Source organism: Eulemur rufifrons, chromosome 29, assembly GCF_041146395.1.
Source record: "Eulemur rufifrons isolate Redbay chromosome 29, OSU_ERuf_1, whole genome shotgun sequence".
NCBI classification, from domain to species: domain Eukaryota; kingdom Metazoa; phylum Chordata; class Mammalia; order Primates; family Lemuridae; genus Eulemur; species Eulemur rufifrons.
Genome location: NC_091011.1, coordinates 70,582,066 through 70,726,244, shown reverse-complemented (window position 1 = coordinate 70,726,244; position 144,179 = coordinate 70,582,066). Strand labels below are relative to the sequence as shown.

The following is a 144,179-nucleotide window of genomic DNA, read 5'->3' as shown; positions in this document are numbered from 1 at the left end:
CAGACTTACAATCTCAAAAACTGTGAGAGAACAAATTTCCATTGTGGAAGCCACCTGGTTTGTGGAACTTTGTTACAGCAGCCCTAGAACACTAACACACTCTCTCAGCCTCTCTGTCCTCTTCTTTTGTATATTCTATTGGCCCAGCCATGAAAGAAAAGCTGTCAGAGCAGGGTGTACATGTTTTGAGAAGTCTGAGGTTGTGTCAAAGAAGGTAGTTTAAAAATGCTGGACAACTTTGCAGACTAAATCCTCATTAAAGTTGGGATAATCAAGCACTTATTCAGCTTTTCAGATTCTGAGAGAAAACAAGAAAAGTGGCAGAAACTAAAAACAGAATAGTTCTAACACCAGAGCTGGGCTGGAATGTTTGAGTGGATAGGTGGCCCCCGAAGTTGTCAATTCCCAGTGGTGGGAACAGGAAGTGTGAGTGCTAGGCAGATGCTGGGCAACAGGAGTTGACAGTGGGAAGGGCTGGTTCACACTTGGATAGAGGGGGACTAAGATGGGAGAGAAGCTGGAGGTCAGAGCCAGGAGGCCCGACGCAAGATGCTACAGGAGGAGCACGGGGGTGAAAGGCAAAGGCTTTGGACCGAGACAGTAGATGAGACTTGTCTACCAAGCGTTCCTCCTCTGATGCATGGGAGTGTGTTTCATTAATCCCAGCAGCATCCACTTACCTTGAAAAACAGTAGTATATGTTTATATTTTGTGTCATGTAGTCACTCTATAAACAATACTTTGGTTGGACATGACAGTGCTTCTCAAACTTTTATGCTAAGGTATTCTCAGTGGCAAAATAAATGTACCCAGGAGCCTGAAAGTGTGTATTACCTTGAAATTTGTATTCTGCAATGTACTTTCCAACCAGTCTTCCAGTAAAATTGCCACATGGCTTCATTCATGTACCATGTATTGCTATTGACCCTAAGGGTTACCTACACCTGGATGAGAAACAGAGGCACGTGGATTAGGGGAGCCCTCACCATTACTTAGGGCCCCCAGAGGAATCTACAGACCACATAGTGGGGCCTGGGATAACCAGATAAGGGAAATAATATATAAAATGAAACTACACTAACATGTTGATTTTCCCAGTTTACATTTATTTTCCCATAGATGTTTCACAAAGGACCCTGAGTGATATAATGGCCAGGACAGGTCAGCAAGGGAAAACTAAGTAGGTAGATAAATTTTTTTAAATAATCCTTTTATTTGATAATAGTTTTAGATTAACAGAAAAAATTGCAAAGATAGTACAGAGCGTTCCCACACACTCCACATATTATTAACACTTTACTTTAGTATGCTACACTTGTCACAACTGATAAACCAAAACCGATATGTTATCATTGACTGAAGTCTATACTCTATTCAGATTTCCTCAGTTTTTATCTAATATTCCTTTTCTGTTTCAAGACCTCATTATATTTAGTTCCCTTGCCTGTAACAGTTGTTCTGACTTTCCTTGTTCTTGATGACCCTGGTAGTTTTGAGGAGTGCTGGTTAGGTATTTTGCAGGCAGTCCCTCCATTGGGATTTGTTGGATATTTCCCGCATGGTTAGGCTGGGGTTATGGGTTTTCAGGATGAAAACCACAGAAGTAAAGTGCTATTTTCATCACATCACATCGAGGATGCATACTATTGACATGAATTGCCATTTTGGTGTTGACCTTGACTGCCTGGCTGAGGTACTGTTTGCCAGGTTTCTCTACTGGAACGTTCTCGTTCTTTCCTTCTTGCCATAACTGTATTCTTTGGAAGGAAGTCACTGTGCTCAGACCCCACTCAGGGAGTGGGGAATTATGCTCCACTTCTTTGAGGGATGAGCAGTTATAGAAATTATTAGGAATTCTTCTGCATGGGACATTTGTCTGTGCTCCGCCATTTACTTATTTAGTCATTTATTTATGTTGATATTGATTTATGAATATTTATTTTATATTTTGGGTTATAATCTGATACTTCTTTATTTTGTTGCTCAAGTTGTACCAGCTTTGGCCACTGGGAAACTTTCAGTTGCGTTTTGTATCCCCCATTGTTGTGTGCATGCATGTGGCATGTGTCTTTGAGCGTTTTCTTACTTTCTGGCACTACAAGGTGCTCCGGGCTCATCTTATTTGGTGCATATTTTCAGGACCCACCAAAAGAACATCAAACATCCCCCTTTCTCTTGGCATCTGTTCAATTTTGTTCTGTGTTTCCAAAGACCATCTTGTTTAGTTCCAGCCCTAGTCCTAAGGACCTGAGTTAATGACCTACAAAACCCCACTGTAATGAAATATTTTTCTTGTGAAAAAGCAAGAAACAAGACAAACACAGAACTGCCTGTGCTTACTACACCACAGCAGAACAGACCCCACAGCCAATAGATTCCAGAAAGAACAGCATGTAATCAATGGGAAATATTACAAGTTCAAAACATACATTAGAATGGGTCATTGGTGACTGATCAGCCCTAAGGTAGAAACAAGTGGCAGGAAATGGAGAAATTAAAGGCCGACCAGCAAAAGCTGTTATGGTAAATAAAGTTCCCTTTGCCAGAGGTGGTATAGATTCTAATGCTGTTATCAAGTGCCAATCATTTGCTAAAACATTCATTTTTATCAAATGCACTGTGGATTTTCCGCCTCCTAGTTCTGACATTTTAGGGGGAGTTCTTGATTTTCTCAGGCTCTCTCACACTTTCATTAAAAATGCAGATGTAGTGTGGTCTCATTCAGTCATTTCTCCAGTAAAGCACTGTAAACGAAGCTGGCCCAGGCTAGGACCCCATCTACTGCTTTTAGTCTTCAATGCTTTTGAGCTTTTGCAGGTCATTAACTCAGGAGTCCTCACTTTGTCACCATAAGGTGAGTAAGCACAGAACAAAGACTGCTTTTCTCTGGGGGACAAAGAATTATCATGAGTCCCAGAGACTCTGGAGGTTGGATCCCAACTCTCATCAGGATAGGATGTTCTTTAGGAAGTGACAGCTCTGGTTTCTTCATATGCAATGCAATTTTTCATCACCACATCTTTATGTAAAAATCAAGGCCTGCCTCAGTCAAAAGCAGACTGAGTTTTGACTCAACTCCTATCCTTCCCTTTTCAGACTTCCTTTTCTGCCTCCAACTTCCTGTTTCTTATCCTTCTTGCCTTCTGGGTGCTGCTCTAGCTTTGAAAAGCTGACAAATGAACCAGTCAACATAGTCATGAGAATTAAGTTTTGCATGGGAGGAACCTTTTTAGGTGCTTTTTAACAGGGATTTTATAAAGATAACGTGCTCACTTTAATGGGAGGAAGAACAGATCTGAAGAGGTAGGGAAGACAGTTTTGTCTGTTTGTTTTGGGCAGAAGAGGCCTTATGCTACAGTTGAGATGTAGATCTTGCTTTAGTCTTTCAGATATTTTTATGGACTAACCCGCTCCAAAAAAGAGGCTTATATTTATAGTGCACTTCCACCATTAGCACCGACTCTTCTGTCCAAGTGTACTCTGTGTATACTTATCAGTGTTCACGGTATTTTCAGGACTCACCAGAAGAACACTAGGCATTTCCCTTCCTTTTGGCATCTGCTCGGGTGCTGTGTATTTGCAAGGACTATTAAAAGAATTGACTTGTGCATTTGCTCAGGAATTCCAAAATAACCTGGAACTCTCAGAATAAACAGGCTGCTGGTTATTTATTTTTTCTAAGCAAAGCAATTATAAGATGCATGCCAAGTAAGGGATTTTGTTAACTGGACCTTTTCAAAGTTACCAACAGAGGAGACAGGCAGGTGATGACAAATGGTCCTAAAAAAACTGCACTTGTACTCCTTAGATTTATACAAATAATTAAAAGAAACTGTGGGAAGTCTCTGAGCTTTGCCCTATATTGTTAAGCAGGAGTTGTAGAATATGTAATTTCTATTCGTCATCACTCTTTTATGGTAAATACTGAAGAGTAATTATGTATGACATCTTTCATGGATACTTCTTAAATGATGATGTGGAAACAGCTTACTCTTTATAAGGCATGTTTGTTGAGTGGCTGTACGTACTTACCTTTAGCATCTTTATTTTCTCCATCAACAAATGTTCATGAGTAACATATTATTATATTCCAGCCAAAGTGCTAGAGATGCAAGGATAAAACATATTTTCTGTCACTGAGGAGCTCACAATATGGTATCAACCTAACAAATAATTGTTATATAGCTCAAAAAATAAAATAACAAATGTATGTTTTAAAGTGGCAGCACAGAAAAAACAGGGCCCACGTGGAGTTTGGTTGCTTGGAGATGATTTTGCAGAAAAGGAGATCCTTGAGTTGGGCATTGAAGGAAAAGGATGAGTTTAACAAACAGATGATGTCGGGGCTGATGGAAAGGCATTTCCAGCTGAAGGAACAGTCCATGCCAGGGCAAAGAAGTAAAAACAGAAGGACATCTGAAAGTCATTTTGGAATGGCTGGAGCAGAGTGCATATGGGAAGCTATGAACTGTGATGCTCTCAGAGGCAGAGGTCTGGTCACAGAGGGCCTTTTCCCATCTTATTTGGGACTGTGCATAAAGAGTGGGAACTCTAAAGGCTAACTGAAAATGCATGTGTTAGAAAAATTGGATACTGGAGTTAGAAATGGTGAAACGGGAGGGAGAAAGACCAATTAGGAGACTTTAAGATGTTAAGGTAAAGATAGTGAAGGCAGTTGACATGGGCAAAAGAAGACGAGAGAGAAACAGATGTTTAAGAGATAGAATTGTAATAACTAGTTGAGCCTTGGGAGACACTAACATTTAAAATTTGGGTGGAAGCAGAGAGAGAGAGAAGAAAGGCAGATGGATAAGGCAGAAGGAGCTGGGCAAGTAACAAACACTGAACCAGAGAGAGGGTGGTATTCGACACCATCTGTGTCTCAGCTTTGTACATGGGCAGGGCAATCACAACCACTGTTCATTCACTCATTCTGTCACTGAAATATATTTTAAAGTGTCTATTGTGTGTCAGGCTCTGTCTGGGGGCTAAGGATACCAAGATGAGTAAGAGGAATCAGTCCCTGCTCTTTTTGAGAATATGTTCTGATGGAGGAGAGACAGATAATACAGAAGTAAACATATGGATAAACAAGGTAATTTCAAGTAATTCTAAATGAAAAAAGAAAATTGAACAGGGGTACGTGATAGAGATTCATTAAGAGGGTGGATGTTATTTTAGACTGGGCAGCCAGGGAAGGTCTATCTGAGAATGATAAGTGGCCAGACCATGGAAAGACCTGGAGCAGAGAGTTCCAGGCAGAGGAGACAACTAGGGCAAGGGCCTGAAGGGGAATGAAGCTTAGAAGAGAGAAGGAGGGCTGGTGAGGAGGGAGGGTAGTGTGCTACAGGGGCCAGCGGAATGAGATGAGCAGGAGAGGAGGCTGAGGCTCAGTCATGTAAGCCTTAATGAACTATGGTAAACAACTTAGATTTCACTCTAAGTGCAAGGGAAAGCCATGGAAAGATTTTAGGTGTGTAAGTGACACGACCTGACTATGTCTTCCAAAGTTCACTCTGGCTGGTATGGAAGAATGCACTGTAGTGGAAGCCTGGAAACCATTTCAGCAGTAGTCCAGGTGAGAAACCACACTGACTCAGTATTGGGGTTTGGAAGCAGAGACGAAACAGACCGGATACATCTCAGGAATGGAGTTCACAGTGTGTGCTCATGGGTAGGATTTTGACAGAGCATCACTGGATGGTGGAAAACTTGAGGAGTGTGTGTGTGGGTGGGGTGTGCCAAGAGTTCTATCTTTATTGGTTAAACTTGAGGTGGTTGTCACACAATGATGATGCCAAATAGGCAGTTGACTATATGGATTTGGAGTTCAGGGTAAGATGTAATTTTGCGATTGAACAGATGCTATTTGAAACTATAGGACTGGATAATGTCGCCTACGGAGGCAGCGAGGACTGAGCTTGAGATACTCCAACATTTAGTGTTTGAGCTGGAAAAAAGTTCAGCAAGGAGAGTGAGAAGGATCTTCCTGGGACATAGGTGGAAAATCAGGACAGGATGGTGTCACTGAAGCCAAAAGAAGAAAGCTAATCAAGGAGAGAGGAGTGATCAATTGAGTTAAATGCTGCTGAGAAGTGATGTAAACCTAAAGATAAATTCAACACCACTGGTGACTTTAACAAGAGCAGATCTTGTGGAATGAATGATGGGAAACATGATTGGAATGAATCAAGGAAAAAATGAAGCATGAAAGTAGGAATTGTGTCTCTCAAGACATTTTATTATGCGAAGAAGGAGAGACATTTAATGTTGCTACTATTTACTGACACTATTCTATGCTAGACATTTTTACAGATGTTATTTACATTTTTCACAACAACTCTCAGGTATGTTTATTTCCATTGTTTAGGTAATTACACAGAGGATCTAAGGGGTGAAGAAACTTTCTTAAGGACACATAATTCGTAATGGCAGAGCTGAAATTCAAGCTAACATCCATCTCAGTCTAAGACCTCTCTCATTCCATTATACCATATTCCCACCAGAGTAGCAGATCACCCCTTTGGCATGATTTGCAGGGACCTAAGAATTCCATCTCAATTTTGGGCTGGAAATATTTTTTTTTGAAACTTGTAGTCTTCCTGAAATTTCACTAATAGGAGTTTTAAAAAATGTCTTTTCTTGAAGGTTTTTCAGATTTCTGTTATTAATTAAAATGTCAACATGAAGCCAGGTGCAGTGATATGTGCCTATAGTCCTAGCTACTCAGGAGGCCGAGGTGGGAGGATGGCTTGAGCTCAAGAGTTCAAGATCAGCCTGGGCAGCATACAGAGGCCCCTTTCTAAAAAGAAAAAGTCAATGTGATTTTAAGTAGTGTCTATAAGCTCATAACATCCCATTTTTTCCCTGCAATCCAGAACTTTCCTGGGGGTTCTGAGCTCATACATTCAACTTGACATTTGAATGTCTGACAGGCATTTCAAAATTAACAACCTAAATGCTACTCTTGACTTCCACAAAGCCCTCTTCCAGCTTTCCACATATGAGTAAATGGTGACATAGTCCCTTAATTTGCTTATTTCAGAAACCTAGTAATCATCTTCTAGTCCTCTCTTTCCTTTTCCCCTACATCAGATCCATCAAGAAGTTATGTCAGTTCTGCTTTTAAAAGATGCCTCAAATCTCTCGGTCCTTCTCCACCTTCAGTATCCTCACTCTTACTACTGGCCACCCAGAGTGGGTCTCTCCCACGCCATCATCTCACCTGTCTCTGTTACTGTCCTTCTAGCACTTACCCCATGCTATTATTATTTAGCTTAATGCTTTGTTCGTTGCATGCCTCCCTCTCTGGAATGTAAGTTCCACAGGGACAGGGACTCTATTTTCATTACTGTTGTATCCCCAGGGTTTAAAGCCATTAACACAATGCTAGGCAGTGATGCTTAACTAATATTTTGGCACCTGGATGAAAGGATTAAAGAACATAGTTTCCATGTGGAAGGTGGGGACTCAAGTCAAGGAAGTGGCTCCAGCCAACAGACTATAACAACAACAACAAAACTCCCTCCCTGCCTCCCATAAAACCCCACCCAAAGTCAGCCAAAACCCCACCCAAAGTCAGCCAAGTCAGTCTGTCCATAGTCCTTGAGGCACTTCGGCCACTGGGGCTGGCTCCCTTGGGGTTAAGTTGCACATTCTTCTTCTTTGACTGTAATACAAACGACAGCTCATTGCTTGGTAGTTTACAGAGCACGTGCATGTGTGTTACTTTAATAACCTGTGAGATGGGAAATCAAGTTTTACAGATGGAGATGTGAAGAGTAAGTGAATATGAGTTGGTAAGGGCAAAATCTAGCATTGGGCCCTCATCTCTCACTCTGGGTCTTTCCACATAGTACATGTATATTTTCTATCAAAAGGATATTATAGCCGGTTTCAAAGTATAACAATGTTGTAAGGTCAATGCTAGGTGATTTGCCTAAGTGTAAACCTTTTTGTTGAAAAGGACATCTACTTCAGGATTTTACTTAGGGTTGATCTTGCTCATTTCTGAAAACTAGGAAAGAAACTGAAGACTGAAATGACTCATAATTTACTGAGACTTTTACATGTAATGATCTCAGTTATTCCCCAAAAGGAAGTAGGGAAATAGGTAGAATAGGTTTTATTATCTTCATGTCGGAGATAAGTTATCTGAGCCGTAGGAAGGGAAGGGCTCAAGGTTATCCATTTATAGAACATTGATTAAAAGCATGGGTTCTTGGAGGAACACTACCTGTGTTTGATTCCAGGTAGTTATATAATCTTTGGCAAATTCTATAACCCTCTGTGGCCCAGTTTCCTCATTTGCAAGATGGAAATAATAATAGCATGTACCTCATCAGGTGAGGTGAAGATTACATTTGTTAATCAATGTAAAGCATTTTATGTACTGTTTGGCACATAGTGAGCTCTCAATAATAGCTGACTATTAAAAAGTGACTGAGCCAGGGTTTGGACCTAGTTCTTGGCTCCAAATCCAGTGGTCTTCCTATCATTCAAGTTTGTCATATACTGTACTTAGAAAAGCCAGTTGAAATAAATTTCTTTTGAAATGCTGTTTTCAGGAGCATCTGAGGCCAAGGATGTATTGTTTAGATTTTTACTTAACTCATACCTGAATTACAGAGAAAGGATAAGAATTTAATGTTCACATCTTATGAAATCACGGCATAGAATGTAATTTTATCAGAGAGTATGCTGAGGATCTTAATATCAACATAGAAGTTGTTCTTTTTCATTTTAACTTTTTCTCTAGAATTTCAGACCTTGTGGAAATGTGGCAAAGACTTTTTGTTATGACACACGCTCAGACTTATTGTGTGTCAAAGGACAAAAACTTTTCTTTCAGTATTAGACATTTAACACCACATCAGAGGCTGAATCAATTATTTTTTTACTTTTTCTGTCTCCTTTGGTTTCTGCACAGAATGTGTTATTCCAAGACCTGGATTAATTTAGTCAATATTTAAAAAAAAAAAAACAACCCAATGGGAGTGAAACCAAGAACAGAAGCCATGGTTCTTGGAGCCCAGGAATCTATAAATTATTATGACTGTGGTTACCTCCCCAGACATACTCAGATATAACAAATCAATATTATCTGGCCACATTAACAGGCCACGTCATTTAAATAAAAGGCCTAATTGAGCAGATACCTCTTTCTTCAAATTCCATATTTGGCAGAATCCTAATCTTTGCCACAGTTTTTCAGTTTCTTGGAAGGAGAGAAGTGAGATTGCTTTCTCAAAAGAACTTTCATCAATACTCTGCTTTCAATTTTTGTTTGTTTGTTTACAATCTCTGTAGTGTATCTGGACACACATCTTCCCAATGATCTCCTAGGGACCATGAAGTTAGAGAATCTTAGAGAACACTATGCCATTTCCATATTCCTCCACATTGGGAAAGTCTTCCCAGATGTCCACTGACAATTTTTATTCTGAGGTTAATACTGAATTGGGTAGCAATCTTCATCTCCAACATGTGGGAAAATCTGATCTACTTGGCAAGCTTCTGTATTTCAAGCAATTCTGAAAATGTTCCCTAAGTCTTTTATGGCCCACTTTCTAAAAAGCAGGAAAATAAAGATGACCTACTACTTTAGAATTTGGTAGGGGGTATAGCATGAGAAGGTTGAGAGAGCTACTCTTTAGAACTCAAAAAACTGAGCTAAAATCTTGACTCTGTTACTAGCTGATTAATAGGGATGACTTTTTAATCCATCTCTAGTTTCAGTTTTCTCATCGATAAAATGGGCATACAAGCACCTATATGGTAAGATATTTTGAGTATTGAAAAATGATGTAGATAAGGTTTGATGCCTGATTGATTTGACTGCAAATGTTCAGTAAGTCCTTGGGCCTTTTGTTCCTTCGTAGTGGAAGAGCCATGAAGGAACGAAGCTTTCTATCAGAGGCACACAGACACATTCAGTCTGGAAAAGCAGTTTGTTTTTTAAAACATGGGTTAGCATACTATAAAGTTGGGAGATTTTATATATAAAAATCTGGTTGGTTGGCTTTTCTTGGAGGGAAAAAAAAAAAAAGGAGAAGGTGTGGCAGCACTGAGCCTGCATTACTCAAGGGCCCATTTCAACTAGAGTTTAGTACTGACGGCCTCCCTTACGTGGGGTGTGAAAGCTCCGTTGCAGCACAGCTCCGAGTGTATCCTCTGTTTCATAGCGGTTAGGCATCGTCACTTTGCATTATCTGCCAGACTTCTGCGGGGATTTGTTTGAGATCCCTGGAGTTAAAAACCCACCATCATTAGGATATATATTTGAAATTGTTGTTCTGTGTAATTGGGGTCAGGGAGACTCTCTAAGACCCTTTAAGGGTAGAGGAGAAAGAAATTATAATGCCAAAAAAAAACCCCAGACATATTGGACGACATGAAAATTTTAAAATTTTGTATGGCAAAAGACATAATCATAGTTAAAAGACAAATGACAGACTGGAAAAATAATTTGTAATAAAGATAAAGGATTAATATCTTGAGTATACAAGAAGGTTTTACCAACTGTTAAGAAAAGACAAGCAACCCAGGAAAAAATTGAGGAAAGGATATGATGGGGCAAAGGCTGTGAAAAGGCAATTTAAAGAAGAAATGCAGATGGCTCATAAATACAAATGAACACATGAAGTCAACTTCACTGTTAACCAGGGAAGGACAAATTATGACAATAGTGAGAAACCATTTTTTTACTTACTAAATGCGCAATAATGAAAAAGAGGGATAACATCTCACACTGGCAGGAAATAGGGGACTCTCATATATTGTTTGGGGGTATGAAAAGGTGCACTCTTTGGGGAAAAAAATTTGCCTGTATCTAATAAAATACACACAATGTTTGATTTAGGAATCTCAGTTTTGAGATTATCCTAGATGAATAAAAATCCGGTGTAGAAGAGTTTATGTAAAAGATAATTTTTGCAGCATTATTTGTAATGGTAAACACAACAAAAGAAACCAAAAAAGTGGAAACAACTTAAATGCTCACGAAGAGGGGAATGATTAAATAAAATTTGAAGCATCCATTCTATAGACCATCAGACAGCAGTGAGAAAGACTGAGTTATAAACTGGAGGAATACCCTTGATATGCTGCAATGTGAAAATACACCGTTGCAGATTATGTATAGAGCATGATCTTATTTTCATTTAAAAACTCTAAAATCAATAAATATATGTCCGTCTTTCTATAAGTATGAGAGGCAGGTAAATATGGAGGTAAGAGACTATTGGAACAGGGGTGGTATTGGAGGGCATTGCTAAAATCTGCAAGCATGCTAGTTTTTAAAGAAATTACATTGTGATATTATTTTACACATAGCATACATTACTTATATATGTATTATTACTTAGATATGCTATGTGTATTTTTATGTAATAAAAAAATAAAATAAGAAAACATTTTTAAAAATGTTTTTCTTTAGCAGTGGCCAATGTACACATTTACTCTCGCAAAGCCCTGTGATCTTGAGGAAACATAAAGATAAGATGCTTTGAGGCACACAACAATAAAGCTATCTGTCCTGTTTAGCGATCAAACCTTTGACCTTGGTCTCAACAGCACAAAACTCCAACTAAACAAATATCCCCTGTTTTACACATTATCATAGCAAACTCAGAGACTGCTTGCAAATTATACAAATGTACGCTGATACAGGATCACCTTTGTCCTTCATAAATTTAATTATTATGTTAGTTTTTAATTTATTAAAAAATTATGATATTGCTGGTCATGGTGGCACGTACCTATAGTCCCACCTACTTGGGAGGCTGAGGCAGGAGGATTGTTTGAGCTCAGCAGTTCGAGTCTAGCCTGGGCAAAATTGTGAGACCCTGTCTCTAAAAAGAAACAAAATTATGATACTTGAATTTCAGTATAGTGTGAAGCTAAAACTATAAAGTCTCAGCTTCAAATATAATAAATGTAATTGCCCTTTTTAAAAATTGATTTACCCAGTGTTCTTTAAAATGTGGGTTTAATGTCATTTAAGCCATATCTACTATTGTCACAATTGCCAAGGGTTTCAGATTAGTAAAGACTTTGAAATATGACTCTCCTCACAGAAAGGAATCTGCAGCACTTGGCATAAAGATTCTAATCTTTGGCTTCCTGTAGTAAGATTTACAACTGTGACCTTAGGCTCTATTTCTTTTGGAGTGTAGTCACTCTAAGTTACCAGTGATGATTGCTTTGAGTTACTAGGTCAGCGTGAATTGCCTAATATAATGTCAGATTCGTGCTTCCCAAGGGCTGGGCGGTATTAGAGACATGAAACAAAGTGAATTTTAATGTCCGCAGAAGGCAGTGCTCTGATATATGAGCCACCTCAGCAACACTGAATTTCCATGGCGGGAGACTTCAACACCATTTCCTAACCTCTTCCGTGTTCTCCATATTCTAATTCGTGAAATATTATGAGTTCACTATTAATTAGGTGAGATAATCTGAAATTAGCTGGTAAAAGAAACGAAAAGAAAGAGATACAAGATAGAGAACTACCTTAGGGTCAACCTTTTCCTAGGATGATGAAATGAAAGAGTTGTATGAGGGACTCAGCCAAGCTGAAAGCAAAGCCCTCCAATTCTGTGTACTCACCATGACCTAGATGTTGAACAGAAGACTTCGTTCTACTGCAGTTCAAAAATGAATATTTTGTTTGTTTAAGATTTATAGTTATATCCAGGGGATAAGCAAAAAAGGCAGTTTAAGAGTTTGTTTTTTGCTATTTACACATTGTCTAGTTTTCACAAGAGGAAGTCATATACAGTGTATGAAACCAGACCGTTCTTTGATGTGCTGCATTTAAATATGTTGTCAACACTAGATGGCACTCAAGGGTTGCTTTCCTGGTATGTTCCAAGGTCCTTCACTGTTAATTACCTCCTTTAAAAAGAGCAAACATGCTATTTAAACAAAGGGTCCCTGTAGTTGCTCTGTAGTTCTGTTTTTATATTTATAGCCATGTAATCAATATGTTGGAAGACTAATTAATTTTTAACCTCAATCTGTGGGGAGATTGAATGTTAGTGGAGTTAATGGATGGAACAGTCTTCATTATTCTAAAGTAACACTCATGATAAGGCAGGGAAGAAAGTCGAGGGCTGTAAACAATTGTGCCGTCAAACACAATCACAAAGCAACGGTGCGACGTGATCATGCCATGCTGACCTCTTGCCACTCTCCTCCAATACAGCTGTAGTGTCTGTTTCAGTCATCTAGACCCCCTGCGGGATTGGAATAGTCTCCTAACTGATCTTTCCTTCTCCAATCAATGCTGTCGGAGTTACTATCCCAACAATAGTTCTGATTTTGTTGCCCTTCTGGTTTGAAAGCCTTTCATGATTCCCTACTTCCAAACACCGTAGGGTGATATTAAAGGCTCCTCATGATTTGAGCTCTCTCTGCACTCTTGGAGCACACACCTTAGTGCCAGGAGTGTTGTGTGATTCTTTATCAGCTACATGTTTGCAGGGCTTATTGTGTGCCTGACTGTGTGCTGTGTTCTTCCAAGAGAGATAATGCTCCGGTGCAGCTTTGGTATTGCATCGTATCCATGGGCACAGAGAACCCTGGATGGGCTCACTCCCAGGATAGGGGTGAGTTGGCGTGGCCAGAGTTGAGGGGCTGGAAAGCAAAAAGAACAAATGGCTCATCTTCTTTTATCCTGATTGTATTTTCCCATCACCCACCCCCATCTTGAATTTCCAAACCTACTTCCCCAGATCATGAGAATATAGGAAAGATCATTATGTTATAGGTTTGGGAGGCTCACAGTCAGTGGTACCCCAAGGCTCATTATTGCTATTTTTTCCTAAATGTTACTTTCTCTTTTTCCTTAACCATTCTTGTACTTTTCTCACTTCTTCGCTGACACAATTCTCTCCAGGGTGAAGGTCCTTTTCCTGCCTATCTATCTAGGCCAAACTTAGACATATTTTGTTTCACACAATCTTCTCCAACCCCTTCTGTTATAATGAATCTCTTTCTATGATGAACTCCCAAATTTATTAATTTATATGCCTATTACAGTAACCTATTACAGTTGGGATTTCTATCCTTATTTTTCTTTTCTAGTAAAAGTGTAAATAATGTGAGGATTTGTAAATCATTGTATCTCTTATATTGCCTAATCTGATGCCCCATGCAACAGATAGTCTGTAAATGTTGAATTTACTGAAATTGGGTAAGATTAGATTAGCCCAGGTTAGATGATTGTGTCAGGGATAGCTCATTTTTTTGGACCAACCATTTAAAAGCGGAAGATCATTTTTTTTTTAATTTCAAAATATTAAAGGGGTACAGTTTTTCTTTTTTTTTTTTTTTTTACATGGATACACTGTATAATGCTGAAGTCAGGGCTCTCAGTGTACCTGTCACCATTGTACTCAACAAGTAAGTTTTTATCCCTCACCTTTCTCCCTCCCTCCCCCTTTCTTAGTTTCCAGTGTCCTTTACATCTGTAAAAGAGGAAGATTCTTTTTTTTTTTTTTTGTTTTTTTTTTTTTGTTGAGACAGAGTCTCACTTTGTTGCCCAGGCTAGAGTGAGTGCCGTGGCGTCAGCTTAGCTCACAGCAACCTCAGACTCCTCGGCTTAAGCGATCCTACTGCCTCAGCCTCCCGAGTAGCTGGGACTACAGGCATGCGCCACTATGCCCGGCTAATTTTTTCTATATAGATTTTTAGTTGTCCATATAATTTCTTTCTATTTTTAGTAGAGACGGGGTCTCGCTCAGACTGGTCTCGAACTCCTGACCTTGAGCAATCCACCCGCCTCGGCCTCCCAGAGTGCTGGGATTACAGGCGTGAGCCACCGCGCCCGGCCAGAAGAGGAAGATTCTTAAATGGCTTATTTCACAGAAAACCTTTGGCTACTAATGGTCTTGCTTATACACTATGAAAGACTGTTAGTTGGCTTTGAACTTTCTCTCCTTCTGCCTTAACAGAACACTGGTTTTTAGCTGGGCATCTTGGGCATTCTTCATAAAGAATAAAGAACTACATTTCCCAGTCACCCCTTGCATCTAGGTGTACTTCTAAAACTACACCCTGCTCCAATACATTAGTGGGAGAATTTTGATATCTTTTGGGAATGTTCTTAAAGTTTGTTGACTCAGGTTTTCCTCCTTCTTCCTGAAAATTAGGAAACCATCTGGACCACAGGGAGACCTTGAGGATAGAAGCCATGCACTGGGATGGCAGAGCAGAAGGATGGGAGCTGGGTCCCTGACACCACCTCGCAGCTTCCACACTAGCCCCTGACTGCCCATCCCCCAACCTGTTTCCTGTGAGAGAAAGAAATTCATCTCCTCTAAGCCAAAGTTGTTTTGGGGTTTTTCTGAACCTAATCTTGATTAATTACACCTCTAGATTGATCGTGGGTCATTACATTTTTTTTGGTTTTAGGGACTTTCTCTAATTATGGTAATGATCATGAAATCTTTCATCTAAGCATAAGCAGGAGTTAAGGTGTTTCAAGGGAACACGTAAATGCAGGATGCACAATTTTCCCCTTTAAGGTAGAAGACAATCTTGGATATAATTTGTGTTAATTTAGTGATGCAAACTCTGGAGCAATTTGAATGAAATGAAATTCTTCAGAAGAACAGAAGAGACTTGTTACTTGGAATTACTACTTGTGATGTGTAAGGGTTTGCTATTGTTATGGTCTTTGCTCACCCATTACGTTCAGTTGGGGCCTAGATAAATTGAGCTAAAAAACTGAGCTGAAAATAGCTTAAAAATCTATTTCACTCCTTAGGGTATGTAGTGGCTCACTTCTCTTTTTATAGAACCAGAGATTAATTATATTTGCATGGTAGGAGTGAATGAGGAGGGAGAAGATTGAACAAACACAGGAAGAAATTAACATTTGTTGAGTATCTTTAACAGGCTAGTAGCAAAACACACATAATTTAAAAAAATATTTTCATAGATGATAACCTTGCATTTTATGATGAAGTAAGTAACCCCTTCTCAATCTCACCTCCCTAACTCTAAACTTTGCAGTTCCGCGAGGGTTCATCCTTGGCTCTCTTTGGCTACTGTCCCCAGATGGTCTCATTCTGGTTCCATGGCTTCACACCACCTCATGTTGAAAGTTCTGATGTTTATCAATCTTCTTTTTCTCTTTCTTTCTCTCTTTTTCTCCTTCCTTCCTTTCTCCTTCCCTCCCTCTTTCTTACTTTCTTTTTCTTTCTCTTTCTCTCTCTTTCTTTTTCTTTCTCCCTGCTTTTGAGTAAGTACCCGTTGGGGGCAACAGTTTTGGCTAGGCTATTGCCTGCTGTATTGTATGTTCCTTCCTTAGAATAGAGCCTATTATGTAGAAGCCTCTCAATAATACTTTCAAACTGAGTAAATGAAAGTCCAGATTTGTCCATGGGCAAATGGTGAGTAGGAGGCAGAGCTGGGGTGGGAACCTGGCCCTATCTTGTTTCAAACCTTTGTTCTTTCATTACAATTTCTCCTTGCCAGTCAACAGGACTCAGAGTTCTTCTCTGGTATTAAACCAAGAACAATTTTAGCCAAATAAAGTAAGGAATTTCAGTAAAGATTTGGTTAATTTGTGTTCCCTCTAAATAATTTTACCTGAACTCCACAGATGCTTTAACCACACATTTTTTATCTGAATTATTTAAATAATTGCCTCAATTCTCATTGTTTTTTTGCTCTCATTTATTATTCTTTCTATGTATGAAGAACCACTTCCTTTTAAAAATAATGTTGTCCATACCCTTATGAACTAGTTAATTTTGTTTCCAACATTTTCTTTTGGGCCATGTAGATATGACCTAATAGTCACCGCAATAATGCTGTTGTTTCAAAGGGTAGAGACCTTTTTCTTACAAAAAATTGAATGTGAAGAAAAAAAAAAAAACCCACCTCATACAGTGTGAGAATGCCTGTTTTTCTTGGTAATATTTCATTTCCTTAGCAAGACTATTTTCTTCTGCTTTCCATTGTCAGCAGACAAAAAAGATACAATTAAATCAAGGAAACCTGGCAGGGCCGATTTTGGAAAATAAAGTGAATTCAGTTTCTGATTTGAACAAAGAGCAATTTGTTATGTTGGAAAAACACTGCTCTAATGAGATTCAAACTCAGTATGTCCCATGTTAGCACAGGACACTACCTCGGGTCTACATTTGTGTTTATCTTTGAGAAGGGGCAGTGATTTCGCCCCCAAACTTTGAACTCCAGAGAGGACGTGGAGTTGTTTAAGGGTCAGCTAGCAATGAGCACCCAGAATGCCCGAGCGGAGGGAGTGGAGGCCTGGGGCCAGGTTTGCTGCCTCCTCCAGCCCTGAGCCCTTTGATTCTGGGTGCAGATTTGGGTAAACAGCTCCAGCAATTCTGCTGGAGTAAATGAAATGCTGGGGTTGGTTAGAGGAAATTTTATGAATCAGATAAATTCTAAGGAGACTTTTGAAGGAAAAAATATATTTTGATAAATCTCATACCCACAGTAACACTTTATACTTGTATAAAAACTTATCATAACATTTCATATTTACAATCAATACTGTGAGGTATAATTATCTTAGTTTTTCATAGAGAGGAAAGTACAATTTAAATTAAGCGCCATGGAAGGTCATGCAGGTAGTAAAATCAGACTGGACTAGGCCCCTGTTCCTCATAACAGGTTGATACTACTAAAAAGGATGAAGAAAACCGGTATCTGCTTTCCTGAATGTTACCTTCACACTTCTCCGAGCTGTGCCAAACTTTGGACCAGTTTGGAGGTGCAAGCAGTCCCGGGGTTACCACGACCCGAATTATGACATTCCATGCTAGTGAACGGACTCCCAAGGCTCCCCATAAGGATAATTTATAATTAAATGATTAACTTAATAATTCAGGAACTAGTTTCTTCTGTGTATGTAAACAAACCCACACGGCGTAAGTGACCTGTTGGTGCAGCATCTTGACGCTAGCGGCTGGTCTCGCTGTTTATACTGTTGCTTACGCACAGCATCACTTTCATCTGAACTTTTTAATTCCATTTTGTGGGTCTGTGTTTACTCTTATGACCGGGCCTCCAAAGCGAAAGTCACTGCAAGTCCAGGTGAGCCTGCAGCAAAGAGGAAGGTGATTACAACAGAAGCAAAAGTTGAAATAATTAAGCGTTCTGAGAAAGGCCAGATGCCGTCATTCACTGGGAAAGCACTAGGCTTCAGTCGCTCAACCACCAGAACAACTATAAAGTATCCATAAAGCGAGAATAATGAAACATGTGAAAGGCAGTGCTCCAATGAAAGCATCAATTACTACTAAGCAGCGCAGTGGATTAATTATTGAAATGGAAAGGTTATTATTGATTTGGTTAGGAGATCAAAATAAGCATAACATTCCTATTAGCTTAGGAATTAAGAGAAAGAGCACAATAGTTTCTGTAACTTATTATTATAGTCCAGGGTTATTATTAGTATTACAATACTATACTGAATTATTATCACCACATATGAGCCGTTATGCTATTGTTATTATTAGTATTACTGTATATGTGCTGTTCATCAGGGATCCGACCGAGTTACATACAAATCCGACCTAAAGATGTTCTCAGGAACATATTTTGTCCATAACCCGGGGGCCACCTATACTTTTATTCTAGAGTCTTCTACATTGAATCTTTTTGTGGAGTAAGACAGGCTATGAAGAATAAAAAGGAAAAAAGTAAAAATCAAGGTCTCCAGAAATAATGACTGCCACTTATTGAGGCCTTTGCATGCATCGTTTCATTCAATCTTTGCACAATCTTAAAAGGAAACCAATGTTATAATAGTATTTCCATTTTACAGATTCGGCAATTGAGGCTTAGGAAGGTTAAACAATTTGTACAAAATCACACCACAGTTAAGTGGTGGCAATGATTCAGACCTAGCATGTCTGATTTCCAAGTGTGCCCACCTAACTTGTGTGCTACATATAGTGCCTCCGTCCAGAAGGAGAACGAGGGGTGGGTGGGCCTGCCAGGCAGGTCACCGGGCGCCGAATTATGACTAGATTACGTCAGTAATGCGATGTCAGGAGATTCAGGTTTCCACATGTGGCTCTGTATGTAACGGTCAAAATTAGACTAGGTGTGCTTCTGCCAAAAGGACAGTCGGAGCGAGGGCAAGTAACTTGCTTTCAGTAAACAGCTCGTCTCTGCGACGTGTGTTCGCCACAGGCAGTTCAGTTCCGGTCAGCCAAAAGTCGTCAGTCGGCCGAGATTCTGAAATGAATCCCTCCCAGAATGCCGCTTATCAGGAATGGGTGATTTGTTTTTGTTACCTAAGTTTAAAACCTTTTATAACTTCCAGGCAGTCTGGAAACTTCCCTCGTAAACTTCCATTGAAAAAGAGAATCAGAATTTTAGAAAAGTGTAATATTTTGCTGATTTTTAAAAAATACATATTTATTCTGCTTTAGCAAATGGAAACAGGTAAATCTGCTTCTGTAATTTCTTATTAAGAGAAAATCATTTCAATCTCCCCTCCATTTCAAATGAAAGTTAAGCAAAACATTTAAGAATATTGATTTGAAGGGATACCAAATTACAGGCCAGGGCAGAGGGTGTGGTGGTTCAAATATTAATAGCTTGGTCCAGCCCTGTTTGTACAGCTCGTGTGGCAAAGTGGGTATTTCTTATGGGAGTTCAAAGTCACAGAGGCAGAGAGACAGTTTCCTTGCCTGGGGAGAGCATGCTAAGTAATGGTTCCCTCAGTAAGACAGAGGCTACTGACGGATGTACTAAAGTGTCTGGTTTAGTTTACGCAGGGTGGAACATTTCTGGAAGAACATACGAGAGTGTTAACGTCGGTTACCCGTGTTGAATGAGGATGGAGAATGAGAGAAAGTGATCAGAGGTCTCCTGTCCACTTTACATCTTTTTTTCCAGTTTAGTATTTTTTCCATCAGGATATATTTTATAAAAAAAAAAAAATAAAACAACATAAAGGTTTGATGCAGGAAACATCTAGGCATGGGCACAGGTTTTCAAGCAGGAAAGCGATATAATCACATATATTAGATAATTTGGGCAGCTGTTTTTAGGTTATGAGGAAGAGGCAATATGAAGAGGGTAGAATCAAGAAGTCAGCTATTAGAATAATCTTGAAATAAGATGTTGAGTAATGACTTCTAAGCCAACTATAAATTGGAGACAATATTTGAAAGCCCACATGGAGGATCTATGTTTTCTTCAGATCAGGGCATTTAAAATAAAATGATTCAAGGTAAACATAATTTTAGGAACTTCAATATGCCTGCACTAGAGGGAGTTGCATTACTATTAGCAGGTTAATTCTCTGCCAATAAAACAATCTGTAAGTAAACATATCCTCAGAGTAAAAATACGAGACAGATGTATGAAAGAAAAAAAAGTGATAAAGGGTATGTATGTTCTGAATCACAAATGAATAAAATAAATGAGTAAGAGCAGCACGTGACACATTTTTGCATTAGCTTTTTTTTTGCCTGTCAATCAACCAGTCTGGATGGTGGCAGACCTGATTTTTTACTTTCTGTCACTTTAAGCATTCGTTTACTAAACTAACAGCATTTCATTAAGCAAGACTAATTCTTGAGAGCATTACCTTAGCCCATTAGCTTTCAGGCAGTCATTAATTCCTGTGACATGTCCTGGGATGAGATCATTATTGTTATCATTATTATTTTTAACAGTTAAATTCATTTTTGGAAAACAGATCTCTGTAGTTTTAACACTGGATATTTTATTTCTGAAACATGTTGTTTAGTGTCTTTTCGACAGTGATTTGCTGATTCTTCATCAGGTGTTTCCACAGGCACTTTGGTGACCACAGAAACTAATTTAAATTCTCTATGTTTAATTCTCACAGTTTAACAAAAAATTAGAAACAGCTTTGCCACCATATCACAATACGATATTTGGGTTTCTATGTAATTTTTCTTTACTGGGACTTTGGAAATCATCTCTAAGGACCATGCAACTGACTTCAGAAATGTGGTCTTTTGGAGCAGGATTTCACAAAGGCTCTGAATTCAGCATTTCTTGTTTACAAGAATTGTGCCACTGATGAATATGGTGGTTGTTTCGTCCCAGTTCTACAGAAGGAAAGCCCCAGCTTGAGTATAATGGAAAGAGCAGATGTCACAGGGACACAGTGGCAACGTCAAAGTGAGAGCTTTGGCTGGCGGAGAGCGGTCTGTCCATGTCCACCACCTAACACGCTTAGAATTAGGGACAGAGAGAAGAAAACTCATAAAGCAACTGTGAAAATTATAAACAACCAAGAGAGGTAAATGAAATATGGTGCTTGAAAATTTCAGGCTGCTCAGTAAAAATAGGAACTGATGTGACAAGATCCTGTGGACCATAAATGAGGAACACAAATGGTTTGGGGAGCCAGTGAAAAACAGTTCTGACATGTTTGGATGCCAAAGATTTTTAAAGTTGATCTCTTTTGGCCTGGTAAGATTTTATGCATTTTTGTCGTTCCAGCCGAGAGGTCTAAGGATTAGGGGATGTTTCTGCCAGCCTGGAACTCATGTGGTGAAAAGAATGTACTCACGTGACAGTGGAAAAGCGAATGCGTAAAGACAAAGGGCTTCTTTTCAAGAAAGGGATAAAAATTAATTCTCACTGTAATCTGGGTCCAGGGCTTCAAAATAATGTTCAATTACTAGTTAATTTAAACTAGAAATTTCTGTTTATGCATTCAAAATAGGGCTGTTTCATCTCAGAGTTGTTTCTGTAATGGTACCTAGTTTTCAGAATGCTTGACCAGGTAGGATTTAACTGGCCAGGAGAATAGGACCTATTCTAAATTGGGCTATATGAGAAAATAGCCCTTTATTAAGATAATAATGATGATAATAATAATAATAAAGAACTAGGAACTATTTGAATGTTTGGATGCTAATTTTATATGGACAAATAACTAATTCATATCAGCTTTTTTTTTTTAACCCTATACTATTTATTGATAAGAAGGAAAACACATTCATCAGAATAGCTCAGAAACATCCAATGGAGAAAGGGAGAAGACAGAAGTTTTTTTCTATTTCCAATATTTGTTAAATACATGCTGTGAAGCCAACACAGTACTAGTTGAATGACAAGATAGTTAAGTCCTATTAATGATGGACTTTTCATTTCTGTAGATATGCTTTTGCAATTTTCCTAGATTTCTGCTCCAGGGTCACATGGTAAGTCAATAGTAGTTATAAACCTCTCAGCGTTGTGATCAATATCTTTGGCTGACGTAATCTAGACCTCTGGTATAATTTACAACAAAGGACAGTTTGGGCAAGCCTCTGTTTTATTACCTTCAATTCACCAACGGAAATATTTCACCAGTTTATGACTGAAATTCTTTCCCATTTTTTGATAGATAGGGGATTGAAATAGTCCTGAAGAAAAACCTCAGGTATGAAAAGGAAAAACAGCAATAAGTATTTCTTTCTTCGGGGCAGAATGCCTGCATACCTCTCTATGTCCTGAAATTATCTAAAATGCCACAAGAGTGAATCATGTGTGTTTGTGTAGCTTCCTATGTGTGTCTAGTTATCCAGGTGGACGAAAAGATTCATGAAGTATTCCTTATCTTCTAAACACGCAGCATACAACTAAAACCATACTGTCTGTAGTCTACTTTTTCCTGAACCTGAAAAATCATCAACCATCTGTTTGAGCAAAATAAGGAACAATGATAATCTCTAGACACCAGTACTGAGGACTGTGATTCCTGTCATTGCACCTTCATGGAACATTCCCTTAATTTAGATGGATTGTTCTTTTCCATGTCTGTGGTGTATTCTAGGCCCAAAAGCTAAAAAAGAAAACAGGAAACCAGTCATTGCAGAAGTGATTAAAGGACCAGTAGGGAGTTCATAGAAAGGAAGGTCGAGGTATCCTGCCCTTCGGGGAAAGGTGTCCCTGTCTTGCCACTGTCTTGTCACCCTTCTCATCTCACCCTCACTATCTTATGCTCAGGGTGAGATAAAAACAAAGTGTGTGTGAGGTGAAGAATGGGTAAGGATTAGGATTTAAATACCTGTAACGTCCCTTTCAGGCCTTGTTTCCCTTTTAGCCAACCACAGGCTTTTATTGTCCAAGCCTAAAGATAATGATAATATCTTGATGATTGAGCAACTACGGTGTGCCAGGTACCTTTACACATTCTTTTTTTAGTCCTCAAACAACTTTGTGAAGTAAGCAGGGTTAACCTATTTGTTAACCTATTGGACAGATGAGAACACAGGTTTAGAGAGGTTCGATATGTTGCCCAACGTGAGTCAGGACTTGGTCTAGTTGCCCAAGAGCCTACACTTTTTGTATGTTTAAACTGTGATGCCTCTTCATGACAATTGACAGAGTTCAGAAATGTAAAGTTCTAATATTCACTAATTGTGTAATTGTGTCTACCTATTTCACGACATTCCTACGGATGAGAGGGACAGTTTATTTTTATATTCCCTTTACTTAGCACAGTGCCTGCCATACATGGGTGCTCAATAAATATTTGTTCAGTTAAGTAAAATACTAATCAGTTTCTTTTATAGGATGCTAACTTGTTTCCTGAACCAAGTTGGGTAGATTAACAAGGTGAGATGTCAGCATTAAAATATTTGAGGTACTTGCACAGGTTTCCTATCCCTTCCCCATATTTCAAGCATGGAATCCTCTATTTAGGTCAGAGACGGCAAAAATATAATTGACGGCTACATTGTGAAGTGAAAATCCCATGGTAATTAAAAAATCAGAGTATCAAGCAAAACTTTGCAAAGGGATATCTTTTTATTTCCCTTTCCCCAGAAAGGTCTGCCCCCTCCATACCATTGTTCTCCATCGTGGGACCTGCAGAAAGCAGTAACTTTGTCCACGGTGATTTAAAGTGATTCAGGATAAGAAAATGCTGTTTCAGTTCAGCAATTATTTGAGAATAAACTAAGTGCCAAAGATTAGGGATATAAACATGACAGGCGCTTGTCCTTGAACTTCCTATGGGAATGCATCTTTTGGCTGGGAGAGAGTTTGGCTGTGTACAGGAGTTGAATTATCTCCCAATAAAGAATCAGCCCCCATGGTATTTTGTAAGCACTGTTTCAAACTTGGGTCTTTTAAAAATTATATTTCCCCAAAGTACCACACAATTCTTGGATAACTAGAATATCACCTTTGAATTCCTTTCCCATTACAAGCATATACAGGGATATAACCTGAAAATAGTTTTCTCTGGTAACTGGGGCTTCCTGAAGGGTGAGCACCTGTGTAGATGGAAAGAGTAGTTTTGAGGGGGCAGGAAGGTCTCTCTCTCTTTCCAATGCCCACCTAGGAATCTCTGTTCCAACCATGGGGCTGTGTCTCCTTTGTCCTATTTTAGTCTAAGGACACACCTTGATGGAGAGGAATACCATGCCAAAGTAGGAACCAGGTGCTCTAGCCATTGGAAGATTGTCAGAAAAATACAGGTACTTCAGCAACTCAGAGCAAACCATCCTTAGAAAGACAGAGACTCCCTGAGATTCAGGGATGCAAGTTCTTTTAGCTACCACCTGTGCATTAACTTGACTAAGCTCTCCTCTATGGATGAATTCAATGCAGCCAAGTGAAATCAATCTTGAGCTTCCTCTGTCATTATGTAAATGGAGTAGATAATCAGGCATGACTAGTAATAACCAACTCTCAGTATACAAGATGTAACATCACTTTAATTGTATGATTTATCAGAACAACAACTATTAACATACAAAGTACCATTCAGCTTAACTGCAGGTATAGGCAGTGACGAGTATCTAATTCTTAGAAGAATCACTTACTCCCGCAATCTGTCCAGACACATTAACCTAAGGACAAGTTTATAAATAGCAAACCTGACTTTCACATTGCAGTGTTTTCAAACATGTATATACAGGTGTGCAGTCCTGTCGATGGGTTGTTTCCACAAGCTCTTTCTGATCTTGGTGCATTCATCCTCTGGATCTCAGCAGAGATAGTTATTTCTTTCCACAAAGCAGATTTTTTTGTCATCACCATTTACAATACTCTGTAAATTAGTATTATTTTTTACATTTATGAAATAGTAATAGTTGAACTGAAATATTTCTGCAGTTCAATTCCTTGTGTCTTTTGGCAAGTCCCACCATTGTCAAAAAAGCTTTTGGTTGTAATCATTTTCCTGCAATAACAGCCAAACTCAACTATTGGGTTTCAGCGTGACATACTCTCTTTGTAGCTTGCTGCGTTAACCCTTGGCTTCAAGTCCTGGTGATGTAATGAGGGTGGGGTGTACTGGCAACCAGTGCATTTCCTTATCACTATTTACACCCGTTTAAAGTCATGCTGTTATTAATCTGCGTCTGACATACCTTTTCTGAAATGTTCACAGTGCAGTATTTTTTGTGGCCTAACAAAATTTCTCTTACATCATTAAAAATAAACATTTTTATAAAAATATAATACTTTAAATGTTTACATCGACAAAACCAGTTAGAGTAACCTATGCCACATGCACTATACAGTAGTAAGCACAAAATTCCACACAAAAAAAACATCACAAAAGGCCTACCCAGAGTAGCTATTCATCCAGGTGAAGTAGCCAGAATTTTCAAATTTGCTCTTTTTTCTTTGTTTCTAAAATATGTTTTGCCTAAAACAAACACATCCTAATGCTGCAGTCCCCAACCCCCCGTGGGCACTGTGGCCTGGCACCAGTCCGTGGCCTGTTAGGAACCGGGTGTTATGTCACTGCCTGAGCCCCGCCCTCGCGCCCCAGACCATGGAAAAATTGTCTTCCATGAAACTTAGGGACTGGGAGGGGGGACACAGAGCAGGAGGTGAGCTGTGGGCGAGTGGAGCGAAGGAAGCTTCATCTGTATTTACATATTTACAGCCACTTGCATCACCGCCTGAGCTCCGCCTCCCCCCCTCCCCCCCAAACCTCGGAAAAATGTCTTCCATGAATCCCGTCCCTGGTGCCAAAAAGGTTGGGGACTGCTGTTCTAATGCAAAGTGGGATTCCCCAAGATTTGTCTCCAGTTGTTTGTGAGGTGGGAAGCTGTCACCTGAGAAAAAGGCTAATATTGCCAATCCATTGACCCTTTCTTTGCTCTACTTATGAGCTGTGATTGGAATCAATGAACTTTTAGTAAAATGTATTCTGCTTTAAAAACATGCTAAGTTACCTTTAAAAATATTTATCATCACAAATGACTGGTTTTATTTTCAGAGTCGTCATTAAAAAAAAAATACAGACAAAACTCCTACATCTCCACATTCATTAGATCAGAGCAGTATCATTCTCAAACAGTTGATTTTTAAGTGACAGCTAAATATTTCATTGTGGCTAAGCTATTTCATGAAAATCTTCTTAATGTTGTTTATGTACAATACGTAAATATCCCTGTTCATTTACAAACACATTTTGTGTCATGCTATTTTGAAACTTTGACTGCAATGCCTATGGGTATTCCTCCAACAAAAGGAATGTTCATACAAAAATTTTAAAGGGAATGTTTACCTAATGGGTGAATGCCAACATCAGTAAAAAAAAATGTTAGTGACCATACAATGCATAAGAGTTTTCTGAAACACTGGAATTCTAAACGAGTGGCCTGGTCCTGGGGCTGCCATGTCTGTCCTGGACATCACCATTTCTTCTGAATTTTCTGTGATCTAGAAGCTCTTAAAATCCATTGCCTCAGTTCCTCATATGACTTCAAGTAGGACCCTGCTTTTTAAAAATTTCAACCCAGAATTCAGGTTTTGGACTCCGATGTGACAGGAGTGTCATCATAGCTGCAGAGTTGCTGTTGAGTCCCTGGCCCATGGGACCAAGCCTCTGGTTCTGCTGCTTTGTCAGATGAGAAACTCCTCAGATTCCAACAATTTAAATAACAATGCAAAGTCCTATAATAGTGCAATTTTGGCAAAAGCAACAAATATTGATGACCTTTCAAAGGCCAGGCAGTGAAAAAGCTATTGGACAAAGTGTGGACTGCTGTTTGGACTAGTGCTATGGTGTCCCCCAGGAAGGGGCCTGTGGGGTGTCCATCCATCAGGTGTCCACCTCGCCATTGACGTTATCTTGTGATGACAGCAGAGAGGGATACGGAGCGACGCATTTCACATTCACATAAGTAGCATTCACGTGGACGTAGTGTTCCCCGATGAAAGTAGAGAAGATCGCTGAGATCCTGGAGACCAGTTCAGAAAAGGATGGGCGCATTTCGGCTTTGGGGTGCCAGCATTTTAGCATCACTTCATACCTGTTCAGAAAGAAAGAAATGCTGTGACAGACCCCTTGGAGACAAGCATTTCTGTAAAAGTAAAGAATATAAGAGGTACAGAAAGGAGATCCTGTTGCAATTCCTACTCACAAGGGGTCTGGGCAGTACTCGGGTTGTAGGAGCCTTCTGCCTTGCAACAAGTAAACGGTTATATCAAAGGTGTTCACGTCAGGATAAGGTGGGGCTCCTCTTGTCATCAGCTCCCAGAGGAGCACGCCAAAGGACCACTAGTTAAGAAGGAAAAAGAGAGTCCAGGTGAGAGAAGTGTGACCACACAAATATGAAAGAAAATCAGTAGCTATTCATAACTAAGCCTGGCTTAACATATTCAATACTATTGCTATTTTGGGCAAAGATTTCCTTAAAGGCAATTATTAAGCTGTATACTTCATGACCTGTTTGAACCAGAATCAGATAAGGTTTAGATTACAAGTAAATGTAAAGCTTTCAAGAAGAATATCTGAAGCTACATGATTAAGATTTCAATTGTAGTGTGTAGAGAACATTTTCCAAGTTCTCTTTTGTAGGGTCAAGGCACTAACATGTTTCTATCCTTCTCTCTTCCAATAGTTTCATTATAATTTTACATTATTAGTAAATGAGGCAAGAGAAAGGAAGCCATTCAGAATTTAAATTGTGGGATTTCAAAATGAATATAAATATTCTTCAAGAAATGTGATCATAGCTAAATGTTAATGTTAAAAGGGAAGGTCCAAATCAGTACAGGTAAAAATCCACATTAAAAATCAGAAATAATGAAACTCCTAGGCAGCAAATCTATTAAAAATTAATTTCAATAAAACTATAATTTGAAAATGTTATAGTATGAGATTCACATAAAAGAGCTGTATCAGTACTTTATAGGAAGATCACAGGGACACAGAAAGGTTATATGATTTGCTAAAAATTCCCCAATATATCTGAATCCACACTGGGATAAACATTTGGGAGTTCTTGACCTTTGCGTCTTGCTTGTTCGACTGAACTTCAGCAACTATGCAATTTCTTGATTTAAACCAATCTACCCAGAATAGTTCAGGTCATACGTATAATCTCCCCCTGGATGTGTGCCCAGGCAAGAACAACACAAGGAGAGTAAGTCTCGATGAGTAAGTCACCCCTGTGCAGAGGACCCAGGAAGGCAGTTCTTGCTTGGTAACACTTCCAGGCTACTCCCAGACTAGAAAGCGCAGTGGGAAGAAATGAGGCCCTATAGAAAAAAAGCTTAGAGGGGAAGGAGGATCCAGACCAGACAGGGGGACTAGGAAAAGATAAAACTGAGAGGCAAGTGTAGCTTGTCATAGTCAGCAAGAAGGAGAATGAAGCAACCTTTGAACACTATGACTGAAAGCAAGAAACTGGGTAGATACTGTAGTTGCTGATACAAATTTCCAATAATGACTCTTTGTCTTTGCCCAAGTGCAAGAGCCTTTGAAGGCCACAGACTGCCTTGATCCAAATAGAAAACACAAACCACTTTCCAGGTGGCAGCTACATAACTCTGCTGTCTAACTCAGCCTTTTGGAATGGAAGTTTTAAAAGCCTGGAAATCTTAAGAGTCACTTCTGACAATATCACTGGGTTAACCTTTAGGTTTCAGAATTTGCGTTAAAATTTAAATCAATTTAACAAGCATCTGCTGACCCTTGATCACGTACAAGTAGGTTACTGTCCAAGTTACTGAATAGGTCCCAGGGCTGAAGGAACAGGGTTAAAAGTATCGTGTAGATAAGTGTCACACAGGCCAGTAAGATAATAACTAATATAGAACAATAATATCAAAGAGGTACAAGGGTTGCAAAGAGTCAGATAACAGTGGGGTACTGAGAAAGGCTTCCCGAAGAGAGTGACAGTAAAGCGGGTCTTAAGAAGCAAGGAAAATAGGTTTTATAGCTACATGCAATCTGAGGGCAGGGGGAGAGTTCCAGGTGGAGGGAGTGGGCCCAGGCATAAGAGTACACAATTGAGTGGTAAGAATAACAGGTCACGCTGCTTGACATACTGAGTAGGTGAAGGGATTAGGGATAGACAAGGTGGAAATGGCTCTGTGCTTGGGAGGTTTTTAACTCTCATCCAAGTACTAACCAGGCCTGACGCCTAGCTTCTGAGATCAGATGAGATCGGGCACGTTCAGAGCGGTATGCCGTAGACTTGAGAGGTTTTTAAATGTTGAAAGTGGGTTAAACTAAAATCGATGGGACATGACTGAGTTGTGCTCTGGGAGACGGCATCTGTAAATACTGTGCTTAAGACGAAAAGGAGAAGCTGGCCCACAATAGGGACACCAGTGAGGAGGTTTCTGAATAGCAATAGGTGAGGGGTGCTACTGCAGACTGACAATATGGAAGCCTACAGGGCTTTTCTTTGGAATTAGGGTGGTGGAAGAGAGTTGTCTATCATATAATGATTCATGCACAGGTGTTATGTCCGTTAAAAAAACATTATCTATTTAAACCTTATAATGGATTGCAGTTGGCTACAACTCTGTGATGTAATTGGTTTTGTTTTAAGGATGAGGAATCAAAGTTTTGAGAGGTTGATTAGTTTTGTGGTCAAATTTCCCTGATAGCCTAGGCTATATATATAGATTTGTCTGGAGACATAGTCACAAAAAAGGCAGCAGAGATGGATAAATTCTGAAGAATTATAGAGCTTGGGCAATAATTATCAGAGAAGCACTGGAGGAAAGTAAGACATGAACAAAAGAAGGACAAAACGGACAATGTGAACAAAGGAGATGCTGAGTAAGAGAACATTCTATAACAACAACAAGATAAAGGTGACTGCAAGTGTCACAGAATGTTAGGGTGGATAAGAAAGTGAGACATAAATAGAGAAGATACAAAAACAGTGTAAACAAACAGGATGCGGAGTAAGAGAACATACTATAACAATAACAAGATAAGGATAATTGCAGTGTCACAAGAAATGTAATACGAACAACACAGGACACATTATAGGACATTGCAGTTTGTCCCCCCATCCCCCATGGGCTTTGGGTGCCACCACACATCCGGGCCTAACCACATAAGGTAAAAATTCTCCCACCCAATGGCAGGGAGGAGACAACATCCCCAATGGTCAGGGAAAAAGGAGAGGAGACAACGTCACAAAGAAGGAGAGGCCAGATGGGAGAAAAAGGGATGACACAGAAACCCTGGGATCACTGTTCGTTTAAATGTGTGCCCACTCCTACCCTCTTAGGCGTGTGCTATTGCTTGCTAATAAACTTCTTTGCTGGCTGATGTAAACTTTTGTGTCCCTCGCTGCTTTCATTCTTTGACAGTGAGGAGGCAAGAACTGAGGTGTTCACATCAACCACCGGTAACAATGGGATGAGGAGGTGAGAGGGAGGCAGTTTCCAGGAAAAGCACTATACTGTCGGCATCCCAACTCCCCCTACAGCAGCACAGAGTGGCAGGAGGGTGGCGGAGGGGACCATGAAGGAGGAGAATGAAGCTAGGGAGCTGAGCAAGAAGAGAGAGGCTGGTGTGTGTGTGCGCACACGCGTGTGTGAGGTGAGAGGGGAGCGAGGTGTGCAATGTGCGTGCATTAGGAGAGGTGGAACCAGGTCAGTTTCAGTTTCAAGGCAGGAGAGCTCTGTCATTCACGCTTATTGTGTGGCATCGGTGCAGCTAGTTTGAACATCTGAGCACCAGCATCTGAGGAAGCTCTGAACAGACTTTACCAAAGGTGAAGATCAAAGCAGTTATTACATGTGAGAGACGGTTATAAGCTATAAACAGTGATCAAAAAAAAAACAGGCAAAAGATCTGAGTAGACACTTCACTAAAAGCAACGTAAGGATGGCAAACAAGCACATATAAAGATGCTCAGCGTCATTAGTCATTAGGGAAATACAGATTAAAGAGAAGATGAGGCACCACCATAACCAATTAGAATGGCTAAAAACTAAAAAACTGACAATGCCAAGTGCTGGTGAGGATGCTAAACAACTTGAACTCTAATAGACTGTTGTAGGAATATAAAATGATACAGACACTTTGGAAAATAGCTGGCAGTTCTCATGAAGTTGAACATACACTTATAACCCAGTAGTATTACTCCTAGGTATTTACCCAAAAGAAATAAAAATTATCTTGATACAAAAACCTTTAAGCAAATGTCACAGAAGTTATAATTAAATAATTGCCTGAAACTTTAAAGAAACCAAATGTCCTTCAACTGGAGAATGGGTAAATAAAATGTGGTACATCTGTACAATGAAATGCTACTCAGTAATTAAAGGAATAAACCGCCATGGCAAACTCAGCTATGCAGTTTTTTGGAAGTTCCTCAAAAAATTGAATTTAGAATTACTGCATGATCCAGCAATCCCACTTCTGGGTATATATTGAAAAGAACTGAGAACAGGATCTCAAAGAGAAATTTTCACACCCATGTCCACAGCAGCACTATTCACAATAGCCAAGAGGTGGAAGACACCTAAACATCCATCAACAGATGAAGAAAGAAAATATGGTATACAAAAAATGGAATATTATTCAGCCTTAAAAAAGGGAGGAAATCTTATCATATGCTACAACATGGATAAAACTTGAAAACATTAAGCTAAGTGAAATAAGCCCAGCCACAAAAAGACCACCACTGCATGATTCCACTTATATGAGGCATCTAAAGTAGTCAAATTCTTACAAAGCAGAATGGTGGTTACCAGGGGGTGGGGGAGGGGGAAAGGAGAGTTGTTATTCAATGGATACAGAGTTTGAGTTTTGCCACAAGGAAAAAGTTCTAAAGATTTATTGCACAACAATGTTTATCTGGTTAACAGTACTGTACTGTACACTTACAAAATGGTTAAGATGGTAAATTTTATGTGTTTTCTTTACCACAATAAAAAGAGGAAATGACACAATGACACTATTGATACAATAACACGGATGGTTCTCAAATGCATTATGGTAAGTGAAAGGAAACAGACTCAAGAGGCTACTGACTGTATGATTCCATTTATATGATATTCTAGAAAAAGTAAAACTATAGAGAAAGAAAACACATCTGTGATTTCCAGGTCTTGGGGGTAGGGTGGAGGCTGACTACAGAGGGGCATAAGGAAATTTTCTGGGATGATGCAACTGTTTTACGTCCTGGTTGTGGTGGTGGTGGTTACACAACTGCATGCACTTGTCAAAACTTGAAGAACTGTACACTAGAAAAGGTGAGGAGCAGGTAAATCACACAATGGTGATGCCATTAATAGAAATCAGGAAGTGAGGAATTGCCAGTTTGGCAGGAAAGAATTTGATTTTGAACATGGTAAATTTGTGATGCTGATAATGACATACAGGTAGACAGGATCAAAGGAAACTGTTGATGGGAGTGGTTGCAATTGTTGAGGGACAATGACCCCTGAAGACAAAAGTTCTGGGGACACCTACATCTAGGTGGTGAGAGAAGGAAGAGAAGCCACCACAGATAAAGAAAACACAACCGAAAAGCAGGAGGAAAACCAAAAGGTGCGATGTCCCAGAAACCAAGGAAAGAGGAGATTTGAAGAAGAAAGGGGTGGTCTACCATCTTAAATGCCTCGGAAAAACAAGGCAGGATGAGGGCTGAGAAAAGCCAGTTGGACTGAACAATAGAGAAGTCAATACAGACTTTAATGAAAGAACTTGTACAAAGTGTGCAACCCTGTACAATACGAGCTATGAGTAATTCAAGTGTAGTAACATGCCAGTTTTGTTTGAATGGACTTAAAGAGTATGCAGACTTTAGTCAAACTTCATTTGGGCATTTGCTAGAAAGAGAACCTGATCTACAAGCAGGCAAGTCATTGCTTGTAGGTTTCAACACACACACACACACACACACACACACACAGAGCACATTACATGCTTTTGGAAATATTCCCTGTCAACCTCCAAAAGATTGTGCTGTCCTGGAAGTGAAACTGTGCAAATTTATCCATGCAATCAGTAACCATATTCCAAAGCTGCATTATGCATGGATTATTCAGGTTCAGCCTTTATGTAGTACAATATAGTGTCTTTCAATGAGGAGAGAGAAATAGCACTGTCCTAGCTGAAGAAGCCTATGTCAATTTCCAGTCAAGTTCTTGAGTGACGGATACCATGTGAGAAACACTGGTCCCTGTGCTGTCCATGTTTGTCAGGGAGGAGGTGGAGTGGGGTGTGTTTGCGTGTGGGTTTGTCGAAAAAGCTCAGAATCCCAACTCTTGCCTTGAACATCTAAAATTTCATCTCTTTTTAAAAAACAGCTTTGCTGAGTATAATTTATAGATCATAAAATTCACCAATTGTAAGTATATATAGTCAATGATGTTTAGTAAATTTATACGGTTGCACAGTTAATCACAATCCAGTTTTAGATCACTTCAACACTCTAGAAAGTTCCCTCATGCCCATTTGCAGTCAATCCTCATTCCCACCCTCAGTCAGCCCCAGACAACCACTGATTTGTTTTCTGTCTCTATAGTTCTGCCTCTTTCTAGAAAAGTCATACAAATGGAATCATTTCTGCCTTCCATGTTGGTCTCTTCTCCTGGGTCTCCTACCTCTCTGATCTTCTCCCTCACTTTATATATGTAGTTCTACTGAATTTTGGACTCTTAAATGCACACTCCCAGCCTTGATCCCTGCTATGGACTGAACTGTGCCCCCCCCCCAAAATTCAAATGTTGAAGCCCTAATCCCCAATGTGATAGTATTTGAAGACAGGGCCTTTGAGAGGTAATTAGGTTTAGATGAGGTCATGAGGGTGGGGCCTCGTGACGGGATTAGTGCCCTTATAAGAAGAGACACTAGAGAACTTTCTCTTGTTCTCTCTTGGCCATGTGAGGACATCGAGAGAAGGTGGCTACCTAGAGGCCAGGAGGAGAGCCCTCACCTGAACCTGACCATGCTGGCACCCTGATCTTGGACTTCTAGCCTTCAGAATGGCTGGAAATAAATTTCTATTGTTTAAGCCAACCAGTCCATGGTATATTTTTACAGCAGCCCAAGCTGAGTGATACAACCTGTTTAACAATCTGCAGATCCACATTTCTAATTGCATGATGGACTTCTGGGTCTGCATGGCCTACTCCCAAGTTAAACCCAGTGAGTTCAAGGCTCAACTTGTTATTTTTCTTTTTACTCCGCTTCTGTTCCTGTGCTTCACATATTTGTTATTGCACCAGGATTAACTCTGCTTATCTTTGGCTCTTATCAATTCCTTGATAAATACTGTTGATTCTACCTCTGAGAGGCTTCTCCTTCCATCTTTTCCTTTCCATTCTCGTTTCTATGTAAGTTCTACCCCTCACTTTATCTTCCTGCTTCCATTCCTTTCAAGTCATCTTACAGAATGAAGAAGGATTGCAATCTAATCTGATTACATTTTTATGTTTCCACATGGCCAGAGAGTAAATTCCAGACTCTTTAGTTTGGTTTTCAAGGACCTCTATGATTTAATAGTATAAATATATTTTTCTCAAATTCTTCTTATAACGTCCCTCTGTGCCTTCCATTCTTGCCAAATCACCAGTTATGTACTGTGTCATTAGAACTTTAAAGATGCTCATACTTTCCTGCTCCTTTGCCTCATCTGGATGGGTATTTCCATTCACCGGCCTGCCCAATTACAAACTTGCTATACTTTAAGGCCCATTTCAAATGTCACCTCCTCCTTAATGTGTAAGGAGGTCTGGTGGATCCGGCTGTCCAGGTGAGTGTCTTGCCCATCCTCAGTGCTCAGGTGCATGCCCTTTGAAGCTTGTGCTGGGAGAGGAGGATGGCCTTTGCAGATAAAAGAGGGACTTTCCTAGCTAGGTGCAGGGACCCTGCCCTCACTGCTAGGCCTGTCTCAGTTACAGCTTCCAGATTTCTCAAGGTGGAATTCCTGCAGCCCTTGGGCTATGAGAGTCAGAGCGAATTCCAGTCCACTTGTGTCACAGTCACTGTTGGTCATTTCTTCTCTTTTCTTCTAAGCCAAAACTCCTGAAAGACTGGGTTCATGCCTGGTTCAGCTCTGGGCTTCCTAAGGAGCCAGTAGGGTGCCCTTCTTGATAAATATTTTTGAATAAATGAGTGAATTTATGAAAATAAACTATGGGTACCTATCAGACAATCAAGTCCATTTTTACATGTGAAGAAAACTGAAATTAGTGCTGTGAATTTTTTATTTTTAATGAAGTAGAACTAAAACTACAAAGAAAGTTGAGTGTGAAAGTAAGAGAAGAAAGTCAGGCACGATCAGTACATTACCACATCTGACTTGGTGGTAAACTTCTGAGTTTGCAGACTTTCCAAAGCCATCCACTTCACTGGCAGTTTTGCACCTGTCTTGTTGTGTACACTATAGTATTCTTTATCGTACATATCTCTGGCAAGGCCAAAGTCAGCAACTTTGACAGTGAATTTTTCATCCAGCCTACAGAAAGGACAAAAATTATTACTGGTGGCTGAAACAGAATAATTTACAATGATGCTGAATATCTATAGATTAGAACAAGCGGCTTCAGTATTTGAAGTCTATAACTTCTGAAGGGAGTGTTTCATCTGGCTTCTATTGACTAATGCTAAATTATAACAGAATTCTTGAATAAAAATGTTTGACATTTACATTACAAATTCAACAGGCCAAGAAAAGAGATCATGCATGGTATGGCATAAGAAAATCCTTTTTTGCTTTAATGGAGATCTGGAGAAGTAGCATAGCTGTCTCTCCTCCCAGCTTTCCTTGGCTGCTAAACAGAGTATGCCAACTGACTACCCATCACCATTCTTCACTTGTCAATTTATTAGCAATACTCAGTTTATGCGAGAGCCTGACAGGGGGCTGTTATTTTAGTTTTCCATTCTCAAATGGGTTACGTTAACACATAAAACTCACATACCCCACCACTGAGATATAGAACTAGGATACACAATAGAGCATCGAAGAAAAACAGCGAGGTTCAACAAAAATCAATTTCTGCTGACTGGGGCTATGCACCCTTTGTTCAAGCTGGCTTTTATGTTGTTACATTGACCAAAACCAAGGTGGGAAATTAATAGCACAGCTCTTTCATTCACACATACCATAAGTCATGAATCAGTGCTGTGCAAGGGAAAGCACTGAATCAATTACAAACTGTTGACTGTTGTGTCATACAGTCAGGCAGCCAGACACAAATAAAGTTCTTTGTATATTCATTCCCAAATACCATTTTTGGTAGGGCTTCTGCAGGCCAATTTCAAATCCACTCTTGGGAAGTTACAATATATTGGTATTTGTGTTACCAGCCCTCTCCTTTTCACTGTATAATGCCAGAGATCAAATTCTCCCTCCCAAACACTAATGCAGTGTGAAACCACAACGCTGGGGGCTACTGGTGGGAAGGCCCAAGAAAAGCAAACGTACACAGCAGCTGTTTAAGACCCCCTATGGAGAATCCCTTTTTACATGCTCTGTTTGATAAAGCCCGAAAGCCCCGCCCACATCCCCAGGGTTTATACATGGATTTAAAACTGTAACGGAAATAAAGGACTTTTGCATAAGAAGAGAAAACAGCTCACTAGCATAGAACAGTGGGAAACAGATTGCTGCTTGTCACTTAATTTGGACGCAGGCACAGACATTCTAATACTTACATACAGTTTCTTGCAGCCAAGTCTCTGTGGACAAACTTTTTGCTTGCAAGATATTTCATGCCTTTGGCTACTTGAAGACCAAAGCCAATAAGATCTTTTACAGTTGGGTTCTGCAATCAAAGAGAGTTGGAAAAGCATAAACTAAGTATCTACTGTTCTAAATTCTGATTTTAGAATTCTGAAATGTTTATTTATAAAAACGATCTAGTCTCAAAAAAAATAACTTATACCCTATTGATTGCATCAATCATTTATCTATTGTATGCAAAGCACCGGGTTAAATGTTTATTAAAAAAGTATGGCTAATTCTCATACACTTCTGTAAGGCAGATGTTACAGGCTCCATTTTCCAGATGGGGAAATGGGAGTGTTTTAAAATGTAGGTTTTATTATTCTTCAGGTATGATGAGGCCAACAGATCAGGAGACAATGGAAAAGATAGCTTGCTATTCGCACATTCCAAGAGGAGGAGACATATCGTGTCAGGCCAGGCCACACGGGGAAGCACTGGGTATGGGCGGGAGGTGGAGGGAGTGAGCAGAAACATGGGCATGAGCCTTTATTGCAGTTTCCATGGGAAGAAACGAGTTAGATAGGAGAAGTAGGTTCAGGATTGGCTAATTTGAATAATTTCCACTGGCTCTGGGGCATAAGGGCTGTCCTTAGGAGTCTGATACTTGACCTGGGGTAATTAGGGTAGGTGGATAGTGGCCTGGAGTGTGAAAGCCGATAAAGGAGGTGGCTAGAGTCTGGGCTCTTGATTGGTTTATTTGCATATGAAAGAAAGGCAAATTGTTAACCATCTCCAGCAATTAGCTAGCCCTGGGAGGGGCATTCCCTTCGGGTCAGCAAGGCCCCAGAGGTCAAAGCATCAGAAAACCATTGTTAACACGGGAGGCTCAGAGAGAAACCAAACCACTCGGTAAGTGGTGGAGTTAGGATTTTAACCTAAGTCTGTGAGGCAGCAAAGGCTACACTGCAGTGAAATCAGTTACATCCGCAGCCCTCCTGCTGGTCCCGAAGCACCAGCCCACAACTCCAGAGGCGCTGGACCCACACGGAGAATAGGATACGCCATTCTCGCAAGCTCCAGCCACAAAATTGTCTGGACAGAGGAACGGCTTTAGTAACTATAAGAACTGAAATGATATAGATCCCACTCAGGCTGGCAGCCCTGACCAGGGCCCGGCTACTAGAAAGGGTATCCCTTCAGCTGCCCCTGTGGAGTTCGTAAGCGGAAGAGGTAGTCCGTGGGGACCCTGCAAGAAGGGCTGCAGCCCGAAGCCAGTTCCTTGTGGTTTCGGCCTCTCTTTAAGGCACATCTGTGTTCGTGGTTGTCATGAGTATTGACTCCTTGGGTTAAAAAAGGCCATGACACTATTCCACACTGGATAATAGTAAATCTCTATCATGCTTTAACCCCGGGGGAATAACACCCTAGAGAAGGTAGCACATCCAACCGGATTAATTCACCAGAGTAATGACAAGAGTTAAAGTGGGAAAGTGGGATCTGCCAGGACAGCTTTGTACCTTGTAAGGTAAATTCACCTTATTAGCAAAATATTCACCGCCAGGGAGTGTTGTATTCTTTTGCCCGAATGCAAAATATTTCTTTACTGTTCTAAAGCTTATTTTCTCTGCGAACTTGACCCCATATTTATGAAGTTGTTTTTGATTAACAGTAAAGCTGCTCCATTAGCTCCCATGGAGAAGGAGCCCGTGAATTCAGTTTTGGGGACTCCGCTCTCCACCCTGCCTGGCCCTGGCCCAGTCAAAATCTGCTTACCCATTAGGTCCTGGCATAAATTTCTTAGAGAAAATTCCCACTTGCAAGAGCCTAAGCAGCTTTTTTTGCAACCCTGGGCTCATTCACTCAACAAATATTTACTGAGAGCCATGTGCCCAACGCTATTTCAGGTGTTAGAGCCACAGCAGTGAACAAAATACACAAACCCTCCTGCGCTCATGGGCTTGCATTCCAATGGGATTGAGTGTGTACACATGTATATGCATATACACATATACAGCTATTATTTATTTGCTTATTATCTGGTAAAGCACTATTCAACAGAAATATAATGTAAGCCACATATGTAATTTAAAATTTTCCAGTAACCGTATTAAAAAAGTAAAAAGAAACAGGTGAAATTAATTTTCACAATATATTTTTGAACCCAACACAGCCAAGATAGTATTATTTCAACATGTCATCAATATAAATAATCATTAATGAGATAGTTTACCTTATTTTTAAAAAATGATATATTCAGAATCTGGGATGTATTCTACATTCATGGCACATTTCAATTTGAAATAGCCACCTTTCACACGTGACTTGCAGCCACAGTATTGGACAGCACAGGCCTAGTGTATCAGATGATGATAAGTGTGATGTAGGAAAACAGAGCAGGGGAAAGAAGGCTTGAGGGTGGGTGGGTCTGTTGCAATTTTAAATAGGTCAGGGAAGCCTCATTTTGAAGATGACATTAGAGCAAAGAGCTGAAGATTAGGAAGTGAGATATGTGGATATTTGTGGGAAGAGTGTTCCAGGCAGAGGGAACAGCAAGTGCGAATGTCCTGAGGTAGGAGAGTGGGTGACAAGTATAAGAAACAGCAAGGGACTCATTTGTAATTAATTCTTCAATGTCTTCCAAAGTTAAAATTCCATATGGGCTGCTCGGCCTCTATTTCTCCTGCACTGTGCTCAGTTTCTGGCAGGCAGTAGGAACTCAAAGATAACCAAACGTGCTTATCAGGGGTAAGGTAGAGCCAGGCTGCTTGCAGGGCAAGTAAGAATCATTGCTCCCGGAAACCCTTCCAGGTATCACTACGTATAGCTTGGCAGTATACGTACATGTGTCTCATTTCGAATGAAATTTCGAAGATCTCCGTGTTTCATGTATGGTAGGACCACCAGTGGAGACCCTTCGCTTCGCAGGCAGATGCCCAAGAGTGACAGGACATTGGGATGGCTGAAATCTTTCATGATGATTCCTTCAGTAAGAAACTGGGAAACTTCTCCTATGTCAGTGATTCCTGAGAAATCCAGTGGTGGAGACATTAACTTCGTTATGGAGGAATGAATACTTTGTCAAGTTTAGATAGGAAGAGCAATGAAATGTAAAACCATAGAGCTGACATCTTGTCCTGAGGCCTCAACCTCAGCATGTTCTTTTCACAATACATCTGAGTGAATGATGTCACCTTGCACCGTGCCTTCAAGTCACCACCTACACCCACTTTTGTAAGAGTCCAGCAACCAGTTTGCCTCACAGAAATTTAGTCCAATGTTTGTACTTAGTTTTCATACAGACTGTCCCTTTATTTACCTCTTGGTCAGACTTTCAACAAAATTAATCATGCAGAAGGCTGTTCAGCATGGAGATTTATATTCAAAAAAAGACTGAAATAGTTGTAGTAATAATATTTCCTGCAGGCAAACTTCCCATTTGTTCATTTAAAGCTTACTAATCCCAATATGTTTGTAATATAGCTGGTTCACATTTTTCAGGCTGCTGCAAATTGTAAGCAGAAAATTAGAGACGGAAACAGAAAAAGCAAGCATGTGAGACCTCTCAACAAAGGTGGAGCCGGGAACACTCTAGAATGTGGAGTATGTTGGGTTGTATAAGGTAGTAATTTATGGCCATAATTATAGCTCTTGGGTCATCAATAAAGATTTAGTTTATGTTTGAAAGCATTCCTTTTTTCTTAAACAGAGTGTGCGTTTCATCTTAAAAAGATTTTCTCAATAACCACTAAAATTTTAAGAAATATTCCAGCATTTAAAAGGGGGTAAGTTTCAGTTATTTAGGAAGTTCATTTATGTGGAATACATCATTCCCCAAAAATGCGGATAAATGAGGTATTACCATACTTCTGATTTTTCAATTTTCTGCCAGCATATTTTTCTCCTGTTTGTCTTATTTCATTTTTTATCTTTTTAATGGAAGCTGTGGTTAAAATATAATTATAGTAATGCCTCTGGGTAATATGAGTCATTACTACTGTATGTGCCAACATGCTTCCAATAGTTTCCATAAATGTCACTTGCAAAACAAATATTAAAGCCAAACAGTTAAATGATAGTTCATCCAAGAACCTAATTTCTCTCACATTCTTACTTCTAAGTGCTCTGAGGGATAATTTCAGAGGATATATTACAACAGGAGTTTAGAACAAACAAAGTTTTCAGGATTAGACCCATAATTTTAGCAGTGGCTGAGTTTTCTACAAGGGAAAGTGTAAATCAACATTTTATTATAAGCCATTTGTTTGTCTGTGAACCACCAAAAGTATCATCCACTGTTAAGTAAAATTTAACTTACTATTCAAGGATTTCACAGCACAGTGGATTTTCTTGCCATCATTGTCCAGCAAAGTCCCATGATATACACAACCAAAATGCCCTACGTGAAAGAGAGAACTTGGTCAGTGCTGCATAATGTTCACGCAATAATTATTTGTCAAGCCCTTCATGGCCTTCGTGGCCTTTTTTCTATATGGCAAAAAGTGCATTTTAAAAATACTTTTGATTAACAACACCACTCTGTGTGTGTGTTTGCGGATACATGTAGATGCAACACATTTCACCCAAGGCTATAAGCAATACGATTAGTATATGATAAAAGCTATAGGTGATATGACTGTTATTAAAGGCTAATATAACAAAATATTCAACCATAGTGGAACCAGTGAAAGCAGGAATAACATCTGCCTCATAAAAATAGTTGTTATTTTTAAGGATTAAATCATATTTTTCAAATATGAAAATCAAGTTTTACTGACATGAAGAAATGTAATAAAATAAGTTCCCTATGTTCCAATAAACTGAAATGAAACAAAAATGTTACCACGAGAAATAAGATTGGTATTATAGAATAAGGATTTCCCCCATTAGTCACCGGTTAATACGTAACCCAGGTTGGCAGAAACTGAGAGGCAGTTGCCCAAATGAAGCAAATTCACTCTGACTCATTTCATTCAGTTCTCTCTGGCTTTAACCACATCATCTTCCCAATGGTAGCCTTTCATCCAGTGGCAGTAATTTTCCCCAGAGGTGCCAAATGTCTGATAGCTGTGTAAGTCATTAATTAATTCATCCTTCCGGCTAAGACACCCTGAGTGCCTGGTATGTCAGGCATTAGGCTACCCTCTGGTAATGCAAAGGTGAACAAAAATAAAACCTGTGCTCCTGAGTGCTCACATTCTCCTGGAGCAAAACATATAAATAAATAGTAGCTAATATTTATAAAATTGTTAATAATTACTTCTTCAAAAGAAATAATTGCCATTTGAGCCCCATTTATGATAAAAAATTTCTCATTTTACAATGTGTAGAATCAGAACACAATTAGTGAGGCCACACACTCTAAAATTGGTGCAATTACTGGGATTTATAGGCTCATAACGGAACTACATATTACTCTGACATGAGACATGGAAACATGTTTGGTAACAGTGAAATCATTCTTTGGGAAGGAGAAGCGTGGTAAGGAACATACTCCGGAGTGTGTGATAGAGGAACGTGTGGACGCTGCCACCTGAAAACGAGAAGGCCTCAAGTTCACATAAGGCAAATCATCCCATCAGCTCCTCCTGCATCGCGCTGGCAGATGCCTGTGCAACCTCTTGCAGCATATACAGAAAATAAAAGGGATCAGAGGCCATTCAGTATTAAGGGAAAAAGCTTTTTGGAAATACAAGGGAAGAGTGGAGTTCAGTTCCTGGCTTATGGTTGGCTTCTTTTCCTGCTAAACATTTCCTCAAATACTGTTTATGCTAGCTGTGATTACTGCCTTGGCTAGCTTATTACAAATATTCATTCCTCTTTGTATAAAGAAATTGGAGTGCATTGTGGAGATGATATATGTTGCTTCAGATCAGGGAATGCTATAAATTCCCTGTCTTCTGATGCTGTCCAGCAGTGTACACACTGCTATAAACCAGGCTTCATAGGGTTTGTCGTAAAAGAGAGACAGGAGAGAGATATGAGTGAAAATATTAGAACTTAAAAGAATGATTTTTTAGAAGAAAGTAGATGGCACCTTCCAAGAAACCATAGTTGCCAGTATAACCAAGATGAAGAAGAAATGTGATTTAGTTCTTGTATGTTTGGGAGGTTATCCCATTGCTTCCATGCACAGGGCAAATCCCTGTGGATACGATTTGCAGGGCTGCAGAACCCAAATCAGGCACACTGGTTATCAGTGCTCACCATTGTCTAAGTTCCTAATCTGCAAAGGCAGAAGATAAAGTGCTTACTGGAAAATCGTATTTAACAAAAAGCTGAGTGGAAATACTTACCTCTTCCTATGACTTCATTGAAATGCACAATCAGGCTACTGGGCCCAATCACAACGTGCTGCACTGCCTGGACCAGCTCTGGATTTAGAGCACTGAGGTCAATGTGGACAGTATTTTGCAGTAATGGACTGGATATATCAGAGTCCCCACTAGTTAGGATGGGGGACAGGTCTGTCAGAGGATACTGCACTTGTCTGCATGATCCATTCTGAGATGAGTTAGGAAACTGGTCTGCAAGATAAAGCAAAATTATCAGAGAACAATAGTGACACCTCACTTAACGGGGACTGTAAGAAGGCCAGCCAACTGAATGAACAATAAAGCTTGAGTTTTTACAACTAAATAAATGGTGGTTATATCATTGAATGTGACTAGGAAGAGCCTTTACAAAGAAATTGGCTTGATAAAAATGTTAATGCATTGGGAAAAGATGCTGGCTTACAGACACAAACATTTTGTAAAATGTTTACAGATTTTCTTTTAAGTGGACTAAGTGTTAACTTTGAAAGCTTGTTTACCTTCTTCATTTCCTTAGGCATTTCTCTTTTAATCATTAGCAAAAAGCCATGCTTGAAGTTTATTTTTGAATATGCTACGTCCTTAAGAATGGGAAGCAGCAAAGGTAGTTAAGCAACTGCCTAGTCTCACAAAAATCCAGCTCAAATGTAAGAAAATGAAAAAGATGCGTTTTGAGGGATTACTATTTATTAAAGGAGTTAATTACTATTGTGTAAAACCTATGTGGATTCCTGGCTGAGGGAGAAAAAAATACGTATGATTAGAGATAAATAACGGGCTAAACTTCCAGAACTGAAAGCCTTTCACATTAGTGGTAAATTCTCCACCGTGTGGTAATGGGGCAGTGGATTTAGTGTTACTGTTGTCTAGAGAGGGCAGGTTACAACTGGGTTGATATGCCATCCCCACTGTGCAGTGGGCAGCACTTGGAAAGGTGTGCGCAGTCCTTAAAAGTTGATCTTTAAAACCAAAGCTCTGTAAGTGCCTCAGGCAAGGTTCCCTTTCGCAAGGAGAAACTTTTTTCATTTCAGGAAGAAGGAATTGTGCTGAAAGTAAATTTTTAAGTGCCAAAGAGGGCAAGGAAGCCACCAGTTGCTTTCCCTTCCCACTGAGATCCATACAGATCAAGAAGGGGGCATCACAACCACAGCAGCTGACTTGAAGATGAAGTAGGCATGGTATTGACATGTATTAGTAGACAACGCAGGGAGAGGGTTATGTGGGGGAGTCCCTGTTGGCACCAAAAGATGATATTGTTTGCAAAAGGGCAGGGGAATCAGAATTTGAGAGAAAGGCATAAAAAGAAAGCTGATGGCACACTGACTATTCCTAGCCCCACTTAAGCATTTTTAGTATTTTCCACAGTGAACAGTTTGATTGATAATAAATGAACTTGCCCAGAGCAGAATCTCAAAAGTGGTTCCAGAAAAGGTTTGGGTGGCACCTACACTCACAGTAGTCACTAGCCAGAAATATGGTGGATGCAACCTTAAAGGAAAGATGTGGAACATCAGGGAAATACTGAAATGCTGAGTGGATGAGGGAAGCAGGGACTCGAGCTGGGTGCCTGCTCCTTTAATCCCAAGGAATCAGGTTCTCCAAACTCCTCCCAGGGGGCTGGAAATGCAAGTGGGCCTCTCCAAACTCAATTTTCATTTTCACTTCCCAAACCTTTGCATCTGGAGATCATGGTTCTGAACTGTCAGGGGTGGAGAGACTGAGGCAAGTCCTTGGTGAGACAGGAAAAAAGTCCTTTGGCATGAAAATTCTACTGACCCTTAGCTAAGTTCAAACATGTGCAGAAACCAAGTGAGCCATCAATGTGTGGCACTGGTGTCAAACCACAGAGAGTTCTAGATCTCCATTGAAAAGACAGGTGAGAAGCCTGCCGCATCAGATACAGAGAGAAAAGCTCTGCAGTTGCCTCTTCCTTAGGTTCTGGGTGTGCATCTACTTCCTCATTCCTCTCCCTGGATGACTGCCTTTTGCCTATGTTATCTCTCCACGTCTCAGGAGCAGGCTCAATGCAGAAAAGAAGACTGGAACGCAACTTTCTCAGCAACAAAGACAGAGGTTTGGTGAGTAAAGAGGTTGAAGAAAGATTAGATAAGCTTTAAAAAAAATATTGTGACTTTTAATGATCTCAGATTAGAGCTATTAAGTGTAAATATAAAATACTAAATAGATCTAAGTTTCAAAACAATAGACTAGGTTTGATTTGTCCATATTATTAAAGGAATGGATTTTTAAAGGTGAATGGAATCACGTGGACAAAGGCAACGTTTACTACATGTATCTCTATAGAAATAACATAAACTTCAAAAAATAAGAGGCAGTGAGTATTGAAAAAGTTAAAATGGCAAGTGCTTCATTACTCTTGTACTTGTTTGGATGAGCACCTTCTAACTTTTCCAGTATCTTTAACAGTCTGTGACTCATTTTATTTGTCCAGTGGTAAATATTCAACCAGGAAAATGCTTGTACTTGACTCACGTCCTGTAACTTCTAGAGATAATGCAGCTGATACAATACAGACATTCTGCGTTTACCAGGAGATTTTAAATAAAACATTGTGAAAAGCTCTGGTTAACTTGACCATTACTGGGCCTAGTGTTTTACAAAGCAGATAATGTTGGATCCTCCTTTTTTAATAGAATAATGGAGGGTTTTTCTTGGATAAGTCTCAAAATATGTTTCGGTCCTGGAATGCTGTAGGTAACAGGCTATGTACTAACACTTCAAGAAAATGCTTCAAAGGATTACTAACAGTATAATTTAAATGTTTGGGCTTCAACAGGTAACAAAGGTAGCATTCTAATTTATATTTAAACACATATATGTTTTATAACTTAACTCTTCCTGAGTTAAGAGAGCTGAGAGAGCTTCATAATTTCTTAGCATCGTACTCAGATGATAAATAAGTTACCTTTGTTCAAATGATTTAAAAATTAACCTTTTTGTGAGAAGAGAGTTTAAAGACTCTAAAATTATAATGTAATATATACATGGGTTCATTTAAAAATAAGAGCCATGTAATTCTTTGTCAAATTAAATACTTCCTTGGCAGAGGTAGATACTTCTTTAATATTTTTATAAAAATGTAAAGGCAAAACCAAAAAGAAACAACAATGCCACAACCCACTGAGGTATACGTATAGGTATTTCTCAGAACAATAAACTGAAATATACCTTCTGGAAAAGTAGCTCGGTAGTCTACAGATTCATTTGAAACCATTTCTGTAGTTGGGCTTACACTTCGGGCACTTACAAGCCTATCCAAATGAGGAGTGTGTACTCTTGCATCATAGCGAACTAATTCACTGCCCAGATCTTAAAACAGAGAGAAAGAAAGAGCTTGTTAAAGACTTGGCTATCATGGGTCCCAGTAGACTTTGACCCAGTGCCCAGAATTCACGGTTTTATGGATTGCACATAAGACAGCACACATGAATCTACGATGATTTTTAAACTGTAATGACTGCATTCTTAAGGTAACTTCAAGAGAGAAACAATAACAACAAAAAAACGCACCTTTAATTTGCTTTCTCTTTTTCATCCACAGGAAAAGCCCGAGTAGTAACAAGAGTATTATTGATATTGAGACAACACCAACAATCAATCCTGTGAAATTCTGATCTGGTTGAACTATTACTTTTCCAAGGACAGTTGAAGAAACTGCTTGCTTCCACTAAAAATGATAAATAAAGAAAAGTCAGAATTTAGCCAGGATAGATATTTGTATTACACAGGTTGAAGCACAATCTCTTTGGACTCCAAACACCACGTGGTTATTACCACTCTAGAAATAGCACAATTGCCTTCAGGATAATAAGAGATTCCTCAATCCTGCTTTGACATTCAAATAATTAGAGTATGCTGATCCCCAAAGTCTTATATGATACTTAGCTGTTTGTATTTGTAACTAGGTATTAGGGGTAAAAAGACAAATAAAAAACAGGAACTGAAGTACAGAAGGGGAGACAGACAAATTAATGATTATAATACAATGTGGCAGGTACCATAGAAGTATGACTAAATAGTAAAGGGCAGAGACAATGACACACTAATTCTGTCCTGGAGGGTGGGATGGAGGGCAGAGAAGACTTCCTGTAAGAGGTAAACAATCATTATGATTATAGGACAATAAAGTCTCAGAATATTTTAATTTCAGTTTTGATATACAGAAGAAATATTTGAGGTCTTCTCTGGCTCTAATATTTTATGATTTTTAGGATTTATGGTCCTTCTGAAATTCCAAGTCTAATCTCATGACTCAATCTTAGATTTTCTAATTTTGTTTTACATTTTCCATTTCATAACTTTTTGGAAGACTTTGGGAACCCTTTAAAAAATCACTTACTCTTAAACAAAATGTGGTATATACATAGTGGAATATTATTCATCCATAGAAAGGAATGAAGTACCAACATACGCTACGACATGAATGAACCTTGAAAACATTATGCTAAGTAAAATAAGCCAGACACAAAAGGATATATATTGTATGATTCCATTTACATGAAATATCTAGGCAAATTTATAGAGACAGAAAGTAGATTAGAAGTTACCAGCTCAGAAAGGAGGGAATGTGGAGTTACTGCTTAATAGTTGCAGAGCTTCTGTTTGGGGTGATGAAAAACTTTTGGAATTAGATAGTGTTGATGGCTATACAACACTATGAATTAATGCCACTGAACTGTATATTTAAAAGTGGCTAAAATGGCAAATTTTATGTTATATAACCATAATTTAAAGAAGTTAACAGTATAATACACCAGAACCCATTGAACTGTACACTTTAAATGGGTAAATTATATGGTATGTGAATTACATCACAATAAGCTGTTAAAGAGAAAAAAAGAATGAAAAACATTCACTCTCGTTCTAGATTATCTGATTAAGCTGTCTACATGAAAGAAGTTATTGTAAAATGGCTTAATCCTTATTTTACTTTGCCCAGTGTATATATTTTTTTCTTCTGGGAATCCATGAATTTGTGATCACTGTAGCAGGCAGGGGTACAACGGGCTCTGGCCTCGGGGGTGGTGGGAGGTGGGGAAAGGGACACGCTTGGGTGCGTCCTTATCCCCCCTGAGAATTACAGCAAATTTTGGGAAGAGTGTAAGATGGAGAAGCCCCCATGTGTGGGTAGAAAGGACTTTCGAGACCCACCCTCCTAAGGTTGGAGAAGTAGACAGCGTTACAAAAAAATCCTCACTGTTTCTAAAATAACAACTGGGGATGAAGGCTGAGCTGATGAGCCAAAGCCAACACATAGATGAGCTTTAATGATTTATTTTAAGCCTACGAGTGACATAATTACACTGGCTTCCTTATTTACATCAGGAGAGGAATGCAGGAATCCCACCTCTATATTTAGCTCGCTGTTCAATTTCAGCAGGTCATTGGGGACCGTGCATAAAACGGCTTCAGAATGTGAGTGGATATTCTCACAGCTCTTATTTCCAACTTTTAACACTTCACCTTTAACTGCTTCAGGGTCAATATCATTTCCCTGGAAGGAAAAAAAAAAAAAGAGGTTGTTAACACTTCACAGTTTTGCAGGAATGCTAACAATGGTGAAGGAATATAAATATACTGCAAACGTGGGCCAAGTTGTTTGCCAAGGCATATGATTTTATGATGCTAATTTTCATGGGAATTGGCATAGTTGAAGGGGAGCATGACCATTCCAGGGCACTGATTAGTCAGGAATTACAGCATATAGCTTTTCCATCAAATCGGATGTTAGAGAAAAGGAAAGAGATTCATGTTTCACATCCTTATGATGAATGACGTCTTAGCCATAATCATCTTATTGTTATCTTCAGGGGGTATCGATGTTTGGCAAAAAGAAGCAACTTAGAGACTTAGTTGTTGCACTGCCTAACACTACCTAATGCAGAGATTCTCAGCCTTGACTTCGCTTTTAGAATCACACTGAGAGCTTTAAAAAATACTGATACTCTGGATCCCGTCTCCAGAGATCTGATGTTAAATCATTGCTAATGTATTCACAGTGTGTTATTTTATGTTAATACATTCCTTTTCTGTTTGAGTTGGGCAGTTTCTTTTCATCCCTCTTGCACACTTGAATCCTATACATAAATGAATTCATTTTTGAAGAAATTCCTGGGAGATGCTGTATGACCATCGTTATGATTTGAGAGCACAATGACATTATTTTGAACAATTACATAGTTACATGAGGATTTTTTTAAAAAAATTACTCAATTTGACATATTTAGTTAACTGGAGTTACCAGCAGGCATTTTAAAAACATCAATGCTTTGTTGACGAAACCAATAATTAGCCTTGGGAAAGAAGTGCAAATATAGGTACAATTTCTCATAACAAGACTTAATGAGTACAGTTATTTACTGAACAGGCTATTACTTTGAGAAGAGATATATAAAACATATTACTATTTTTCTTATGACAAAGAACACCCAGTAATAACTATGATATTGCTACTTTGTTTTATATAATCTTTAATACTTGGCAAACTCCATTCACATACATTGTCTCATATGGATCTCAATAGATTGGTAGATCAGATATTATTCTAGGACAAGAAGTTGGAAGAAAATACTTCTTTATAACTTGAAGTTGGAGTTTAAGAAAAAATGGATATAGACAAACCCTATCCTTGTATTTCTAGCGGCAGTATGTGTAGTCCATTGAACCAGGTCAGCCTCACAGGGCAACTCAACATAGAAGCACATAAATCTAATAGGTCACTTTGGGCCTTCAAATGACAACTTGTTGGTTAGGTCTGAGGACGGCTAACGCCCTTACATATTGGAGGGAATTCAGGGAATGACAAAGAAAAGAGATTAAAGAGCTGGAGGGCTTGATTTATGAGGGAAGGACTAAAATGTGTCTTGCTTGCTTAGGTAATAACTAAAGTTGGGGGAAGGGATGAACATACTGCATTTCCATTTCCAGTACTCATTTTTGAGGCTTAAGATCTTGGATGCTGCATAAAGGCTTCTCTAAAACAAAAACAAATCACACAACCACACAACTGAATCCCTTTTCATATGTAGCTACCAAAGAACTCAGGGTAAGTAGTAATTTATAAAAGAGATTACTATCAGGTTTGTATATGTAATTGTTTTAAAGGCCTAAAACCCAACATATGATACAAGTGACACTGGTAGCCCACTACTATATAACAGAGGGATCCAAATCGGGAAAAATTAAAGTAGATATAGGCTAACTTTTGCCATTTACAATAAACATAGCTTTATTGAGATGTGAAAAAATATATGTTTAGAACTTCTAGTATTAATTTTATTATTACGTATTATTGAATATTAACTATTATTAAATAGAAGAACACATTTACAAAATCAGCTCAGTTTTTTGTCATTTGGGTTTTTAAGTAAGCAATGAAAGAGGGAGCTTTCTGATTTTTAATCCTCTAAGCACATAGAGCAATTTAGAGTTATGATTATTTCATTTTATCCTGAAAATACTCCCCCTGAGATAGGTATTATTGTCATTCCTGCTCTACATGTGTAGAATTAAGGTTCAGAAAGGGGCTAGGTCGCAAAGCAAATCCAATTCCATTTGATACAAAATCTACTAACCATCTGCTGTGGGTTAGACACAGCTCTAGTCACGAGAATATAAAGATGAGTAAGAGTTTCTTCCTCTCACTGTAACATTAAAATGGATACATTTCTAAAATGACAACTAATTACTCCCCATGTGTCACATCATTGTCCCTTCCCTCTCCAGCTCTGGCCAGGTGTGACGTAATGTTTCTATCGGGGGAACTCATATCTGCGATGGCTACAGAACAGAGCAGATGGGAGGCAAAGTGGGTAGGATTTGAGAAACAGCACTAAAATAGGAGGAGTGCTGCAAGTTCTCAGACATCCAGGTGGCTACAAGGCCTAGTTTAGGAAAGTCAGCGAAAGCAGTGAGGTAGTTTGGTAGAGGACTCAGACAGCCAATGGTCCAAAGTCTAAGGAGGTCAGCAGTAGAAAATCAGTGAGTTGACAGTGGGGGGCAAGATTTACACTCCATCTAGAGCTGCTATCCCCAACCCCCCAGGTCATGGACCAGTACCATGGCCTGTTAGGAACCAGGCCTCACAGCGGGAGGTGAACAGCGGGAGGTGAGCAGCGGATTGAGTGAGGAAGTGAGCAAGCAGAGCTTCATCTGTACTTATAGCCGCTCCCCATCACTCGCATCACTTCCTGAGCTCCGCCTCCTGTCAGATCAGCAGTGGCATTAGATTTTGCATTTTGGTGAGCTGTATAATTAGTTCATTATATATTACAATGTAATAACAATAGAAATAAAGTGCACAATAAATGTAATGCTCTCGAATCATCCTGAAACCATCCCTCCCCTTTCCCTGGTCCATGAAAAATTTATCTTCCATGAAGCTGGTCCCTGGTGTCAAAAAGCTTGGGGACTGCTGATCTAGGGGGCCTGAGTCTCTCAGCTTAGGAACCAAGCAAAGAACCTTCACAGAAGGCTGAGAAGCAAAACTGAATTCCACAAGATGTTAATAAGGCATTTGGGGAAAAAGTTTCCTGGTCATTTGAGAAAATCTGGGCAAACCAAAATTAAACTAGTTTCTTCATTGGCTACTTGGGGGCCTTTACTTTTAGGCACTATGAGATCACAGGTGCTACGAGCCCTGGAATTTTTTTTTTTTTTTTTTAACAGAATGTCTGTTAACCTGTGTAGCACAGGGCAATACTGGCTTGAGAGTAAGATATGAGCACCATTACTAAGAATAGGTCTTGACACTAAGCCAAACGACCTCTGAGAAAGCAACCATTCACTTCCATCCTTTCTGGAGTCAGAACTGGAATCACGGTGGTTTTGGCTGGGATTGGGCCCAGAGTTGCAGAAAAATTAGTCAAAGGGAGGAAGACAACCTCTGGCTGGCTCTGTGTGGCAGGTAGATTGGATTGGGTCAGAACCAGGCTCCCTTCTAGATTGTTCTGGGAGTCTGGCCTGTACCTGAGCTCTCAGCATTTGTTCTTCTGTTGACAGGGTCATTGCCTGAGTCTTGCTCCCTTCCTCAGCTTATCCCCCTGCCCCTTTTTTCCTGTTTGAGCTCACTTCTCTAGATTGGATTTTTGAAGCATCTTTATTAGCATATATTCTTACATGCTCCAGAATAAGACAAACTCCCAGGGCACTGTCAGGGACTCCTTGTTCCAGCATTAAATAGTGTACTTCTCTACTTTCCATAATATATGCTCAATTCACAAGTCAGATAATAAGATAATTAGGGGGAAAATACAGGGTTTCTTTAAACAGAATCAATTTTTAGATATATGTAAAAATATTTAGAGCTATTTCACTTAAAGAATTGTATAAATATCTACAGACCATATGATAAAAACTTCTCTATTGTGAAAGGCATTTTGGTGTACATTAAATGAAAGTTAATATGAGATGCATTATTACTTAGTGAATGCAGTGGAAAGAAGACCAAATTTGGAATCAATAAGCTTGAACATGAGTTGCAGTTCTGCCATTTGCTCCCTGGGTGATCCACAACAAATCAGCTCATCCTCCTAAACCTCTGTTCACTTATCCACGAAAGGGGATAATCATCAGTGACCTCCCAACCTCATAGGTCCACGTGAGCCTCAAATGAAATAATATGTGTCAAAGTACTATGTTAACTTAAACTTCCATTCAAATATGAGCTGTTGTTGACAGGGTCATTTTTGGAGTAACGTGTACTCCCAAAGAAATGTCTACTTCTTATGACTACTGTCCACAGCTGCTCCTGGTGGACCTGAAACATTGGCCATAAACTACCTTCTACATCCATGCGGTTCCTGATTCACTCTGAGGAGTGTCTAATCCTTGGCCCCTACTGTGTTCTCCTGACCCAAACTTGACTGGCCCTTTCACCACATTTTGGCCAAGGTGTAGTTACTGGGGCAGCTGCTAACTGAGGCAACTCCCACAACTGGGGCTGGAAACAATCATGATCTCTTTTTAGCCAAGGAATTCTTGCAGGCATAGCTGCTTGAGGAGCATGAACTCTTCCTGGCAATAAAGAGCAAATATCACTCTAAACACATGATTCTCTCCAGAGCACTTTCATTGATGGAATACAAACACATTTCACACTCATGTTTTGAATGGTAATTGAGCAAGCAGAACATGAAATAGAATGGTCGCCTTTCTTTTGATAAAAAGTCCACTGCTTGTGCAGCAGAGGCATTCTCTTTTATTTTTTCATGCACTGTTTCACCCTAAAAGATGCGGAGGTTTTACTTTTTTATTTTCTTAAATTCAGGATGGTATGGGGGTACAAACATTTTAATGTTATCAACTTCAGACATTGATAAAGGGTTAAATTGCTGACATAACAAATATTCTCCTTTATCTTATATTTCCTTTTACACGTAAGGAAAATGGAGTAGAGAAAAAGATTGAATCATGGTACCAAATATTCCCCTTGCCCCTGCTTCCACTAGATTAGTACTCTGTCACGTGGCAGGTGCTATACACTTGTGAGAGAAAAAAGAGTCATTCTGCATATAAGCAAGAAAAGAAAGTGTTTTGTGCCTGACTCCAGAGACTCTTCCGGCTATGTTGAGAACACCACTGACGGGCTGAGGATGATGTCAAATCATGTTTTTCTTGATCCAGCAATTTTGCAGGACGTTGAATAATGGGTATTTAATTTACAGAATAGGAAGTTTTCTCTTCCCTATAAGACTGTGCTTGGAAGGGTAAAGAACTGCTTATCTCTAATCCCTCTATCATAGATACAGGAGCAGCAAAATAGAGTTTCTCTGGGCGTAAAACTATTTGCACATACACCTTTGTTTTCATCAAGAAAAACCAAATGGAACCTTTCAAATGGCAAACACAGTTATTGTTGAAAGCAAAGGGTCATGCTAGATTAGTTTTATTGAAACAAAGTGATAAAAACTCTTTCTCCCTTTCTAAAACTAATTAAAGAAGCAGATGAAAGAACTTTGCTGTGGTAAACACACTGTTCATTGAAGCAAGCTTCCATTTAATTTCATGCTGGGCTTGCTTAATTATTGTACAAAACACGACTGCAAGGTTAGTAAACTTGTATGAGTGTGAATGTGTGCATAGGTTGGGCCATACATAAAATCTTTTTGAAAGAAGCAGAAAAATTTCAGTAGAAACATATTATTAATATTACTTAGATGGAGATGACCCACAGGAACCTATATTTCATCTAAATAAGTACTATCCTATTGCTTTGTGTTTGTTCATATTTGTGTTCAGATGATCTTACAGAAAAAAATTCTGAATGTCTAAAATAACATGTTGAAGGATAAGTATTTTGCTCTTTCTAGTGACTACGGCTATGGGTAATTCAAGTCTTGATCATTTTGCCAGTTTTATTATTATTTGAATCCAAAACAACTGAAGGGACATGAGAGAGCTGTATTCTAGTGTTTGTTCTGCCACTATTTCATCTTGTCAAACCACTTAACCTCTCTGGGCTTTAGTGTTCTTCATTTGCAGCAGGCTGGCTCAGAAAAGATGATCTGTTTTTCTCTATTAAATTATATGTAGAAGCTAATGTGTTCCTAAGGTGGCAGAAATCTAGTTCCATTTATAAATCAGCTTAGAGATGACCACACCCAGATATAAAATTCCAGATATTACAAGCAAATACAGAACTACAATGGATGCATTTATTTTCATGGCTCTTACCTTTTATCTTATAATGAGCACATTTAAGGTGAAACGTTCAGGGGAATGTATAACATCGGCAGGCTAATGCATCACAGGGAGCCTATTTAATGGATTTGTGTCCCACATTTGCTACTTTTTCACATACACACAAGAAAGGGTTTTTAAATGCTTCATTAAAATGCAGTCCGCGATTATACTTATCTTTTAGTCTTATGCCAAAAAGATTTGTTTTTCAGAGCTTAGATACTTGCTGATGTAGTATAAGATATAATGACCAAGTACAACAATTCTATTCACATAGCTATGAAGTCAATCAAGTTTGAGTTGATGATTTAAGAGAGTGTCTTAAGCCTTTCTTACCTTAATTTCCAGTACATTTTCATTGCCCATTGAGATCATCACTGGCTTTTCAAAAGGCTTAAACACAGGATTATGTACATAAATGAGATCAAAGTATTTGGAAAGGATCCCATCTAACATGAAAAAGGCTTTGGTTTTCAGGGGGAGTCGCAGATTCAGCTGTTGTAGCGAAGGAGTGGTACAGCAGATTATCTCTGAATTAGAACGATGTTGACATGCCTACAGTAAGACACAATTATCCACTGTAAATAGAATATAGCTTGACAATATCCATAAGCAACTTTCACCATTCACTACTTCAACCAGTTGAAAATATATAATTTTTGAAAAAAATCTGCATTTAACTTCCTAATGTTCAAGTACACATTTCTGGAAACATGATAGATGCAAAATTATCCAAACAACCCATCTTCAAAGAAACACATGGTATCACCTGCCCAGAATAAACCATGTTGATCTATTTGAATCTGGCCCTTACTCCATCATTTTAGTTTCCTTAAGACAGGACAGTCCCCTGCAGGGGCTGTCCGCTCGTCATGTGAAGCAATACCACGGCAGGGTGGGAGCTGGACTTTCTGAGGTTGGAAGCCTTTGGCTCACCTTCCAGCTTTAACCCCAGCTGTGAGAACTCAGGCAAAGGCCACACTTAGCAACTCAGTTTCCTCATTTAGGAACTACAGTTAAAATGTTATTCACAATGTGATATACTACATGGTAAAGTGCTTTGTAAATTGCCAGAAGCACCATATGGTGAACATTATAATTAAATATGCAGTTAGGTAATCTTATTAGTGTGTTTAAAACTATAAATTATTGAATGCCAGGTTCTGTGCAAAATATTTTACAAGGTTGGTCTCATTTAACTCTTACGATGAATCCCATAGGTAGGTGCTATGATTATCCACAGTTTACAGATGAAGAAACTGAGCTTTGGGAGCTTATGTCATCAGACCAGGTCGCACAGCTCTGAGAGGCAGAGCAGGGAACATAAATCCTAGGCCATTAACTCCAAAATTCACTGTCTTCACTCCCATGGTATACTTCTCATTCATTATATAGTCTATACTGGTAAATCTTTTCTTATGCTCTCTATTTTACAAAGGCTCTGCTATTATTATTTCATGCCCTTTCATCTCTCATTTCAAATCTTCTCCTTTGGAATTCTGATTTATGGAATTTTGGAAAATGTGGTTTCCTCTTGATTGTACTTAGACTAAACCAGCAACACAAAGTGGTACATTTAAGGTTAAATGGTTGCAGTTTTTCCCCCAAGGAAAAGACAAACAAGCAACAACATCCCTTAGATTTCCTTCTCTTTGACAAGTATAGTTGGAGATAAAACAATTACTTATGCCCACAATAGAAAAAGGACTCAGGATATACATAAAAAGCACAAACAGAATTTGGTATTTTCTTTTAAAATAATTTAAAAAACTTGTTGTACATTTAAAAATGCATACTGCAAGCAGATACAACTGACAGATACAATATGAATAAAATTATATTTAGTTTTTATCAAATTTATATTATAATGCTAAGAGCTATTTATTCTTATCTTAAAAAAATGGACACGAACAATTGTACTGCCATCACAATGATTCTCTACATAACAACAAGAAATTTGAGAACCACACAATAAACTGCAGGCTTTTAGGACATAAGGCACATTAACAAATTAATATACACTTTGTTAAGAAGGTGATTATTTTTATTTTAAAAGGATCTGAGTTTATTAGACTTGAAGTTACTGTGATCTAAATCAGACCTGACCAAGAGTTTTTATTTGTTAAATAATAAATGGGTTCAATTCATCATGGTCAGCTTCAAATTCTATAAGTAACAGAGGACATGGAAGGAACACACATCTCTTTATGCGGTAGTTTTCACAAATAATAGTAAAATGATAAATAGTAAAATAGATCCACTGAATTTTTCACTTGTCCAATTCTAATGCATAGTTCTACTGTACTAACATGTTTGTGGCTAAAACAACAGAAGTTTACATTTCCAGATACATAAATAGAGAAGATTTTTTATCTCCGATCATTGTTTGACCCTTCCTTGGTATACGCAACTCTGTCTGACACCTAGAAGGTTTTTAATAAATATTTCATTACAGAGGAATGAATAAAGCTAGGAGGTGTTCTACAAGTCATTTTAATGCTGGTGAGGAAGAAGAAAGGAAATATGGTCATTATTTTAATAATATAGACTCAGTGGTATTGAGATAAATTAATAATTTTTCACATTTCTACTTTTTAAAAGTTGCATGCCAACACCAAAGAGGGTTACTGTTATTCTTATTTGGTTAATGAAAATTGTTATGCTTAGTTGTAGAGAAGTGATGTCCTTTAAATTAATAGCAGTGGTATTTTAACTTTGTTTGTGGCCATGTGTGGGGATTGGTTGCAAAGCCCTTTACTTCATACGGTGACTCCCTGGAGTACAATCTCTCAGGAATATGATAAAAATCTAATAATACTCTTTAGAGGTGATGCAATGTGGCTGATTGAGAAGGCCAAGAAAAATCTCATTTGAGATGACCTTATTGTTTGGTGATTTGGCTTGACATTTTTAGCCCCAAATTGGTTTTTGTAATTAAAGAACACAGTGGCTTTAGTCTTGAAGACATATTGGATGGGGAATCTGAAAGAAAGTGCTGTAATTCAATCTATCACCTGCCCAATTAAGACCCTGCTCTAGCGGGAGCACTTAGAACTTTCATTCTGAGTTGAGTGCACAAGTCCAACTAGATTATGGGATTTTTACATTAGAGAAAAACATCGACAAAAAGCATGGAATCTTTGGAAATAACTCCAACCTTCCTAGGGTCTAAACTAAAACTACCACTTTAATATGACCTATATAAATTGTTAGAGCACAAAATGGGTCAATTCCTTTTAAGGAGGCATTCAGTTAAATTCTGATTGACCTTACAAATAAAATAAAGAAAGATGGAGAAACACAGAACAACGTTCACACAGTAGGCACTAACATAAATATTCTAATGCTCTTTCTGGTTGCCTGATAATATGCTAACAAAGGGACAAGAGGAACGGGGGTGTAAGAAAACATTGTATGTCCACTGCTTAGAGAGGCAAGGCTGCTGCTGTAAGATCAGAGGCTTTTTCCACGGGTTTTATTAGAGCAAAAGGGTCCATATTCCATGATGCATAGGGAAAATGGGGCACAGGGAAATCTTGTGATTTCCATTTGCACCGACTATCTTTAAAAACACTGCCTCAAGTTGGTAATCTTCATTTGTGTCCAAATATCATATATGTATGTGTGTGTGTGTATTTTTTTTGCATTGTCAGCCCAAGACACTATATACTTTCAGTTGTTGAATAAAAAATACTACTTGACCTATGGTGCAAGGAAGGCAACTAGCAGACATTAAAGGCAAAATTGGCATGCCCCAGGTACCCTGAAAGCCAGGTGGTAAGGGCAGACATGCAGAGCTTTGAGTAGAACCACCACGCAGAGAACTTACCACTGTAAAGTTCCTTCCTGCTTCCTGCACATTTATCACCATCCTTGGGACACTAACTGAATTCAGGTTTTTTCCAACACCTGTTATTGTGCTCCCACCACTGGTAAAACAAAATAGAAAAATGACATATTGAGAGTTCTTTCCAAGATAAAGCATTTCAAGAGAGAGGTTCAATTTAATCACATGCAGTGATTACAAGTGAAAGGCACAGCCACAAATGGAAGTTCAAGGGTAACTCTTCTTTGGAAAGAACAACTTATTTAACTTGAAAATATTTTTTAAGATTCATATTTCATAAGCTTAAGAAATGCACTTGTATTTTTATTCACCAAAGGCACAAAAGAAATATTTTCTCCCTGAAAAAAAATACAAAGAAAAATGAATGTAACTATTGTTGCTAGACTGATAGAATTAACAGAAACAGGGCAGATTAAACTGGGTCTAATGAGATACTGATTCAAAGGAGTCTGGTATAGGGAAAGCTGTGTGTAAAACAGGCAGGACAAAAAATACACTAAAGGATGGAAGAAAAAAGGTGATTCCAGTTTTCAGCACTAAGGTTCACATAGAATTGATGTGAATAATGTAAGTGCATACATACTATGGTGCCACAATGAACTGTTTTACTGTAATCTGTTTAAAATGTAGTAGAATAGGATAAAATGCTTCTTGGCATGAACTAGCATTGATAAAGTCAAATTGTACCTGGAACCTGAATATAGTTTTCTCTCTCGAATTGGAAAGGCAGCCTTCAAAAGAAATGTAACAGCATCAAAGCCAGAGATAAAATTGCAATTCTTCTTGATTATTCTATAGTCAAATCATCCTTGTGTTTGTTATTTTCTTAAACCCATCAGAAGCTCTTACTTACCTAACAAAAGATTTGGTTGGATGAATTTCATGGACAATGGGGTCTTCCCGATAACTGAAGCTGCTTGTCTCTCGGTTGGCTAAGTCAATTTTCAATTTAACAGGAAACTCAGTTGAAATGATTTGGGCTGGGGTATAACATTCAAGAATACTGTTTGAGACACTGAACAAAAAAAAAAAAAAAAAAAAAAAATAAGAAAATGGACCTTAGCTATTAGAGATACAAATGTTTTAGAATTACATCCATAAATCAAAAGGATATAACTCAATGGTTCCTAAATGGGAATTTCTTGAGGTGGTCTAGAAAAAAGCCCTTTCTACTGTTCACTGTTCACATTTGACTGGATCCCAAAGTTAGTCTGGGTGTAGACAAGCCACCCTTGACTTGAAAACATTTGAGATTTTAAGACACCTTTAAAGTACTTTTGGTACTTGATTAAACTGAGCTCTTCCAACTGTAAGAAGCAAGAACATAGCCTCCTTCCAAACCCAATATCCCTCATTTCTTCTCACCCCAAGTGACTTAGTCTAACTGTAAATCTTGATGAAAATGTTTATTTCAATTTATTGTCAATTGCTAGAATCTCACAGCTCATAATATAGCTAGGATCCTAAGATAAAACAGTAAACAGGGTGGATGGGAAGACAAAACTGAAAAGTGGGATTAATAAGTAATAAGGGAAGAAAATAAAAAATAAGGGAAGCAAAATCAGTAAAAGGGAGTAGATGGATTTGGGAAGGAGGAACTTTTATCAGCAGGAGAGTAAACAATAAACATTTTGCTTTTCCTCCCACCAAAAAGAACCATTTTTGCTTAATTTGTCAGCTACAGATATTAATCCAATTTGACAGATGCAACAAAAAATAAATTTACAGCACCTTTTTAAAGTACATGTTTTTCCACCAATTGAAATGTGTCTAGAATTCCCACTGTTCAGGTACTTTCCAGTTAGGGTGAGTAAAGTGCCACCAGCCTTAGGACCGTAACTGGGGGAAATACTCGTTATTACAGGATCCTGAAGGGGAGATAAGAGAAAAACAAAGCAACTTGTGAATTTTATAATTCTAAATAGATTAAGTAAAAAATCAAAATTTCCCAGTTCATGGGAAAAGTAATGCTTAGACTTACCACATAGGAAAATGTGCTATATTGTGCCGTCCCTCGACCGTGTGAAATAATGATGGACATATTGAAATGCTCATTCATTGCAGGACCAACTGTGCATTTCAACCTGAAAAAACCCAAAGTTTAAAACGTTATACATCCAAAGGCCTTTTCTGGTCTGGCTGCTTTATAGGAAGGGACATTAACTCTAAATTGTGAGTTAACTACTCTCAACAGTATGTAGAGTTTCCAGGTAAGCATTAAGGCTGAGAATTGTATAATGCTATTTCAGTACTATTATGATGTTACACTTTATATTGGCTGTATTATAGAATTTATACATACAAAACAGGAGAGGGTAGACCTCATCCATGCAGACCTCACCAATTGAAAAGTACATGGTAATCTAAGTCTAAGCCTATAAAATTGTAGGGATAATGTTTGGCCTACTTAAGGTAAAGAAATGGTATTTCAGTAACATATGAAACAATAGGCTAACTATAAATAAGCCAATCTCTTCATGAAAGTATATCAACATGTACATATCTGAGGTTATACTTGTCATATGTTTATTTAAATTACTTAAAGAATAAAGAAATTGTGACGGGCAGTCCATATAATTATTTTTGAATCAATGATCTTATAGTTCTGAAAAAGTTTAAATATAATTTCTTTTATTAAGTAACTTTTTAAAGAAGAGAATGAGTTATGTTTCATTTTTACAGGTCCTAATTTATAATGCAATGATTAAGAGTTTTGCATAACTTACAAGGGAGATGCCTAGATGAAATGGTTTTGCCATTGAGCTAACAGGTATGACATTAATTGATGTTTTTGCTCTCAGTAAAATGAACAGATTTAGACCTTTGTGTAACCCTGGAATGAATTCTGTTAGATGTGAAATAACCACTTGATAGGTTTAACCACAAACATTCAACCATAACACTTTAAATGTTCGGTTGTTGTTACTACATGATAGCTAATAATTTCTGGATTCTCTGTTGATTATGGAATTCAGAGTTTATGGGAGGCATATGCAGAATATAGTAGAATAAGTACAGGTCTTAGATCAGAAGAGCTGAGCTTGAAGGCCTGTTCAGCTCTTACTCACTGGGTTACCTCTGCTAAGCTACACTCCACTTCTCTGAACTTCAGGTGCCTCCTTTGTAAAACAGGATTGGCATTGCTACCTCCTGGACCTTGGGGGATGGCTAAATGAAATACACCTTATCTATTACCAAGGCCAGTGAATATTAGCTCAATATAAATTTAAATTCATCCAAAAAGCCTCAAACCTTTGATTCAGTTGCTTCACTACATTTCTGAGGTTTAGAAAGCAAATTCAGAAGAGAAGAAGCATATGGAGCTGTTTACTGATTTTTACAGAATAAACCTTTGGAGACTCTACATTTGAAGACTAAAGATGAAGTGAGTCCAACTAATGCTACTCGTGCTGCTCTTTCAAGTCTATCCAGACGATTTCTGAAGAGCTGTCACACAAATGGTGGGAAACCCTCCAGGTGCTGGATGGTTCTTTCCTTCACCCAGGCTATGTCACCTTTCTCCCTCCGCAGTCCTGGTATGGAAATGGGACTAAAAGAACAAAACCAAAATACCCTGCAAGGGATGTGACAGGCCAAGACCCTTTTTAATTCAGGAGATGAGCTTTTTGAGCAATCTTTTTTTTTAAACAAATATTCATTCAAAAACAAAACGTGTTTTCCAAGCACACTTCAGCAAAGCATTTCTTGTCCTTACATATTTGTTGTGCTTTCACTTAAGGTCAAGGTACAGCTCTCATTTCCAAGGAGAACTCTGGTTTTCTTTAAGTCAAATTTATTATTCCTCCGGAATCCAAAGTCCCAGCCACATATGGTCAGCATCGTCCCTCCTTCAAGGGGTGCGCTGGTTGGGAAAACCTACAAGGACAAAAATAGGACTTCAAAAAAAATCTGATATATTATTACTTTTCATATGTGTGGATATGTGTGGAAAACAGACAAACAAAATATGTATCCTTAAATAATCTGAAATTCTTTTATTTCCCCACAATCTAGTAAAAATTGAATTTTCACCAAAGGAAAAAGGTTCACAAATTTCAGAGCCTCTGGAGCAAATATTAAAACTACTTGACATGCCGAGGAAACAAGTTGTTTTCAGGAGATCCAGAGATGGGACAAAGAGCAGATTAAGCTGGGGTGGGAAGGAAGGACTTTTTGGGACCACTCTGAAGTAAATTTGTCTTCTAGGATCCTTTTGGGGAGAAGCAGACACACTTTGGGCCCAGACTCTTTTTGCTTATATCTCTGATTATAACTCCTCATGGGCCTCCAGATCAACCCATGATCAAAGCCCCTTCAAGGGCCCTATAAGCCAAGGTCCAATATATGCCTTGCTTTGTGCACCAGCTGTGCATATGCTACATTCTTGTTGCTATGGTATTCCCCACCCAGAGAAGAAACTCACACAGCAAAAATACCTCTCTTTGTATCCAGTATTTTCCCAATTGTATTCAGCAGGTATCATAAGACCAAATACGCAGTGTTGGATACATATCTGCCAATCATTCATTTGTTATTTATTTACAAAGCACTTCCTATGTGCCAGGCACTAGCAAATAAATAAATGAATCTATTTCTTCATACCCGTTAATTCACACTTATTACTGATTTAAGATTTTTCCTTATTCTTTAAACATGGTCACTATTTGATGTGTATTAACTGATGTATACTCAGCCTTTTAAAATTATCTAATATTTAATACATACAATATATTATTTCTATTTGAAATAGATATTATAAAAACAGAACTGGAGAGAGGCCAGAATTGGTATTGTAGCAATTTTTATAATTATCTCCATTGGCATTACTTTACATCTCATTTTAGGGTCGATTTTTTCCCCTAATGTTCATGCTAAATAAATAATAGGTTCATTTTATTACTGCAGGCTTACTTTTGATGTGTTAAAAGTAAAATTTGGATTTATTACTAGAACTTTGGCAACCATAATATAAGATAGCATTAGGCATTTATTGAAGTCTGTAAGACAACTGTTCTTAGGCTAAAACTATGAAAACAAAACACATTTCCAAGTTAAAAATAAGCTTCTCCTCAGCAGCTTTGTGACAATTGAGAAAGGAAATGTTCTTTTGGAGGGGGGCATATTGTAAATTGTGCTGTAAAGTACAATGGTGGGAAAACGTAGCACCAAGATAGAAGCAACTCAAGAACCAGTAAAGGTGTTTGCCAAAGCCCAGTTTACGAAAGTCTAAAAGCGAGTCTTTCACAATTAAGAAGGGCTTTTAGCAAAATTCAAATTTGCAAACATTCCCATCCTTCCTAAGTAAATAATCGCAAACCAAAGTCTTAGCTTACCCTTGTTACCAAACCCCTTTAAAGTCTTAGCTTAATGCTTTTATGATAGCCATTTTACCCATAAAAATCCATTACACAGTCGTGCCTTTCATGAAAATTTACCTCGTCCATGTCTAGCCAAATGAGAACTGCTCGGGGAAAAAAAATCTGTTTATTATTATTATGTTAGAAATCCAGTAGGAGAGAAAAGACATCCAACTCCCCCAGGACGCCGCTCTGCCGGAGGCAGTCACACAGCTGCTGCACGCTCTTCTAAAGAGGAGCCTTCCCCACTGCAAACAGCTGCCCAGGACGGCGGATCCCGCTGCCCACACGCCCCCTTTCCACGTAAAAACTGAAGTCTGCCACACTGCACACACCGTCACCATCACTCTCTACAAAAGGCAAAAGGATGGGGTGATGATTTGGGAAAAGACACTGAGAGCCGTTCAACTGGGGCACCGGCAATAGAAATGGATATCATAAACCCTCTGCTTAGCTCTTCTCTCTGGGCTGAGCATTTCCCCCCTGGCATGTGGGGGAAAAGGAAGGAAGCAGCCGAGGACTATACACCCCTGGGTAGACCCAACAATGCGCTGGCAAACTCTCAGTTATCCCGAAGCGCAGAGAAACTCTGTGGGCAGGAAACGAGTGTCCGGCATAAAGTCACAGAAGCTGGGTCTCCCACCTGTCTGGACAGGGGAGATAGAGCCACAAAAGTAGCTCTTGTCCTTTCGTAGGTAAAAGATCACATCACTGATGAGCCCATTCCAACAGTATTTTAAATGATTGTGTTTTAAAAACCCATTAAGATAAAGCATGAGAAAGCAAGCAAACAAACAAAAAACAAAAAACAAACAAACCTTAGAAATGAAAATTCGCAATGGAGGCCTCCTTTCCTCTTTAGTAGAAAAAAGTCACAATATACTGGTGGCAATGTACTGCCTGCCCACCCCCCTACCTCCCATAAGATATTGCTTTCGTTTCTTATCCCAGTCTTTTGATCAAATAATAAACAGTTTTATTGTCTCACTGGGATTGAACTCAACCCTACAAGATATGATAATATCATCCTAAAACATTTAGAATACATTAGAAAGTGCTCTTCCTTTTCCGGAAGTATTTCTCATTGTTCCTTAAATACAAGATTAGATGACACCTTTGGAACAAAATAATGGGCTTGCTATCCTAAAATCTCTCATATCTGGAACTGCAATGAATTTCAGCCACTGAACACCATTTACCTTGAAAAGCAGGTTAACTTGCATGTATTGGAAAGTGAAACTCTATACATTAGCTGGATTTTGTGCCTGTAGAATTTAAGACAGATAAGAAAAAGATGAATAATCTGTCTTATTTTTTGCAGTAAGAATGTTAAATGTCACGGTCTAGTGTAGCATGAAATCTTCCTAACAACTATGAACCGAGAGGGATTTATGGACTCAGCTGCACTACTTTCCTTCTAACCCTACAGCCTAAGCCTCACTGACTTGTGCATGATACTATGCAACCTTTCAAAATCGCCAACTGCAGAGTGCTAGCGTTAGGAAAGGTGAGAGAGGAGGGAGATTCAAACACTGTAAGACATTCTCTGCTTCCAAAAAATTCTAAAATATTTACTTTATTTTTAGCCATTTTAATATAGCTTTCATGATTAGTAAAAGGAAGCACGTTAATCAAAATTAAATGTTTCATTTGTACAGGTTAACCTCCTTTCTTTACTTAAAATAGCACCTTGGCTATTTCCTAAACGAAGCTGTTGTGATCTAATTGCATGTGCACACACACATACTCTCCATATCTCTTTCAGGGAATGGCTGAGTTCACATCCCTAGTGTCTCAAATTCCTAAGGCTGTGTATTTATAAAAGTATAAAGTCGCACGTGGTTTTAAAAGTACCTTGAACAACAAAAAATGCTTAAATACTACAGTATAGATTTAAATTTGTTTGCTCACTCACTTTTACTTTATTCTTTGGCCCATCAAGCTAAGTCTTAATAATTGTGTCACACCTAACAGAAAATGACTTGGTTTAAAACCCAATCACCCGCTACAAATCTTGCTCCAAACCGTAACTAAATGAAAACAGCCATGCGCTTGGGGGAGGTTCCTGTTCTGACTCGCACACTTTGTTTACTTGGGCATGAACCAGGCGACCGAGACCTTTAACTTGAATCTTTCACAAGGACCATTTACTAAAGTCCAACTGTTCTACATGCAGGCAGAGAAAATACATGCTGAGTCCTCACCAGGGAAGTGTTTTCAAGCAAAATGTTTTGGACCAAGAAATTAAAAAAAAATTGTCATGGAGATTTTCATGGTGCCAAATGTATGCTTCAGCAAACAAAGCAACAGAGGCAGAGAGCATGGCTGCCATGTCATGGCTGATGTCCGTCCACTGCCAGAAGCAGAGTTCTCTAGCTGCAAGAGGTGTGTTTGTCTTGCTCTCCACTGTGTCCCGCCAGCATCTAGCAGAGAGCCTGCCAAGCAGTACGCACTCAGCAGATACTTTTGGAATGAATTAAAGAATCAATGGGCTTACAGAAGTATAGATGTTAGGATAGCATCAGTTGAGCCTTTACTTCTCTTCCAGGAACACTGAAAGAAGAATCACAGCCATGGGTGGTGACCCTCTACTTGCCTCCCACAGCACCCTGGAGATGAAACTAGTCTCTAGTTTCATCTGTGAAGAGACAAGGCTGCCATCTATGCCTCAGACAGAAAGAAACCTCCCGTCCTGCGCACCCTGGCATGGCTGGGATCACTTGCTCAGGGGTCCAGGATATGCCATGAGCAGATGTGTTTCTGTGGTGGAGGCTCATGTCTGGGCACCTGGCCCGTAAAGTAGGTGGTGAGGAATCAGAGAACGGGTGAGACAGGAGGCAACAGGTCCCAGTGTGAGAAAACAGGGAGCAATGTCACTCCTTAGCCACACTCTTACATAGCACTAAGGGAGAGCTGTAGCCGATGGAGAGAACCTAGTGAGTATGAAGTGAGCACTTCAGATGCAGGACTTGGGGGGGATGTGCACAAACGCCACCCTAGGGACAAAGCCAGGAGGAGATGGAGCTTTGGCTGATGTCTCTTAGTTAAATGAATAAATTGATTTGGGGATTTCTTTTTCATTAGTGGGATTTGTGTTTACCAAAAAAACACGCGTTACAGCTGACAGAGATTCCTACCTTGTGGATTGCAGGCAGACAGATCTCTTGAGTCCACGTCCCACTGGGGCATTCCTCTGATCGCACACATTTATCGTGGCACCAGCCACACTGCACAAAGGAAGGGGCAGACAGACACTGACTGCAGGACTGGAAATGTCCACAGCCCAGGCCATTCAGTGGGATCTTGGTGATCTGTGAAGAAAAGGGATAGAAAGAGCTTCCAGAGGGGTTTTTGGTTTGTTTGTTTCTTAAGTAAAAACTGAGTACACAAAAGATACATGCAGATATCATTTTATGGAGTCTGCTAGAGGAAGCACCTATTATGCAAACCATGTAATAATAGTTAAGCAATTAAAATTTTAAAAAGTCAAATACTGTTCTTCCCTCTATTGTAGGCATGTATGTGATAACAGTTAACATTACTGTCCTGTGGACATGGCATTGTCATGCAATGTTAGAGGTTCTATATAGTAGAGACATTGTGCCCTGTCTGAGATGATTCTGAAATAACAAGAGAGCATAATTTAAGCTGTGGGAAAACACACTTGAACCTTTGGAAAATACTAAGTAAGGTTACATATCATTCTGGCATCAAGATGCACGTTCTTGTCTCAGAGAAAAGGGATTACTGGCTGGAGTCAGATTCCAACGTGCATTTCCAGGATTTATCTGCCTGCACTAGAGTTCTGCCATGAGGACTGTAATTCTCATTGTGTGTGTTTGTTTTTCTCATTGAGAAATATAGGACAAAGGGAGAAATTTTGAAAAAGACCTCCCTTAGGTCCAATCTTCCTTGAATAAAAAAATTGACTTGATTTCAGAAGATTTCCAGAATACTCATGAAAGAACTTAATGGAGGAGAAGTGACTCTAAGACAAAGAGAGAAGTTACAAAGGGCCAAATGTCACTTGCCGTAAATATCCACTCAGGAAGAACCATATCCACGGAAACTTCTTACCTTCTTCCCAGTGACAACCAGCGTGTAGCCATTCTGGTTTAATGGGTGCTCCACAATCACTTCCGGAGACACTGGGTGGGAATCCAGTTGGAAATTCACATGAGGGGTTGAGGATCCTGATCGAGAAACCACAACCTGAGAAACAAGAAAAGGAGACACCCTTATTCCAATAAGGTCAGTTTCCATGGAAGTGTAAAATGTGGATAACAATGGTAATAACAGATTAGAAGAGCTCGTGGGTGCTTGAACTGAGGACCCAACAGTTCATCTTGTTGTAAATCAATACGACATTTTCTAATCTCCTGCCTTGAAGCCAATTTATCTGAACCCCCAAGACAGACTTCTGCCTATGATCTTTTAATGGTTTCTAGGGAAGGAAATCTTTCAATCAATCAGCCAGCACATGCAGACAAATCCTCACAATGCTATTGGGAACTGGAGGAGCCAAAACTCTCCCCAGAAAGAAGACACCACACATGCTGTGAGGATTCTGGATTATTTTTTAACCTGTCCTCTTGACCCTCCCAACCGGGTAGTTTCACTTGACAAAATAAAGGTAAGAGTAGTGGGCAGGGAGTCCGGAAACCTGGAGCTAGTTCCAGCTTTGCTACTCTTAAGTAATATTTGTAGAATTTTTGAGGTCAAAATAGGACCCCAGCTACTTTAAAATGATGTGCTGTATTTTTTATAAGCCACTGTCTCACGATATATTATTACTTAGATCATAAATAAAGTTCTATGTCTTGGCCTGGCTTTAAAATAAGGGCTGATCGTTTTAACAATGCCTGGGAAATGAGGTTTGATGATTGGTGTCATTGTTGTTTTCAGGTGTTCCTACTTTGGGATGTCTCCCAGCTGTATAATTTCCGTCGCCCTGTTCCTAGAACCCAGTAATAATGAAGTTCAGAGAGTGTGATCAACAACAATTGGGATAAAATCAGGATGATTATCTTAGATGAACACTTAGATTTTAGGAAGGTATTGGAGCCCTCAGAGAGACTCTCACTCTGAAGCAGGCCATTGGCTTGCATATACATGAGGGTGTAGGAGGCTGAGCACAGCTCCTCTTGAAATCTACTTTGCAAAATTGCCAGACATCTCTAATAGGCATTTACATTGCATTGAAAATGCATTTACTTGCTGTGGGTTTGAAATCACAGGAAAAATATGGGCATCTGTGAGATTAGGATTAGTTAAATAGCCACTACCTCTACCTCAGCTTTCTCATCCATAAAATGGGAATGAAAATTACAGGAGTAATGAACTGCTTTGTCCTCTAACACACACGCACAACATATAAATGTTCTGGGGAGTAATAGTAAATTTTTTCTTCAGCACAACAAAGGAGCCAAGTAGCGTGCAACAATTTGGGAAGATTCCCAGAGTACCTAACTTGTTCTCAGAAAGTAGACTGTTGATAGAGAAACTAGTCAAGCTCACACAGAGACACAAAAGTTAAACATTGTGACATTTTTGCTCTAATGTTTGTCCTACCCCAAACACAGAACACTTTCAAAACATCTCCATTAAACAGGGTGGCTATATTTGCACAGAAGTTAAGTGGTGGATCAAAGGTCACTTGGTCAGGATGGGAAACGATGGAAACTATTGTTATTTCCTAAATTTTAGGGCCCAATAGGTAGTTGTGACCTTGCAGGCAAAGTGAACAGAAGTTCAATTACCAGCCCTGCCTCCCTCTGGGACTCGTTACAAGCAGAACATCAGACGTCAGACTTCCAAAGCTTCTGTCCCAAATTATCCAGATTTTAGTTATCCAATTTTGCTATCTTCCCTCTCTTCTGGTGCTCACCACTTCTCATTTTTTCTATAGCCCCCTCCCATTTCCCACCTTTTTCCCTTGATCCTTGCCAATCACTTCAAACTGCAAAGGTGAAAGAAAAAAAAAAAAACAACACTCCTTTTTTCATATATGTGTCAAAAACAACACAAAACACCGGCCTGTCTTAATATTCTGACTCTGTTTTCCATCTCATTCTGTTCTTTCCACTTCACTGAGGATTATTCATCACTAAGAACCTTCCTGTAAATATCTGAATTTTGTGCCTGTCTTCCTGGTTTCTCTCATTCTACTCAGACCTGCTCCATAACAGTCACCTCCTAGAGCCCTTTCTCTGTCCTACCTTCTTGCTCTCTTTAATGGCATTTCCCGTATCTATAATAAGCAATTCTTTCTTAATTACTAGGTCATCACCTCTGACTTTATCAAATATCTGAAGTGCATCCAGATATTCGTTTCCCAGAAAGAATTAACCTTTCTCTTTCTTTTCATAAAGAAGTTCTTTGCACCTCTGCACTTGGATTGATGGATTTGCACATCCCCGTTAGGACTTTTTGTCTGGAGAAAGCACCATATATATGGTAACTTTTGTACTAGGAGACTGACTCAGGCATTCTGCTAAGTGCTTTATATACAGATTTCATTTACTACTCACAATAATCCTATAAAGTAGGTACTATTATTTTCTTTAAAGAAAACATGACAGAGAATTTTAGCTTCTAGAAAGTACAAGAGTCAGGTTTCCAAAGAGCTTTATCTAAAGCCAGAATCCATGTGCTTGACCTCTTCTTACACACTCAACTGCTAGACTCCTGGAGAGCCAGAGTAAGTATCAATAAAAAGCTTCAACTCTGAGCTCCCAAGAGCCACTTGTGAGTCAAAGTACTAAAACAAATTTCACAATATATTTGCCTTGCCAATTACTCCTTGTTTCGGTTATCTTGGCTGCACAAGTTAAGTGTGCCTAAGGAGCAAGCCTCCTCATTGGAATAGTTTTTGATGGCACAGAGGAAATATTACACGCACAGCTCAGCGAAGCTCTACTTTTGATCATGAGCTAGGATGACTGTTGCTTGGGATAGAAAATGGGATAAACAAGAGAAGACAGGAAGGCGGTGTGGATAAGTGAGATGACCGTTTGGAATTTTGAGCAGAGGTTGTAGCACAGACGCAAATGCCTTTTTAGTTGATCATTAGTCCTTTCTCTGCAGGGATACCTACTGCTATAAAATGCCAAGAATGCTTTTCTATCCTTAATTCCTCACTTTCTCTTACTGCTGGAATTCTAAATAATTGAGTAACCACTTTAACTCCCCAAATACCCCTGAAACAATGTTTGCAAGAAATTAGGAGTTCCTTTTGGTTGTCATGGAGATATTTCTAGGGACAGAAATGAATTTGGCATCTAAATTTAATTCTTATGATAAATCACCTGGCAATCTTAGAACAAGTAGTATAAAATAGAAGACTGGTAATTTTCTTTTTGAGTTTCTACTGTGTTGACAACTAATCTTTAGTATTTAGGTCACAAAACCTTTTCTCTAGTGCTCTTGAACATATAGGACTAATACATTTGGGGGAAGGACGAAACTGAATTTATTCAGTTGTTGTGGTTATGATCTCATTTAACCTCACTTAGATATGAAATCTGGGAGAGGACATGGGGAAGAAATATATGTGCAAATAAAATAAAAACACTGTGGCTAGGTCCCAAAATTTGTAAACCTGAATGAAATAATTTTGTGTGAGACATCTACATATATGTAAAAGCCAGATACACCACATACATTCAGTTTTATTTTTAATTAAAATGTTTTAAAATTTAGTTTTCTTTAAGAATGATGAATATAATATAACCTAAGATATTTATGTATGGCTTTCTGTCTACTCCCCCAAATGTTGCTTTTTTTAAAGTGAACAATTCAAAGGTTTTTAGTATATTCATAGATTTATGCAATCATCACCACAATCAATTTTGGAACACTTTCATTACCTCAGAAAGAAATTCCACATCCTTAACCATCATTCCCCAATCTCCCCATACCCTCTAGCCCCTGACAGCTACTAATCTACCTTCTATTCCTATAAATTTGCCTATTTTGGATATTTCATATAAGTGGAATCCTACAATATGTGGTCTTTTGTGTCTGGACTCTTGCACTTAGCATAATGTTTTCAAGATTTATTCATGCTCCCTTTTATTGTCAAAATTCATTGTATGGCCATACCACCTTTTACTTATCTATTCAGCACGTGATGGACATTTGGGTTGTTTACCAATGTTTTGGCTATTGTGAATAATGTTGCTATGAACATTCATGCATAACTTTTTGTGTGAACATATATATTCATTTCTCTTGGGTATATAAATATATACGTATTTTTGTTTCTCTTAGTTACCTAAGAGTGGAATTGCCTTATGGCAACTCTATAGTTAACCTTTTAAGGCACTGCCAAGCCACTTTCCACAGTGGCTGTGCCATTCTATTTTCCTACCAGCAGCGCATGAAGGTTCCAATTTTTCAACACCCTCGCCAACACCTGTTATTTTCAATTTTCTTGATTATAGCTACCTTAGTGAGTGTGAAGTGGTACTTCACTATGGTTTTGGTTTATATTTCTCTCCCAAATGTTTTATTAAATTAAGTAAGAGGAAGGTTGACTTATGAAGGTTCACAGCCTTCCTCCTATTCCTCCTGCCTCAGACTGAATACTGGGGCATCCCCTGCTCAGCATCCCAGCCAGTGTGCTGAAGTCCTCATGGTCAGACTGCACTTCTATAAAAAAGGGTCCTCGTGAGGCTGGAGGTGGGGGAGAGGCAGAAGGAACACAGGTGGATTCTCCCGAGGAGAAGCAGACAGAGTGGGAGACAAAGCACACCCCCCAGCACCTGTGCTTGGCAGAGGAGGCAAAGGGTTGGCGGCATATCCCATGGGAGGGTCAGAGCAGAGGTGGTGGAGGTGGTAGCATGGGTGGGCTGGAACAGTGTGGATGAGAGTGGACCTCCTCAAGGAGAGGGAGAGGCCCCTGGAAGTTGTCAGAGGATAGCCATACAGAGGCTTTCATCAGAGTTGTAGTAGACTAAGAATGTTTTATATCCTTTAATATTCTTGGGGAGACCCAAGGAACCACTAAAATTCCTGTTGGCATTGTACTTCTTTTAACGAGGTGCCACTTTGGGATTCAATTCTATGGATAGGAGTTCTGCATGGAACACTCTCAGTGGCCCTCAATACCATCTCTGAACTGGATGGTAGAGTTTCAGAAAACATGTAAACAGTCCTTCTTCACATGGTGATCCTGGGATCAAATAACATAGTGGACCTTGGTGTAAATGGTTCAGTCTTACAGAAATACAGATTAACTGTAACCAAGAGGCCTGCATAAAATCTTTTGAAGATTGAAGTGAATTTTCCTTTCATAAGGACAGAAAATACGCAGTTCTATTTCAAGGCAAATAAAAGTGAATGGGAGCTTTGATATCATCTAGCTTGGTTTCTAATTTAAAAGTTAAGAAAAATAGAAGGTTTCTGTAAAGGAATAAGGAAAACTTCATTCTTAATGAAAGATGATGCAAACTATTGGACTTTGAGACTCAAGAGAAAAAACGTGAGTGTCTTCTTAGATGACACCATTAATAAACAGACTGGATAATACCTGGATATAGGGATTCAGGAAGTTCGTCTGCTTTCCCTGCAGTTCCCAGTACAGACTCTAGCACACAGTAGGTCCTTAAGGCATATCTATTGCCTTAATATGAATAGATTGAAATAAGACGCTCACTTAAGACTTGAAGGTAGAGGGTTTTTAAACGTTTCAGAATTTAGATAACTTTTAAGAGTTTAATCTGCATTTTCCAGAAACAGCTTCTGATGCTGCTTGTTTCTTGCCTGTTTTAGGTTTACTATCTTCTTCAGTATGTGACAGAAATTGTTGTTTACTTAGAAAGAAATTAGAATATGAAGAGTAGAGTTACTTGTTTCAATCAAGGTAGACATCTAGTTTTCTGAAATAGAAAAAAAAATGAAAACTAAGAAGTAGAAATTGCTGATTGGTATTGACAGCTCAGAATTAAAAGTGGTAAGACAAAAGTACCAGGTAGCAAACGCTAAATTAAATGAAGCTTTACTCTGTTCTTTCCTTCACTCCTTTTGGTAAACCAGTGCAAGTCCTTCTACATCAACTTGATACCCTGAAGGCGAAGTATATCCAAAAGGCAAAGCAGTTTTCCTCACTATTGCAATACTAATGTGTGTGTTTCCACTTTTTAAAATGAGTCAAAAGTGAGTCAAAATGAGTCAGTACTTGATTAAGACCTTTGTAAAAAAATTTCAAACATCTAAAAACAAAATAGGCTAGGAAATAAAAAAAAATTAAAAATAACCAATACTTTCAAATCAATATTCCAAATATATCTATGGTAGGATTAGCCAACCTATATACACAGAGTATATCTGTTTCTGCAATTTAAAAGTGATAAAAGTACAAAAACTACATATGTATATTTCATGTCTTAAAATGTCTCTGCTCTTTCCAAAAAACACTGTAAGAAATCTCAGTTACTCTTTGCTATGAAAAACCAAAACAAACACAAGCTTAGCATTTTCCCATGGATTCAAATATTTATGATATTTCAAATTTCTACACATGTAACAATGGATAAGGTATGTCTTTCAAAAGCATGTATTAATTCATTTTAAGAGACTATACGTGAACTGGACTTAATTTTTAGTTACCAACATAACCCTGACGTTATTATTTATACTAAGTTCTTTTTTACACTAAAGAAATCTCAGAACTCATGAGTGTATTTTCCTCTAAAGAAATATACCAAAGCTAACATTCTTTAAGGACATAACTAAGTCAATAATGTATACATTAATAAAAAGGTAGATGATATTTTTATCTGAGTATTTTATAAAGGAGACGGGTAAATTAGCAATCCCTAAGGAGAAGTGGTGTTCGAGTTCAAGCTTCATTCAGCTGTGTCTCTGCCCGACACTCACAGCATCAATGAGTTGATGGTCTGTGTCTACATACTCTAAAATAGCAGTTATCCCAAATGTGATGTATGCCATAGGCTTCCCACACAAAGCATTTACATGCCATGATGAGGGCACAGGAACTGAAGGAATTTGAAGACAGGAGGTCAACAGATGAATTGATTCTTCTTACTGGAAGTGAATAATTATTCTCAAGTTCACTGATTACTAACATAATCCTTTTTAAGTAACGATCATGAGCAAAGGATGTCTTTCTAGGTGATCCCTACCTCTTTCAGTTTGTGGTTTAAGACTCAACTAGTCCAGTTTAGAGGCAGAAGAGAAAAGGAGTGATGAGGGAGAACAGCAGGAAGGAATTGGGGAGGGGGGGTGGATGGGAGAAAAGCAAGGATGACACCACGGAGCCCAATGGCGGCTGTGATAGTGCCCCAACAATGGCCAGTGTTACTGTGCCCACGGTAGATGCCCAGCTAGTATCTGTGGAGCTGAACTTGGAACAAGTCTTGAAAGGCTTCCCCACCCCCGCCCGCATCCCTGATGCACTCAGTCTCCCTGGCCTGACAGTCATGCACAAATATTTTAATAGCAATGCTTTGCATTTAGAGATTAAAGGCCTTATACAAGTGCTGTTAAAAAAAAAAATCAAGCAAGCATTGTTTTGGATGTAGATTAGAGGAGGAACTGAGAAGGGGAGACGTGGGCAATCCCTGTGATTAGTCCTGTGATCTTCATGCGAATCTCTCTTTCCTCTCCCACGTAGCCCTGCACGCTGTGTTAATGTTCTGGAGCCTTGTTCTTTTCCATAGCCCCTTCCCCAATTTGTAAGAAGGCACGTTCTCACTGTTTACTTATAGTATCTCAAACATTGTTTATCATACTATTTTACTTCAAAGCATCCCAAGAGAGGGATCATGCAAATAAAAACTGTTTTTGAAATCTGTATCTACATTGACATAGCTCGACAGATATTGAGACTCAAATATATGTACACAGCAGTATATTTAGACATGGCTGCACCTGTATGAGATAAGTTACACATGTTTAAATGTTAGGAACATGTCAAAAATGTCTTCTCTGCCATCCACATAATATTGTTAGCTAAACAATATAATTCTTTCTAATCAAATAACCACTGTGAAATACCTGATTCACTTTGCACCCAACAGCTGGGGCCGTAGCTTGTGTTCCCAGCCAGAGCTGAACACAAGCACAATAGGAAAGGCAGAAACAGCTGCAAACTCTTGGGAGAAAAAAATTTGCAAAGCAACTTTGCCGTTAGGCTTCAGGATAGGAAGGAAGTAAAATCATTTTTCTGTTCCTTTTCATGTATGGCAGCTGTCTTCAGAAAAAAAAAAAATTATATCCATTCTATTTTGTAACAGAAACTTCATAGTATTTATTAAAATACGAGTTGTAGAAATTTACGCCTGGCCACAGATTTAGCATTTTAGCACAGTCAAAACATTTATAGAACTTGGTAGGAAGTGACTGCTCTGACAGATTAAACTGGAAGGTCCCCAGATCTGTGCTTTACTCCTGACTCCTCCCCCACCATTATTTGCTGTAAATAAACTGGATTTCAGTGATGTTGATTGTTTGTTTGATCAACATCAAGTGCTTTAGGTTTCTTTATGTAAAATTTAATGGACTGGAATTCTGGTAGGTTAAGTGTCAGAGAAATAGATCCTCTGTGGTTTCCAATAGCCCTTTGTCTGTATACACTATTGTTATCAGGTAAATGTTTTTCTCTTTCCTACTAAAATTTTAGTTCCTTATAGGAAGGTTCTGTGTCACTGTTTCCTTTGCTTCATTCATTTGCCTAGTAAAGCAAAGTTAGTAGGTTCCCTGTACTTATTTGATGAATTAAAAGCCATCTGTTTTTTTTTAAAAAAATCAGTAACAACAGTATCTTTCACAAATTAAGCATCTCTTTATTTTTACCTTTTGTTTTGGATGTACAGTTAATGGGCAAAATATATTAACTAGTTTCTTGTATACAAATGTGGGGAGATAAGAATAAAACATTTGCCACAGCATTTCTGTTATAATGAGACTGATGCATGACACATCCCTTGCGTAGTGGACTCCATCACACGGCAGAATTTACTCAGTTAATAAAGCAACCTATTTAAAAATGGAATTTTATTAGTCCTTTAGACTCTGGAAATAGGCCAGGAAACTTTTGCTGTTAAAAAGGTGTCACACCTTGGCCGGGCGCGGTGGCTAACGCCTGTAATCCTAGCACTCTGGGAGGCCGAGGCAGGTGGATCGCTGGAGGTCAGGAGTTCGAGACCAGCCTGAGCAAGAGCAAGACCCCGTCTCTACTAAAAATAGAAAGAAATTATATGGACAACTAAAAATATATATAGAAAAAATGAGCCGGGCATGGTGGCACATGCCTGTAGTCCCAGCTACTTGGGAGGCTGAGGCGGTAGGATCGCTTAAGCCCAGGAGTTTGAGGTTGCTGTGAGCTAGGCTGACGCCACGGCACTCACTCTAGCCCGGGCAACAGAGCGAGACTCTGTCTCAAAAAAAAAAAAAAAAAAAAAAAGGTGTCACACCTAAAGTGACTGTTGAAAGCTTATTCATATGAAACTGGATTGGCGAGGTAACGGACAATTTTGAAAAAAAGAAAAGCAGAAATATAGATAAAGTGGAGCAAATCAGCATAATGAGCACACTAGGAAATCAACAGATGCTAGCTTCTCTCATCCTCCTTCGGACTTTTGGAATTCTGCAGAATACCATCAATGTAAATTAAGAACACATATAAACACAAAATAATCCTACACATTCTACAGGGATAATAGATATGACCATATTTCAAATACTCTAGAGTGCACGTCTATATGGGAGGGGTGGGCATCCCTCCTTTAGCTTCTGAGAAGTTAAGGATAGAATTAAATGGTCAAGATGGATGAGGTGGGTAAATAAGCTTACTGGGATGGAGAGGGCAAACAATCAGGTATCAGGAGGTATATTACTAGTTGAAAGCCAGGAAGGTTTTATTTACATAGTTTATGACTTTGAAAAAATTCCAGCATGCCCACTAGTACAAGAAAAAACATGATTTACAGTTCTTAAAATCTGGCAATGACTGACATCCAGACTGCCATAAAGACAGTGGTAATTTTAAAAAAATAAGTTTTGTACAAGAATACAGATAGAGGATATTCAGATGGGCAAGTCATAGGAAAACCTCATTATCTTCAATTGGTTTACCAGAAGTCACTGTCTGGTGAGGATGTTAACTCTATCAGATGATTATGAAATAAGCATCTCCCTTGAAAGGAAATTTCTAGTATTCATAGAAATTCAACATTTCCACACATGCCATTGTGATTCTTCATTAATCAAGAATCTACTAAGGTACTCATGCTGAAAGCACCAATAACTACTAAAGCAGTAAAACAAATCCAACACAAGAGTATTTTAATTTCTGCAAAGTGCTATGATTCGTGTCTCTAGGAAACATGGTAACTACAATCAAGCCTGAACTGTGAACATTATGTGGAAGTACTTTTGCCACCCATTAAAAGCATTTCTTAATAAAATCTGGATTTTTTTATTTTTTTAGTATTTGAACTTCTTTGTGTCTGACCTCACCATTTTGCAGAATCAGGAGAGCCTGAGTTACAATGGGATTTTGATGATAATGCCCCTTCCTAACTCCTGCCAATATTTCTCAATGATGTGAATGTTTCTTCTCATGGAGACGCACGACCGGTTCACACAATAGCTCTCTTTTGATCTGTAACTTCCCTTGAAATAGGAAAACACTGCCTAGAAGTGCTTTAATTGTTTCATTTTATTTTCCAGTCACGTGATAGAAATTATGAATGGAAAAAAAAAAAACCCAAACCATTCCAGACAACAAAATTAAAGCGACCATATTCAAACTGAAAGCTTCAAGAACTTAACAAAAATAGGCCATACATTTCATAAAAAGTGAACCAGGCTTCATTGTTTGGCTCTCAGCCTGTGCCTCTAGCTTCTACTGTGATTTTCCCTTTACAGTATTTGCAAATATCTTACTGCAAAAACAAACAAATTAATTGCACAATGCCAGATAAAACAGACGCAGCTTCTCTCAGAAAGCACTTACCTGCATGAAGCGACCTTCTGACGTCCCAAGATTAGCAATGGTGAGGTCTCCTTTAATGAAAGTGGATATAGATGTCAGGAGGACTTGGTTGAATTGGCCCATGAATAAGTCAACGCGTTGCAAAGCCGTGGTAAACTCTGTTCGATACTCATCCCTGCGCACTTCACAGCCTGACGAATTTCTCAGAAGTGTCTGGAATAAAATATGGTCATAAGAGTTAATGTAAGTCTAGATGTGAACAAGCTGGTAAGAAACTTTCCAGTGTATCTTTCCAGAGCGTGAAGGAGTATGGCCAGGATAACCATGCAAATAGACAAATAGCCCCAGGTAGGCATAAATATTTCTAGTGACCGAATGGCTCCAGTTTCACCAGGCACTGTTGTCTAGATAAGCTTTAAAACTGGGGCAGACCTGACTATCCCAACTTGCACAGTGGTTCACTATGTGCATGCAGAAAGATGGAACTTAGCTAGTGCCATTATAAAAAACCCAAAACCTTGAATGTCTCAGCCCTTGACATAAAGGGAATGCTTCTAGCAGGCACGTCCAATGAGATGAATTTCAATTGGAATAAAAATAAACGTTAGAATCATACCATGATATTATATTTTTAAATGTGTGCCTCTGTGTGTTTGTGTGCAGAGCAGGGTGTGCAGAGCAGGGAGGTGGTGGGGAGTGGCGGTTGCCAGATAATTCAAGGGGAGGCAGCAGAGCCTAGACCCAAGTGCCCCCATCAAATCCTGGGCCCTGATGCTCACTTGCTTTGTGTAATTCCTATACTATTTCTGTATTCAGATAGTCATGTAATCTGTGTTTCATCTTCCCCCATCTATAGAACTATAGAAATGGTACTTACCTTACAGAGTTGTACAGATTAAATGAGCTAGTTTATATAAATCTCTTATAATAGAACCCAGCACATAGAGAACACCCTTGAGGTATTTGTCATCATTATGATGAAAGTCTCAAAAAAACGTAAAAGTTGTACATCAAATGTCTCAGTAACCAGCTTACCAAAAGATAATTATCCACTCAGTCTGATAAATATCCTTTAGATACATCCTCAAACGGAAAGTTTTTAAAAAATACTGTTCGGTGATATATGACAATTAAGCACTGTGGATTCCTCCTTTCCGCTGAACTCTTCAATCTCCTGGTTTTCCTTCTACCTCTCAGACCGCAGCATTCACCTCTCCTTTGCAGAACCCCCCCCTGCCTGGCTGTCGATGTTAGGGTTTCTCAGGGCTCCACCTTAGGGTCACACCTCCACTCTCTCTTCAGTTTCTCCTGGGATGTCTATTACTTATTTCACACACACACACACACACACACACGACTCAGAAACACACACACACACACACACACACACGACTCAGAAACACACACACACACACATGACTTTGCATCTCCACTCACATGACTCAGAAAGCTCAGACTCAACATGTTCATAGCAGAAACCATAACCTTAGCCTGATATTAGGATACTACACACCTCAGCGAATGGCTCTACTATTCCTCCAGGTACGCAAGTCAGAAATCTAAGTATCACCCCCAATTCCTCCCTCTCTCTCAGTCCCCATATATAGTCCATCATCAATTCCCATCGATTTCACTTTCTGAATACTTCCTGGACCCACCCAGTCTTCTCTCTCTGCCCCCATCACCATCCTCATTCTGGCCACCCTACCCTTTTCCTGCACGGCTACTGTGGCTTCCTAACGAGACCCACCACATCCACTGCCACCCGTGACAGGTGACCTGTGCTCCACACTGCAGCAGGATTTTCTTTTTAAAACACAAATCTGATCATGTCTCTGTATTTAAAATACTTAATGCTTCCCCATTGCTCGTAGGATAAAGGACAACATTTTTAACATGGCTGCTGGGCTTCACGTCATCTGGCACCTGCCGAACTGCTCCAGATCTGTGCTCCAGTGAGCCAGCCTTCTTTCAGTTCTCCAAATATGCCACGTGTCTTCCCGTTAAGGGCCTTTGCACACGCTGCCTGCAACGCTCCTTCCAGCTCCATTCACGTTGTTAACACCTCCTTCAGATCTTAGCCGGTCACCATTCCTCAGGAGGCTCGCCCTAACCCCAACATCTAGGTCAAATGCTTCTAGAATTGAGCATCATGATACCTCTTCCTTATTTATGCACCATAGTGTCGCATAGCTGTAACAGCTGCAACTTAATATTTGCTTTCATGATTATAAGATAATGAGAAACTTCTCCCAAGTGGCTCTCTGAGATCAGGGATCCTGCCTGTTCACCACCGTATTGCTAGTGGCTGATTAAATATCACACATAGTAGATATTTAATAATATTAATTTAATGAACAAACACATAAGTGAATCAATTATGGATAGATGGGGGATCATGAGTATTGAGATATGAAACAATATTGTTAAAGCTATTTTTTTTCAGGAATAGGGGTAGTTAAGAGGTTATAAAGGGCAAATGAGGGTGTTTGGTTCCTGGCTGTCCCAAATGAGATAGCTGTGAATTGTTAAATCCAGGGCAGATGACGGGAGGAGGAGAATGTATTAAGGAAAACGAAGTCTACCCTGGGAGAAGAAGAGAGAAAAAGTTCATTCTTACATATCTTGGTATGTAGCTACAAGTCCAGAAAAATGGATAGTTAGGAATTCTTTATTATTGTCCTATTATAATAAGAAGAAAATTGTCATAGTATATATCAAACTAGTTGACAATTGACAAGAACAAACAAATAAAAAGTTTAGTTATCCTTCTGTATAGTGACGATACTCCTTAATATCAAATGTCTACCACAAGGAACACAAAATTCTTAACATCTATTTATTTTTATGGTTAAAACCACCTAAAATGCTCTACTTTGTGTATCAACAACTATATCTCCATTTTAAATGGCAATAAATTAGCAGAGTCTTAAAGATGCTAAACCTACTAACTCTTGTAACTAAGATGTTTTAGTTCTAGACATTTATTTTGATATATTAGTGAGTACTATTTCAGTGTTTAATTAGAAGCCTTTCTTCACTAAAGTACTATGGATTACTCTAACGAGAAGCAGATAATCGAGATATGCCAGCAATTCAATAGTAACCGATCAATTGATAATTAAGTTTCTATAGGTGATCAGTCATCCATTTCACAGAGATACCCAGGGTAAGGGAAGCTGCCTAAAGGAACAAGGACCAATTTTAAATCTCAGGCCACCTGAAGTATTCCCTTATAGAGGTGGCTGTTCTTAGGGCCAGGCTTTTGGGGTTGTTTTGTTCCTTCTCTTGCTAGAGCTTGCTCTTTTTCTCTAAGTCAAGGTGGCATCCTAGGAACTTTAAAGCCTCGAACTTGACCTGGGGCATGGTGCTGCTGGAGACATGATGGATTCACTGGGATATAAAAACATGTGCTGTGAGGAGTAGAGTCTTTGCCCATACATTCTTAGCAGAGGGTCTGTTCAACAAAAGGACAGGAATTGCCTTATCATCTTTTATCCCAGTGCCCTGTATTGTGCCTAGCATACAGTAGGCATTTAATAGCAGCATACCGAAAATTAATACATCCGTAAAGTCTCTAGAGGTAAAGCCCACCTGTCTACCTAGCTTGCTTTGTGGTCTGCCTTGGTTAACAGGGCAAGCAGGGGAATGGAGGGGAAATGATCTCTAGGTGCCTCCTCAGAGACTCTGCAAACCTGCAGGAACTCGTGGATCTTCTGTAAATGAAGGAACAGCAACACAACCAGAACTTTGGCCTCTATACACCTGTTCCATGCATGTAAGTTATGAATGTAGAACTCTGCATCAAAGTTAAGGCAATATTTATATTGTGCACTTCAGAGCTTCTCCTTCAGGAAATAGTGAGGTCTCTAAATAGTACCTCCTCAAGGACTGATAGGATTAATTTATGTGCCTATTGTCCCCAGTTAAAATTTCTAAGTATAGAGACATTGCACAATGTTGGAAGAGGACCTACAGAACTCCTTGATCTTGAAAAATTGTGCACTTTGGAGCCAAAAACTAAACATTAGGTCAGGTTCAAGTGGCATTCAAATTTCATAAACCAGGGGACCCCAGTGTTTTTCTTTTTCACTTTCCCCACAGCTGAGTTCTGCAGGGGAGGCATGGAGGCATGAGCTTCCAGGAAAAATTAACATTCCAGCATTCACTGCAGGAGAGGGGACGCTCCTTGTCTCCTCCCGCTGAGAATCCTGATAAACTCAGTAACTAGGGTGAGGGAAGCAGGGCCTAGCTTGCAGAGCTGCACGCTGTCCTTGAGCTTCTACGGTAGAACTTTTAACTAATAGGGAGCCTTGCTTTAAGCTCTCAGCATCGCAGAGGTAAAGCATTGTGCAAATATGATTAAATCTCAGACTGATTCACTATGTCCCTTAAAGATAATGAGTGCATGTGTTTGCTGCTCATTTGTGCAGGGATGATGGGGTTACTTCATCGCAGCACTTTACACACAGTTCCTGAGTGTAGCATTCGGGGTGGCCCAGCTGGAAGAACAATGACACATCTGCTGCCAGGGATCTCCTTGCTACTCGTGCTTCTCTCAAAGCCAGGAGATCTTATGCCTTGGGGTAAAGCTGAACATAGCTGGCAGACAGCTGTTCTCTGGGACAGTGGATGCTTTGGGGAACCGCAGAGGAGTCTACAGAGGTTTCACACCAGCATCGGGAGGGAGCCAGGCTGACTCTCTTTTATGGTAACAAAGGGAGGAAGAAGGATGGAAGGAAGGAAGGAAGGAAGGGAGGGAGGAAATCAATTTTTACCCTGCACTCGGAATGTGCCAGGCACTGAGTTGGGCATTTTCACATATAGCAAGACTCACGGCTGCCCCGTGAGGTTTGACCACACTCAGTTGCAAGGACGAGGAGACTCAGTGAGCCCAGGGCTCGGTCACAGTGCTTGGTTCACACTGGGACAGACATCAAGAGTCAGTTCTCTCTGATGCTCAGGCTCCTGAATTTCTTTTGCTTCTGTTTACCATTCTGGGCAATGTCCTGAGGACTGCGCAATGACAGAAATGAAAGGGCCTTTGAGATCATCTTACTCTAGTCCCTCATTTTAGGGCTAAAATTAATCCTTAGTTTCTAGATAATGGCAAAGAGATAACCAACAGCATTTTGAGCTATACTAATCAGCATGGCTCTCAAATCTAGCTCTCCCTATTACCAATTCTGGTTCGTGAACATGACCATGCTTACATTCAGGTAACTCTGAGATTCTGTCATCACCGGCTCCTCTTTCTGTAGCATTTCCCACATCCACCCAGGCGCTGAGTCCTGCTCAGCCCTGTCCACAGTGCTGCTCCTGGGCAGCCCTTCCAGCCACACCTGTACCCCTGGCCCAGCCCAGGTGCTTCCTCACTGGCCTGCTGTTCTCCCATCTCTTCTGCCCTGAAGCAGTCCCTTCTTCAAATCCTCACTTGCTTCTCAAAGGCCTGCAGAAAAATCCAAACTCCTTAGTATAGCATTCAGTCCTGCCTTGACTTACCTTTTTCACCTTTTTCTCCATTAAGGCATAAGGTGAGAGGTCCACCTAGGACACCAGATGAATCTCAGAGTGGTTATCCTGACACAAGACCCTGCCCATTCTTGGATCCTTGCATTGCTTTGACAGCAGATGCTCCAATTCTGTTAGTCATTGGTGCCCATTCCTTGCTCAGGTAAGCCTGAAGCAAAGCTGGCTCTTTCCTCAAATCTCTCTTTAGGTCTCTTGAATGACAGAGGTAATGTGCTTTATTGGGTAGGCAAGGGAAGACAGTGACAAAGAATAAGGTAGATAATATAAGGGTCCAGGAACATACCAGGTAGCTCGAGATATTTGAGTCAAGAGGGAAAAAAAAATAAGGAAAAACCCCCATTCACCCAGTACAGTGTATGGTTTGGACACACACACATGTAGTGCAACTACAGGGACAGGAAAGATCAACGTACAACTCATAATCGTGCACCCACTTTCCTGGGAGGGGGAGGACAATACTGGGATGGGACACACAGGAGGCTTCCAAGGCATTAGTAATGTTCGCTTTTTTAAAGCCTGGTGGTAGAGACATGAGTATCAATATTTGTTTTATTTTTTCATATCTATATATACACAAAAAACATACATACATATACATATGTGTGTATGTATATGTATATATATTCATACACTATATGTGTGTGTGTGTTTATATACTATGTACTTACATATAGTACGGTCATGCACTGCATAATGACATTTCAGTCAACAATAGACTAAATATATGACAATGGTCCCATAAGATTATAATATTGTATTTCACTGTACCTTTTCTATATTTAGATACACAAATGCTTACCACTGTGTTGCAATTGCCTACAGTATTCAGTACGGTAGCATGTGGTGCGGGTTTGCAGCCTAGGAGCGGTAAGCTACACCGTACAGCCTGCGTGTGCAGGAGGCCATACCAACCAGGTTTGTGAATGTGCACTCCGTGATGTTCGCAAGACGACGATGTCACCTAATGACTCATTTCTCAGAACAGATCCCCATCATTAAGTGATGCACGACTGTACATAATTCTTTTGTATACTTTTAGTATATCATAATAAAAATAAATTTTAAAACAGTGAATAAATGGGAAAGGAGGAAGTGGAGAATTTATTAAGAAATTTTTCCACCTCAGCTTCTTGATGTCCTAAGCAATTTTGAAACATTCTTATGGCTTTTCTTAGCTCACAGTAATAATGTTACATAACACTTGCATATTGGCTTATGGTTTTCTCATTTGCTCCCCTTAACTAATCTGTGACTTGGGCTTGTTATGATCATCATAATCTTACAGATGAAGAAACTGAGGTTCAGAGAGTTAAGTCAATAAATACTAGAGTTTGAATCCTAGTTGTTGATTTCAAACCTTGTATTCCTTACACTGCATCATGCTTCTTACATAAGGCCCTTATATACTTCTGAGGCAAACCCACACTCTGGGATGACCTGAGGCCCTGAGAGAGAAGAGTGGGCATGTCTGTGGGGCAGCACTGGGTCTACTCCAGGGAGGCTTTGGTGAGTGGCATGACCTTCGGCAAATCACTTGATTTCTCTGGGTCTCAGTTGTATCTTACTTATTTAAGAAACACTTGTTCCTAGTGTTTACAATGTATTAAGGCACAGTTCTAAGCACTTTATGAATACAAATCTCATAATAACAAGCCTAGGAAGAAACCAAGGTGCCGAGTGGTCACATGACCAGCAGCGCAGGGCCAAGATTAAACCTGGCCATCTGGGCCCAGAGTCTTCACCACCAACCTAGGTTGCATGCTTTCTGTCTGTAAAGGGAGGGGTCGAGCAAATTCTTTTTTTTTTTTTTTCTAATTTCAGAATATTAAGGGGGTACAAATGTTTTGGTCACATAAATTGCCTTTGCACCGCTCAAGTCAAAGCTACAAGTGTGCCCATCCCCCAGATAGCACACACTGCACCTATTAGGTGTGAATATACCCATCCCCTGCTCCCCCCTTCCACCTGCCCAATCCCCGATGAATGTTACTTCCATATGTGCATATAAGTGTTGATAGCAAATTGGTTTCTAAGTTCTCTTCCAGCTCCACGGGTGGCTTCCTAAAGCTTCCCCTGGGCTTGGAGCCACCAAACTGCCATCAGCCAGTTGTCAGAACAAATCATTGCTTGGTATGTTTAGGTTACCAAATGAGTACACAATCACTGTCCTCCAACCAGTAAAGGCTGTCCCCAAATCTAGACAGATAATGGGTTCTAGGAGAAGTTTTTAAAAAGCATAAACTTTTCAAGGTTTATCCACTTCTAAAACAATTCTATGACTCTGAGAACCAATGGTAGACACCCTTTTTTATTTTTGTAAACAAACTTGTTCCTTAACTCAAAGTCTTATATACTGTCATAGAGTTAAATAACAGGAATTACTCTACAATTTATAACCCTTGATGCAATACTTTAGTTAATTCTTTCTTTACCCTTTTATGAGTACTTGCCAGATATTTTTACCTGACTCAGACATATAACTTTTTTTTATAAAAAGAAAATTGAAGTGCTATATACCTCAATATATTTGATTCAAAATGTTTCCCCTAATTAACATTATGATGTATGCAGAGAATATGCAATTACATTTAATTCAGTGTAATTAAGGATGTGATATATTTAAAATAGTGATTCTTTTAATTGATCTATAGGATGGATTTAGCTCATCTATAGATAATTTAAATCAGTCTTGCAGGTAAATTTTTAAAAAAATGCACTATCTTGTAAAATCTTTGCCAGTTCACTCATATCACCTTTCTTCCCTCCTTGACCATGACTAAATTATCACAAGCATTTTAATATAAACTTTATTCATAATCATACTTTGTACACATTCTAGGTACCTATAATAATGTTTTTTGGGGAGACATGTATTTCAAAATAAAAAGTCCCTCTGCCTAGAGTTTTTCATATAGTTGGCTCAAAACTCAACTGTTTAAATTTCACTTACATGTTCTCTTCTCTTTATTAAGTAAGACTGGGAGGGAAGATGGTGTGGGACTGTGGGCAGAGGCACAGAGCTTTAAACTTCAGTATCTGGTTATGTCTCTTACAGACAGGTTTTAACTACTCGCAATCTGTACTCAGATGTCTAAGATCTTGATGTTGAAGCCTGGATTCTCTGTAAAATGCAGAAGAATCAGTTCTCTGGCAGAGCAGGTCCTTCTCTTTACTACCCGGCTAGACTGTTAGGGTGGTGCGGTCAAACCCTAAGAATCTGACCACATTGTTTTGTGCTATGAAGAGGACTCAGTCCGGTGCTGTGTGCAGGGCACAGTTTAAAAGGAAAACACGTCCTCAACACTTCTGCTTCCGCTAACCCGCCTTGGTGAAGTAATACTGCCTTACCGCTTAAATAGCCATGGGGTTTGCAGCAACCTGAGACCTCAGCTGGAGTTCTAGCAGGGGAGCAGAGCTGGGGGCAGAGTTAAAGAAGGGCTGATTTGCAGGCAGGAAGAAAGGGCATTCTCTCCGGCTGTGTGTGCAGCCTCAGATAGCCCTTAGCACAGCATAGGCAGATGTCTGGCCAGCCAGGTGCGGGCTCGATGCTGGTGACTCACAAGGTGATGGACGTTGCAACCAATCTGCCCTTACAGCCTCCTGGCAACGACCTAACTTTACACACCCATCAGCATCTTCTCTTCTGAGGACCAGCCCTGTCTCTGCAACTGCCTTCGGGTTATGTCTGAATATACCATTATACCATCGTTGATTTTCAAAGTCATCATTTTTCTTTCCAAACTGACTCCCTCTTCCAGCTTCCTCTACGTGGCATCAATAGCCACCCTCTCCCTGAGTTTGAGGTCTGAGCTGTCTTGGAGTCTTCCTTTCTTTTTTATATCTACTCAAAGATTCTTATACACTTTTCTATTGAATTAAAGGAAATATCATATTTGACCTGCTACAATCTGATTTCCTTGATTCTAAAATCTTCCTCTTCAAGCTCACTTCTACAACTTTTTAGCGTAATGCTTCCAAAACACTTTCTCAGCATGTCCTGTGATAATCACACTAGCCTAGCGGAGACCAGCTTGGGTCAGGAGTGGCCCTGAACTTCCTAGCTATGCGAACTTATGTTTCCTGGGTCTCTAAACCTCAGTTCCTCACTTATAAAGTGGAAAAACACATACCTATATCATACAGTTGTTTTGAGGCTTAAATGAATCTAGTTCCAGGGACATATTAAATGGTCACTTCATTCATTTCGTCATTCAGAAATATTTATGGAGACCTGTAGTAGATTGAATAGTGTCCCTCTAAAATTCACATCCTTCTGGAACATCAGAATGTGAACTTATTTGGAAATAGGCTCTTTTATAAGTGATTAGTTAAGGATCTCGAGAAGAAATCATCCTGGATTTAGCGTGGGTCCTGAGTCCAATGACTGCTGTCCTTGTAAAAGAAGAGAGGACACAGGGACACTGGGAAGCCTGCCGTGTGGAGGCGGAGGTGGAGATTGGAGTGATGCTGCCACAACCTAAGGAGCGCCTGGGACCCCAGAACTACAAGAGGCAAGGAAGCATTCTTCCCTAGAGCCTCCGGAGGGAGCCTGACTCTGGCCGACACCTTGATTTTGGACTTCCAGAACTATGTGAGAATAAACTTCTGCTGTTTAAAGCTACCAAGTTTATAGTAATTTGTTCCCGCAGCTCTAGGAAACTATGAATAATACAAAATCATACCATGTGACACACTGTTCCAGGCACTGAAGAATATGGCAACAAACAAAAAAGACATAAGTCTCTGTCCTTGTGCAACTTAAACAGTTATCATACTACTGTTGTTAGTCTAGTGACTCCTCATGATGCCTATAAGGCCGAAGTCCAAAATTCTAAGTTTCTTCATCTATAAAGTGGAAACACTCAGACCTCTTGAATAGAATTACTTACAGCTCAGAAGTAAGGTCATCCATGGCTCTCCAAAATTTGTAGAACTATTATCTGTCCACTATTATTTTTTATTATTCTCTAAAGCAGGGATTGGACCACTTTTTTTTTGGTAAAGGGTTAGATAGAAAATATGTTTGTTTTTGAGGGCAAGAAGGTCCCTGTGTCTTATTTTTGTTTGTGTTTGTGCATGCGTGTGTGTGTGTGTGTGTGTGTATGCGTATGTGTGCGTTCAACCCCTTAAAAAAATCACTCAACTTGCTGAATGTGCAAAAACAGGATATAGTTTGCCAGCCCTAGCAAATGCTTCTACCTATGGCCCACCTTGAAGACACTATACACATAGGGAGACAAGAGACCGACACACCAAATAGCTCACTAATAATGCAAAGTAATACAAAGGACTCAGTGGATAGGTAAGTTCTGAAAACATTGTACAGGCAGAAATGCTCTAAGACTAGGAAAAGGCTTACACAGTTGGAGAAAGCTCATGGCAGAGGTGGAAGTTGAGCCAGGTCTTGATAGATGTTGGATTAGTGAAGAGAAAAGAGAAACACTTAGAGCAGAATATATTTTATGCATATGTGTGTATGGATTTATGTACGCATGTGTACAAATGCATTAAAACATAAATGAAATAAATATTTATTCACTCTCTTCTCAAGGTGTCACCAGGATTCAAAAGACTCAGAGTTCTACAAGGATGTGGGCTTTGGAATTCTAAGTGTTAAAACTTTTGCTTCTTTATCATCATTTCCTAAGGTGAATCAGATTTAAAACAGACTGAGGCCATGTGGTTTTGGTTAACGGCCTTCATATTGCATTTCAATCACAGCCAGGAGTGACAGAGTGATTCATAGGGAAAATTGTTCCAAGTGAGGCAGGTTTTACTGCTTAGTGTAAAGAGGTTTTCTGCTTTTCTCTACTTAGTTAACAGAAACCAAATTTTAATCTACTTACTCATAGAAGCATAAGAGAAATTCAGAAGACACAACAGCAATTACCCTGCACTAAATAAAACAGAAGTAGTTCTTCCTGGAGGTGATAAGAGCTGTGGTCTGTTTATGTGCCTAACAGTGTCACGCTCAATAGCAACAGACTGATAAGTGTCTTAGTGGAGGGCCAGGAGAGGTGAAAGATGGATGAAACAACCGTCCTTCAGTTGTGCCCCAACACATTGTTTGAGCCCATGACTGTATCCCAGCCTGCCATCAGTTCAACTGCCATGACCTCTTATCCTTTCTTTCCATCTTACCATCGTGGAGTGAGGCCCTTTACTTATCTTTTCCCCTTGTTTCTGACAGGAACTGCTTATCAGAAATCTCCCTTGTGGCAACCCTTCTCAGCGGCCAAGGTCCCTGAGGCCTGTACCCAGTTCTCTTCCCGTCCCAGTGTGTCTACACCAAGGCCAAGTTCAGGAAAGTTTCTCTCTGTACAAAGCATGTACTTGGTGCCTACGAAGTGATGCCACTGTGCAGTGCAATCCTGCAGCTGCAGGAAGAGTGGTATCGATGAAGCCCTTTGCCCTTGTTTTGTTTTCAACTTGAAATCATGGATTGGTGACCAATAGTGAAAATCTGTGGATTCCAAGTGCAAATATCAAGAGCAGGGAGGAGGATATCTCTACCGGTACCACTGCTGTATTCCTGCCCATGAGCAGGCCTTGCCTAGAGTCCTGCTTACAGACAGTCTCACCCACCCAAAGAGTTAGTTCTGTTGAAAGGCTCGAGAAAGCACCAAGGAGCAGAGGAGGTATTCCCTCTTCCTCCTCTTAATGGCTTTAATCCTGTGTTCCCAATTTCAATTAAGTACAAAGTTCTGGAATTCCTATTCATTTTCCCTGTCTTCATCTTTTCTTCTCCTTTTTCTCCTTCTTTGTTCTTTGATCCTTCTTCATTCCAAACTGCTGGTGCTGGTGGATAGAGGACAGGGTGGGGTGTGTGTGTGTGTGTGTGTGTGTGTGTGTAAGGAAGGGGCATAGGTATTCATAAGTGGAACTTTGCAGTTTTTCTTCCGTGCTACTTTAACTCTTGAAACCCCTCTAATTTTATAAAGTAGCTTTTAGAGATTTGGAGGAAAGATCGAAAAACTTTTATCTAAAAAAAATTTTTACTCATCAGCATCCCATTACATGACTCGAAATATGGGCTTTGTTGTAGTTATTTATCCATTCAATAAACATCTATTTTGTTCAAGCTATTGAGTTAGGCACTGGGAAGGTGGAGATTAACATCACAGTTCGTATCTTCAAGTGGCTAATGATGGAGCTGGTGAACACACGACAATTGAGTGTGGTAAGAGACAGGGCAGAGATAAGCAAAGAGTGCTATGGAGTACTCAGGAAAGGCAGCCAATCTGGAATATTGGGGTTGGGGGCGATGAGGTGAAAGCTAGTGAAAATTTCCTGGGGCAGGAATGTCTGAGTGGACTTTTACAGAATAGGGAGAAAGTGTTAACCTGACAAAATGAGTGCTAAAGGGAACTGAGGCAGTCCAAGCAGGAAGTGTTAAGGCAGGGCTGTGAGGGAGATGGTGGATTCCGGGAACTGCACGAGTGACAGGGCGTGCGTAGGTCAAGGCTAAGGGGTGTGCTTGAGCCACCTCCTACCCATCACAGAGCCAACTATGCACATTTCTTCCTAATTTTTGTTCAGTGATAAAAACTGTTTCAGTGTCAGCTTGAAATTGGCTTGGTGGGGGGTCTTTACACCACAGAAATTGGCAAACACTACACATCAGGGGCTTCTCCCTGCACTGCTCCCCCCACCCTACCCCCTGCAAAGTTAAACATTTACCAGCATACCACAGGGTGTGAGGGAGGACCAGGAAACAGCCAAGGCCAAGGCAAGAAACTCCTTGCAAATCATACTAAGGAGCGTGGGTTTTACTCTGAAACCATTGGGGAGCACTCAAATTATTTTAAGGGATGTGGTTAGACAAATGGGTTTGCTTACTTACTCAAGCAGCACTTTGGAGACAAATAGATTGGCTAGGGGTAAAGAGGAGGAGGCAGGTCTAGTTTTATCTTATTGGCATCATTTTCAACACACTAAAAAAAAAAAACTCCTGTCTGGAATTATGACATACAACTTTCTGTTTCTGCTTTGTGTATGTGTAGAAGGAGAGAAGAGTTTTAAACTTTGTATTTACTATGAATGAAAACCAGGTTTTATTTTAAATAAGGAATAGAAGGAGCCTGAATTAGATTGTGCTTAATTAAGAAGTCTGAGATAGGCTGAATGATTCCTTGGAAATATTAAGTTTCTTGATTAAATAGGTGTTGTGAGTGGCACCCAAACCAGCAGCTGGATAAGGTGCTTAAGCAAGTATTAAATAAGGCTGGAGTACAAGAATGAGAATGTCAACATGGGTTAATGAATGAGAGAGGTTGTGTAAACTATTACTTAATCCCAGTTGAGGGTTTCCTGAGCCACTGGGGAACTGGGCTGAGGTTGATAGACAGGAATAAGGTTAGAAGGAAACAGAGCATTAAACAGACAATAGTTCAGTTTAATTTGTGATTTACCCATAGTTCAGAGTATAAAAGGTAAAATGAAGATATGCCAATGTTGTTATTAAAATAATTTTCCAGCCATTCACTGGGACAGAGATTTTATTATATTTTGGCAGAGAAAATAGAAAATTTGACTATATCTTAACTAGTTCTTGAACCTCCAGCATACAGAGTATTAAATAAGGCACTGGGAGTTATTTATAACAGCTGGTTCCAAGGGCCATGGGCATACAGGGAAAACTTTAATATCTAAAGATCACACAAGTGCTTAATTAATATTTACTTATGAAAATTTAGGTGTTTACTTTCCAAATATTTCATAATCCTTTGTTTTTCATGAGTTCATCTGCATTCAATTGGATTGTTATCTTATTGCCAGGGTTATAAGATATCCAATATAGTTTACACCATGGTTACCCTAGATCCCATAATATTCTGGAGTTTATTTTTCAATAAGGAAATTTCTTTTGTTAGGTGTCGTGGCGTCCCGGTGTACATTTTTTCTGTCATCTGTAACTGTGCCGCAAATAGTGAACTCTAAATTTTCAATACTGAGGTGACATGTTTTCCTGTGCAGAAGCTACTAAAAACAGATGGAGGCAGGAGAGGAGGCATGAGGGCAATTACTGCGCATCACGTCACAAACCCAGCCTGAAAATCTGTAATTGCTACTCATGTTTTCTTAAGCATTTGATTCTAGAAAGTATCTAGACAGAAAATCTCAGAACGAGTCATAATTCACCATAATATGATACCATTTTTTTAAAGCAGGGATATATTTTAGTCCTCTTTGTACATGTCAACAACCTGTACTTTGACCTTTTGACATTAATTATACATTTTACCTACTATTGCTAACCTACCACTTAAATATTACTAATCGTTCTGCAAACACTAATATCCTTAATATTGGGCCAGTAATAGAATTGATCTTGTGGTTTGTATGCTCAACTCTACTTGGAATCAGTACTTTTCCTATAACTATTCTGAAAATGAGAGCGAGTTTAGTTGAGAGTAAGAATCATTGCTCATTTTTTTTCCACATTGGCTCTAGATAAACCCTCTGTAATTGGTGTTTATCAAATTAGAAATACTTCTCAATTACTCTTACTAATACATTTACTGATTCTTATTTGCCATGATGTTGGAGCCACATATAAGTTTATATTTAATGAATCACCAGATAGATTATATCCTATTAGAAATTCCTCTTCTTTATTCATGTAATTCAGTTTCTTAAGCCCCAGGATCACCTAATTTGACCTTATATTCACCTCTATTATTGTACTTTAGAACATTTCCAGAGTCTTGGATGCATATTATTGAATATATGAAGAAAAACAGTCTCACTTTCCTATTATCTTTCCTGAGGTTTTGTATAACCCCTATACGCACTGTACTCTTGTACACAGGCTTTTGCACTCAAGATTCTGGTCACCTTACTGGAAAACAAATACTCCTCTGCCTGTAATCACAGCCTTCAGGAAGGGGCAAGCCGGTGACCTCTCTGACTTGTAGGCACAGGAATAAGCCCTGAAGTCTCCTGTTCCCTTGGCAAACACTACTTCTTTCTTGGCCAAACAAAAGTGAACAAAGTAAACACAGAAAAAGGTGAACATTTCTTTTGATTCCTCATACGCATTTTTACACCTGCATTTCAAAACTTCATGGTTTATGGAGATGACAAAAATAATGCTGTTTATGATCCAGTCATCAAAATGCATTTGTAAGTTTTACCAAGAACTTTTATCCAAACATTTCAGCAACTCAGATGGTCTCTGTTTACTGTATTAATACAGAGATTTCTTTCGGAAGACAAAATTTTTTGGTTGAATAACACTGTTTTCTATGATCTGCAAAGCGTATGCTTAGGTACAAAGACACATGACAAAGCTTCTGCCCTCTAAGGCCTTAAACTTATTTAGATATTTGCATGATTAAATACATAGAGAGATAAACACAGTCAAAATGAAAGAGAAAGGCAAAATGTGTCTGCAGCTAGAGATGAAGGAACTTGCCTGCAAATCAGAACAGTATGAAGCTGGCACTAACTGGAGAGCATACACTGTGCATTCAGTCGGTGCTCATGACATTCTTGTGAGTCCTGGGAGCACCTGCCTCTCACTTGGCCCTCCAGGCCGCATGATTCTCATGAGAAGGAAGTGGTCTAAAAATGGATGTAATTGTGCAGGGTGCCGTACACAGACGCAGAAAGACAATGTGACTCGGGGCCACCTCAGCATCACAGTCCCTGGAATTCTATAAACGTTTATAATTTTGAAAGTTTCAAAAGAGCTTCTTTTGTGTGTTCTCAGATTTGTATGATTCTCTTTGTCATAGGACTATTAGTAATAGGACAATCCCTTTCATCCCCAAGAGAAATAGATTCTAGTGTTCTATAGCCCTGTAGGATGACCATAGTTAACAGTAGTATGTTAAACAGTTTCAAATATCTAGAAGGGGGATACGTGAATGTTCCCAACACAAAGAAATGATAAATGTTTGAGATGATGCACATGTCTGATCTGATACATTTGATACATTATATGTATCAAAACATCAGTATGTACTCCATGAATATGTACAATTATTATTTGTCAACTCAAAAAAAGGGGAAATATTCTCTTCTGACAAATAGGGTCCCAAGTGTTGGCCACAGAAGAAAGGAGAGGGAAACAAGGAAGACAGAACTTGGCCCGATATAAGAAATATCCATTTTCAAAGAAGCTGATTATGGTGATGGGCTACGTGAGGCAGTGAGAGTGAGCATGACCTAAATTATGTCCACAGCTTCTAGAAATCCACACGTTGTCTTCTTCATAAGAAGAACCACTCAATGAAAAGTAACTTAATTCATTTAGAAACCAAAGACAAGAGAATTTTAAACACACTGACAACTGTTTTTTTCAACAGAAAATGCTAAAAAAGTTAAATTCCCCAGCATTGTACCACTTCTTCTGATGTTTCTGTAAGTGTAAAATAATATGCACTAATGGCCACAACCCACTCTAGCAGCTCGTAGTTAAGATGTAAAGCTTATGAAATAGATAATGATTATTGGTTTAATAAATACTGGCTACATATTTGTCCACATACGAAAGACATTACTACTTCTAAAATTTTAAGCTTTATGTAAAAGTTGACTTTCACCTCCTCAGAGCAGCCTTTTGTGACTAAACCACCAAAGTTAGATATTCCTTCTCATTTGCATCCACAGATGTTTATTTCCCTCACAGTATATTTTCATAAATTATCATGATCTATTTGTTTATTGACATAACATGGTTTATTGTCATCTTCACTGGGTCTGTCTGCTTCATGAAGACAAGTCACATGTCTAGCTCGTTCCCCACTGTAATACCAGCAGAGTTAAAGACTCAATGAATATCTGTTGAATTTCTTGTTGCATCTTGGTTCTATGAATAAATCCTTTGCTCTACCTCTTGTTGAAAATAATGATGACAAGTTTTTTGTCATTTTATGCACTAAATAAAATGGTTAGGCTTCTAGCACTTGGCTTAAACTAATAAGATGAAAGAACATGGATGTAATGTAATTAGCTTAAGATAAATGGAAAATATTGCACATTTTATCGTCAAGATAACTTTTAGAGATATTCGTTTTTGCTATTGACTGCCACTGCATTAGTGCTTGTAATCTGCTTAGTGCATTAGCACTAAATACTATTGATTCACTCAAACCAATTTAATCTTTGCATTTTCCCCATTTCCTGAGCATGACTTCACCTATAGCTTAGTTAGTAGACTGATTGCCAGATGCAAGTGTTAATCGGACATTTTAAATTTGAAACGTCACTAGAAAATTTAATATCATACAGATTTGCACTTTTCTGGTACACAGACACAAATTCCAGCTAATCAGGAATACTCTATGTACCTTGAAATGACAACTCAGCAAACTTAATTTTCATAAAATCAGCTCTAGAAAAGAGTGCTTTACAAATCAAAACTGACCTTAATTCATCCCTTTCACCTGGGGCACAATTTGAAGTTTCATCTACCATTTTAATGTCCTCTGATTGATGAACATTTTGGTGGTTTACCCAAATAAGACCACTGAAGTCAGACTTTAGTCTGAATTCACAATGTATGTTTCTTGTTTTGTAGTTAATACTATTCATAAACCATTTTCCCCGACTTGTGAACATTAAGAATGGTTAAAACAAGCCTTTATTCTACATGAGCATGCAATTGTTCGACATTTTTCTTTCCTCTTGTTGAGAGATTGGAGAATATTTTTGAAACATATATGGGTAGCCACACTTCATCTGCTCCAGTGTTAGCCTAGGTCTGGGGTGAAGTGCAGTAAACTGCTTCCCGAGGCAGAGTAAGGCTTTCAGACTAGGAAGTCAACACAGTTCAGCGAGTAATTCATTTGCAAATGAACCTGCCTGGAACATTTTAGTTAGAAAAAATATATAATTAGCAGACTGGAATGTATCCAGGATCCTAGAATCGCTTATCACAGTCACTATTAAAAAAAAAAAATCAAGGCAGTTTTAATGACTTCAGGAATAGCTGAGCCCTTGGTTTCATTTCGCTGATAAGGAGCACTTCACAGCCCTCCCTGGACGCTGGAGATGTGACTTACAGCACATATCTGGGCACTGAGTCATTCTGGACTCCATGTACCCACTCAGTTAGTATCTGTGCCAATCCATGAATAAGCAATGGCAGAGATTCCTGGTGGGTCTTTTATCCAAATTCTGACAGGTCCCCATTTTTCTTACTAGAGTGAGGAGATAATGCAGGGTGGGATGCAGCTGATAAGACAGAAGTCTGAAGTAAGGGTGCAACACCCAAATTGTTAAATAGTGTTCTGAGCAAAAACTCCATTATTACTCAAGGGGATTCATATTCTTATCAAAATGCAGGATCCCACATGCTTCCAGAAATCCCTGATCATGTAGTATGGCAAGGAAAATATCATGTATCAGAGCTGTGGCTCCAGTTTTATTAACATTTGTACTTTTCAAAAATCAACTTAGAGATGTATTTCTTAGTGCATGAACTCCTTATTCTTTTCTATAACAATTTAACCAAATGAATCTCCATATGGAAATCAACTACGTAAATAAAGCACAGGTCATACCACCTGCTTTGAAAGACATTAAGAAGAATGAAGAATTAATTTACAACGCATGTGGCATAGCTAACCCTTAAATACCCACCCAAGTGGGAGATGGTATCGATCCCATCATGAAACAATATAATGCACAGGTAAAGCCTACCTAAATTTTTGGTGACAGTTTCAGCATTACCTGCATTCTCTCGCTGTTAGCTTATAAAAACACCATGTTTCTTTGCTTTTTCATCTTTCCTGGGGTGGAGGGACCTGGGAATGAGCCACATAATGGTTTAAAGAGGGGTTAGCAGGAGGAAGGGGAGGAAGCAAAAGAAATTCGTGGCTCATTCTGTAATATGTTTTCTAACACCCCCGGGGTGTGCCCAGTGATCTCAGAGTGTTACAAAATTCTGGAAAGAAATTAATTTTAAATTTCTTTTAATAAAATAATGTGCAATTTGCCACTTTTCATGGAATGGGTAGCATGGAGAATTCAAATAATGAAGTTAGAAAGTGGCTATTCCCCGAGCCTAAGGAGAGAATAGTTTAGAGAAGAAAAAGGAATCAAATGTGAAATTAATAAATTTCTACTTAGATTTTCTTTTTTAAAAGTGTATTGAATCCTTATACCAAAAGGATTTTCTTTCTTGAAAGATCTTGCTTTGGTAGCTAATACACTTGGCATACGGCCAAGATATTTAGTGTTTAGGTTTGGAGGACTGTCTAATATTAAGAATGAAGAATCCTGAACAGCATTTTTCATATGGGATAACATTCTCTCATTTCTGAGCATAGGAAGAAAAAACTCTATAATCTGACTTCACATTTTTCATCCCTAATGCTAAATACATTCTCTTGAGAGTGCTAGATTGTTTAACTAAGGCATGCCAAACCAGCATAATTACATGGATGTTATTTGTAACATTGACTCCACATTCACAGTTCAGCTGGTGTGGGAGATTACAGATATGCGGCCTATAAAAGTTATAAATCTTTGTTTATTTTATTAAATATTACGAGACATGCCCTGAGGAGGACAGATCAATAATGGTCCTTGTGGTTTCCTGATGGAAGGCTGCAATTATTTTCTTCCATTACAACTTAAATGTAACTCAATTTTACTCATCTATCATCTTTATATTCGTAATAAAGAAACATCAGTGTATGTTTATTTTTCTGCCCATTCCTATTACTCCTTGTTTGCATCTTGTTTTGGTTTTTGTCCTCATTTAAAATTGTTCTAATCACTATGCTTTCTTCCTTTGATGGCTCTGAGTGGTGACCCTTTAACTTTGGCACTCTGAAACGGAGATGGAAAATTACTACCTTAAGTTTCCTTTATTTTGGGAAGCAGTTGGCTACTCTTTGAATTGGAGTATAAATAATATTTTAAAACAAGGAAGCTTAGTACAAACAACCTATGAAGCTGAGTTTTTCTAAATCTGAATTATCTACAAATTCTTGAATGTATAAAAGTAGGAATTACAATACATGAGCATAAAATGTTATAATGTCATGGGGAGTTAGAGCTGAAAGTCAGGGAAAGAACTTATACCTTCTAGCTTCACCATAGTGTAATTTTGATTCAACTGTCTTTCTCTGCACCCCCAGTACCCACACCCCCTCAAACCACCACTACTCCTCACCTCTTTTTTGTGGGGAACTATTAACTCTTAAGAAGGACTTACACAAAATTAAGCATTATAGAGGTGTGTCACTCATAACAGGTAGGGAGGGCAGTGAAAGACCCTCATAAGCAACAGAACCAGAATGTGCCTCTGTCAGAAAACAACCCAATCATTTGCATTTGCCTTTCTTTACACAAGTGTTCCTTACAATAATAGCGATTTATTTGTGCCAAGGACTAAGCCGGGACCTTTTACAGACATTATTGCCTCTGTCTATACAATAGTCCTGCACAGAGGACGATGGGTTGGGAGTTTAAATAATGCTCTCATGGCCATCCAGGTAGGAAATGGTGGGGTTGTGATTTGAACCCACACCTCTGACTTCAGTCTCCTTCCATTAGGCCATACTGTCTCCCATAGAGCTAAATTTATGGTCATATGGTTGTGGCAGGTAATTTATATCCATTATGCCAAATTTGCACAAAGCCCTGTGAAGTAGGTATTGTTATCTGCACGTTACAAAGGAGACCTGGGCTCTAAGAAGTTCAGTAATGTAGCAGAGGTCACACAGCCAGTATGCAGGACTTGTGTGGCACCAAATGTCATACTTTTCCCCTTCAGTTGATCCATCATTGGTCATTAAGGTGACCAAGATATTGGTGAAACTATTTGCTACAAGTCTTTTACATGCTTTCTTATAGAGCAAAACTCTGATAATAGGATTGCAAGGAAAACAGCGTCATGTGTTCATTGTATTTCCTGAAAGGTGAGAGCTACTTCAAGAACCCTTTTTTTAATTTCAGCTTTGACTAAAAATTTTTCCAAAATGTACTATTCCACTTCTATTAGTAAATGTACTATTACTTAGGGAACAGGATCTTTGCTGCTTTACGGATTAAGAAAAATCCCTTATTCAATATTGAGACTCATTTGTAGGAGATTGGGCCAATGTGTACTGATTCTAGTTTTTTTCCTAAATTTTTCACGTTAATAAACCCCTTAGATGAGACTGTCAGAGATTTCAGTGAATTTTAAGCAAATGAACTGAATTTTTAACAATGTTTATTTACAAATAGAAGATGAGGTTTTTTTTCTCCCTAAATTTGGGTCTTTACAAAGTCTCCATATTATGGGCCACTTTCTCAATTACTTTATTTTGAATAATAATGTGCTGTTTAGGGAATACGCATTAGCCTAAAATAACTTCAATCAATACTAATTTAGGAAGCTTATAGAGTTTGACTGATGAATGAGTAAAAAAGGCAGTAAAGATATTTAAGACAGATTTAGTAATTATTTGTGCATGTGTAATCTCATAGTTCTCAGTGTTGGAAGTCACTGTAAACAAATTCTTTCAGAATCACTTTCACAAGCAACATAAAAATGGTTACAGTGTGAAGATCAAGAATATATCCTTATGGAACAACTGATACAATCAACAACACTGGTATTCCATGAATGGGTACCTGTGGCTTGGGATAAGTTTCCAGAAACAGCATCATGTGAGGAGAAGAGTTCTAAAGCACAAGTAACTTAAGGTGAAGACGATGTGCACTCAGAATGATTAGATGGCTCAAAAGAGGGCTTTTATGATGTCTTCAGTATGAGAATATGCACGTGAAGAGTTTGCATAGATGCGTGAAATGTGAGAATTGGAAAAGGAACATAATATGTGATCCTAAATAAGCAAGTCAGGCTTGATACACCTGCTGGACCCCTAGAATGTAAAAGGCCCTTTCTGGGCACTTTCATTGTCTGCTCCTGTGACATAAACAATTTTTGCACATGTCAGGGACCTCAAGGAGGGCCAGAAAATCCTTCTTGTGGCAATGCTTGTACAATGATAACTGGGCAGAAGCCTAAACGGAAAGTTCCTGCTGCACCTTTCTTGACACATTGACTGCCACAATTCCTTGGGGCCACGGTGTTTTATTAAGAAAATAGAATAAAAACTTTGAAAACAAAATGATCCTTTCTAATTTAATGAAAAATTTGTTATTTTTTATTGTTTTCTGTGGATGAGCTATAGGCAACCTGAAAAATAGTTCTCGAAGCTCCTAAGGTAAAGAGATGTGAGTTACATATGCTTCACGAGGCCCCGGGCTCAAAACTAGCATGAGTTAAATACAACTCACATGGCAGTGAATGTGTTAACCTTGTCCACAGAACATTCAGAGTCCCTCTATAAACATATTAGGGATGTTAAAAACAAAACTATAATGTATCTGTCTATTCACCAAAGTTTATGCCAAACTGAAAAACTCAGTTCCAAGAAATTATTAGTAGGGTCATCTGATTGCTTCCCAAGTAAATTTGCCAAGCCAAAACGGAGTCATCTTATTGCTTAGAGTCTTTCTAAACAGGTTTGATCTTGTAAATCATTTTTTGTGTGACGAATGGCTCTAGGTGCCTTCATTTTAAGTCAGGCAGATGGGAGTGGGGAGCAGAGGATGGGTATATACACACCTAATGGGTGCAGAGTGCACCGTCTGGGGTATGGACAGGCTTCAAGCTCTGACTTGGATGGGGCAGAGGCAATGTACGTAACCTAAACATTTGTACCCCCATAATATGCTGAAATAAAAAAAATTAAAAAAAGATAAAGAGGGGAAATGATTATATGTTGATTATTGGAACAATCTGAAATCTTTCTGTGGACTGGGTATATGAAAACAGAGAATGTGTGTAGTCTCAGTCTCTAAAGAATTTTGATCTTTAGTAACCAGAGAAGATAAACAGGCAAATAAATAGAGGAGGTTTGAAGGTATTTGTCTTTATGGAATTTGGCCAGTGCAAAAGTTGGCTTCCCTTGTAAGAAGGCTATTCTGGCAAGTTCCACCTTGTTTCCCACAAGAATTTTTGTGATGGGAGTGATAATGGTTTCAGGTGTGGCTAGTGCATTTTGGGCATTTTTCCTGGGCGATAAAACTGACCTGAATTTCACTGGATAATCCTGCCTCTTTGTTTCCCTTGGAACACTAAAAAAAGTCAAACGGGTAGGATAAAGTTCAAATGTGTTTTCAGAATTTCTAGAATCGATAAGTAGTTTTATATCGGCAGGGGCAGGGCGGGGGGACTGAAATGAACAAAATTTAAAAATGAGATGAGGCATCAATATACCTTCATAAAGTAAAGTGTCTTTTTAATTTTTAACAGAACAAGATTTAAATAGCAAACTCATGTGCTCTAGAAGCCCTGGAGGAATTCCTAATAGACTCCTTTTAAACTTGTGTTTCTGAAGCAACTTATTGGATACAGGAAAAGTATTTTCCCTGTAATGCTATTAATATTACACTTTTATTTCCTAATTCCAGGTTTCTGAAAGTTGTTTTGTTTCCTTTGATTCTTTTGTATTTTCTAGTGAAGAAAAGGGGGCAGCCTCCTGAGGAATTCCATGCCTGCTTACAGAGTTTGCAACCTACATTAAATGCATGCAGGGGGAAATTAGTCTTGGTTGGGATATATGTGCATGGATGTGATGTACATTCAAAGACTTTGGAGCGGAGAGGAGGGAAATTTGTCTTTAGTTCACTAAAAGATGAAATGACTTTCTTGGAGGTATTTCCCTAGCTTCATGAAAAAGTTAACTAGAGTTTCCATCTCAGGAAGTCTCCCAGACATTTCAGCAAAAGTCATCCAAACGTTTCTGAATTCATATGCCCTTGGTACTCCTCAGAAAATTACATACTTTCTCTTATCAAGGACATATTTAATGTTCTTCCTGCTTGCAATTATAACCTTTATTTCTTAGATAGAAAATTGCTAACGTAAGTGAGACATACCTTTCCAAAGTCAAAATGTCTTTAGAAAAGCTATACTATTTGTTCATTCAATTATGATCCTAGCCAGGTCTGTATGTCCAAATCTGGGTCCAATACAAGAAAACCCAAGGCCACAATAAACTCTCAGTTTGGTGCTCTTCCTCTGGCACCAAGTGATCAAATGACTAGCAGGACAAATCCTCTACCAGTATAGCTAATAGCTTTTACTGTATTTAAATCAAAACACCAAGAATATCCCTAGCACCTCCTATGAAAATATCATTGCATGTAAGTACAAACAATCATCAATCAAAAATATTTATGTTTATAAATATCAAATATCAACCAGGTAAAGTATCAAACTAGAACTTGGTAGACACATGTCTGTGCAAGAAGGAAGTCCATAATTAAAGTCAAGATGCAAAGGAAGGATTTGGGAGCAAACATTTCCTTTCTACTTTTCCAGGTTATTTAGAGAAGCATATTAGCTCATTTAAAAAATGTCTTATTTACCAACATTTCAGAAGAGTTTTTTTAATTAAGTCTCTTTATGTAGTGTCAAGAATATAGATTAATCATTCATGTATCAGTGAAAGAACAGGGTTTCACAAGGAAAATTCTTTAAAACCTACAAATTAACTTGAGCATCTCCTAAATGTTACAAAGACTACATAGATCTCAATTATTGCTTTTTACAAGATTTGCTGATTGTGTTAAAATCTGTATATATCTGATCCGAACTACTAAAGCTTGTATGAGAAATAACTTTAATAATCTGAAGCATTGCAAGCATGCAAATCCAAATCATAAAAATGTTTTTTTTTTTTCATTTAGTTACCACATTAAGCTTTTAAGGATTTTAGTTGCACATGAAGATTCCATTTCCAAATTTTCTTGGACAGAATCTGCAAATATTTTGGATAAAAACCATTTATCAAGCATAAAAAAGCCCTTGATCTTCTTTTCTAGACTGATACTTATTCTGATTTATACCTCCTAATCTGTAAGGGAGGAACCTATATGACTTACCCTATTAAAACAGTGCTCGTGATGGGGTCCATAAAAATGCTGGAGACATCTCACGTTGTTTTTGTTGACAATCTTGTTGAAGAATTCATTGACGTATTTGATGGGGAAGGCACAGACGGCTGATCGATTCATCGGCTCCGCAGAATCTGGCTTGCTTTGTGCGAACACCCCGAAGAGAATGTCATCATTCAAGCTGGCTCCTATTTGCTTAGCAAGTTGGGCCCCAGGCTTACTGACATATGCAGCTTGAAGGATATTAAACACTTCCTCCCTCGTGGATCTCTTTCTTCTCTTCTCGGTGAGAATGCACTCCAGAGGCATTTCCATGTAGGAATGCAACCCGGAGTCCACGGAACAGAACCTGATTATTCTAGTGTGAAAAGTCTGAGCGTCGAGAGTTTCCTTTTGGACTGTCAAAAAGTAAATAAAATGGTTGCTTTCAAAGGCATGGACATACTTAATGGGGTAAGAATCTCGGAACTCAGGTAAAACATCAATATAGGACTGGTCGGTCAAAAACTTAAAACCATCTTGTGTTTCCTTTAGCCTTCTCACTGATATCGAATGCAATGGATGATCTGGAAAATAAGAAGAATTTATGGTATTGCCCACAAAGAAGTTGATGAACCGATCCTTCTCGGACAGGAGGACTTTGGCTCCCAGGGCGCTCACCACGCAGTCGGGACACTGGCTGGGCTCTTCGTCTGCCTGTGGGGAGAACATGCAATGAACCTTTGACTGTATGTCAGCAGGGTTATCGGGGGGAAGGATGTGTCGCTGGCAGGCCCCTCTGTTGACGCTGCCACAGCTAATGAGCTGGTCATCGTAGTACCTGTCGACAAGCAGAGCCATGTTGATGTTATCTTTCCAAATGCCACTAGATAAGTTGGGATTGTTGCTGCAGTTCTGACATGGGAAACATTCGGGGTGTTCCAGCACTGGCCCAGTCTTGTACTCAGAAACCTTCTGAAGGTCTTTGTCATTTAAAACATAAATGTAGTTAGTGGCACCAAGGTAAATGTGATGCTCATGTAGAACGACATTCTGGATGGGTGTTTCTGCGGTGAAGTTGGGAAGCTGATACTTCATGTTCACATTCATCTCGGACTTTGCTAGCGCCTCTTGACACTCCCCATCGTTCCCCTGCACCAAGGTAAACAGGAGCGCAAGAATGCCAGGTGCAAGCACAGCGGAGGCCTTCATTGTGAGAAGTTTATCTGCCAAAACACGTTCAAGGCGAGAGCAGTTCAGTTGTCGTTAGAAACAGACAAGCAAAACTGAAAGAACTCTACCAGTTAAACTATTAGAAAACAAAGCTTCCTAACTGGAATTTTTACATAGAGTGAAAGCAAAAAACTCTAGCTAGTTTCACATAAAGATGCATTGTGCAGTTGGACATGAGTCCACATAGTTTAATTTTAGAACTCAAGCCATGAACGAGTAATTTTAGAGAATCATTATGAGATGCAAACAATGTTCTGTATTAAGGTCGACACAGCAACTGAGTTAGACTCATTCAGCGATGAAATAAGAAATACAGCAAATTTCTTTCTTAACCCCTTGCTGGTTGTTTGATGTGGTTTAATATCTGTGGTTAATGACTAGGCTGATATTTAAACTTTCTCAGTTAGTCAAGTAGAGGAACTGTGGTTCAGATTCATTTATTCTAGAAATCACAGCAGGCATTGTTTCCTTGGGAGCATGAAGAATTACTAGGCTAAATTTAGCTTCCTTTTGGAAGAAAACAATCATAAATTCTAGAAGCAATATGATCACATGCTGTTTATAGGATTTTGTGTGCAGAGGAAAGGTATGGTTATAATTTGGCTATAGTTAACCTATTGTTTCAGACAGACAAATGCTTAAAGTAAGATCACTGGGAACCTAAAAACAGCAGGCTGAAAAAGGTATAAAATAAAATATAATCTTCAGAACTAAAGTCATAGAACTACTTCTCAGGGAAAACAACATATTGTTCATTACCAAGTCAAAAAGCTATTTAGTAGAAAGAACATTATTTTAACATTCCATTGTATGCACATGGACAACATTTCTACTAGGAAGCATGAGTGGATTTGTTATTCAGTTTTTAAAAACTTAAGATATAGAAGTCGGGAACATTGTGAGTTCTACTCATAATAGCTACAGACCAGGTAGTGGGTTAGAAAGGAGAGGCCTTAGAATGAATAGAAACTAAATAACTATTACTGGTTTTTAATAAAGAGTATAATTCTGATAGGACAAAGAGAGCCTCTAAAAACATATTAGGCATTATAACTATGCCAAAGACTAACCCTGGGTCTACAAAGACCACAACAGGATTCACTCAGCACCCAGGGCGTGCAGGGCTCTGTGCTTGCACTATGGGAAACATGGTATGGCCTCTGCCCCTCAGTGAAGCTACAATGTGTAAGCAACAGTGTACATAACTGTGATACTGTATGTGCCATTACAATACTCTGCATAGCGCAAACCAAAAGCTACAGGCATCAAAGGAGAAAGACCCGGCCTGTATTTAGGATTATTATGATTATGAGAAACGGGGACAAGCTCATTATGTTGTAAAGCCCAGGAGAAAAAAAGGCAAGGTCTGTCTGGCTCATCATTCTATCCCAAATACCTGGTACAGAGCCTGAAACACAGTTGGTATTAAACAAATATATATTGAATAAAGAGTGAATAAAAATTAAGCAATAAGTTCACAGTCACATGATAGTTAAGTGTAGTAGCCACTACTTGAATCTAAATCTTTTTGAATCAAAATCAAAGATAATTTTACTCTACTAAGTTTCTAAGAATTAGGAACTGTATTTCATAGGTAATGAAAAGTCATGGGAGGGTTTTGAGCTGGAGAGTGATATAATCAAGGTTTTACTCTAGGAAAATTGATCTGGAGGCAAGGTGGCTTAGAGCAGAGAGAACTTGGCAATGGGAAGACCAGTTGACAAGCCATTATTATATCCCATAATGAGGTAATAAGGGTCAGAACCAAGATAATGGCCCCAAGAATAAGAGGGAAGGGATGAATGAGAGATATATTTGAATAAATAGATTTGATACCTTAATGGGTAGAGTACAAAAAAGAAGGCAAAGATGATTAACAGTTATTTGGAAAAAGTGGGACAAGTTATAAAACTAGGGTAGATAGCAGCAGGACGTTAGGCCGATGATAAGAGAATATGATAAGTTGGTTTTAAACATGTTGAGTTTGATGTGCTGGTGGGGAAATGAGTGCATGTTCTACTATGGGGATGACTAGTAGGTTTTACATCATTCACCAGGAAGTAGGTACCTGGAATAAGTGAAAAATGAAAATTTGAACAAACAGAGCATTTGTGCCAAGGAATAGAGGTGGAAAATGAGAAGGATTCTAAGAAGTCTGCCTTTGCTGGGAAAGTACCATGATCTGTCCTGGGTGAAACAATATCTGTCCTGGGTCAGACAGTGGCACGTGAAGCACGAATGTCAGGTATCTGCCATTGCTGCACTAGAAGGAGTAAAAATTCAAAATTCGACTGGCAGAGTAAATGGGACTCTATTCAGCCTAGAAATAAACTTTGTGTGTCATCTGCGTAGAGGTGACAGTTAAAACCGAGAATGACTATGTTAATGTAGGGACTAGATGAAAGAAGAGAAGGCAAATGAACCCAATCTTAAGGAATACCCACAATGGAGAAATCAGTGAAGGGGTCAAAGAAGGTTGAGGCCAGTGAGGCATCAAGACCGCCAATCTTGCACCGTGTCACAGAAGCCAAGTGAGGGTCTCAAGAAGAAGGACTTCTTATTCCAGGTGCTTATTCCACATCCATGTGGAATCTCTTTGTTGACCTTCAAGAGAGTAGTTTCAATAGTGGTGTTGGATATTAAATTGTTAAGGAATGTATGGTGAAGATGTGGAATGTCTGTCAAAAGAAGGACAAGCAGATGCAATGACAGGATCAAGAGGAGTTTATTCTGAAATTGTGGGAAAGATATATGCTTATTTGTAGGACTTCCTTTTCTTCTACTCAAATTTATTGGATGTATACAATGATGTAGTGCCCTTTCCTGGGAAGCTCACAGTCACTTTGTAAAGGCCATGGGTTAACAGACAGTTATGGGAATGCAGAGGAAGGGAGACCAACCAGCCTGGAGATGATGCTGGAGCTGAGTCTTGAAGGAGGATGAGGAATTCCAAAGGAGCAAAAAGAGGCATTCCCAAGAGTCCTGGAACACGAGTGAGGTCACTTTTTCTGAGGCAGCAAAAGAGGATGAGAAGTCAGATGAAGATATGGGAATACTGAAGGAATTCAGGGCATATGTCCTTAGTGCTTTAAAAATAAATTAGGGTACATGGTCATCTGCTGAAAGTGATGGACACAGAGGAGGGTCCAGGGACTCCTGGGTGGAGGAAGAGGTTTAGGATAGCTACAGCAGGGCATGCAAAGTGAGGTCAGCAAGAAATGAATGACTGGATTGCTTACTAACTTCGTGGGGCTCCTTTACGATCAGACACAATGTGTTGTGATTTCCTCTTCACATTCACGAAAGATGGAAGAAACCCAGAGCAGAAAGTCAAGAACACAAAGATTTTCAGGGTTCAAATGAAAGCATCTGATTGGGGATACAGGCTTTGAAGGAATAAGCAAAGCTAGAAAACTGCTGTTGGTCCAGAGAGCAAGAAAAAGGACTGGAAGAGCTATAAACCATATGATAATAAAGATAACAGTAACATGGATCGAGTGCTTACCATGTGCCAGGCATTCTGCTAAACCTTTTGATTTACTCTTCATCAATACCCTGTGAAGAAGGAAGTATTATTATCCTCCTCTTCTAGGTGAGTAAACTTGCCAAAAGTCACACAGTTAGAACTGGGATTCGATTCCACATCTGGCTGAAAGGAACCCATCGATGCTCTTAAATACTTCACTATACTGAAGCAGCTTCCCGAGCTACCAGGGAGTGCACGTCAGAACAGATGTTGGACAATCAGACCTCTGACTCTGGCCCTTTCCCTCTCCGGCTATGTGACTTCAGGCAATTCATCCACCTCTGAGTCCCAGGGTCCGATATCCTCACGTGACTATTTGAAGGATCAAAAAGAGATCTCATCCCTGAAAGCACTTTCACTGATATACAGCATATATAAATGTAGAAAGTTGTACTTTCTATTTCTATTTATAATTCTCATTGTTTTGCAGTGTACTAGAAAATTTCTCATGCTGGTAGAAGGAATGACAAGGAATGGAAGAAAAGAAGGATTAGGGACAAATTGTTCTATTAGACTACAAATACAAACCGCAAACCACACTGCAAATACCTATCTAAACCTTCTAGAACGTATTATGAAAAAAAGAATTAAAAACACTTCTCAATGCTATGGATTCAGTGTATCTTCCAAAATTGGGACCACGAGCCTAATAAATAATTTATTACTGTATTTTCTGTAGGGAAAATAATAAAAGGAAGAAAATAAATGAACCATTACTGCCAAATGGGGGAAAGTGGCATTAAAATCAATTTGCATCTTAGATGGTGCACATTAATGCAGTGTAAAGGGTGAGTGACATTTTTTTCTTCTAGGCTTTTGAAGGAGCCTTCAAAATGATTTTTTTAATCTGAGGTATTATATTACATTATGTTTTTAAAATAAGGTTCATATCTTAAGGTTGGCACATAAGTCACACAGTGTACTAAAACTCGAACTAGAATCTAAGAAAATGTAGAAATGGGCTCTTTGTTTTCTCATTTGATGAGATAGAAAATCAGTAGGGAAGGAGGATATGTTTTCTATTTAAGGGAAACCCTTGCAGAACACACGTTGGAGTTAGTACCCTAGTCTCCTACACCTTTCTTTATATTCTCTGTTAGCACATGGTGATGCCATTTTTCAAACTGAGAAACCAAAGAAAGGTTAAATTTATTTTTTAATTAAAGAAAAAGTGGGACCAGGGCCCATTGTGAACAATGGGATTTTTAATTAAAATATGGGTTTCTGGATAATGAGAAAATTTAATCACCTAAAACACCCCATTTCCTTGATCATTCCAATTGATAAAATCCTTTCCCCATTACTAAAAGTGTGTGTTGGTCAGACTAGATCTTTTCCAGGAAATGTTTTGTGTCTTTCCTAAGGAATGGAGGGAGACCTGTTAGAGAAGTATTTATGGCTGAGCTGTACACTTTGATGATACTGCCAGTTAACTAAGTGACAGCTGAGTGGCCAAGTGCATAGGCTCTGGAGTCAGACTGCAAGGTTTGAATCCATTCACTTTCTATGGGACCTTGGGAAAATAACTCTGAGCCTCTATTTTCTCATCTAAAATATGGGTGTGATTATAGCATCTACCTCACTTGTTGTGAGCATTATTCTAAGGATTCAATGAGTTAATGCATGTAAACCACTAAGAACAATGACTATCACACAATAGGTCAATACGTGTTCTCTATTGTTTGTTCATGCCCTCAACAAACAATTATGAACATCTACTGTGTGTCAGATACTGTCAGATACTGCACAGCGTGCTGAAGACACAAAGATGAATAAAATACTTTCCAAATGTCAGTGAGCTAGACCAGCAAGGGAGATAGACCACAATTTAAACTCAGTGTGGAAAGGCCTATAGAGGCCTTTAAAGGGGAACTCAACCAGGGTTTAGGGGAGTCGGGTGGGCTTACCAGTCAATCAAGATCCTTTCCTCATAAGGCACTCACAGTTCTGAACTGAAGCACTGGAGAGAACATAGTTGTGGCAGCGCAGCTAATTATTTGTATGACTCAAAGCAAGTCACCCAACTCCTTTGCCTCAACTCTTACTTATTCGTAAAACGATAGTGTTGAGCCAGTTGTATGCTGGAGCCCTCTGCTACCGGCTCACGACAGCCTACTGCGTGCATCTCTTCCCAACTCACGTTTCGGTACCTTATCTTGGTAGCCTGAAATCAGCCGTGGTGGGAGGAGTATTTACACCATGGAAATTGGCAAACACTACAAATCAGGACTTATTTTCTCCCCTGGATGATTTACCAGCAGACTCCTGGGCTGAACTAATGAACTCGAAAGTATTTTCCAACTCTAATAATGTTGAACTCTGAGATTGTTTTTCTATAATCACACTTTACTCCAATGCCATTGACTTGGCATATATTACTTTCACTTCCCTGTCTATATAACTTGCCAGATCTGGCTGTGAGAGCAATTTTAATATTTATATTGGTAGTAACTCCAGAAATACTTTCACTTTTCATATGTTTCTGTCTTGATACATTTAATCCTGTGATGTGCCTGGATCAGGCTTTCAATATTGAATGTCTTTTTACCGTTTCTGTTATTTTTGCTTTCTGAAATAGTGCTAGCCATTTAACCAACTTTGACTTCCTTACTAAAAGGAACATGTAAAGATGATTCAAACAGTTTAATTCATTCTCTTAAAATGTTGTGCACATATCAGGTGAAAGTGAATCACCCATAAAACATTTCTTTATTTCTCTTCAGTTGATAGTTATGACAATCTCACTGGCAAAACATTTCCTGGGAGTGATCATCTCAATGGCACCTTGGCCATTAAACTATTGGTATTTAGGAGTTATTTCCTTTAAAGAAGACTGCCTTTCTTATGAATACCAGTTCAGCCTAACCCTAAAGCCAGCTACTTGATTCTGCTATCTGTCTACCTCTAGTTTTCTCATTAAACTAGCTTACATTGGTCTTTTCATTCCCCAGAAATTTAGCAATACATTTAATTCTCTAAGTATTTATTGAGTAGCTACCTATGCCTATCAACACTATCACTGTTCTCATCATTGTCAACATGATCAGCAAAGCCATATGTATGTTGTATCAAGCACTGATTCCTCAGGAAAAAACACAACTGAGGTAATGGCATACATTTTTAAGAGAGACGGTAACTTTGTTTTCTCTAGGAATTGTTTTTCTTAGAAATCATAATTTATAACTATGTAGCTAGCACTTTATTGTTTACAAGATATGGTCAGTTACATCCTCTCTTCTAATCATGGTTATCTTATAAGGGAAGCATTATTCCCGTGTTTTCAGATGACAAAACTGAGGTTCAAAGAGGAGAAAATCTTATCTAAAATGTCCTAAACATGCAATACAGTTCTTCTGAGGCTATTTTTAATTGTTTTTAAATGTATCATGCTTATTTGGACTGTTTCAAATTATTTGCATTTACTGGAAAAAAATTTTATTCATCAGGCACAGTATTTTAGTAAATATCTGATTTTGCCTGCCCAGCACCCACTGTCGTTTCTACTGGCAACTCTTTTGAAGACTCTCCCTCCCCTTTCTACTTGCACTGTCAGTCATACAGCCTACCCCTCTCACCACAGGGCCAGTGTGCAAACCAGGCTGGCCTTTCAATGAACTATTCTCTTGACATGGCTCTTGGTCAGGGGTGAGCACATGATCAAAGCAATCATTCTTTTTTGGGATTTAATATGGATGCTGGGAGAGGACTTCTCTCCTTCAGAGATCACAAGCACTAAAGACGATGTTACGTGGAGTGTCAGATGATCACCTTTGCCACTATGTGGAGAGAGCCTGCCTGAGCATGAAATGAACCCAAGGGGCAGGCGAGCCCAGACGGGGAGAGAGACACGTTCCTGATATGATTGCTTGAGCATCTGTATCCAGCCATGCCTGAAGCCAATGGGAGCCAATAAAATTTTTCTTTTCCTTCCTTCTTTCTTTTATATCATCAACAGTCCTATGATTCTTTTATTCCTCACTCCTGAAAAAGTCCTGGGCAAACAATGTCCAGTAGGAAATAATACAAATCTGTGAGTTCGAACACAAAGTGCATACGAGCAACTTTATATAAAACATTCAAGTAACTGGGACATAGATGGTTTCTTTATTTCCTTGAATAATTACTTTAAATATTTCACTTTGCAATTGGGAACATATCTATTAGTTAAGATTTCTGAATCTCGGTGTCCTATTTTTTTCCTACTACACAATGCTCAAATCTTCTACAATATTTACATAACATAATCCCAAGATGAAATAATGTATCTAAGTGAAGAGTCAAGATATAAAAACTGGAAAATATTTCAATACTGCTTTTAAGTATATAAAAGGGATTTATGATGATGGAAAATGGCCGACGTCCCGTATTAAGGAAATTGCAGCCGTAAAAACACAGTCATGGTTAAATCTCTAGCAAGACTTGCCAGAGTGAAATCCTAAGGAAAATTCTTAGTCCTCTCTACATTTATATTATTTCCATTAACTTTAAAGGTAGGCCCATAAAAAACAAAGTTAAGGAAAGAAGATTTCACCAGGAGATTCCTGATATTTAAAACACTGTATTTCTAAATATTTACTGTTTATGAAGAGTCATATTACATTATATCACACATTAATCAAATATTTGTGAGCACCCACTGCATGCCACGCATTTGACTAGATACTGAGAGTTTCTGCCCTCAATGAGTGTAGAATCCATGGATTTGAAGACAGCAGGATAGACTCTAAAATCTAAATGTATAACTAAATTGAAAAGAGACTGGATCCACGGGGATCTTGAGAAAGCAAATTTTAAAACAGGTTTTGTTGCATGTTTGATTCTTATGCCTAAAGATTTAACAGTTAGTGATATGATGGGGACTAACTTTAGAAACTGACTTGAGAAACAAAAAACGATACACCTACACCGTGTCAATGCCTTCTCACGTAGTCAGACGCTACGACCTAGACAGTGATTTCTAGCAGTGAGTTGAAGGCACAGAAGAAATCTGCAGGATTTTTCAGCCCTTTCCAACTGCTCTTTGATATGACCAATTTAAATGATCCAAAACACCTGTGAGACAATCTTAGTTTTAATATTTACAGACTAGTTTGCTTGACAACATGTTTTATGATATTCTTTCCAAGAGCTCGCCTTCTGGAGAAGAGGTGGGGTCGAGTGGAGAGAATGTGGGCTTCGGTGTCAGACAGGCTTAGATGTGATGTGAATCTGGCCTGTACCAGGCACATACCTCCTGACTCTGAGTGCCAGTTCCTTTCACCCAAAACGTGGGGATAATGGTACAATCTTATGGATTGGCCATAAGGATTAGAGATAAATGATGAGAGACACGGGCATTCAGTAGATGTAGCTAGTATGCTTGTTATCCTAACCCGTGTCTTAGCCAGTTTTTGCCTTCCCTCATCAAAAACGAGGAAGTTGACACTGTCCCCTGGGTGAGACCACTCCAAATACCTGGTGACTGTTTCATCACTTTGGTCCTCTTGTCTACAGTTTAAATAGTGTTATTTCTTATTTTCCCACCCTTTGGCCATCTTGTGGTTTTCCTCTAACCCTGTTTCAAGTTCATGAAGTCTTTCTTAAGTTGTTCTCCAAGACAGTGGCCACAATAAGGACCTCCCATACTAAGGCAGAAAAACAAACAGGAACCATTACTTTACCTCTTTTAAAAAGAGTAAGCCCATATTCTCACTGAAATTTAGCAAGTAAAGATATAGGATGCCCAATTACATTTGAATTTCAGATAAATAGTGAATGATTTTTTTTAGTATAAGTATGTCCCGTGAACTTATTTTATATGACAATCCTAATTGTCAGCCAATGGAGAAAAATAAGGGAACAATTACCTTTTTTACTTACAAAGTAAGAAAAAAAAAATCTTTTACTTGAAAAGATTTGAGCCAAACCTATTTATCTGTTGGGGTAGAAGAGTTTTTTAAAGGTTTCTGTAGCATATACATATCGCAAAACTGCATACTATTTTTTTTTGTTGTTTTGCTGCTGTATGTCTAAAATATGCTGTTTTAAAAGTGATTAGCAGCATAACCTGTTCCTGACAGGTGGTTTTAAGTACCATGTGAAGGTATAACTATGCAGAAGAGAGTAAAGATTTTTTTTTTAACCAAAACTTGTACGGTCTGTGGCAGCCTGTCACTCACATAACATTTCTGAAACAGAAAAAGTATTCCCACATTGATTTGCATACTTTATTTATAATAAATGAGCTTATTAAAAAATTTAAATACAGGTGGCTATAGGAGAAAACAAATTAAACCTGGTACAAGAATAATTTGTATGTGCTATAATTAATGTTTCTAGAGGGTGCTCTGAACACTATTTCTTGATTCTTACACAAATGTTTCTTCGAAAGAGAGATAAGTGCTTTTATTCAGATTCTTATCCACTTTTGCATCTCCTCTTCTTCTGATAATCATTTTAAAATTTGAAAATCACTGAATCTTAGCATAAGAAAAGCCAATTGTGCATGTTCTAGTTGTAACATATGATTGAGACCATTGTCCAACTCTGATACAGCAAGAGTAAAGATAAAAAGAATAGAATGCCATTATATCTCAAGATTATCCCTCATAAATTCATACTCTGTTAGCAAACCTCTTTGTCCTTTTAAGAATGGTTGAAAGTACTCAACTTCTGGGAAAGAAGAATAAATGGACATTTGTTTTCCTATTGTGCATACTGTAAAAAATACTGTTCAGAAAATACATTGAACTGTCAGAGCCCTGATTGATGGACAGGGTTTTGTCCCGTTAATAAGTTGTAGGTCAGACCAGAATGTTGCGTTGCCTTTGAAAATGTGAATGAATGTTGAACTTCTTCAATATTAAGAAAGTGCTAAAATATCTGATATCCTATAAAAGCATTTTTTCATATTATTCAGCCTAATGGATGAACGTAATTTTATAATTCAGATTGTGTAGCAGCGCTACCACATTTTATTCAATCAACCCAGGAACACTGAGAAACATAAATCTGTAAATCACATTTGAGAAAGATCATTCTAAGCACGTAAGTTAAAATAAGCCTAGCAACTTTTTCCAGTTGCATTCAAAGCCTACTGGATAGGATAAACCTGACTGAACAGTCAGAATGTGAACCACTGAAGGGAGACGAGTTGGAGAGGAAGCTGGTACATTACTCACTAATGAATCAGACATTCCCTCCCTCCGTGTTTGAAAATGTCCTCGGCATAAGCATGGTACAACTCCCATTGGTGGCAGGGGGCGGTGGGGTTGTGTGCTCAGGATTGGGTTTACATAACTGATCGATTTCCTCTGTTGTTACCTAAAGCAGAAATCAAATGGCTGTGAAGGAAAGCTGGTGGTGAGTGAATCTCACTATTGTCATGGTGGCTGTCACATCAAGCAAGAGAAATCAGCACACAGGGAAAGACAGACAAAGAGGGGGAGAGGCATTCAGGGGGCCAAAGGCACCGGCCCTGAAACATGGACTGTTGGAATGAGGTGGGCATTCTCTTATAACACTCTGAGTTCTGAATTTTATTTTGCTCACGTCTGAGAAATTTTCTAGGCAATCAGTGTCAGCAAGTAGACTCTCTGCCACTGGAAGGAACTATGTTCTCTTTTTCAAGGTGAATTTTGTCAGTATATGACATTTTCTTTTTCAGGCAAGGTAGAAAAGAACTGTCAGAAATCATGAGAATGTTGTGAATGGGAGGAAAAGCCAAATCCGGTCATATTTTCTAAAGATGTGGATCCCCTGGGTGGACAGAAGGCAATTCTATCAATGCTGGAAGAAAAATTAAAAACATATAAATAGCATCATGTTGGGATCAATATGTCATCAGAAAATAAAGAACTAGACAAAACCTTTCTAGAAAATTCTTTTTTTTTTTTTTTTTTTTTTTGAGACAGAGTCTCACTCTGTTGCCCGGGCTACAGTGAGTGCCGTGGCGTCAGTCTAGCTCACAGCAACCTCAAACTCCTGGGCTTAAGCGATCCTACTGCCTCAGCCTCCCGAATAGCTGGGACTACAGGCATGTGCCACCATGCCCGGCTAATTTTTTGTATATATATATTTTAGTTGTCCATATAATTTCTTTCTATTTTTAGTAGAGACGGGGGTCTCACTCTTGCTCAGGCTGGTCTCGAACTCCTGACCTCGAGCGATCCACCCGCCTCGGCCTCCCAGAGTGCTAGGATTACAGGCGTGAGCCACCGCGCCCAGCCTAGAAAATTCTTAAATACTTTTAAATGAATACAGAATGCCAAGAAACTGATCTTCATAAAAATAGGGCAGTAAAGAAAACGAATACAGAATCCAATTTCTGAAACTCAGTCAACACTTTGGATCCTTAAAAAATCAATAAGCCAAAAGGTTAGGACAACTTAAAAACAACTGTGCTCCCGATTGTATTTATATAACTGATCAATTATTAAATGATTAAAGGAAAAATAATTTAGGGCAGTTGTGTATGTGCGTGCCTGCGCCCGTGCACACGGGTATGGAAGGGAGAGAGAGAGACAGGAAGAGAGAAGAGAGGGCAAGACATTAAAACAAATAACATTCCCAACCGTACAGGTGCTGTCCTTGACTGGGCGTCTCCACCTCCCTATCTGCCACCAGGCTCCCAGGCCATGCTGTAAGGGTGTGTGCCTGCCACTGGAGGAACACAGAGGGAGGAAGAACTAACGATGCAGACAGACGGTGGGGGGTTGGGGGGGGTGGCTAGGAGTATTTCAGAGGACGGGTATTGCTTGAGCTGAGTCTTGTAGGATAAGCTGGAATTTCTCAGGCACAGCTGAGGCAGGGGACAGGCACTCCGGGCAGAGAGCACTCACAAACAGGCACCTGGGGAGAACTGCAAGGTTATCCAGGAAACTGCAATTAGAGTAGAGTCTGTGGGGGCCGGGCTGGCAGTGGACGACACTGGAAGGTTAGGTTGTGGCCACATCACAGAAAGCCTTATATGTCCTGTTGAAGGGTCTCCAGAGAGCCCAGAAATCCATCTTTCCAACATCAGTTTTGTGTATTCAACAGCTTTTAAGACTAAATTTTGCAAATATTTATTGAGGCCCTACTATGTGGCGGATGCTGTGGATATATCAGTAAACAAAACAAACATCCCTGCTCTTGTGGAACTTACTTTCTAGAAGGTGGATCCAGATGACAATTATTACACATAACAAATAAGTCGACCATGTAGTGTATTAGAAGTTGATAAGTGTGTGGGGGTGGCAGGGGTGACAAAGAGCAGGATTAGGGCATCAGGACTGCCTGGAGGGAAGGGCGAGGGACAGTTTGTAGCTTTGAAAATGGATGTTTGGGTCCTGGAGTTAAGGAGATAGGTCTGGGCTAGAGACTGAAATTAAGAGGTTGCCAGCAAACAGACTGTATGACAAGCCATGAGCTTGCATGAGACCACCAAGGAGAGGAGGAGTGTAGGGAATGAGGAGAGGACTAGGCACTAGGGCCTGTAAAGCCAACAGGCTGGGAGAAGACGACAAATGAGAGAAAGAGACTAAGGAGCAGTTGGGTATCCTACTGGCTCCTCCGTCTTCTCCCATGAGAACTGCTCCCCCACTCTGCAGCCTATCTCAGTGCCTAACATTTCCCACATTTCCAGGACATCATCCTTGATTCCCACCTACAGGTGTTTTAAATATGTCCATCTATTCATCTGTTTCCATTGCCATAGTTCAGGGCAGCATCACTTGTCCCCTGGTTTAATACAGCAGCTTCCTTGCTGGTCTTCTGTCTCCATTCTCACCCTGATAATCTGCTCCCCAACAAAGGAGAGATAACTTTCTAAACTGACAATCTGATTATGTCACGTCTGTGCTGAAAAGAACCACAGCAGAGCTTAGAAGCCAAGCATAATTTGGTTTCTGTCTCTCTCTCCAGCCTTGTTTTTTGCCATCACTCCACTAGAAGTCCAGGTTCTAGCCACGCTGCCCTCATCCTACTCTTAAAGCAAGCCATGTGCTCTCCTACTCTGAGTTTCGGCACACATAGATCACTCTTTATGGGATACTCTTGCCCTCACTTTTACCTGGATAACTCACAGTCTCTCTTCAAGCCTCATCATGGGTAACGGTTTTTCTGGGAAGCCTTCTCTGACACCTCTCTTACCCTCTAGTAAGGGATTAGGAACGCTCCCATGTGCTTATACATCAAACCTGCCTTCCCCTTGGTATAACAGCCTTCGCTACACTGCGTTGTAATTTACTTATCTGTGCCTCTCACGAGACTGTAAGCTCCACTTTTAGCCCCTAGCATAGTGCCATTGTTACATGGCACTTGGTAAGCATTTGTTGAATGAATGGACAACAGAACCAATTAATAACACATGAAAGAATGAACCTGAACAACGATTCTAGCAGTATAGATAGAAAGGAAAAACTAGATTAGAAAGATGTTAAAGAGAGAAAATTCATGTGGTAATGATTCAATATGGATTTCAATCATAGGGGAGACTGAGAAGTCAAGGATGGCTAAAAAGTGTCTATTTTGGGGGTCATAAATGAAGGCAGGGAAAACAGGCAGAGGAAACTTTCAGGGCAAAAATAATTAGTTCAGCTAATAACTCTGAGGTTGCTGCTGGTCACTGCAGTGAAGGAGACTGTAAGGTAGCCAACAACATGGGGATGGTGGGCTAGAACACAGAGGAGGTCAGAGATGGCAATTTGTGAACCACTGGTCCATCAGGGTATTTGCAATCATTGAGATGAGCGAGATCACCCATGGATGTCTTCAGTAAGTAAAAAGGGGGGATTCAGATGGAACCCTAAAGAAGATCAGAATCTAAATTTTATATTCTAAAGGGTAAAAAGAAAAAAATTATAAGCAAAGATGGAGAGGTAAGAGATGAAGTTTGAGTGGTGTTTCAGGAGCTAAAGGAGAACTTTCAAGAAGAGAGGAGTAAGATGTATTGAGGGTCAAATGGGATAAAAACAGGTATCTACCAGATTTGCCAAATAGGAGGTCACTGGGGATTAGAATGAGGCCCCTTTCTTGGGAGTGTGGAACAGACTGCTTGAGTTGAATGAGTTAAGGAATGAATGGGAATGAAGTAAGTTGAAAAAATGAGTTAGAAATTTGTTTTCAAGAATTCTTTATTTAAAGGATAAGATAGAAATAGGAGTGACTACTTAAGGAAATTGTATATTCAAGATCCTATTGGGATGCCTGACATATGTGTTTTCCTTCTTTCTAGAAGAAGCAGCAAGTTGAGCAAAGGCTGAATGAAAAATGGTGAGGGAGATTTTAAAGATAGGAGGGCAGCATAGATGGAGGACGGTCCTCGAAAGTGTGGGGAGGAATGGGATCAAGATCGTAGGTTGGAAAGACTGTTTCATCCTCTGAGACAGAAGAAGATATTAATGGGTGACATGGAAACCATTTGGGCTTCTATTTACTCTCTAAAATACAAGGGATGATCTTACACTGAGAATAAGGGAAGCCAAAGAAATGAAAAAACGAGAAAATAGTGAAAGTTTTAAATCATTGCAGAGAGTGTGGGGAAAAATGGGGCTGGAGACAACCAAACAGATTTTCTGGCAAAAGAAGCATTGGTCAAAATAGGAAGGAACCAAAAAAAGAATAAAAATTCACTCTAGGTAATATTAATCCTGATGCAAAATGCCCATTCTCATTGAGTGTCTACACTGTCAGCAGGAAGACTTAGGAATTAAATGGTTACATAATTATGACCTCTGCCGTAAATTCCTTATAATGTTTATATAATTCATCACATCTATGGGCCTTTATTACGAAGAAATGCCAGCATTTGATTATTGTTATTTCGAAAGCAGTTTTATTGAATTCTGCAAGGAATAACTTCAGGGAAAAGAAAAACACGTTGAAACAGATACTCTGCTCTCTTTTCAATAAAACCAAGAGTCTAAAGATGTAAAACAAATGAATCAGATATAATGATCATCTAACTCTGAAAATTAAAACCCATTTAGGAATTGTGAGGGAACCTTCATCCTGAAAACCAGGCTAGTTATTCGTTTAGAATCTTCAATAACATTTGGAAAGTAATTAATCAACTTATGACATAGATTCAAGGCCTGTCACCTTTCATTGTCGTTAATGAAACTGTCGGGGGTTTTATCTGCACTTTTCTGGTGATTTAAAGAACAATTTTTTTGGTAAGCTCTTTGAAGACCATAAGAATGTTTAAAATCACTGGGCCCTGACAGATTTCAATAAACAATCTAAGTATGCGCTAGCGAGACTGAAATAAAATTTAGAAATATCTTAATTTTGACAGGACAGAAAGGGAATTTTTGAAAAGTTCAAATTGCATATTCATTTCTGTTAGAACGAAGCTTTTTTTCTATCAACGGTCTCTGCTTTGGCTGCTTCTTTACACAATTCAATAGAACTTAAAATACTGTACTATTCGATACTCATTAAAAATAATAGCTAAGGTAATATTTTAAGTTCAAAGGTTCACCTATATCCTAAATGATTCTATTTGTTTGCTGTCTTTGTCTTAACCAGATAGTGGTGAGACTACAGGCTCACTCTGGACAGTGCAGCCATCAGCGGGTGTCGGAGGAACAGGGGCTCACCTAAGACTCTCAGAGGAGCAAAAGACACCGAGTGAAGGCAGGGCCTGATATGAACTTTCTTCAACTCTTTAGATCACTGTCTGAGTTCACGTTTAGAATATAAAAATGTAATTCCTACGCATATTCTACCATGAATTTTGTATAGTCAAGGCCCAAAGAAATGGTCTCAAGATAATACCTCCAGGAAAACTATTAATAATATACATCCAGGGCAGAAGATATCTCAACGGAAGATGACGATGAATATCGTTTTTAGGGTCATAACTTTTGGTCCCAACAGTAATTTATAGATCATAATGAGCTGATAGTCTAGAAAATTTTAGTCATGAAAATGGTGTAAAATCTTTATAAATTTGTCTGGTTTTTCTTTTAACATTATGATTTCCTCTGAGAAGATGGAATTTCATTGAGTGTTTGAGAGAACTTAGGACATGCCACTGACACTCAGAATAAAAGCTTTTTCTGTTTCTGCTACATATTCCTGCGACTCTTACTGGTAGCTGTGGGGAGGATAGACTAAGAAGCCCAATTAAGACTGGATAGATGAGATTACGTCTTCTCCCAGAATCAAAACCACACGTGACAGAAGTTGGCAGAAGTTTAGACTTTGCTTTCCTTTTTCATACTCCACCATTTTCCCGTGAGTTTCCATTTATTCCCCAATTTGACCTGCCCCTTTCCTATTTAGAGGCCATGCAGCCTGGCTCCTAAGGGGACACTCTATGACTTAGAATGCACCCAAGCCCCTGACCCTTTGAGGCATCCACACACCTTTCCCCTCCCCTTATCTCATTGATCCAATACCCCATCAAAACCTCTGGGTCTTCTCCTTTATTATGTATTTTCTTTATCTGTGGCATGAGAGTTGTTACAAAAATTTTTTTTTTTTAAATTCAACTACATTTATTCAAGGCATTCGTTCATTTATCAAGTCGTGAAGCCGTTTAATTGGAATTTAAAACTCATCTAAACATGAATGTGTACAAACACATTGATATAGGATTATTACTGATGGTTTGGTCCAGCATTGAAATAAAAAACAGGCATGTCTAAACCATATAAACAAGTCACTGATGATACAGTGCTATCTACAATTAACTGTCAAAACAAGCTTTAACGATGATGCATGTAGTCAGTAAACCTTCAGTTTCACCTAAGAGAATCTTTATTTCAAGCCCGTAATAATGCAATTTTCCTTTTTCTCCCCCTGCCCCCACAAAATATAAGAAATTTCCAAATTCAGTCACCCCAAATGTCACACTAAACAGAACACTTTTGATCTGGGAAGGTTTTCTGGAGATAAAATGTGATGAACATTTAGAAATCCACAACATGGTGTTAAGAAAGATCTCAAGGCCTACGTTTCAGTGCTATACTTTCTTTTAGAGAGGAGTTGCTGTCTCCAAAGTAGCCAGTACTCTAATTATGTGCATTTGAACTGCACTTAAAGCTACATATTTGTGCCGAGTCCATAGGGGAAGTCTAGTTACCAGAAAATACACACTCACAAACAGGAAATCTAACTACAGTAAGAAGGTGTTTTTGCCCACACAATAGAGTTCAGAGATGTGTCATCCATTAAATTTGGAGCAAAACCCAACACCATTATTATTGTTGAGTCCTCCTCTTTCCCCCACTATATCATAGCAACTTATGATCACAGCATTACATTTTCCAAGCCTGTTTGAACTTGCTGCTCTTGCTTATAGATACAAGCGACCTGCCCTTTTCTGTGCATAGCTTTCAATCAGTAAGCATGTCAAGGTGGGAGGAAGGATGACAGGAATAGTAAATGGGGGGAAAATCAATTTTCAGAAAGCATATGGTAACAACTGAATATTTAATCAAATTAGCCTAGAAATTCCTTCCTATTTTCAGCACTCTTTGCAAGGCAGTTGCTTCACGCTACCAAATGAATTTCAATAAATGTCATATATTTAGTTAGACGGCTTATTTTTAAAATTTGTCAAACCAGGTCACTGACTCAGAATAGATCTCATTCCAAGACACAACAGATGGATATTGACATTGACTAGAAAGATTGACATTAGCTGGAAGATTCTGGGCAGAAGAAAAAGTCATTCAATTAACACTCAACAAAATATTTACTGAGTACCTACTATGTGCCAGGATAAAATGATAAATATTTAGACTTTATATTTACATTACAACGCAACAAAAAGTGGTTATGTCAAATCTTTTTGTTGGGGTTAGTAAAGATTACAACTGAATACTACTGGTAAACAAGGTCTTTAAAAATACTTCTGTTTTTCACATTGCAATAGAAAATGCATCAATACTCATTCAAACATCCATTCTGTCATGGGTGTGGGATTTCGGACCTAACTCAGATTTTTGAAGATGCTGTTTACTGACCGTGAGCAAAAACTAACTTCCTATTTTTCTGGAACAAAAGGGCCTTACATAATTTCAAAGATTTCTTAGACATCAAAGAGCTTAGAGGGACATACAGTTTATGGGTAATGATTTAAGATTTAATGAATCAAAAACACATGGATTAAATTTCTCTTAAAAGACCCCTAGGCTTAAAATTTAAGAGCTAAAATGCTGGTCTAAACACACTCTGGTCCTAAGCAAAGCCAAAACTTATTTTTAAGCTCCTTTGAGTTGTCTTATGGACCCAGAGCTTGGCTGGTTTCCCTTTCCCACATGATTAGGTCCTAAAGGAGGCAACCTACCTCTATAAACAAATTTGCTCAACCTCCCCCATGCTCTGGCTTGCAAAGACTGTATTATTTTAAAGGCCTCCAGTTCTGAATGCTCTTCTTGATGTTTTTAGTAAAACATTAAAAATTAGAAATCTGCCATGGTCTTATCAAATAGTTGGAGTATTTTTCAATTCCGAAGTCATTCTTTTCTTTTTTTTTTTTTGTTTACATACAATTTCAAATTGGACCTGAGATTCTAGGTACTGCCTCAGATTTCCAACTATCAGGGAACACGAGATCATTTCAAAACAGGAAAAGGCCACTGATCTTAATATGTGAACTGTTTCATGATATATTATTATATTTGCATTTAAAATAGTAGGAAGAAATACAGTACATAATCTTCCTTTCTAACACAATGGCCTTCCGGAAGGCTGCTAGCCTGGGCATTTCGCTGAGATTTTAGGATTAAAGAAAACAAGTTAGCGCACAACCTGTGAGCTTTTATTTCTTTGGAAAAATAGATTGCAACACTGATCTGATTGCTTTTAAAGGGACCTGGAAACCAGCAAGGCAGTGAACGTTTTGAATTTCAATGGCAGGGCAATAACAATGTGTGACGCTCAGGCATAAAAAAAAAAAAAAAAAAAGAGCCAATATTCCAAAGGGAGAGTTTATTGTGAATCAGAGAACTTGGAAATGAAAGTTATGCATAAAGCTATGATAGATTCAGGTTTCAGAAAATGACTACTTCAGTTTAAGAATGAAATAACTAGATTATCCTTTAGTTTAGAAATATACATAGCTTGATGCAAAGCATGTGGGCTGATGGATTTAGAAAAATAAGTATGTCCCAATAAGCAATGAATTATAAAATATCTCCTTCTTTTTTAAATTGCTTAGGTTCCCAGAGAATTTCAGTGAATTTTCTGAGAATCCTAGAAAAATAAAATCTTTTGCAGAAGCAGCCCAGGGGCTCTTTGGCCATGCACACTGTTGCAGCTGGGACCATGAAGAACCCAATCTGGGCTGCAGACTTCTTGTTGCTCTAGGCTGCGCAATGTTTTAAAGCTATTGAGTCAACATTTTACAATCAAGAGATTTCTAGCTCCTCTGGAAAATCTGAAAGATACTACCGCATGGGCCCACGCCCCGCACTGGGCCTCTCAGCAACTCTGATGATGCCAGGCGGTGACTGCCCCTCTTAGGCAGGGCTTTTCCTACGCAGTTTGTCAGTCCCTCGTGAAATGGTTAGTTTTATTCATTTAAGTTACCTATCTGCAAATCCTGATATATGATATAGATAGGGCATAAGCGGGGAGGAAGAAAAGAGGAAGAAAATCCAACACAGTGGTTTAACACTGGCAAGGGAAAGGGAAGGAGAATGAGAAGGAAAGAGCGAAGTGCACAGCAGACAGAGGCAGCACACCATCAATGATCTTCTCTGCTGTCTCTAGATTTACGTGGTAGAAGGGATCACCGACAAAAGCCATGAGTATTACTCTCAACAAATACCACTGGGCCAGGCTCACAGTTGAGAAAATAAGAAGGAAAGTTTTCTGAATGGAGCAACATCTCTTATCGAGGATGGGGTATGGGGATGGGGCCGGGCAAATGCAGGAAGATGCTATGGATCGTCTTCTTCCATATCCCATAAACCAAGGGCTCCGGGCCACTCCTGTACCTTCATCTTTGAGACTGTAGATAACTATGGCAGGCACTGTCCGGGCATCTCCCTAAAAGCCCAGGAACTCCATGGACTGCTGTGCAAGTTGTGCACTGCATAATTTCAGAAAAAACAAGATGAGATGGCACCCCTGAGGAGTGCTCCTGATATCCACATGGCTCACTTCCACGTCTCCTTCAGGTTCTCTCTCAAAGGCCACCTTTGAATTGAGCCTTCCCAGATCTCACTACTGAATTTTTTAATCACCACCCCATTCCCTCTTATCCTTGACAGTCCCTATTCCCCTTCACCACTTTATCCTTCCATGCAGCTATTATCACCACCCGACATAAACACATTTTAGTTACATATTTCTTTATTGTTTGCCTACCTCAACAGAACAGAGCATTGTTGGTCGGAGATTTTTGTCTGTTTTATCTCTACCGAAATGCCAGAGTCTAGAACTATGCTTGGTAGGTGCCCAAGAAATTATACTGCATGAACGACTAAATCCTCAATCACATTCTTAGAATATGGGAACCTGGCTTTCACCAGAATCAGTGATTCTCTAACTACATTTCATAATTGCTATCCTGTACTATAATGGGAAAAATACATTTTCAAATTCTATTGCCCATTATATAATTTATACAGCCCTTAGATCCTTCCATAATTTCTATGGGCCCCATGGTTACATAATTTATTACCAAAATTAAACTCAGCAGGAGTAAGCTGCATAAACAAACTTGCACAAATTTACACGAGCACAGAAAGAAATATGTATACCTGGGTATGTGGTTGCAAAGTTAACTGTTTTTTTATTTCACTGTGCTCACACCTCCTGCCACAAATGCCACACGTGTGATTTTTCTCTCAATTAAGTTTTACAGCTTATAAAAACACTTTCTTCATTTTGTCCCATGAAAAGCAAAGTAGTCAGATTTTACTGGATGTTTTTATTGAAACAAATCCCAAGGGGAATATACTAAACCGTTTAACACAGCTGAAGAGATATCTGAGAATGGGCTTTCTGATAAAAGGATAGATTACAAAATTACTCACAGCTCTTAATCTGATAACAGAAGCCAGAATACCCCACACATATGAATAAATCTTTTTCTTGGTACATCTTCCTACAAAAAGAGAAAGAAAAAAAAAAATAACTAGAGAAAGAGACGATGAGAAAAACTCCAGGGACTAGAAATGTTATATTCATCATCTATCCCTAACTTATGGATCCCAACCCATGCCTCGGCGGAAAATGCTTCCAATAGTTAAGCTTCATCGATGACTGGGGAGAGGCAGTGAGGTGCTGCCGCGACAGCATGGGGCTGGTTTCAAATTCAGTTACCTTGCCTCCAACACAGGAATGTTAAGATGTTAATATCAGCCTTGCTGATCTTGTGAGGGTGTTTTAGTATCAGAAAGATGATATACACAGAAGCATTTTGAAAATTTTAAGGTCTTTAAGTCCCAATCTTTTGATTTTTTTTAAAAAAATTCCATTATTTAACAGCAAATGGGATGATTTCTAATGTTTTTCTTATGTGATGTCCCCTTAATAATTATGGATTTGGGTTCATATTCTATGTGACATTTGTCTGCATATCTAGATTGTAAACTCTTCAAGAGCAGATTCCATTTCTTCATTTTTCCTTTTTAATGTTCTCTTCGTACCCACCACATCTGAGGCTTAATGTACAGTTCTTAGCTATTTGGGGTGAGGCAAATGTGGGCCTGGTAGCAATTTGATATCTGTTAAGAACACAGAATCTAAGTGATCCTGAAATGACATTTGTCAATGTATGTATCATTTATTACTGAGAGGTGACTATTTTACACTGAGCAAAGCCTATGAAGAAACTCTGCCCTGAGGGCTTGGTGTTCAAAACAGTAGTTTCAACCTACACACCAGCCAGGAAAAGCAGGCTAACTCCCTGGCATTTGAGTTTCTGAACACATTTTCTCTCCTTAAGAGGGCACAATTAGGAAATTGGGTATCCCCTGGACAAACCTAGTGGACCAAGGAAAATCTTAGGGATAGGGGAAAGAAAGCATAGATGGCTGTGGTGAGAATGACAGAGAAAAAGAAACCAGGAAACTGGACTGGAGAAATAGGGGCACAGAAGGGCTTGGAAGCCCTGACCAAGCCAAGGGAAAGGAACGGGGAGGCCAGGGCCAGAGAGACGGGAGGGGATCTGAATGCATAAAGGGCTGTGCTCACCGTGGATGTGTCACCATATCTAGGATGCAGACGCTTAGTGAAAGTGTGTGTCCTGAGGGGATGTTAGCTTTTTTGAGTTATTCACTTTGTTTTGAGATGACCACATTTGAGAAAACATTTATTTGAGGCAATTACATAGATTTGCAAAAGGAAAATTAGACTAACGCTTTCTGAACTATTTTTTTTAACCAACAGCTAAGGAAATTGATTTTTAAAATGCGTTTCCTAGTCTTGCCTTCATTGAAATAAATTTAAAATTTTTTTAAAGTCGAATGTGGAACATATGCTTATGCTTATACAGTCTGTAAAGGAATTTGTAAAATATGGGTATTTCTCCTAGTGTCATTTTTCTTTTATTGTAGGTTTAAAAGTAGTAAAAACATTAGCTATGAGTTTTCATATTGACTGGCCATGGTACATTTTTATCATTCAGATAAACCGTATCCGCTAATTCTGGAAGCATGTAGTATACATCTAATGTAAACCACTATTACGATGCATCGAGAACAAAGCAATCTTTGAAAAAGCAGTAGTCGGCAGATCATCCTCTATATGCCATAAATTCCATCATGTTAAAAGCAAATTATATTTAAGTTAATAACTATAGGCTTATGCACTGTTAAGTTTGAAAACTGAACAGAATTTTTACAACACCAGTATATTTTATAGGCAATCAGACATATTTTTGGTACTACAAAAATTTCTTATAAGTGATGTAAATTTTCCCTGTTATTCAGCAGTTCAAAAAGAATAAACATTGAATACACTACAGCTTTGCAATGATTGGAACCAAAGTACCTCGCTCTGTTCCATTATGGAAGTTTACATGTTCAAAACAAAGCCCAATAAGCTTAGAGCTAGAAAGGAAAGCTCTATATATACCTGTAAATAGCCCAAGCACCATTTACCCTGTTTACATAAAAGCACAATATATGTCCCAGTAGCACAGAGAAACATGATGTACATCATTTTGAGATCATCTTCATGCAGAAAAAATTCATTAGTCAGCTATAATAGTTTAGCTGTACAGGAATATAATGTTTTTCTGAATCCATTTGCATGGCAATGTGCATGTGTCTGGCTGATGAGAGCGACAGAATAAACCTCCTCTCCCAACGCTACAGAATGTGAACAATCTTCTTAAAATTCAGGAGAAGGTCCAGGTAGTCCATATTCTCTCCAATGTCAGTTTTTACAATCCTCTCATAGTCACCGACCATCTTAAGTTGGCAATTAAGGTATCTTGATTATTTTGCCTAAGAGAGTTGACAATATTTCATTCTGGCCAAGGACTCCTTTGAACATAAAACTGTGATAAGGAAAAATACGCTGGGCAACTATTCATGCGTGAGCCACTGGAACCCTCTCCAACTGCCAAATTAACAAATGGCTCTTTTAAAACAAAAAGGTATGAATGGGAAATCGTACTTAGGAGTAAATTCTGCATTGGCGATAGTCAGCGAAAGTACTTTCGTCGGTGCTTTAATTACTGGGTCAGCGCTAGTACTGGCCAGACTGGCGGCCTCTGCTTATAATCTATTTCACCTAGTAAGATAGATGTCCTCCAAAACCCCAGCACAGAGATAAGGTACGATCGAAAATGATGGATCACAAACCCTGTGTGTTTGCCAGAAACGAAGAATTCAGACCGTCACAGAGACACCTGCCTCTTGGAAGGACCCCCACACAATACAGATAAAACAGGGTTGGGAACAAGGAAGCCGCTTGGCTCAAACCTTGCCGGCTGCATCACCCGGGACAGGGTGACTGGATCCCTTTTGTAAGGGCTGAGTCAGATCACAGCTCTGAAACTTGCTGTGCCACAACAGTCATACATTACCCACGGCCCCAGCGCCCCTCTCCCTCCTGAGTCACACAGGTGGCCATCAGAAGCAACCCCCCAAAACGACAAGCCCCATTCGAGTTTCGCCCTCCCCCTCGCGACATCCCTTCAGTTTGTGAAGCCCCTAAACTCTCGTCCTCCTCTGTGATCTTGCCCTCTGGAACAGCAGTCAGATCTCTTAGGGGAACAAAGAAAGGAAAAGCGCCGGGGCGAGGGGTGGGGTGCGGGATCTGAAGTGGGGGCTGTTGTTTTACCTTGCGGTGCCCAGGAACCCGTGGAGAAGTCAGCGGCGCAGGGACCACCCGCGCGCTCCGCGCCTCCCCGACTCCTCGCAGCAAGTCAGCTGTCGCCCCGCATCTGGCTCGCGCCCTCCGCCCGGCTCCGCATCTGCTCACAAAGCGCTCGGGGCGCTGCGGGCGGCGAGGGCCTCCAGGTCACCTGCGGCCAGGACGAGCCGAGCGCCCCGCCCGCCCGCCGCGCTCCCTCCGCCCCTTCCCACCCGCGCGCTGCCCGGCCAGTGACTCAGCCGGGCATCGGTGCGCACGGCCCGCGGCGGCCCGGGCGCGTCCAGGCTGGAGGCACCGCCAGGCGACCCCACCGAGGCGCTCGCCCGCCCGCCCCAGCACGTGTCTGTCGCTCTCGCGCGCTGTCTGTCTGTCTCGTCCGCCGGTCCGGGGACAGCTGAGGTGCGGACTGGCACCACCCAGAGGGGGAAATCGACCCCCGCCCTTCCTGCCGCCAGCGAGCCGCGCCCGGCCCCGCGGGGGTCGCGTTTCCTCCCGCCCCTGCCCCGCCCACGACAAGGTGAAACTTTCTAGGTGGAGAAGTTTTCTCGCCCTGGCCGCGCGCTCTCTCCTACCCCAGCTCAGGCAGTCTGAAGTTAGCACGGCGGGAGATAAGCGGGACCGAGTCTCCCCCTCCTGGTGCTTGGGCGATGAGTGTCACCCAGCGCTCAGAGCGCATGGCGCGCACCCTCCCCGCACCCCTGCGCCCTGGCCGCGGGAAGAGCGCGAGCCTCTGCCCTGTCTCTCCCACGTCGCAGTTAGCCGCCCGCGGCTCACCCGGGTAGGGAGAGATTTGGGCGCTGCAGAAACAAGGAGTTGATTGTCAGAGACGGAGGTAGGAGTGAGTGGATGGAAGAATTGTCCCAATGATTTCATTATGCAACGATTATCCCCTATTATGATAACTCAGATTTCTATAAGGAAGAACAACAGAGGAGTTTAACCCCGAGGAGACTTCAATTTCTTTAACGTTGTTTTCGTAGCCGGAAACAGGCTGATTAAATGACTAGGAAAATAGCAATGAACAAGCAAAACAGAACAAAAGTTTAATTCTTGAATGCTGAAACCATATGATGTTAGTTTTTTAAAAAAAGATTTTGGGGCCTTAGTGAATTGTATTAGGATTGTGTTAAGATAACTTTTTATATTTCACGAGTAAAAATTGACACTGACAAGAGTAAATAAACACTCAAACGTAATAGGACCAAAGGAACAGCATTGCCTGGTAGAATTTGAGTTCCCTCCAACTCTTACAAGGGCTTGTTCAATAATGGCAATATATAATGAGACATGGATATGTTGGTTATTTAAAGTTGTGGGACAAAATAACAGTTACTGTGCAGGTTCAGGTCTTATTTACTGCAGAATAAAAAATAAAAAATACAGTAAGACTAGTTACCATTTTCCAAGAGCTTACTATGTGCCAGGTAGTTTACCAGAAACTATATAGAACCATTTCAACCCTCAAAAGGGATTCCTCAATGTTGTGGAAAAGGAAATTTCCCATTACATGTTTTACAGTCTTGCACTGAACCATTTTGCAAATGAAGAAACTGAGTCCCTAATAGTTCCTAGGAGAGTCATACAGCTGGTTAGTAAAAGAGGCAAGGTTAGAACCCAGCTCACAAGTCCCAGTGAGGTGTAGTGCACACCATGCCAAGAGGCCTCAGCAGGGCAAGGTTAAACAAACAAAGCTGCTCTGCTAATAACTGCGTGGCATAATTTAACCATAACTATAGTTCCTATTAAATATGCTAATTTACTGGTTGTAAGGCACTGGGCCTATTTATGGACAGATCAATTATAGATTTTGGTTTCAGTAACAGCTTTCAATAAAAGGTAAATAATTTTTACACACACACGCACACTCACACACACACTTAGCTATGGTTGTCTAAGGGAATGATTAGAGTGCTGTTTCTATTTCCTGGTTTCCATAGCAATATGTTAACTGGATTTTTAGATCACATTATGTAGTTGCCTTAACAGGTTTTCTGAGTTTGAGTGCCGCGATAAAAATATAAAAGAAAAAAAAATTACAATTAAAGTTGTAGAAAGACCCAGAAAAGCCCATGAAAACTGGGAAATAAAATAGATTATAAATTCAAACAACCTATTATATATTTTCAGCCCTGAAGCTTCCTGGTTTCTAATTACTGACAAATTTCAATCCCATATTGAAACTGTATTGAAAATTGTCATTTTGATTTATTAACCAAAAATAAGGAGATAACATTTTATAAAAATAACATAACTAAGAATAGCATAACTAAAAGTATCTGAGTGTGTGAAAGTCAAATAATTTCTGTGCACTACCTAGAAAAGTTAGAGGTAAAGGAAGGGTTAGAGGCAATTTCATGTTTTTGGAAATAGATGAAAGCAGATACTTTTAAAAGGTAATAAGATTTCTATGATTCCATTTTGGTTTTGCAACAAACTTCAGTTGTGGCTGTTTAACTTTCCGTGGATCCATGACGTGGATGACACACTGTGTGATGAAGTTCTGTTGGTATTTTCCTAACCAAACCAAACTTCTTGTGGCCCACACTGTTGGCTGGCTAAGCCAGCACCTGTTCCCAACCAGATTTTCCCTTCCTTGTCTCCTCCAGCCGTGGGGCTGGAAAAGAGAAATAAATACTCACTTTCCCAGACTTCTTTGCAGCCAGATGTGGCCATGGGATATAATTTCGGCAATGAGATACTATATAAGCTGAAGTCTGATGAGGCCTGTGGGAAAGAGTTTAGTTTCCTGATTAAAGAGAACGAAGAAGCTGGTAGCCACACCTTTCTCCTTCTTGCTTTCTTGATTTCGTATATGATGCCCAGTGGTGAGCTAGCCATCCTGTGACCAGGAGTGGAGAAGTTGGTGCTCATGCTGCTGAGCCAGTAGATGCCTGCTTCCAGAGTTCTTGATTTGTGGAAAAAATACTTGTTCTAGACACTGTTATCTGGGGTTTCTGTCACCTGTAGTCAAAAGCATTCAAAACTGATATACCCCTGAAATAGAAAGTAGGACATGTGCAAGACTGAGTTTAGCATCGTAGTTAAGAGTCTAGGTTTTAGAATCAGACAACCTGGATTTCCATCCCAGCTCTGCCTCTTGCTAGTGATGTACCTGTGGGCCAGTGGATTCAACTCTCTGTCTCATCTGTAAAATGGGGATCGTAATAGGGTTATTGTGAGGATAAAATGAGAAGCTACAGGTAAAGCACATGGAACAGTGTTTGATTAAAAATAAGTGGTCCAGAGATGTAAGCTGTTGTTATCCACACACTTGTGGACCACACTTAATGCTAAACTATTAACAGAATCCCATTATCAACCTTGAAACGGGCCTAATGGTTGCTCTGGTCAAGAGAGAGACAAACAGCCAACTCCTGCACTAAATATGCCACATCCTTTCTGCCTGCCCTTCAACACATTAAAATTTGGATCTTTGAAGCTGCCCTTTAATGTTGGTGCTGTTTTTTGAAATAAAAATGAAAGCCATCTCTTTAGAATAGGGATGTCATTCTAGCAACCTGTGCTGCATAGGGCCCACAGACATAAATAGGTGCATGGAATGTTTTTACAAGCTTGAATCAAGGTAGACAGATCATATGGTCTGCAGTTTGCCATTGACCTACCATCTCTTGGATTGCGTCCAGTCCACCTCTGATCTTGACATTTCTTTCTTCTATGGGTATTAGAAGTTGTGATCCCTGCCTTAGAGTATTAATTCTTGTGCTCCTTCTCTCTCTCTGCTTTTCCCTTTTCCCCTGCCCTGTCACCCCTAGTACTGTGCCTATGTTAAATGTCTCCACAAAATGACAATAGAACAACTCAGGTCATGGCACCTCATATCATTTCTGCGGGCAAATGAAACTTGGAAATGTAGGATTCCTATTACCTTTTTAGAGATACATCATGCACATTAGAATATTGAAAGTTCTGAAAATTCATGTGGAAAAACAAAACAGAAATTTTTAAAAAACCCTTCTTCACTTACCCTACCATCTTCCAACCTTAATTGACCATGGAATGCTTTTTTCCTTTGTGACAAATTCAGCATCAATTTCCTATAAAATTAGTTTTATAGATAACACACTCTGGGAAACCTCACCTTAAAGAATGAAAATGCCAGATATAGAGGATTAGAACAGGGCACTTTAAGTATGAACTGCTTTTATGTTGATTTGTACTGGTCATTTCTTTGTGGCTGGGTTCTCTAAAAATAAATATGCAATGTTAAGTTATCTAAAAATATAACTGAGCGTATTCAATATTGAGGACAAGTGCAAGACTGCTAGGCTACAAGCTACAAGTATCACAGTTCTAATCAGAAGACCTAGCAAAATATACACAGAAAAATTAAAGATAAATGACCATTTCCAACAGAGTGCTGCAATTTTGTTAGTGACTTTATTCATTTTCACACTCAGCATATTACCTCTCTCCTAACATCAGGCAAAGGTATAATGTATTTAGCTCTCATTTATTAAGTGTCTACCGTGTATCCATCATGGTTTAGAGCTCCACTTATGTCCTCATAACAAAACTCCAGATTAGGTATCATCCTCTTGTGTTTACATTGAGGGAAATGAGGCTCAAAAGAGATCATGTAACTTATCCAAGGTCACACAACTGGCTTAAGTCTGTCTCTTTTCAGAACAACTGCACTACCCATTGTAATTATTGTGAACTCTCTCTGGTCCTGTGGTGAATGATGCAGTCATTTATCTTGAAGCAGCAGAATTTAAGGCTTCCTATCATTTTCCTTTCTTCTCTGGCCACAGAGTCAGCCACACTTAAAGCACGGCCACTCCTCTGCTTGCCTGGTCCTTGGGGACTGATGTTGCAGTGCAGAACAAAGGTGCTGGCACATCCACGGTGTCCATCAGTAGAACACTGTGCAGGTCAGAGCAAGGGTCCTGGCAGTCAGGGTGGCCTAGGTGGGCTGTAGGTGCCTAGGACCAAGACTTCAGGGTGTAAAAAGGAACTAGAATGTTCTTTTTTGAATGTCTCTGTTTTCACAATCCCTGAGCTCTCCTTTGGGAACCTAGGGAATATGGGAAAGAAAGGGAAGGACCTGATGACAGAGAGTATGGAGTCCTAAGAGAGGATCTTTTTGGATAGTCTCTGTCCTCTTAGAAGGTGAGGAATTAAGGCCAAGACTTGCAAAAAGTTCTGGAAGACTATATCTGTAATTCTTTCTCCTATCAATACCTCCTTCCCCCAAGACATGTTCATTTCTTTTTCTTTTCTTTTCTTTCTCTTTCTTTTACCTTGTAGTAAATTGGTAAAAGCATTTTGGGAAAGAAAATTTTCATTTATACAGCATATTATAGCATTATTTCCCAATTAGCTTGTCCATTCCATTGGTTAATTTAAACTTTGGCACTAATACAGACGGATTGGCCTATCTTGGGAAATAATACACCAGCAAAAATAAATGTGCTTTCTTCATTGATCAGCATCTCTTATGAATAGCCTTTAAAAAATGTGTCTATGAGTCTGTGAGTTTGTGTAATTAGTGCAATTCTAGGTTTTACCACTAACTTGATGAGTATCTTGGCACTTAACCTCTGTGGATCTGTTTCTTCAGCTATAAAAACAGTTCCAAAGTCTGATGAAAATAATTAAAAAATATTAAGTATCAACCAAAATTTTATGAAACCAGTCCATTTAGAGCTAATATATCAAACAATTTACTAATTGTATTGTATGTAAGGGGACATTATACTAGAAAGAAAGTATTTCAGTGTGTGGTTCTTATTAACTACTGCCTTGTCCAAATATGATAAAATTCTTTTGTCTATTCCAATATGAATGATTTAATAATCAACTTAGGGATAGTGTATATGGTGAGTCCAAAAGTAAATTAGGCAATTTAAAAATGGCTACAAAATTTAACAATTTAAGAGGGACTAGGTCTTAGTAGCGTAGAGAAATGATAGAATGTTTGAAGGGTTTGATTAGAATCACAGTAACTATTATAAATGACTAACATATTTTGAAACATAATGAAGATGGTAATATGAAAAGGCTTTCCAACACTTTTGCATTGGCTAGAGTTAGACCTTTTGTTTAACAACCTTAGAGTATAAACATAATTACTGTTAATCTGCATTCAAAATATATAGAAGCAATGGCAGTAACTCTGAATTAACCTTGGTTTGCCAATGAAGAATTAAAAAGAATAAGAACACAGACAAACTGTGACGAGTCAAGGGTCATGCTGAGAAAGTTGGCATTGATGCAAACTGCTTAGGACTTCCAGTTCACTGGCCTATTATAAACATTCCTGCCTTTCCTTACAAAATCCAGCGAAATCCAACCAAACTACCCCCGAGAGGCAGTTGCAAACTCCCCTCTAGAAAAGACTGTCAGATATGATAAAATCATCTGCAAACTTTCATGCTTATGTTGCAGGAACTTTCAAGGAGTGTATAACCTGAATTAGAAAAGACATCTTTTTTAAGCTTTCCCTGAAGTGTCTGGTCCATCTGTTGTGGGCTGAGCTCCCCATGTTGGAGCTGTTATCAAGTACTGTCAGTCTCCCATTGCTACTGTTAACAAATGGGTTTGTCACCCCAAAGTTAAGAACAACCAGATGTTTCCTTTGTTGTTCTGTATTCCAACGATAGGTCAAAAAAGTATGTTTAAACAGCAGCAGTGAAATTGAGATTTAGAAATAATCTCATTAATCTGATCGATGAGGTCATATGATTTAGGGCCATTTCAAGATTTAGACTGAATTTCAATATTTGGCCATCTATGTTCATTGGATTACACCCCAAATTAATCAATTTTTTGTAAATGTAAACCTATATTTTATGGGAATCATAATTTGTATGGAGGCAGCTATAAATATGGAATGAAATATTAATATTTAAACATGTCAGATCTTGTAATTCATCAATTAATTTCTTAACCAAATGTTTATTGAGCCCCTACCACGTGCCAGGGAAGTGTTAGTGTCTGGGGCTACAAAGATGAATGAGATGTGGTCCTTAACACTGAGAAGCTCACAGGCTAGCACGGAAGATCCGCATGTCAGTTAGCAGGTCCGGTACACTGCGGCAAGTGCTGTTCACTGTTGGTTATGGACTAACTTTGGGGTTCTGGAGAAAATGAGGAGACATAAATGACACTGCAAGGGAGGCCACATTTGAGCCACATGTTATAGGATGAGCAGGAGTTTGCCAGGCAACTGTATTTGCAGGGGTATGGAGGCACACAGGCTTGAAATAATTCTATATTCAAGGTATAGAGCTACTACTGCAAGTAGTTCAAAATAGTGGGGCATAGTGTATTTGGGATTAGGGCAGGAGAGGAGGCTAAAAATGTAGATGAGGGTCAGAATATAATGAAAGTCTTGTATAACACACCAAGAAAGAAGATGTGTATTTTTAAGTGATAAGGAGTCACTAAAATGATTTAAGCAAAATAATTAGCATTTTACATTTTAGAAAGATATCTCTGGTTTAATGGAAGGTTTGGAGCAGGGTGGGATTGGAGGCATGGTAGCAAGAGAGAGGGGGATTTCTTTAATGTAGGGGAGCAATGGGGGAAGCTTGATAGATTGCATAGAGGGCAGGGAGGAAATTTGGATAGATACTTAGGGATAGATATACAAGACCGCTGGAAGTAGTGGAAGCTGAGTGATATTCAGAAAGATTTCTTCTTGTATTCATAGACCAAAACAGCATGTTGTATACCATAAATGTGTATACTTTTAATTTGTCAAGTATACCTTAATAAAGCTGAAGGATAAAAGGTTATTTTTGCTTTATTTATTTATTGTTGTTGTTTAATGGAAGCCTGGGACACAATGACACATTCATTTTGGACTTGTTGAGTTTGAGGGGGAGTATTGACTTCTACCTGCACAGTGAGCCATTGGAGGTCTGGTAATTAAGTCACAAAACCAATGTGCCAGATTGTTCTTTTATCTATTTGGTTGTGTTTGGATCTGTGTTTTTCGGACTCTCCATTTCCATAGAAGTCCAGATTGGAGTTGGCCAAAAGGGAAGCCATGTGAGTTCTGGGAGGCAGAAGAGAAGCAGCTGTTGTTATGTTCTGGTTATTGTCACCTATTTGTGATAAGAGATGGCTGCAGAGGTGTGAGCAGGTTCCTGTTTGTCCTTGCTCTTCCCTCCTTCCTGATGGTGGCCTTGTCTGCCAAAAGTGACCCCAGACCTTCCACCAGACACTTTTCTGAGAGCTCACAGAGGCAGTAGACATGAAGAGCCAGCAACCTGCCATAGGCTTCAAGGTCTAAACTCCGACAGCAGGACGTGCCAGTTCCCAGCACTCCCTGCAAGTTGCCACTTGTTTGTGACTTTTCTCTGTCCCTTCACCTCCATTTTTCAGATTTTTACCTTCCCAGGTCTTCCCACAATTGCGCAAGTTCCAACTCCTGTAATAAATTCCTTCTTCCATATCACGTGTAGTAGTTTTGCTTCCCTGAGTCATTTTTAAGCAATAACTGAATTGTATTTTCAAACAGAATCCCTCAGACACACTATCTTTTACACTCAAAACTTTCATCACTTGAAATCGTTTTGATTTTGAGACTCTCTTTTTTTTTTCCTTGACTTTCTGATAATGATCACTAGTGCAGAATGATGATCTTAATGTGTGCAAATTAGAAAAATTATCAGGATAGCTAAGAGGACTTTCAAGAAAATTCAACATTAGGTTCTTATGCTGCTGAAAGAAATCATTTGAGTATGGTGTGTGAATGTTTTAATATAATCCACTGTTCTAGAACTATCTGGGCTAGAGAGCCAGGCATGAAAGATCTCAGGTGCCTTAGAGACAGGGAAGGAGGACCTGGGCAGATTGTGGCAGGAAAAGAGACTTTCCTCCTGCTGGCAGATGGAACCCTTCTAGAGGAGGAGTGTGTGGTTCATAGGCTCTGGATGAAAAAGCAGCTGTGGAACAGAGGTCCTGATGCTATTGGCTCAGCTAGGATCCCCTCATGACCAAATCAAGCACAGAAGTGAGTGGGGGGTACTGTCTAGACTGTAGAATAAGCAAATGGGTTGCTCACCTTGAACTGTTCATGCCCTGGGAAGAGAAGGTGGAGTTTAAGTCCAAGGCCAGTAACGAAAAGGTATTGACCTTGTTGGTACTGGAAAATAACATTTGACCCAAAATGGTGTGTGCTCTGTGGGTTCTTTCTTGTTTCTGTTTTCCGTTTTGCCTCTCTTCCAAAGCCAGTGAAGGAGAACCTGGGTATCTTCTAGCCCAAGAAGAGAGGCAGTTTTGCAGCCTTGCAGGCAAAGGCAATGACTTTGGCATTGTTCCGTTCTTTCTGTGGGGTTGGCCTTCCTTCTTATATTTGCATGGCAAACCCTGACTCCTCCTTCAGGGTCCAAACCTAATACTGGAAGTCTTCCACGACAGGTCTTCTCCGTGGGCAGGCTGGCAGCTTGCTTCTTCGGTTTTCCAGTGGCACTTCATACTCCTAATTTAGGCTATCTCACACTGTATTACAATTAGCCATTTTTTTTTTGGCAGCATAGCCCAAGAATATATTAATTTGTGCAGGGTTTCTTTTCTGACTTCTACTTCGTGGATCAGAAAGCATTAAAACAAAGAAAATGAGAAATGCTGTCACTGGGTGCAGGGGGAGGTAGGAGGTCTCACATCTCCTCTGGAGCGCTGTGTATTCAGAAGGGCCGCCTTGCTGCAGATGCAGGCTGACCCAACTGCACATTTGCTTGGTTGGGCAAGGCACCAGAAATAACACCCTTTCAATCAGTTTGCCTAAAAACCTTGATATCTATGTATATACAAAGTTTTAAAAATTTATAAGCAAGTCTGGAAATTGGGCTGTGTGCTCTGCAGATGTTCTGCAGGCATATTTGGAGTCGGAGATTGTGCTCTGGGAGCAGAGACTTCATGTGCAGGGCCCACAGCTCTGCCCAGCTTCCAACTGGTTAGTGTCCTGAGGTAAACCCCCTTAATGGACCTGGTGACCCCTTGACCTGTGCTGGGTAACTAATAATCTCCCCTTTCTCCTGGGAGACTAATAGGATTAACAAACTGTGACAGTGTCTATTATTTTTAAGGAAGTCACACTGAGATCGGTGTCTCCCCCCCCCCAAAGGATATGTTAGACATACTACACAAAGGGAGAGTCACGCAATATGTGCGAAATTCTGTGACAAGTTTCTTTGCCCAGATAACATGCTTGCTAGCTATTTTCTATTAGATAATTGAAAGGTACCCACTGCTTAGTGCCTCAAATGAGGCAAGAAAATTGGGATTGGGTGTGTCCATTAAACCCGTCACAAATGAGGTAAAGCGTGTGATTGGAGGCTGCCAGTAAAGCTATCTCATGGTCCTGAAGGAGCAGAGTTGTGCCTGGCTGTCACCCAGGACTCAAGTGCACCTCTCCCCTTGGAAGACTGGCTGATCGTGCCCATGGCACTTGGCTGCAGGGTGGGGAGAATCCCTCTTGCCACCTAAGACCAGGTCAGCCATGCCTGCTTGGGCTCCTGGACTGCTCGGGCAGTTAAGACTTGGCATCAGCCTGTCTCATGGGGTTCTGAAATTACTTTCTCATTATAATGAAAAGAAGTGAAACAAAACCTGACCTAGGAAAGATCCCCGATATTGGCAATATTCTAACACATGTAGCAAGGGCTTGGTTTCTGAAAGACAGCATAATCCTTTTGGAGAGGTGTTCATACATAATTGCTGCAAAGTCATACGGTCGTGTGAGTCAAGTCCCACGGGCCTTGTCTGGGCTGAATTTACCCCAACGGAATTTACCCCTGCCAGCAAGAGCTCGAGTGCAGCATCAAAGTCCTAAAGGCCAGGACAGCTCGAATGGAAGATTTACTTATTTAGCCACAACAGCCGTGGTGACATGGCCAGAATATCTGAATTAAGATACTCTGAAGTAAGAGTATCTATATCTACATGGAGTGATGGGGAGGGAGGCAAAGGTCAAAATCAAGAAGCAGAATTTTGTGCCAGGATTGGGGGATGAGGGAGGCCACATCTGAGGTCCGAGCCAAGAGGTCAGAAGCAGGTGACCGGCATTTCCGCAGTCTTCCCAAGTCCTCTTCTTCTCCCTTCATTCCTCTGTCATTTTTGGTGGGACATCTCCTCTCATAGCTTCCTACAAAAGGGTGCATATGATGGGAACTTTTGGGACCTTGAAGTCCGAAAGTGTTTTCATTTTATCCTTATCCCTTGACTGAGAGTTTGGTGGATGTAGAATTCTAGGTCGAAAGACAAAGATCCATTATCTTCTAGCCTCACTCTCGCTCTTAAAAAGTTTGATGCTATTTTAAATGCTGATTTTTGTTTGGCCCCTTTCATTTCCTCTGTTCTCTCTTCTGGGGCTCCAGGTAGAGATCTTAGACCTGCAGAATTTGTCTTCTAATGTTTTCTCATATGTACACAAAATACATACGTTCTCTTTCTCATTCTCCCTCTCCCTCCTTCCCTTCTTCCTTTTCTCCTCCCTCTCTCCTTTCCTTTCTTCTATTTCTCTACCTTTCAGGTGAGAAAATTCCCTCAAATGGATGGTGGCCCTTGGCTATTGATTCACATTAAGTGTGAGAAAAATTGGTATGGAAGAGATCAGAAATGATGAGTTGGGGTGTTAATTGTAGATTTTGGAGCTGTAAGTTATAAAGCCAATTCAGGTATATGAATTGAGTCATAATGTTGTAGGAAGAAATGCTGTTAAAGAGTAAATGCAAGCCTGTAACAGACAATAATAATGGTGTTGGAGAGCTTTCGTTTGCCCCTCAATGTATTCTCCACCAACCACCACCTGGGTCTGTGCCCTGGGAAGCTGACCTTTATGGACTATGCTCACATGTTTCCTTGCTCTCTGGCTTCTGGTTTGGTTCAGCCAATGGAGACACCAGTAGGAGATTTGAAGATGCGAGATAAGTGGGGTCAGGGTCTTTATTATCCTAAGCCCTCCCTGCTGAGCCATCAGAAGCAATGGCTTTCATCCTCTACAGGAGGCAGAGGACGAAGGATAAAGAAAAGTGAGGGAACCCATCTCATATATATTTGCCGCAGTTATTTTAAATAAGACAGGAGGTCGTAATTTAGTAAATGATCTTTGAAAATAGAGGTAGAGAAAGAAAAGCCATTTTGATAGATTCAATAATTTTTCTCTCTTGCTCTAAATATTAATCTATTTTATCTTTAGCTCTGACAATTTGCTAGGGTAACTTACGGGGAAACTTTGTGCAAGTTACTTAACCTGTGGACTTTTATTTCCTAGATGTAAAACAAACAATTGGGTACACGTAATCTTTCGTATCACATTTGGCTCTAAAAGCTGATCTTGCATTGGGCTGTCTTAATACTAACTAGTTCTTCCATTAGAAGACAGGCTGGGACACAGAGAAGAAGTGAAACTTGTATCAGTTTATACTGTTGCTCACTCAGCATCTCTAGGAGAAGTGTTGGTTAGAAGAGACCCACACCTCTAAGGCCCATTTATAGATTCTAAAGCTCTTCTATTTTTATTATATTCATTGAGAAAAAGACCACAGGCCTTACCTAGTCAACATGGTTCTCAGTTGTTTTTGTTTTTTTTTTTTTTGTTTTTTTTTTTTGCAACAGGGTCTCACTCTGTCACCATCATAGTTCACTACAACCTCAAACTCATGGACTCAAGTGATTTTCCTGCCTTAGTCTCCCAGCCTATAGCTGGGCCTATAGGTATACGCTATCACATCTGGCCAATTTTTCTATTTTTTGTAGAGATGGGGTTCTTGCTGTTGCTCAGGCTACTCTTGAACCCCTGGCCTCAAGCAATCCTTTCATCCCGACCTCCCAAAGTACTAGGATTATAGGCGTGAGCCACCAAGCCCAGTCCTCATGCTCATTTGACGAATATGTGAGGATTTAAGATAGCTGTGATCATTTCAAGTGCACAATTAATAAAACTTTTGGAGCTTTTAATGTACAATTATATTGCATAGCTTACCAAGAGTTGAATGAGCACTCTTAGCAATAAAGAGTGTAAGGAACAAGTTTTTACAATCAAATCCACTCTCAGGATTTTGTACCCAACACTTTTAGTGCACAAATTGCAAGCTGAAACAGAAAAGAGTGTTGACCCTGACCTATCTTTCCAGCTTTATCTTCTATTACGTGGCATTTGGCTTTCTACTTACACTACTCAATATTTCTTAGGCTTTTGTGTGTCCTATGTCTTTTCTTCCTGTTACCTGGAATCCTTCCACCACCATCCCCACCACCATGTCACCAGACTCCAATTGCCAAAATCCTACCCATCCATCAAGATCCATATCAAACCTTTCCTTACTCAAGCAGCTTTTCCTGATCCTCTCAAGAAACTGAAACTTTTTCTCCTTTAGAACCCATAACATGTTATTTTTACCTTTCTAACTATACCTATTTTATTCCCCTTGGAAAAAGATACCCACCTATCTTCCTTTTATGTTGCAAGCTTCTTGAGGGCAGGAACCATGTCTTGCGTGCGCATCTCCATACCTCCTGCTATACTCAGTAGAAGTCTTCCAACCACTGTTGTTCAAATGAATTTCATATAACAAATCTTCAGGCAAAAGTCCATAACCATTAAAAAACAAACAAAACCTTTCTAATATACACAGGAAAATGTGTATGTGCATTCTTTTAAAAAATACCTATATCCCTGGATGAAGCTATTTTCCATTGTATCACAGGTGACTTCATCTTTTCTATCC

The 144,179-nt window shown here is 39.4% G+C and overlaps 1 protein-coding gene across 1 annotated transcript; it reads right to left on the bottom strand.

Moving 5' to 3' along the window:
- Positions 1 to 26,555: 26,555 nt before the first annotated feature.
- On the bottom strand, positions 26,556 to 130,629 carry MET (MET proto-oncogene, receptor tyrosine kinase). Its single transcript, XM_069462669.1, has 21 exons — positions 130,447 to 130,629; positions 104,481 to 105,697; positions 79,068 to 79,259; positions 68,162 to 68,296; positions 67,222 to 67,395; positions 62,443 to 62,603; positions 60,709 to 60,811; positions 60,459 to 60,595; positions 59,581 to 59,742; positions 58,710 to 58,809; positions 55,217 to 55,435; positions 48,549 to 48,695; positions 46,712 to 46,868; positions 46,370 to 46,510; positions 43,163 to 43,393; positions 41,185 to 41,265; positions 39,711 to 39,892; positions 36,857 to 36,966; positions 35,489 to 35,654; positions 27,354 to 27,490; positions 26,556 to 27,242 (listed from the first exon to the last, which is right to left on the bottom strand). The coding sequence occupies exons 2-21, from the start codon at positions 105,681 to 105,683 to the stop codon at positions 27,032 to 27,034; spliced, it is 4,149 nt and encodes a 1,382-aa protein (XP_069318770.1). The 5' UTR covers positions 105,684 to 105,697; positions 130,447 to 130,629; the 3' UTR covers positions 26,556 to 27,031.
- Positions 130,630 to 144,179: the final 13,550 nt, after the last annotated feature.

Bases quoted from the DNA above. Each gene is read 5' to 3' on its own strand.
- MET (XM_069462669.1), bottom strand. From the start codon at position 105,683: ATGAAGGCCTCCGCTGTGCTTGCACCTGGCATTCTTGCGCTCCTGTTT. The intron at 62,604-67,221 runs GTAGGAATCTCT...TTGTCCTTGTAG, and splicing joins GTCTGCCTGCAATCCACAAG to GTTTTCCCAACCAGCGCACC. The intron at 46,869-48,548 runs GTGGGATTCCTG...TATCATTTTTAG, and splicing joins ACAGCGAGCTAAATATAGAG to TGGAAGCAAGCAGTTTCTTC.